Here is a 121,455-nt window from a genome sequence, read left to right on the forward strand (position 1 = left end):
GAGGCTCGGACGCCCTGCACGAATCCTACAGATCGGCCATTGCTGATGTCTCCCGGCCCACTGTGCTACAAAAGCAGCGCAGCAGGATGGGAGAAGTGCCCCCTTTGTGTTTTATGTGCGCACTTCCAAATTGTACTATATTGCGTGTATTGTTTTTTTGTCAAGTTTCCTGGTAAGAATTCTGGGAAACTTGCATTGGTGAGTTTTGTTGATTCGGCTAATTGTCAGTTTGTCAACAATAGGTAATTCATGGACTAGTCAACTGCTTCCAACTGTTAAAATTAGGTGTGTGAGTTCTGTTTATAATGTGGGGAATGGGTGATAGGAAGACAGAGGGAATGAAGGAGGTGAAGGAATGAGTGGTGTATATATAGGGTGATGTGGGAATAACAAAAGAACAAAGAATAGTACAGCACGGGAGCAGGCCCTTCGGCCCTCCAAGACTGCACCAATCATGATTCCTGCCTAAACTAAAACCATATGCACTTATGGAGTCCGCATCCTTTCATTCCCATTCTATTCGTGTATTTGTCTATTTGCCCCTTAAATGCCGCTATCATACCTGCTCCCACCACCTCCCTGGGCAGCACTTCCACACATTCACCACTCTCTGTGTAAAAAAACTTGCCTCGCACATCTCCTCTAAACTTTTCCCCACGCACCTTGAATATATGTCACCTAGTACTTGACTTTTCTACCCTGACTATCCACTTTGTCCATGCCACTCAACATCGTAAACCTCTACCAGGTTGTCTGCCAACCTCCATCATTCTAGTGAGAACAAACCAAGTTTATCCAACCTCTCTTCATATCTGATACTCCCCAAACCAGGCAACATCCGGGTAAACCTCTTCTGTACTCTCTTCCAAACAAACACTATGCTGTTTTGCTTGTTCGCTTTTTGCAAATTGGTCAGATACTTGGAGTGATCCAAAAACTGGTTGCAAGAATTTTATTAAAGGTACACACAAAATTGAAAAACATGAACAGAGTAAAAGTCACAAAAAAGCGGAGAAAATTCTTTTTCCTTATCAAATTTCGTTTGTTCAACAACAGAGCTGTCTTGGTTGCCTTGGTAACAGTGAGAAGGAAAGACATAGAGAAAAATAAGATGATTCTAACCCGTATTATAGATGCGGTTATTTGGGAAAACAGGGACTGGCATTCGTGGTCATCGTGAGTATCAAGGTTTAGGTTCCCCAAGTACAAATGAAGGCAACTTTTTGGAACTTATTAAGGTTTTGCCAAAAATGATACATTACTGGAACAACATTTATTACTGAGTGATCGAAATGCAACATATCTCAGTCCTGACATACAAAATGATCTGATACAGTCCTTATCAGTCCTGATTCTATTAAAGATAATAGCTGAAATCAAGGTGGCCAAGTACTTCGCAATAATTGTTGACTCTACTATTGATATCAGCAGAACTGATCAACTTTCTTTATCCTTGCGATATGGAACAGTAAACGGCGATGCAGTGGAACGATTTATACAATTCAGCAAATTACCTGGAGCAAGGACTGAAGATTCAACATTCTTTTTCCAGCAATCAAAAACTTAAGGCTGTCAATGATTATGCATTACGGTCAGTCTTACGATGGAGCAAGCACCATGTCAGGTGAAATATCTGGTCTCCAAACAAAGATGAGGGAAGGTGCTCCAAATGCACTCTTTACGCACTGCTGTGCACATAATTTAAATTTGGTTCTAATTGATGAAGTAAGCTCCAATATTCAATCCAAGTTGTTTTTTGGCAGTCTACAAAGTGCCTATACCTTTTTTTCTGGCAGTTTACCTCGTCTTTCAGTACCAAAAGAAGAACGACACAATCATATCAAATCTTTCGCACTGACTCTAAAGAAACTTTGTGATACTAGATGGGTGTCCAGAAAGATAGCAGTAGAAGCAATCTTGTAGAATTTACCAGCACTAGTAGTTGCTCTGCAAAGAATTCTGAATGGCGAGATAAAAAATCTGTACTCCGAAACAGCTCGCTGAGGCAAACGGTATACTGGAAAGCTCAGTACTTAGAAATTCTTAGTTTCTCTTATATTTTGGAGTAAAGTGCTAGACAAGGCTTTCAATTTATCCACAATATTTACAGAAAAGTAATCTAGATCTGGTAACAGCTTCTCATTTGATTCAGATTTTTGAAAAATATATGAAAAACATGCAAATTGAATATGAATTTCAATTCAAACAGATTGAGAATGAAGCAACTGAGTTGGCTCGAAAACGTGATGTTAACACAGAATACAAGCTGCACAGAGAACGTAAAAGAAAAAGATTCCATGAAGAAATTGCAGAGGATGAAGGAATATTTGATGCCCAAAAGAACTTCATAGTTGAATCCTACTTAGTGTCCATAGATTCTGTTATAAATAGCAAAAGTAAAAGCTTTGAGCATTTTAAAATGTGGCTTCCAAATTTAGTGGTTTAGATCCAAAGCATTTTGACAGCGCAGATAACGTGAACAAATTAGAATTTTTAGCAGACACGTGCTCAGGCGTCATCAACAGTCAAACTGAAATCGTACAAGAGTTTCTTTCATTCAAAGACATGCCAAAGAGATAATGAGCCCTAGCAGTAAGGCAAATTCAAGTGTTGAGAAACTGACCATCAACAATGTAGTAAAATTCATGATCTCCAATGACGTGTGTTCCATTTATCCTAACCTGTCCACACTGCAGCAGATTTTTCTGACCTTACCAATAAGTAGTGCAGTTGCGGAACGATCCTTTAGCCAGCTCAAACACATCAAGTCCTCCCTTCGTTCTACAATAGGTGAGGATAGATTGTCTGGGTTAGCTTTGATCTCCATTGAAAGACAGTTGGATACTGAGGTAGATTATAATAAAGTAATAGATAACTTTGCTAGAATGAAGCCTAGACGAAAGAGGCTGTTGTAGTTGCTTCATACCTTTTCCATCTTGCTTCATTTTGTTGTCATTTTACATTTAAAATGTAAAATAATTAAATAAAACACGTGTTTTTATTATGTTTTGATTTTCAATACAAAATAAAAATGTATAATGAATTCAAAATTATTTGGTATGCGTCGCGGCGGCAGCGCCTTTTTTATGTGCTCGCTCCCCCTAACTTTAGAACTTGGCTACACCTCTAAGAAAACCCCCCTTTCCCTCTCCAATCACCACCTCATGCATAGTTCCCCCGTCTCCTCTCCCGAACCATGACCCCTGCAGAGTACCCTCTTCCCTGATCCGCACCCATACCAGCAGCCCTGGAGTAATCCGCTTTTCTCTCCACTTCTTGCAGCAAAGCAGCCTCTAGTGATTCTTGGCAGAATGGAGCCTCTGGACATGTGATGCTCCCAAACTGCCGGCAGCTGAACTCTTACAAGAGAGAGCTTCATATAAGGTCTAATGATGGACACACAGGCAGTCACTCCAGAAAGATGTTATCCTCAATGGAAACCCATCTCGTGATAGTCATAAGGATGATTCTCCATCATCCATTTGAACTGCAAGCCATCCCTAGAACCCACTATACCAGAGATCCAGATGGATGTACCTATGTCTATGCTTCAAGGATTCCATATGTTCTCTGTGTCCCCCAAGGTGAGGGTGCAGTGACAGTTGCCAACCAGCCAAGGTGGAGCATGGCACCAGGAATGGTGTTGGGTTGCTACTGTGACTCACGGTACAGGGAATGCTGGGAGGGCATGAAGGGCTTGGGATGGATAACCTCACGGATTGTCTCTTTCTTGCAGGTGGTTTGATTAGTAAATTTGTAGACGATACAAAAATTGAGAGAGTAGTGGATAGTGAGGAGGATTGTCAGAGCATAGAGCAGGATAAGAATCAGCGGGAGACCTGAGCTGAAAGATGGCAGATTGAAATTAACCTGGACAAATATGAGGTGATGCAATTTGAAAGGTCTACTGCAGAAGGGAAGTATACATGAAATTGCAGATCCCTTAGAAATATTAGCATATAGAGGGATTTAGGCATGCAGATCCACACTTCCCTGAAGATGGCAACTCAGATGGACAAGGTGGTCAAGAAGGCACATGGCATGCTGGCCTTCGTCAGTTTGGGCTGAGTATAGGCATTGGAAAATCATGTTGCGGCTGTATTAGACTTCTGTTAGGCCACATTTGGATTACTGTGTACTTACTGCTGGAAGGACGTTGATGCATTGGAAAGAGTGAAGAGATTTACCAGGGTGTTGCCTGGTTTGGAGGATATGCACCATGAAGAAAGGTTGAACAAACTTGGATTGTTTGCATTGGAGCGTCGGAGAATGAGGTGGGAACCTGAAAGAAGTTTACAAAATTATGACAGGCTTTGATAGAGTGGATAGTCAGTTTTTTTTCCCAGGGTCGAAGGGTCAATTCCTCAGGGTCACAGGTTGAAAGTGAGAGAGGGAACGTTTAGAAGAGATGTAAGGGGAAAGTTTGTCACACAGAGGGCAGCGAGTGTCAGGAATGTGCTGGCGGAGGAGGTGATGGAAGCAGATTCTATAACAATGTTCAAGAGGCATCTGGATAGATCCATGAATAGGTAGGGAATAGAAGGGTAGAGACCATGTGGAGGGAAGAAAATATTAGAGAGGCACCTGAGTCCGCACAGGCTTGGTGGACTGGAGATAGCCAAAGGGAGCAGGTCTCTGGAGGTGAGCCTGTTGTGAAGGCTCAGCTGGATAGGGGAAGTAAAAGATTGGGCCTGGTGATTGGGGACTCCATAGTTAGGGGGACAGATAGGAGAGTCAGCAGTAATGGTAGGGACTCAGGGCTGGTGTGTTGCCTCCCAGGGGCTGGGGTCCGGGATGTTTCAGAGAGGGTGTTCAGGACTCTTAGGGGAGAGGGGAGTCAGCCCCAAGTCATAGTTCACGTGGGGACGCATGACATAGGGAGGATAAGGGAAGGGGATATTAAGCAGAAATTTATGGAGTTGGGGTGGAAACTTAAGGCCAAGTCAGACAGAGTAGTTATCTCGGGACTCTTGCCTGTGCCACAGGATTGTTTAGAGCGGAACAGAGAGAGGGAAAGTTTGAACTCGTGGCTGAGGGGATGGTGCAGGAGGGAGGGGTTCAGGTTCTTGAACAATTGGGGCTCATTCTGGGGAAGGTGGGACCTCTACAAGAGTGATGGTCTACACCTGAATCAGAGGGGAACCAATATCGTGGGGGGAAAATTTGCAAAGGCTATGCAGGGGGGTTTAAACTGATTCGGAGGGGGGGGTGGGATCCTGAGTAGCAGGGATGAAAGTGAGGGGGGCATAGATGGGGACTGCAATGCACGGCATCGTGGGGGTGGAGCAGAGCATGGTTTGAAATGCGTATACTTTAATGCGAGGAGTATTCGCAATAAGGTGGATGAACTTGCAGCGTGGATCAGTACCTGGAACTTTGATGTTGTGGCCATTTCAGAGACATGGATAGAGCAGGGGCAGGAATGGTTGTTGCAGGTTCTGGGGTTCAAATGCTTCAGTCGGAGTAGAACAGGAGGTAGAGGGGGGGAGGGGTAGCATTATTAGTCAAGGATTGTATCACAGTGTCAGAGAAGTTTGATGAGGACTTGTCTGTTGAGGTGGTATGGGCTGAGATTAGAAATAGGAGAGGAGAGGTCACCCTGTTGGGAGTCTTTTATAGACCTCCTAAAAGTTCTAGAGAGGTTGAGGAAAGGATTGCGGAGACAATCCTGGATAAGAGTGAGAGTAATAGGGTAATTGTTATGGGGGACTTTAACTTTACTAATATTGATTGGAATAGCTATAGCTCTAGCTCATTAGAGGGGTCAGTTTTTGCACAAAGCGTGCAGGAAGGTTTTTTGACTCAGTATGTAGATAGACCAACTAGAGGTGAGGCTATATTGGATTTGGTGCTGGGAAATGAGCCAGACCAGGTGTTAGACTTGGAAGTTGATGTGCATTTTGGTGATAGTGACCACAATTCGGTTACGTTCACCTTAGTGATGGAAAGGGATAGGCATGAACCTCGGGACAGTAGTTTTAGCTGGGGGAAGGGTAATTATGAGGCTATTAGGAGAGAATTAGGAAGCATAGGTTGGACTAGGAGACTACAGGGGCTGGGAATGTCTGAAATGTGGAGTTTTTTCAAGGAGCAGCTACTGCGAGTCCTTGACATGTATGTCCCTGTCAGGCAAGGAGGAACTGGTCAAGCAAGGGAACCGTGGTGCACTAAAAAAGTTGTTTCGCTGGTTAAAAGGAAAAAGGAGGCTTATGTCAGGATGAGACTTGCGGGCTCAGGTAGTGCACTGGAAAGCTTTAGATTGGCTAGGAGGGAGTTAAAGAGTGAGTTAAGAAGAGCTAAAAGAGGACACGAGAAGACTTTGGCTGACAGGATTAAGGAGAATCCTAAGGCGTTCTATAGATATGTTAAGAACAGAAGATTGGTTAGGGCAAGATTAGGGCCAGTTAGAGACAGCAGTGGGAAGTTATGTGTGGAACCGGAAGAGATTGGAGAGGCATTGAACCAATATTTCTCTTCGGTATTCACACAGGGAGACATAAATGTAGCTGTGGAGAACACTGGGTTACAGGGTTGTAAACTGGATAGTATTGCAGTTGATAAGGAGGATGTGCTAGATATTCTTGAGGGTTTGAAAATAGATAAGTCCCCTGGGCCGGACGGGATTTACCCTAGGATTCTCTGGGAGGCAAGAGAGGCGATTGCAGAGCCTCTGGCTCTGATCTTCAGGTCGTCGTTGGTCACAGGTATAGTGCCAGAGGATTGGAGGATAGCGAATGTTGTCCCATTGTTTAAGAAGGGGAACAGAGACTTCCCCGGGAATTATAGACCGGTGAGTCTTACTTCTGTTGTGGGCAAAGTTTTAGAAAAAATTATTAGGGATAGGATTTATAGTTATTTCGAAAGTAATGAATTGATTGGAGATAGTCAGCACGGTTTTGTGAAGGGTAGGTCGTGCCTTACTAACCTTATTGAGTTTTTTGAGAAAGTGACCAAAGAGGTGGATGGGGGTAAGGCAGTTGACATGGTATATATGGACTTTAGTAAGGCGTTTGATAAGGTTCACCATGGAAGGCTTCTGCAGAAAATGCAGATGTATGGGATTGGGGGTGATTTAGTTAATTGGATTAGGAATTGGCTAGCAGATAGGAGACAGAGGGAGGTGGTTGATGGAAAGTATTCGTCATGGAGTTCGGTTACAAGTGGTGTGCCTCAGGGATCTGTTTTGGGGCCACTGCTGTTTGTAATTTTTATAAATGATCTGGATGAGGGTATAGTTGTTTGGATCAGTAAATTTGCTGATGACACCAAGGTCGGAGGAGCGGTAGATAGTGAAGAGGGGTGTCATAGTTTACAGAGAGACTTGGACAAGTTGCAGAGCTGGGCCGAGAGGTGGCAGATGGAGTTGAATGCGGAAAAATGTGAGGTAATTCACTTTGGCGGGAATAACAGATGTGTAGAGTATAGGGCTAACGGTAGGACTCTGAATAGTGTTGATGAACAGAGGGATCTAGGTGTATGTGTACATAGATCCCTGAAAGTTGGGAATCAAGTAGATAAGGTAGTTAGGAAGGCATACGGTGTCTTGGCGTTTATTGGTAGGGGGACTGAATTTAGGAGCCGCAACGTCATGTTGCAACTGTACAAAACTCTGGTGCGTCTGCACTTGGAGTATTGTGTGCAGTTCTGGTCCCCACATTATAGGAAGGATGTGGAGGCATTGGAGAGGGTGCAGAGGAGGTTTACAAGGATGTTGCCTGGTATGGAGGGAAGGTCCTATGAGGAGAGGCTGAGGGATTTGGGGTTGTTTTCGTTAGAAAGAAGGCGGCTAAGAGGGGACCTTATTGAAACGTATAAGATGATTAGAGGTTTCGATAGGGTGGACAGTCATAGCCTTTTTCCTTGGATGGAGAAAGCTAGCACGAGGGGGCATAGCTTTAAATTAAGGGGTGATAGATATAGGACGGGATGTCAGGGGTAGGTTCTTTACCCAGAGGGTGGTGAGGGATTAGAATGCCCTGCCTGCTGCAGTTGTAGATGCACCTAGTTTGGGGGCGTTTAAGAGATCAGTGGATAGGTTTATGGATGGAAAGGGATTGGTTTAGCTTAGAGGGTCATTGCTTTTTTAATTGGTCGGCGCAACATTGTGGGCCGAAGGGCCTGTTCTGCGCTGTAATGTTCTATGTTCTATGGTGGGCTGACGGGCCTGTTCCTATGCTGTACTGTCCTCTGTTCTAGGGAAGGAAATCTGCCATCCTTACCTGGTCTGGCCTATATGTGATTCCAGAGCCACAGCAAAGTGGTTTACTGTCAACTGCCCTCAGGCAACTAGGGATAGGCAATAAATGCTGGCCAGCCAGCAATGCTCATGTCCCACGAGCGAATAAAAAAATTGATGTGAATTTGATGGAAAAGAAGAGGCAATATTTATTGGCATAGTTCTAAAGAGTGTGTAGGGACAGAGGGACCTACAAGTTCACGTGCTGAGATCTCAAAACATGGCAGGAAAGCATTTGGGACATTAAGCTCACAAATAGAGACCTGAGTCCAAAAGCAGGGAGGTTATGCTGAATCTTTTTAAAGCTCTGCTTAGGTGACAAATTATAATATTGAACCCCATTCCAATCACTATTCTTTGGGGAGGATGAGAAAGTCCTTGGGATGGTGCGTAGATTTATCAGAATGCTTTTAGGAATGAAGGAATTTAGCAATAAGGTTAAGTTAGAGAAATAGCCACCTTTTGGGCTCCCAAGCACTGTGAGATGACCTGTGCCATGTAGGAACCAGACTCTTCCATATGCCCTGTCAATTACTGAAAGCTATCTAGCAAGCTTGTAAATGTACCAAGCATCTTAGTGTGCATCATTGGTATTCTTCTGTATGCTACTCATCAAAATCTTCATCTGAATCCCTTATATAAGTATATGTACATGACTTTGCCCTCTGGTGAGCTGTCATGAGGTGTCATTTCCCCACACATATTCAGTAATTCGCTATAGCAGATCCCACCATGACAATCATTCTCTCAGGTGCACATCATATCATTCATTACCTGTGTGATTGTCTGACAGTGTCTGGTTACGTGATGAACACTTTTCATCAGTGTTTGATGTTGCTCCCTCTCTCTTCCTCCTGAGGTTGCTGTAGCTGGTCAGGTGGCAGTTTCTGGATATTCTAAAATCAGAAGGGAAGGATCGTGTGAGAGAGCCATACAGCGCAGCAAAGGTCCTTCGACCCATCAAGTCTGCATCAAAAATAACTACCACTAACGTTGTGCTAATCCTGTTTTCCTGCAATTGTCCATTTGAAGTGGTATGTTAAACAAGAGATCATGGCTATCTTAACCTCCACTATTCCAAAGGCATCTAGCTTTTCCAATCTCCCCTCATAACAGGAGTTCCTCATTCCTGATAATGTGCTGGTGAACCATCTCTTCACCCATCTGAAAAAATGTACATCTTCTTGAATTGTGATGCCCAGAATTGTGTAGAATACTCCACCTGAGGACTGACCAGTGATTTATAAAACTCCAGAATAATCAACTTGCTTTTGTATTCCATATCTCTACTTAGGAAGCCTATAAACTCATTCTTTTTAACCATGTTATTGACTCACGCAACCATTTTTAAAAAGTTCATGTACAGAGACCAATGTCTTTTTATTCATCTAAACTTGTTAAAACTCTGCCACTTATAGTATATTGCCCTTTCCTATTACATCTCCAAAACTGCATCATGTCACACTTCTCCACATTGAACTCACAAACCAGCCTTCCATCCACTGACTCTGTCTATACTTCCCGCTGCCTCGGCAAAGCAGCCGCCATAATTAAGGACACCGACTTCCATCGGGAAAAAGATACAAAAGTCTGAGGTCATTTACCAACCGACTCAAGAACAGCTTCTTTCCTGCTGACATCAGACTTTTGAATTAATACTTTGAATTAAGTTGATCTTTCTTTACACCTTAGCTATGACTGTAACATTACATTCTGCACTCTCTTACTTCCTTCTCTATAAACAGTACGCTTTGTCTGTATAGTGCGCAAGAAATAATATTCATAGTATGCTAATACAGTGACAATAATAAATCAAATAACATCATTTCACCATCCTTCCATTCTGAAGCTATATAACTATCCACATCACTATGGACTGCCTTTCAGTGGGTTTCCTCTGGGTACTACGGTTTCTTCCCAGTCTGAAAGACATACTGGTTAGATGCAATGACCCAAACAGGGGAATTTCACAGTAACTTCATTGCAGTGTTAATGCAAGCTTTACTTGTGACTAATGAATAAACTTTATATCACCTGCAAACTTAATATGTTTACACATTATGAAAAGGGCAATGATCCCGGAACTGACCCTTGGGAAACACTACTGCAAACCATCTCTTGCTCTGTAAAATTTTCACTCACAACCACCTTCTGCTTCCTGCCACTGAGCTAGTTATGTATTCATAACACTGCTCGCCCCTTAATTCCATAGTCTTCATCTTCTCAACATGGCTCCAGTGTGGCACTTTTTCAATTGCCTTCTGGAAGTCATTAGTGCATTATGGTTCCTTCTGCACTGTAGGGATTCTATGTTGATCAAATTTCCCCATTACCTGGTCAAATAACATAATCGCGTTAGTGAGACACAATTTGCATTTAACAAATACACACACTGGTTCGCCATCATTTTGTCCTAATAGTTTCCAATAATCCTCCCCACCACTGATGGTGAATTGACTACCCTGTAGTTTTCTGGTTTATCATTCTTTTGTGAACAGTGGTATGAGACTGGCAGCTTTCCGTGCAGTTATGGGGATAGGGCCTGGGTGGGATTGTGGTCGGTGCAGACTCTATGGGCCAAATGGCCTCCTTCTGTACTATAGGGATTCTATGATCTGAAGTGGGAAATGCTCTTGAGTATCAATCACAAGTTCTTGCTGCCCATCTAACATGGCTAGCACTGCTGCCTCAAAGCACCAGAGACCCACATTCAACTCCCAGCTTGGGTCAGTGTCTATGACAAATTTACGTTTTTTCCTGTGTCAATGTGGGTTACCTCTGGGTGCTCTGGTTTCCTCCCACATTCCACATATACTTACATGTATTGAGAATTGAAAAGATTGTGATTACTACTCCTGCTGTTTCTACCTTTGCTTCCTCAGCAGCTTGCAATATGTTCCGTCAAACCAATGCCTTACCAATTTTTAGCAATATTTTTTAACATTTCTTCTTTATTACTATCTTGGTAAGTAACTTCCCTTTCTTCCAATCGAGGCTTCTTCTTGAATCACTGAAAGCAGCTCTTTCCCAGTTGAGCATTGTGATTTTTCTGGTGATAGCAAGTCAGCCAGAGGTAGTAACAACTAGCTGTCAGTAATGAAAATGGCAGAGAGCAGGGACCAATAACAGTAGGCACGAGTAGACAGAGTATTAAGCAGTAGCAGCAAGAGATGATACTCTACTTTCTCAGAAGACTAAGGAAATTTGGATGTCAGCTACCTCTCACCAACTTTTACAGATGCACCATAGAAAGCATTCTTTCTGGTTGTATCACAGCTTGGTATGGCTCTGCACGGTGAAGCCTTTCATTGTTTGCTGGAGCAGACGAGTGAAGGAGCAGAGAGACAGATAAGAAATTACCTGTTAAAAACCTGCTTAAATAAGTTTAAAGCACTTTCGTAGTGAGAACTTACCTTGTAGAACTGTTTAAATCATTTAAAAGCATTTTTGTGGGCTTTTTGTATTTACCGCTTTAAGAATTCTAAGGGAGTGGATTAGCAGGGAGTTGTGGGGGAGCAGGCTTTAAAACAGCGCCAGGTTTAAAAGGAGGCCTGGTGTAGACAGCGGGCAGCGTCGGAGCAGGCAGTGGAGTGAGAGGGAAGCAGAGTGAGCTACTAGGGCTTAAGATCAAAAGGGCTGGGGAGAAAAAGGGCCAGGTAAGCTCGTGTGGAAATTTTCAATATTACTACAGTGAATAATGGAGGGGCATGTGATGTGTTGTTTCTGTATGATGTGGGAACTGGTGGACCCCAGGGTCCTTCCCAGTGACCATGTCTGCAGTAAGTGCAAGTTGCTGGAGGAGCTCCAGCTCAAGGTAGATGAGCTGGCCTCTGAGCTACAGACACCGAGGCTCATCAGGGGGAGAGAGGGTGCCAGTCAATGGGGTGTAAGTGACATCCACCCCCCCTGGACTGGCTAACTCTAAGGGTCAGGAACAAGAGGGGGCTGCTGAAAGGAGGAAGGGGGGTGGGGAGAGGAGGAAGGGGGGTGGGGAGCGGAGGCCTCAGCCTCTCAATCTGCATAACAGGTTTGAGGTTCTTGCTTCCAGTGTGGATGAGGAAGAGGGAGGTGAGGTCGGTGAGCAAACTGCACACAGTACAGTGATGCAGCAGGGCATACGCAAGGAGAAGGTGAAAAGGAACGTAGTAGTAATTGGGGATAGTGGGGTGAAGGGTATTGACACTGTCCTTTGTCACAATGACAAAGTGCACAGAAGGGTGTGTTGTCTGCCTGGTGCTCGGGTCCGGGATGTCGCATCTGGGCTGCAGAGGAACCTGGAGTGGGAGGGTGAGAATCCGGTCGTTGTTGTACATGTGGGTGCCAACGACGTAGGCAAAATGCGAACTGAGGATCTGGGGAGGGAGTATGATAACCTGGGAATGGAATTAAAAAGTAGAACCGACAAGGTGGTTATCTCTGGGCTACTGCCTGAACCGAGTGCAGACGGGCGTAGGGTTGATAGGATTAAGGAAGTGAATGGGTGGCTCAGGGATTGGTGTGGGAGGAATGGGTTTGAATTTATGGGGCATTGGCATCAGTATTGGGGTAGGTGGGACCTGTTCGGGCGGGATGGGGTTGGTCTGAACCGTGCTGGGACCAGAGTCCTGGCAAATCGTGTAAAGAGGACTGTAGACAGGGCTTTAAACTAATTGGGGGGGGGGGGAGGGTGCGAGGGTAGGTGACATTACGAGGCCTAAAGTTAAGGAGATGGTACAGGTAAGGGAAGAGGCTGAGGATGTCCCAATAATAAAGGGAGTAGGGGGCGTGAGTATGGTTGGTGGCGTTCCGGCAAATAGGGTCCAGATGAAGGCTGGGATGAAGGCACTTTATCTGAATGCACGAAGCATTCGGAATAAAGTGGATGAGCTGGTGGCGCAGATCAGCACGAATGGATATGATCTGGTGGCCACTACAAAGACGTGGCTGCAAGGTGACAGGGACTGGGAGCTGAATGTCCAGGGGTATCAAGTGAAGGATAGGATAGGCGGGAGGAAAAAGGTGGGGGCGTAGCTCTGCTGATTAAGGAAAGCATTAGGGTGGTAGCAAGGGATGATATTGGAGACAAAGAGCAGAAAGTGGAATCGTTGTGGGTGGAGATTAGGAACAGCAAAGGGAGGAAGACGCTGGTGGGTGTTATCTATAGGCCCCCAAATAACGATCTGGAGGTGGGGCGGGCTGTTAACGCGCAAATAAGTGCAGCGTGCAGGAATGGGACGGCCGTAATTATGGGGGATTTCAATCTGCATATTGATTGGTCGACCCATGCTGGACGCGGTGGGCTTGAGGAGGAGTTCTTGGAATGCTGCCGGGATAGTTTCCTTGAACAGTGTGTGTTGGAGCCGACGAGGGACCGAGCTATCTTGGATCTGGTGTTATGTAATGAGGCGGGTAGAATTAGGGACCTTGCGGTAAAGGATCCTCTTGGGGAGAGTGATCATTGTATGGTGGAGTTTTTGGTGCAGATGGAGGAGGAGAAAGTGGGTTCCCGGACACGCGTCTTTTGTTTGAACAGAGGGGAGTACGGTAGGATGAGAGAAGAATTGGTGAATGTGGACTGGGGGAGCGCGTTGGAAGGTAGGTCTGCTGAGGAGCAGTGGAGAATCTTTAAGATCTTTCTTGGTGCTCAGCAGAAATTTATTCCGATGGTCAAAAAGGACCGTAGGAGGAGATGTAATAAGCTGTGGATAACGAAGGAGGTGAAGGAAAGTGTTAAAGTAAAAGCGGAGGCATTTAGAGTAGCTAAGAGTAGTGGGCGAGAAGAGGATTGGGAGAGGTTTAAATGTCAACAAAGATTGACAAAGAAGTTGATAAAGAAGGATAGGAGAAACTATGAAGCTGGGCTAGTGCTTAATATAAAAAAGGATAGCAAGAGTTTTTATAAATATATAAAAAGGAAGAGGCTGGCTAGGGTGAACGTTGGACCCTTACAGGATGAGAGGGGGGACTTAGTGGTAGGGGATGGGGAAATGGCTGAGGTCTTGAATAACTTTTTTGTTTCGGTCTTCACGGAGGAGGATGTGAATAATTTGCCGGGTGTTAGAGATGGAAAGGTGGTAGGACTGGAGGGTCTCAATGACATTATTGTTACTAGAGAGGTTGTGCTCGACAGACTGGAGGGACTGATTGTGGGCAAGTCCCCAGGACCGGATGGAATGCATCCGAGGGTTCTGAAAGAAATGGTGGAGGTGATAGTGGATGCCTTGGTGGTTATTTTCCAAACGTCGCTGGATTCCGGGGAAGTGCCGGAAGATTGGAAAGCGGCTAATGTTACGCCGTTGTTTAAGAAGGGTGCCAGGCAAAAGGCAGGGAATTATAGGCCAGTTAGTTTAACGTCTGTTGTAGGTAAAATGTTAGAATCCGTCATCAAGGAGGAAATAGCGAGGCATCTTGAGGGGAATTGCTTGATAGAGCAGACGCAGCACGGTTTCGTTAAGGGGAAGTCGTGTCTAACAAATTTACTGGAGTTCTATGAGGATGTGTCTAGGGCGGTGGATATGGTCTTTCTTGATTTTCAGAAGGCGTTTGACAAGGTACCTCACAAGAGGTTATTGCAGAAGGTAAGGGGACAAGGAGTTGGGGGTAGGGTGTTAGCGTGGATAGAGGATTGGTTGTCAAATAGGAGGCAGAGAGTGGGGGTCAATGGGTGCTATTCGGATTGGCGGTTGGTGACTAGTCGAGTGCCCCAGGGGTCGGTGCTGGGGCCTCAGCTATTTACCATTTATATAGATGATCTGGAGGAGGGAACCGAGTGTATGGTGTCGAAATTTGCTGATGACACCAAGATTGGTGGAACGGCAAATTGCGCGGAGAGTGTGGACAGTCTACAGAAGGATTTAGATAGGCTGGGCGAATGGGCCAGGAACTGGCAAATGGAATTTAATGTTGGCAAGTGCGAGGTGGTCCACTTTGGTAGGAATAATGGTAGGAAGGACTATTACTTACGGGGTGAAAAACTGCAGCAGGCGACGGTGCAGAGGGACCTCGGGGTCCTTGTGCATGAGTCACAAAAACACAGCCTGCAGGTGCAGCAGGTGGTCAGGAAGGCTAATGGGATGCTGGCCTTCATAGCGAGCGGGATTGAATATAAAAGTAGGGAGGTCTTGCTGCGGCTGTATAGGGCATTGGTGAGACCGCAGCTGGAGTACTGTGTGCAGTTTTGGGCGCCGTACTTACGCAAGGATATTTTGGCCTTGGAGGGAGTGCAGAGGTTTACTAGGCTGATGCCAGAGTTGAAGGGGTTGAGCTATGAGGAGAGGCTGAATAAACTAGGCTTGTACTCGTTGGAGTTTAGAAGAATGAGGGGAGATCTCATTGAGACATATAAGATGATGAATGGGATGGATAGGATAGAGGTGGAGAGACTCTTCCTGCTCAGAAAGGACAGTAGGACTAGGGGGCACAGCCTCAAGATAAAGGGGGGGCGGCTTAGAACGGAGTTGAGGAAGAACTTCTTCACTCAAAGGGCGGTGAATCTCTGGAATTCTCTGCCCGTTGAAGTGGTGGAGGCTACCTCGCTAAATATTTTTAAGACGCGGGTTGATGGGTTTTTGATAAGAGAGGGGATTAAGGGTTATGGGGAGAGGGCGGGAATGTGGAACTGAGCCACGACAGATCAGCCATGATCTTATTGAACGGCGGGGCAGGCTCGAAGGGCTAGATGGCCTACTCCTGCTCCTATTTCTTATGTTCTTATGCTCTGCCCAAGACCACAAGGAACTACAAAAGATTGTGAATATAGCCCAGTCCATCATGCAAACCAGCCTCCCATCCATTGATTGTCTACACTTCCCGCTGTCTGAGCAGAGCAGACAGCAGAATCAAGTACCCTACACACCCCAAACATATTCTCTTCCACTTTCCTCCATCGGGAAAAAGATACAAAGGTCTGAGGTCACGTACCAACTCAAGAACAGCTTCTCCCCTGTTGCCGTCAGACTTTTGAATGGGCATACCCTGCATTAAGTTGATCTTTCTCTATGCCCTAACTATGATTATAACACTAAATTCTGCACTCTCTCTTTCCTTCTCTATGAACAGTATGTTTTGTCTGTGTAGCACACAAAAAACATTTTTCACTCTATGTTAATACATGTGACAATAATAAATCAAATCAAGCTAAATTCTGCACTCTCTCCTTTCCTTCTCTAAGAACGGTATGTTTTGTCTGTGTAGCACACAAAAAACATTTTTCACTCTATGTTAATACATGTGACAATAATAAATCAAATCAAGCTGGCAAGTGGCAGTGGTGTATTATCACTGGACTAGCAATCCAGGCACTCAGGGTAATGCTCTGGGGACTTTGGTTTGAATCCCACCTCGGCGGATTCTGATATTAGAATTCAATAAAAAGTATCTGGTATTAAATCTAATGATGATCATGAAGCTATTGTCAGTTGTCTTAAAAACCTATCTAGTTCACTAATATTCTTGAGGAAAGGAAATGTGCCTTCCTTACCTGGACTGGCCTACATGTGATTCCAGATCCACTTCAATGTGGTTGATTCTCAAATCTTCTTTGAAATGGAGGATAGTTAGGGATGCTAGCCCAGCCAGTCTTACCCATATCCCATAAAAATTAAAACATCTAGGCCAGGTTGATTGCCCCTCAGTGTCAGGGGGATTAGCAGAGTTAATACGTGGGGTTATGGGGATAGGGCCTGGGTGGGATTGTGATCAGTGCAGATTCTATGGGCCAAATGGCCTCCTTCTGCACTGTCGGGATTCTATGAAGTGGGAAATGCTCCTGAGGTATCAAATGCAAGTTCCTGGTGCCTATCTAACAAGGACAGCACAGTGTCTGGCACCGCTACTTCACATTGCCAGGGACCTGGATTCCATTCCTGGCATAGGCTAGTGTCTATGACCAGTCTGCACATTCTCCCCGTGTCTGTCTAGGTTTCCTCCTACAGTCCAAAGATGTGCGGGTTAGGTTGATTGGCTCTAAGTGTCAGGTGGATGAGCAGGGTAAATAGAGGAAGTTACAGGGATAGGGCGTAGATGGAATTGTCGTTGATGTAGGCTCAATGGGTCAAATGGTCACTGTAGAGATTCTACAATTTCATTCCACATTATTGACCAGTGGTCACCAGTCCAGTGATGTTGCTGTCATGGTTCCAGCAGGAATAAATCATGTTTGCCAATTTCTAAGAATAATTTTTAAATGCTGTCCATCAGCCTTCTCCGGTTCAATGTTCAAACCATTAAGGGACATTGATTTATTATTTATATTTAATTATTATACAAAGCACACTGTTCACAGAGAAGGAAACAAGAGTGTAGAATGTAGTGTTACAGTCATAGCTAGGGTGAAGAGAAAGATCAACTTATGCAAGGTAGGTCCATTCAAAAGTCTGACAGCAGCAGGGAAGAAGCTGTTCTTGAGTCTGTTGTTACATGACTTCAGACCTTTGTCTCTTTTACCCAACAGAAGGTGGAGAGAGAGTGTCTGAGTTGCATGGGGTTCTTAATTATGGTGACTGCTTTGCCAAGGCTGCTGGAAGTGTAGAAGAGTCAATGGATGGAAGGCTAGTTTGCGTGATGGATTGGGCTACATTCACGAACTTTTATAGTTTCTTGCAGTCTTGGCAGAGCAGAAGCCCACACCGAGTTGTGATACAACCAGAAAAGAACGCTTGGTTAAAACTTCTTCACTTACGAAATGCAAATGTTCTCAATTGTATGCAGCCAGCTCAAGGAGAGGCTTGAGGTGGAGACCCTGGTATAAACATACCCAGTGAATGTTCTGGATCATCCGTCACAAAGTGGAAGTGATGGTTTCTCCGGGACAATTAGGGATGGGCAATAAATGTTGGTCCAGCCCATTAATGAATAAACACAATGAGTGTTAGTGTGTGCTGGGCCCGCGGTCTCCTCACACCAGCCGGTTACTGACTGTCAGCAGCAGCCACTCCTGGAGCCGGGGAGAGAGGCGGCTCCTCACCCGGAGCTCCAAAAAACACCGACCTCCCCGAGGAGCGGCCATTCCCAGCGCTCAATGCCGGGGCTCTCAGATACACACAGCCCGCGGCTTCAATCCGGCTGCGGTAACTCATCCCTCACAGCCTCCTCTTCCAGGCGGGCTGGCCACCTGCAAGTTTCTCCAAGTCTCTCCGCCGCCAAGGCGCCAACAGCCGCACCGGGAGTGCCAGAACTTTCCAGAAGCTCCCTTCCCCCTGCCCCTACCGGGACAGCCAATCCTCCAATCACAGCCTCTCCTTTTCCCGCGCTCTGATCTCTCGCGCTCTGACCGTTGGGTTGACTGAGGCCCCGCCCCGGCGCGCGCTCAGGATCCTCCAATCACAGCCTCTCCTATTGGCTTCAGGGGCTCAGCTCCGGCAGCCCCGCCACCTGCTCAGGGAGGGGGAGGGAGAGACGGAGGGGGGACTGGAACGAGGGAGGGAAGGAGGGGGAGAAGGTAGGAATGGAGGGAGAGAAGGTAGGGATGCGGAGGGATGGAGGGGAGTATGGGAGGGATGGAGGGAGGACGGTAGGGATAGAGGGGGCAAGTGGGGATGGAAGGGAAGAAGGTAGGGTGGAGGTGGGCAAGTAGGATGGAGGGGGAGAGGGTAGGGACGGAGAGGGCAGGGAGGGATGCAGGGAAGATGGTAGGGATGGAAGGGGTAGGGATGGAGGGAGGATGATAGTGATGGAGGTGGGCAAGTACAGATGGAGGGGGTAGGGATGGAGGGAAGATAGTAGGGATGGAAGGAGTAGGTAGGGATGGAGGGAGGATGATAGGGATGGAGGTGGGCGAGTACAGATGGAGGGGGAGAAGGTAGGGATGGAGGGAGGGTGGTAGGGATGGAGGGGCAGATAGGGATGAACAGGGGATGGAGGGGAGGAAGGTATGGATAGAGTGGGACAGGTAGGAATGGCGGGGGCAGGAAGGGATGGAGGGACAAAATTAGGGATGGTGGGAAGAAGATAGGGATGCATAAGAAAAGAACATAAGAAATAAGAGCAGGAGTAGGCCATCTAGCCCTTCGAGCCTGCCCCACCATTCAATAAGATCATGCCTGATCTGAAGTGGATCAGTTCCACTTTTCCGCTTTCTACCCATAACCCTTAATTCCCTTGTCTGTCAAAAACCTATCTACCCGTGACTTAAATATATTTAGCGAGGCAGCCTCCACCAGTCCAACGGGCAGAGAATTCCAGAGAGTCACCACCCTTTGAGTGAAGAAGTTCCTCCTCAACTCCGTTCTAAACTGCCCCCCCACTTATCTTGAGGCTGTGCCCTCTAGTCGTGCTGTCCTTTCTGAGCGAGAAGAATCTCTCTACCTCTACCCTATCCATCCCTTTCATTATCTTATACGTCTCTATAAGATCCCCCCTCATCCTTCTAAACTCCAACGAGTGCAGACCCACTGTATTTAGTCTCTCTTCATAGTCTAACCCCCTCATCTCTGGTATCAGCCCAGTGAGCCTCCTCTGCACTCCCTCCAAGGCCAAAATATCCTTGCGCAAGTGCGGCAACCGAAACTCCAGTGGTGGCCTCACCAGTACCCTGTACAGTTGCAGCAAGACCTCCCTGCTTTTATATTCTATCCCCCTCGCTATTAAGGCCAGCATCCCATTCGCCTTGATCACCTGCAGACTGGGTTTTTGCGACACATGCACAAGGATCCCCAGGTCCCTCTGCACCGTAGCATGCTGCAGCTTTTCGCCCTTTAAATAGTAATCCCTCCTGCTATTATTTCTGCCAAAGTGGATAACCTGACACTTGCTAACATTGTACTCCATCTGCCAGGCCCTCGCCCACTCACTCAGCCTATCCAGATCTATCTGCAGACTTTCCACACCCTCCGCACAATTTGCTTTTCCACTCATCTTTGTGTCATCAGCAAACTCCGTTACCTTACACTCAGCCCCCTCCTCCAGATCATCTATATAAATGGTAAATAGCTGAGGCCCCAGCACCGGTCCCTGTGGCACTCCACTAGTCACCAACTGCCAATCAGAGTAGCACCCATTGATACCAACTCTCTGCCTCCTATTAGACAACCAATCCTCTATCCATGGATGGAGGGAGGGTAGTAGGGATGGGGGTAGGTAGGGATGGAGGGAGGGTAGTAGGGATGGGGGTAGGTAGGGATGGAGGGAGGGTAGTATGGATGGGGGCAAGTAGGGATGAACAGGGCATGGAGGGGGGGAAGGTATGGATAGAGTGGGGCAGGTAGGAATGGCGGGGACAGGAAGGGATGGGGGGCTGTTTGGGATGGAGGGGGTGGTAGGGATGGAGGGAAGAAGTTAGGGATGGAGGGAAGAAGATAGGGATGGAGGGAGGGTAGTAGGGATGGAGGGAAGAAGATAGGGATGGAGGGAGAGTAGTAGGGATGGAGGGAAGAAGATAGGGATGGAGGGAGAGTAGTAGGGATGGGGGTAGGTAGGGATGGAGGGAGGGTAGTAGGGATGGGGTAGGTAGGGATGGAGGGAGGGCAGGTGGGGATGGAGGTGGGCAAGTAGGTATGGAGGGGGAGAAGCTAGGGATGGAGGGGGCAGGTAGGGATGGAAGGGGGCAGGTAGGGATGGAAGGAGGGTGGGGATGGAGGGGAGAAGGTAGGGATGGAGGTGGGCAAGTACGGATAGAGGGGGAGAAGGTAGGGATGGAGGGAAGATGGTAGGGATGGAAGAGGGATGGAGGGAAGGTGGTATAGATGGAGAGGGAGATGGTAGGGATGGAAGGGGGCAGGTAGGGATGGAGGGAAGGTGGTATAGATGGAGAGAGAGATGGTAGGAATGGAGGGAGGGTAGTAGGGATGGAGAGGGGCAGGAAAGGATGGAGGGGGGATGGTATTGAGGGAAGATAGGGATGGAGGGAGGATGGTAGGAATGGAGGGAAGATTGTAGGGATGGGGGCCGGTGGGGATGGAGGGGGAGGACAGGTAGGGATGGAGAGGGAGGACAGGTAGGGATGGAGAGGGAGGACAGGTAGGGATGGAGGGGGCAGTTATGGAAGGATGGGGGAAGATCCGGATGGAAGGGAAAGGCTGGGATGGACGGTGGAACAACAAAGAACAGTGTAGCACAGGAACAGCCACTCCGGCCCACCAAGCCTGCACTGATCTCGTGTTCCTAACTAGACCATTTGTATCCCTCTATTCCCAAGGTAGGGATGAGGGGGCAGATATGGATGGAGGGGGAGGGTAGGGATGGATGGGGGAAGGTAGGGCTGGGGAGAGAAAGCAGGTGTGGATGGAGGAGAGGAAGTAGGGATAGAGGGGGTAGGCCATGGGATGAGGCAGACAGGGATGTAGGGGGGAGATAAGGAGGGGGAGCAGGGACGGAGGGGATTGTAGGGATGAAGGGGGAATGGTGGAGGTGGAGAGAGGATAGTGGGGTGGATGTAGGCATGGAGGGCTGGGTGGTAGAGTTGGAACGCGGGGTGGTAGGGATGGAGGGGGAGGCAGGGGTGGTTGCTCTGGGCAGTTCAGTGCTCACACACCCCTCAAATTCAAAATGAAAAGAGCACGGGTACAGCAAGGGAAATGGAAAAGCACAGAGCATGGTGAGGGGATGTATTATTGCCCAGACTTATTCATTCATCGATTGTCACAGATGAGATGGCTGAAGTTTGGAGATTGACAAATGTTGTGCCTTTGTTTAAAAAGGGCTACAGGAAAAAGCCTGGGAACTACAGGCCAGTGAGCCTCACATTTGTGGTGGTTAAATTATTGGAAGGTATTTTGAGAGACATTTAGCAATACAAGGACTATTAGGGACAGTTAGCGTGGCTTTGTGAGTGGAAATTTAATTGAGCTTTTTGAAAGGATAACCAAGAAGGTAGATGAGGGCAGTGCAGTTGATGTACTTTAGCAAGGCCTTTGACCGCATGGTAGGTTGTTGCATAAAGTTAAATCTCACGGGATCCAGGGTGAGATATCTAAATGGATACAAAATTGGCTTTTTGACAGAAGTCAGAGGATGGTTGTAGAAAGTTGTTTTTCAAACTGGAGGCCTGTGAACAGCGGTGTGCCTCAGGGATCAGTGCTGGGCCCACTGTTATTTGTCATTTGTATTAGTGATTTGGATGAGAATGTAGGGGGCATGGTTGGTAAATTTGCAGATGACACCCAGATTCGTGGCATAGTGGACAGTGAAGGAAATTATCTCCAATTGCAACAGGATTTTGATCAACAGGGCCTATGGGCTGATGAATGGCAGATGGAGTTTAATTTAGGCAAATACGAAGTCTTGCATTTTGGTAGATTGAACTAGGGCAGGACTTACTCGGTTAATGGGAGGGAATTGGGAAGAGTTACAGAACAAAGAGATCTAGGGGTACATGTTCATAGCTTCTTGAAACTGGAGTCACAGGATTTAGAGTGGTGAAGAAGGCATTCAGCATGCTTGGTTTCATTAACACAGGAGTTGGGACGTCTTGTTGAAGTTGGAGCGATGAAAGACTTGAATAAGCCAGTCACTGAGTGTTAAAAGGGGTGGCGCGGCCTTGTAGGGCCTAAGGGCCTGTTTCCTGTGCTGTGCTGTGCTTTGTTCTTATACAAGATATTGGCCACATTTGGAATACTGTGTGCAATTCTGGTCACCCTGTTATAGAAAGGATATTATTAAACCAGAAAGAGTGCAGCAGAGATTTACTAGGATGCTATTGGGACTGATGGATTGAGTTGTAAGGAGAGGGTAAATAGACTGGGACTTTTTTCTCTGCAGTGTAGGTGGCTGAGGGGTGACCTTATAGAGGTCTATAAAATAATGAGGGGCTTAGACAAGGTAGAGAGATACAAAAGCGTCCAGAGGGGCAATTTTTTCACACAGAGGATGGTGAGTGTCTGGAACAAGCTACCAGAGGTAGTGGTAGAGGCGGGTACAATCTTATCTTTTAAAAAGCATTTAGATAGTTAGATGTGTACGATGAGTATAGAGGGATATGGGCCAAATGCAGGCAATTGGGATTACCTAGAAACATAGAACATTACAGCACAGTACAGGCCCTTTGGCCCTCAATGTTATGCCGAGCTACATCCAATCCCAAGATCAAGCTGTCCCCTCCCTATAATTCTGGAGTGCTCCATGTGCCTATCCAATAACGGCTTAAAAGTTCCTAAAGTGTCCAACTCACTATCACAGCAGGCAGTCTATTCCACACCCCAGCCACTCTGAGTGAAGAATCTACCTCAGACATCCCTCCTATATCTCCTACCATGATCCTTATAGTTATGCCCCCTAGTAACAGCTACATCCACCCGAGGAAATAATCTGTGCACGTCTGCTCTATCAATCCTTCTCATCATCTTATAAACCTCTATTAAGTCGCCTCTCATCCTCCTCTGCTCCAAAAAGAAAAGCACCAGCTCCCTCAACCTTTCCTCATAAGACCTACCTGCCAAACCAGGCAGCATCTTGGTAAATCTCCTCTGCACTCTCTCCAATGCTTCCACATCCTTCTTATAATGAGGTGACCAGAACTGAACACAGTGTTACCAATGTCCGGTATAGTTGTAGCATAACCCCAGGGCTCTTAAACTCAAACCCCTGTTAATAAATGCTAACATACTATAAGCCTTCTTCACGGCTCTATCCATTTGAGTGGCAACCTTCAGATATCTGTAGATATGAAACCCCAAGATCTCTCTGTTCCTCCACATTCCTTAGAACCCTGCCATTGACCTTGTAATCTGCATTCAAGTTTGTCCTACCAAAATGAACACTTATCAGGGTTAAACTCCATCTGCCACTTCTTGGCCCAGCTCTGCATTCTGTTATTGTCTCTGTAGCCTGAAAGAGCCCTCCTCCTGATGCACTACTCCACCAATCTTGGTGTCGTCAGCAAATTTACTAACCCACCCTTCAGCCCCTTCTTCCAAGTCATTGATTAAAAATCACAAAAAGCAGAGGACCCAGCACTGACCCCTGTGGTACACCACTTGTAACTGGCCTCCAGTCTGAAAATTTTCCCTCCGCCACCACCCTCTGTCTTTTATGATACAGCCAGTTACTTATCCAATTGGCCAAATTTCCTTCTATCCCACACCTCCTTCTTCATGAGCCTACCATGGGGAACCTTATCAAACGCCTTACTAAAATCCATGTATACAACATCAACTGCTCTACCTTCATCCACACGCTTAGTTACCTCCTCAAAGAATTCAATCAAATTTGAGGCAGGACTTACCCCTCATGAAACCGTGCTGACTATCTCGGATTAAACTGAATCTTTCCAAATGGTCATAAATCCTATCTCTCAGGATCCTTTCCATTAACTTACCAACCACCGAAGTAAGACTAACTGGCTTATAATTACCAGGGTCATTCCTATTTCCTTTCTTGAAGTGAGGAACAACATTTCCCACTCTCCAGTCCTCTGGCACTATCCCTATAGACAGTGAGGACCCAAAGATCAAAGCTAAAGGCTCCGCAATCTCATCCCTTGCCTCCCAAAGTATCCTAGGATGTATCCCATCTGGCTCAGGGGATTTATCCACCCTCAGGCTTTTCAAAATTGCTAATACATCATCCCTCAGAACATCCACCTCCTCCATGCTATCAGCATGTATCATGCACTCCTCCTCAAAAACGTGGCCCCTCTCCTTAGTGAACACTGAAGACAAAGAAAAGGATTAGCTTAGGTATTTTTAAAAAAGCAGCATGGACAAGTTGGGCCGAAAGGCCTGTTCCAATGCTGTTCATCTCTATGACTCTAATTGCAATGATCAAATTGAATGGTGGAGCAGACAGACTATAATGTCTGATTCTGCTCTGACTTGTGTGCTGATGTCTTCTCATTCTATATCATTACTGAACATGCTGCGAAAACACTGACGTTCTCTTATCTGTTCCTCAGCTTTGTTAATGACACCAAGATTGGCGTCCATTGAGGCACAGGATTTCTGGGCTTCTAGCCAGTTTCTCTTATTCGATGAAAAGTAATAACAGTTTTGCTGGAACTGCATCCACTGGTCAGGACGCTGGAAATTAAGTCGTTCTATGAAGAATTTTAAATAAATGCCAGAACCAGTAAGTACATTCCAGTATAAATCTCCACTTGGGTATATTCTGTTCAATTGGTTCAGTCCTTCTTCCCAGTCCTGTCCAACATGGAAGAATGCTATTTCATTACTTGAAGGATAAATGATAAGTGTAAGAATGGGAGATGTTCTTGCCCTATATATATAAATAACGAGATCCCTAATTAAGTCCTGTGGGCAGCATGGTAGCACAGCAGTTACCTCTGCTTCCTCACAGTGCCAGGGACCTAGGTTCGATTCCTGGCTTGGGTCACTGTGTGGAGTTTGCACGTTTCCCTGTGTCTGTGTGGGTTTCCTCTGGGTGCTCCGGTTTCCTCCCACATTCTGAAAGAAGTGCTGGTTAGGTGCATTGGCCTGAACAGATGCTGGAATGTGGCAACTTGGGGAATTTCATGGTAACTTTATTGCAGGGTTAATGTAAGCGATGCTTGTGACTAACAAATAAACTTTAAACGTAAAGTGAGCGGGACACATTGTGTGAAGGTAATCAGGAATTTGGACCCTACATATTGCTGAAGACGACATTGCATGCTTGATTTGGCTGAGGTCTTTTCCTGATCCCAGAGTTTCATATAGTATTTTGTCCTTTCTAAAGTGTAATTTTATAACAGAATGTCTTGCTAATCTGCACCAGAGAAAACTGAAGATGATTGAAGCCAGTCTGGGTACAGGGTAGCAGATTCCTGTCGCCTCAAGGACATTGATGAACTAGTCTTGTTTTTCTTTGGTGCCAGTCTGTTCATAATTTAACCTTTTAAACTTAGTCAACCATCTCCATTGGACCTGACATTAAATAAAGAGTGGGGAGTGCAGTGTGAAGTCCAGACATCTTAATTTAAATTATCTAGTGTGGTATTTCATCTAAAATCAATTAACAATTCTGATCACCATATTACAATGGATATAGCTGGAAGAGAATGTGCGGGGAAGATTCATAGAGATGATATCAGAACTGAGAGCTTATTCCTATTAGGAAACCCAATCAGAAGAGATAGTCTGTGGCTTAGTGGCCAGTCCTTGATGCATGGCTGAGCATTGCCATGTCTCTTATGGGTGGTCCCTTCCACACCAAAAACATGCCTCAGATGTGTTGCAGCCTTGGAAAAATTGTTCAGGACCGGTGTCTGAGGCGTGTTTTTGGTGTGGAGGGGACCCATCCACAAGAGACATGGCGGTGCAAGAATTTGATCTGCTTTAGATGCAAAAGGAGGGCCACCTGCAAGCTCGCTGTAGAGCAAAGCAGGCTGCACAGAATGCTCCAGAGAAAACAATGATGAAAACAATCCCTGTGAATAAGTGCTGGGAGTACCAAAGGAGGGCTCCAAGGCTTACACAATCAATTTGGTCTGACTTGGCAAGATATCTCGCACTGAGATTGTTTTAGTGAATAATGGCCACCCTCTGAAAGTGGAAGTTGACACTGGTACTGCAGTCTCTGTCAAAGTTTAAAAAAAAAGGGGCCAATTTTCAGACTGGAGGCCAGTTACCAGCAGTGTACCACAGGGGTCAGTGCTGGGTCCTCTGCTTTTTGTGATTTTTAATCAATGACTTGGAAGCTGTTCAGGTCTTAGCCATTCTGAGGCGACTTTGGAGACATACACTACAGAGACACTGAAATAGAGGGTACAACCCCCATGCCTGTGTCCTACATGAAGCAGTCAGCTCAGCTACCCATCATGGTGAATGAAGGGTAGAGGCACAGTCTCATGGGACTGGGCTGGTTAAAACAAATAAAACTGAACTTCTAAAAATAGTTGAAGTTCAAATTGGGGGATTCCAAGAGTTCCTATATAAATATTTAATTTGATTTGATTTATTATTGTCAGATGTATTTAACATACAGTGAAAAGTATAGTTTCTTGCGTGCTATACAGACAAAGCATCCTATTCATAGAGAAGGAAACGAGAGAGTGCAGAATGCAGTGTTACAGTCATAGCTAGCGTGTAGAGAAAGATCAATTTAATGTGAGGTAAGTCCATTCAAAAGTGTGACAGCAGCAGGGAAGACGCTGTTCTTGAGTCGGTTGGTTCGTGACTTCAGACTTTTGTAGTTTTTTCCCGAAGGGAGAAGGTGGAAGAGAGAATGTCCGAAGTGTGTGAGATCTTTAATTATGCTGGCTGCTTTGCCGACGCAGCCAGTGTAGACAGAGTCAATGGATGGGAGGCTGGCTTGCGTGATGGATTGGGCTACATTCACGACCTTTTGTAGTTCCTTGCAGTCTTGGGCAGAGCAGGAGCCATACCAATCTTTGAAACAACAAGAAAGTATGCTTTTTATGATACAACTGTAAAAGTTGGTGAGAGTCGTAGCTGACATGCCAGATTTCCCTGGTCATGTGAGAAAGTAGAGGCGTTGGCGGGTTTCTTAACTATACGTAGGCGGGAGGGGACCAAGACAGGTTGTTGGTGATCTGGACACCTAAAAATGTGAAGCTTTCGACCCTTTCTACTTCATCCCCATTGATGGAGACAGGGGCATGTTCTCCTTTACATTTCCTGAAGTCAATGACAATTTCCTTCATTTTGTAGACGTTGAGGGAGAGCTTATTGTTGCTGCACCAGTTCACCAGATTCTCTATCTCATTCCTGTACCCTGTCTAAATATTGTTTGAGGTCCAATACACTACAGTGGTGTCGTCAGCAAATTTGAAAATCGAATTGGAAGGGAATTTGGCTGCACAGTCATAGGTGTATAAGGACCCCAGGGGTCGGTGCTGGGGCCTCAGCTATTCACCATTTATATAGATGATCTGGAGGAGGGAACCGAGTGTATGGTGTCGAAATTTGCTGATGACACCAAGATTGGTGGAACGGCAAATTGTGCGGAGGGTGTGGAGAATCTGCAGAAGGATCTAGATAGGCTGGGCGAATGGGCCAGGAACTGGCAAATGGAATTTAATGTTGGCAAATGTGAGGTTGTCCACTTTGGTAGGAATAATGGTAGGAAGGACTATTACTTACGTGGCGAAAAACTGCAGCATGCGACGGTGCAGAGGGACGTTGGGGTCCTTGTGCATGAGTTGCAAAAACCCAGCCTGCAGGTGCAGCAGGTGGTCAGGAAGGCGAATGGGATGCTGGCCTTCATAGCAAGGGGGATTGAATATAAAAATAGGGAGGTCTTGCTACAGCTGTATAGGGCACTGGTGAGACCACAGCTGGAGTACTGTGTGCAGTTTTGGTTGCCGCACTTACGCAAGGATATTTTGGCCTTGGAGGGAGTGCAGAGGAGGTTTACTAGGCTGATTCCGGAGTTGAGGGGGTTGAATTACGAGGAGAGGCTGAATAAACTCGGCTTGTACTTGTTAGAGTTTAGAAGAATGAGGGGAGATCTCATTGAGACGTATAAGATGTTGAATGGGATGGATAGGATAGAGGTGGAGAGGCTCTTCCCGCTCAGAAAGGACAGTAGGACTAGAGGGCATAGCCTCAGGATAAAGGGGGGGCGGTTTAGAACGGAGTTGAGGAGGAACTTCTTCACTCAAAGGGTGGTGAATCTCTGGAATTCTCTGCCCGTTGAAGTGGTGGAGGCTGCCTCGGTCAATATTTTTAAGACGCGGGTTGGTAGGTTTTTGATAGGCAAGGGGATTAAGGGTTATGGGGAGAGGGCGGGAATGTGGAACTGAGCCACAACAGATCAGCCATGATCTTATTGAATGGCGGGGCAGGCTCGAAGGGCTAGATGGCCTACTCCTGCTCCTATTTCTTATGTTCTTATGAGTATAGCAGGGAGCTGAGAACACAGCCTTGTGGGGCACTGGTGTTAGGATGATCATGGAGGAGGTGTTCTTGCCTATCCTTACTGATTGTGGTCTGTAAGTTATGAAGTCCAGGATCCAGTCGCAGAAGGAGGTGCTGAGGCCCAGGGCATGGAGTTTGAAGATGATGGGAACGATAGTGGTGAAGGCTGAGCTGTAGTCAATAAATAGGAGTCTGACATAGGTGTCCTTGTTATCTAGGTGTTCCAGGGTTGAGTGGAGGGCCAGGGAAATGGCATCTGTTGTGGACCTGTTGTGGTGGTAGGCAAACTATAGTGGACCCAGATAGTCTGGGAGGCTGGAATTGATTTGCTTCACGACTAACCTTTCGAAGCACTTCATAATGATGGATGTCAGAGCCACTGGCTGATAGTCATCAAGACACGCAGCTTGGTTTTTCTTGGGTACCAGGATGATGGTCATCTTCTTGAAGTAGATATGGATCTCAGATTGTTGTAAAGAGAGTTTGAAGATGTCTCTGAATACCTCTGCTAGTTGATCCACGTGGGATCTGAGTGCACATCTGGGCCAGTTGCTTTCTGCAGGTTGACCTTCAAGAAAGCTGCTCTGAAATCTGCAATGGTGACCCCAGATACAGGTTCTTCCAGAGTGGAGGGCATGCTATTGCTGACCTCTTGCACAAAATGGGCATAGAATGCATTGAGTTTATCAGGGAAGGGCGTGTTGGAGCCGGCGATTTTATGTGCCTTCGTTTGGTAGTCTGTTATGTCTTGCAAACCTTGCCATCGTCAGCGGGGGTCGATGTGGCTAGCCCGGGACTCTAGCTTGGCCTGGTATTGTCTTTTGGCATCTTTGATGGATCTCCTTAGATCGTATCTGGCTTTCTTGTATAGGTCAGTGTCACCTGAGTTGAACGCTTCAGACCTGGACTTCAGCAAGTAGTGGATATCCCTGTTTATCCATGGTTTCTGGTTGAGGAACACACAGATTTGCTTCTTTGGCGCTCAGTCTTCTATACACTTACTAATGAGGTCAGTAAATGTAGCGGCTTACTTGTTCAGGCTGGTCGCAGAGTTTTTAAATACTGACCAGTCCAATCAGACCTGCAGGAGATCATCCGATCCTCAGACCAATCTCCCATTTCAGTTTTTGCTTGTAAGCTGGGAGCAGGAGCGCAGCCTTGTGGTCCGATTTGCCAAAGATTGGGCAGGCAATAGAGTGGTAGGCATGTGTGATATTTGTGTAGCAGTGATCTAGGATAGCAGCGCTCCGAAAGCTCGTGCTACCAAATAAACTTGTTGGACTTTAACCTGATGTTGTGATTCTTTTTACTGTGTCTACCCTGGTTAACACCGGCATCTCCACATCACGTTACAGTCATAGCTAGGGTATAGAGAAAGATCAATTTAACTCAAAGTAGATCCATTCAAAAGTCTGATGGCAGCAGGGAAGAAGCTGTTCTTGAGTTCTTGTTATGTGACCTCAGACTTCTGTATCTTTTTCATGATGGAAAAAATGGAAGAGAATATGTCCAGGGTGCATGGGGTCCTTAATTATGCTGGCTACTTTTCTGAGGCAGCAGGAAGTGTAGAAAGAGTCAATGGGTGGGAGGCTGATTTGCATGATGGATTGGGCTACATTCATGACCTTTTGTAGTTCCTTGCGGTCTTGGGCAGAGCAGGAGCCATACCAATCTGTGATACAACCGGAAAGAATGCTTTCTTTGGTACATCTGTAAATGTTGGTGAGAGTCATAGCTGATCTGTAAATGTCCTTAGTCTGAGAAAGTAGAGGTGTTGGGGGGCTTTATTAACTATAATGTCAGCATGGGAGGATCAGGACAGGTTGTTGGTGATCTGGACACTTAAAACTTGAAGCTCTCAATCGTTTCCACTTTGTCCCCACTGATATAGACAGGGGCATGTTCTCCACTTCTCCGCTACGCTTCCTGAAGTCAATGACAATCTCGTTCATTTTGTTGACATTGAGGGAGAGATTATTGTCAGTTCAGCAGATTCTCTATTATCTCTTTCCTGTATTCGGTCTTGCCATTGTTTGAGATCTGACCCATTGCAATGGTGTCGTCAGCAGACTTGAAAATCAAGTTGATGGGGAATTTGGCTTCACAGTTATAGGTGTATTAGGAGTATATTAAGGTGCTGAGGACACTGTCTTGTGGGGCACAGGTGTTGAGGATGTTCATGGAGGAGGCATTGTTGCCTATCCTTACTGATTGTGGTCTGTGGGTTAGGAAGTTCAGGATCCTGTCGCAGAGGGAGGAGCTGAAGCCTAGGCCGTGGAGATGAGCCTTGTAGCTGGTACCATTTTTCAGCGCACTATGGAGAGCCTGTTACACAGAATCCCCAAAGTGGTGTCTTGATTACAGGTGCTTCTCTTGAAGAACATGGTGAAAACCGAAAAGACATCCTACAGAGGTTGAAGAAAGTAGGCATATGTTTGAAAAATGGGGAATGTACCTTTTAAGCTGACGAGGTCACGTATGTCAGGTTCAATGTGGACGCAAAAGAGTTGCTTCCCTTTGAAGATAAGGTGAAAGCTATCACAGGAGTGTCTGCACTTAGGAATGTAACAGAACTGAAGTCAATCCTAGGAATGGTCAATTACTATGGAAGGCTCCTGTTGAATATATCGACAGCTCTGGACTCATTGCATGAGTTTTTGAAAAAACATCAGTGATGGAAGTGGAGTGATGTACAGAAAGAGGTTTTTGCCCCAGTCAAACAGGTTTTACAGTCATTAACACTGCTTGTCCACTTCAAGCTAACCAAGCAGCAGTGATCACTGGTGAGTTTAATGGACTGACTGTTCGGCCAGTGGAGCAATCACACTGCCAAAATTTGGTATGAATTTCCTGGAAAAAACCCCTCACACCCAGGAATTTTAATACTTCCATTCTCGTCAAAGGTATTGGGAACCCTCCAATATCCTTTTGTTCTCACATTTCGTAGGGCCACCTGCCTGTGTCCAATTGCATGGCCCTAGGAACATTTGAAGATTAATTCTTAGACAAGCTTACCACCAGGCCCACCTTCTGAAATTGATCAAACAATTCCTTTAGATATTCCAAATGTTCTTTCCACATCTTACTCTAAACCGCCAAATTGTCTATGTACGCTACACAATTAGTTAGTCCAAGAATGACCTTGTTGATTCATCTTTGGAATGCTGCTGGTGTATTTTTCATGTCAACTGGCATGACTTTAAACTAGAACAGACCATTTGGTGTCATGAAAGCTGAAATCTCTTCTGCTCTTTCAGATAAAGGTACTTGCTAACATTTTTCAAGTAAGACAAGTTTAGAAGTGAAATTCGCTTGTCCCATCTTCTCAATGCATCTGCTAATTGAGGAATAGGATGTGAATCTGAGTTTACAACTGCATTGATTTTTCCACACGATTATTGGGTACCATATGGTTTTGGTACCAAAATTGTGGGTGAGCTCCATTCTCTGCAACTCACTTCAATTATGTCATTTTTAAGCAAACCTTCAATCTCTTTGAACCTGTGCCAACTTCAGAGGGTTAAGCCTGTGTGTTGCTTAATTGGAACAGCACCCCCAACATTTACATCATGCATAGCCAGTTTAGTACTTCCCAGTTTATTCCCACACATAGCTTCACGTGATTGTAATAACTCTGTTAGGTCTTTTGATTTTCTTCTGGAAGTTAACTCAATAATTTATCCCAATTCCTGATTTGTTTCTTATTATCCAATCATCTGGATTTGTTTCATCACTCTGAGTTGCAACAAATCACATATCCTCCTTTTGCTTTCCTTCCAGTAAAATTACGGCCATAAAGTTCCTTATGTGTGTTAATAAGAACATAAGAACTAGGAGCAGAAATAGGCCGTCTGGCCCCTTGAGCATGCTCCGCCATACATTAAGATCATGGCTGATCTTTTTGTGGACTCAACTCCACTTACCCGTCTGCTCACCATAACTCTTAATTCCCTTACTGTTCAAAAATTTATCTATCCCTTGCCTTAAAAACATTCATTGAGGTGGCTTCAACTGCTTCACTGGGCAGGGAGTTCCACAGATTCACAACCCTTTGTGTGAAGAAGTTCCTCCTCAACTCAGTCCTAAATCTGCTTCCCCTTACTTTGAGTTCTACTTTCAGCTGCCAGTGCAAACAACTTCCCTGCTACTATCTTATCTATTCCCTTCATAACCTTATATGTTTTTATAAGATCTTCTCTCATTCTTCTAAATTCCAATGAGAATAGCCCCAGCCTACTCAGTCTGTCCTTATAAGCCAACCCTCTCAACTCCAGAATCAACCTAGTGAATCTCCTCTGCACCCCTCCAGCCAGTCTACCCTTTCTCGAGTAAGGAGACCAAAATTGTACTCAGTGCTGCAGGTGTGGCCTCACCAGCACCTTATCCAGCTGCAACATAACCTCCCTGTTTTTAAACTCCATCCCTCTGGCAGTGAAGGACAAAATTCCATTCTGCTTCTCAATTACCTGCTGCACCTGCAAACCAACTCCTTGAGATTCCTGCACAAGGACAGCCAGGACCCTCTGCACAGCAGCATGTTGCAATTTCTTACCATTTAAATGGTAGACCATTTTGCTGTTACTCCTACCAAAATGGATGACCTAACATTCACCAACATTGTACTCCATCTGCCAAATCCTCGCCCACTCACTTAGACTTTCAGCGTTCTTTGCACACTTTGCTCTGCCACCCATCTTAGTATCATCTGTGAATTTTGACACGTTACACTTGGTCCCAACTCCAAATTATCTATGTAAATCGTAAACAACTGTGGTCCCAAAACTGATCCCTGAGGCACACTACTAGTCACTGATTGCCAACCAGAAAAACACTCATTCAACCCTACTCTCTGCTTTCTGTTAGTTAACCAATCCTCTATACATGCTAATACGTTACCCGTAACCTTTATCTTATGTAGCAGTCTTTGGCATGGCACCTTGTCAAATGTCTTCTGGAAATCCAGAGGTTCCCTATTGTTGACTGCACATGTAACGTTCTCAAAGAATTCTACCAAATTAGCAAAACATGACCCCTTCATGAACCCATGCTGCGTCTTACGAATGGGACAATTTATATCCAGATGCCTCGCTATTTCTTCCTTGATGATAGATTCAAGCATTTTCCCTACTAGAAGCTAAGCTAACCAGCCTATAGTTACCTCCTTTTTTAAACAGTGGCATCACATTTGCTGTTTTCCAATCTGCAGGGTCCACCCCAGAGTCCAGCAAATTGTGGTAAATTACATCTCCTCAGTTCTCCATTGTTTTAAGTTTTTTCCTGATTTTTGCTGTAGTTGGAACCTTCTCCCCATATTTTGTTCTTGCTCCCTCTTTCTTGGACTCCTTATGTAGGTTCCCACCCCCATGGTGTATTAATTTAAACCGCCCCCAACTGCTCTAACACTCCCCCTAGGACATCAGTTCCAGTCCTGCCAGGCATAACCTGTCCGATTTGTATAGGTCCCACCTCCCCCAGAACCGGTCCCAATGCCCCAGGAATCTGAAACTCTATTGCTGACACCATCTCTTCAGTCACTTATTTATCCGATATATCCTCTCACTTCTATTCTGACTAGCACGTGGCATCAGTAGTAATCCTGAGATCACAAGGGTTTCCTCCCACAGTCAAAAAATGTGCATGTTAGGTTGATTGGTCATGCTAAAATTGCCCCTTAGTATCCTGAGATGCCTAGGTTAGAGGGATTAGTGGGTAAATGTGTAGGGATATGGGGGTAGATCCTGGGTGGGATTGTGGTCAGTGCAAAAAGAGACTCGATGGGCCAGGTGGCCTCTTTCTGCATTGTAGGGATTCTATGATCACTACCTTTGCGGTCCAATTTCTTAACTTTCTTCCTAGCCCCCTGTATTCTGCTTTTAGGACCTCATCCCTTTCTTTACCTATGTTGTTTGTACCAATGTGTACTACGACCACTGGCTGCTTGCTCTCTCCTGTCAGAATGTCCAGCCACTCTGACACATCATTGACCCTAGCACCAGGGAGGCAACATACCATCCTGGAGTCTTGTTTGCGGCCACAGAAACGCCTATCTATTCCCCTTACAACTGAATCCCCTACAACTATTGCACTGGCATACTTTTACCCCTCCCCTCTGCAGCAGAACCACCCGATTGGTGCAACAAGTTTGGCTGCTGCTGCTTTTCTTAGAGAGGTCGTTCCCCTCAGCAGTATCCAAAGTGGTATATCTGTTCTGCAGGGAAATGTTTACAGGAGATTTCTGCACTACCTACCTATCTCTCTTGCTCTGTCTGGTGGTCACCTATTCCCTTCCTGCCTGTCTGCCTCCTAACCAATTTAGTCTCTCATACAACAGACCTGCCACCCCAGGAATCAGCCTGGTAAACATTCAAAGAACAAAGAACAACACAGCACAGGAAACAGGCCCTTCGGCCCAACGAGCCCGCGAGGCCATCTTAACAATGTGTTTTTCCTCCTCCACCCTTGACCCATGTCTATGCTTATGGTACTCCCATTGGAAACCAGATTAAGGGGAGAATAATTTAGGGACAATTTGTTACGCCAATCAGCACATCTTTGGGGTGTGGGAGGAAACCGGAGCACCCGGAGGAAACCCACGCTGTACTCCCTCTACAGTCCTCTTGTTCTGGTGGATTGTTTAGTTCATTATCCATAACGGTTTGTACATTCCAGGTTTTGAGATTGTGTTTAGCTTCGATTTTCTGACTGCAGGTAGATGAGCCCACTGGATGCAGTTTTCCAGCCAGATGGAACAGACTACCTTTTGGTCACCTTTTGTGACAATAATAAATCAAATCAAATCAAATTTGGGGTGAACAGAGAGTGAATCCTTAAGAGGGCTGCTCAGTCATGAAGGAAGCTGCCAAAATGCTTTCCTGTCCCTATTTCGAGAGCACGATGACCGAATTGAACTCCATTTCCTACGTACTGATCCAAAGTTAGGGATTTCTAGATCTCACAGTCATGTCCCTATCACCTTTCGCAGGTTTTGCCTGTATGGGTGTTGTGTTGGTTTCTTCTAGGTAATGGCCAGTGTGGGAGACGTTTTGACATGGAGAGACCATTGCACATCAGCAGACACATGGCCTTTGACAGAGGGTAGGTCCAGTTCCAGTGACAAGGGAACCGATGTAACTGTGGCTCTCCCTACTGCTACAGCATTCATCCGCTATCACAACCATTGATACCAAATGAGTACCGTTGCTGATATGGCCAGGATCGTGCATGCACAGACACACGCCCAAAGACACCCTCACTAAGTAGCCATCCATACAAAAGAAATGTTTATGAATGCACTCTGTATGAATTTCCAAAAGGTTTTCAGTGAAGATCTGCGAAAGAAATTGGCAACTAAATTTAATAAGTGGGTGGCATGGTAGCACAGTGGTTAGCACTGCTGTTTCACAGCTCCAGGGTCCTGGGTTCGATTCCTGGCTCGGGTCACTATCTGTGTGGAGTTTGCACGTTCTCCTCGTGTCTGCATGGGTTCCCTTTGGGTACTCCGGTTGCCTCCCACAGTCCAAAGATGTGCATGTTAGGTTGATTGGCCATGCTAAGAAATTGCCCCTTAGTGTCCAGGGATGCGTAGGTTAGAGTGATTCGTGGCATAATATGTAGGGATATGGGAGTAGGGCCTGGGTGGGATTGTGTTCGGTGCAGACTCGATAGACCAAAAGGCCTCTTTCTGCACTTTGGAGTTCTATGATTCAAGCAACTGAAAGCACATTTTTGACCAGGTTAGAACATAAGAAATAGCAGCAGGATTAGGCTACTTGGCCTCTTAAGTTTGAACCACTACTTAATGAGGTCATGGCAGATTTGCTTGAGGTCTTAATTCCACTTTCTTGCCTGAATTCCATAACCTTCAACTCCTCAGTCAGACAAAATTCTGTTTAACTCAACCTTAAAAATATTCAATGAACCAGTCTTCATTGCTCTCTAGCAAAGAAAATTCCAACACTAATGACTCTTTCAAAAAACAAATACCCTTCATCTCTGTCTTACATGGGAGACCCTTTATTTTGAAACTGCCTTTTAATTCCAGATTCCTCAATGAGGGTAAATGACTTTTCAGCACCCATTCTGTCAAGGACTCCCGTTCTCCCATGCCAACTCAGTATCATATATTTCAACAATATCCCCTCTCATTTTTCCAAACTTCAATTAATTTATACACATGAACAGGAAATGCTGGAAAACCTGAGCGTGTTTGACAGCATCTGTGGAGAGAGAATAGAGCTAACCTTTGGAGTCTGGAAGCCCCTTCGTCAGAATTGAATCTGTATCTGCCTGCTGCAGGCTTTGATGTTCAGACTTCTAATTTGAACCACTCAAGTAACCAGACCACGAAGTTCTCTTAAACAGCTGTTTTTAATTCAGCACAGAAAGGATGTTGGAAAGTCACAGGTCAGAGCCAATAACTAGCCAGAGTCCAGAATTCAGGAATACACAAGCAGTTATAGTTTCAAGTTTCATTACATTTAATTAATATATACCAATCTCCATATACCAACTCATCTCCAAACTTCGTGACCTGGCTGTTTGCGACTAGATCCTAGACCTGCTAACCTACACATTGCAATCATTAAGGATAGGGAACAACACTTGCTCCACAATCATCCTGAACAACAGTGTCCCATAAGGCTGTGTCCTCAGCCCCTTAATATACTCCTTATACGCCTATGACTGTGTAGCCACATTCCCCTGCAACTCAATTTTCAAGTTTGCTGATGACACGACTAGTGGGATGGATCTCAAACAATGATGAGATGGAGTACAGGAAAGAGATAGAGAATCCGGTGAACTGGTGTGATGGCAATAACCCTCCCTCAATGTCAACAAAATGAAGGAGATAGTCATCAACTTCAGGAAGCATAGTGGAGGACATGCCCCTATCAAAATCTATGTGCATGAAGTAGAAATGGTTGACAGCTTCAAGTTTTTAGGTGTCCAGATCACCAACAACCTGTCCTGGTCCCTCCAAACTGATGCTATAGTTAAGGAAGCCCACCAATGCCTCTACTTTCTCAGGAGACGAAGGAAATTTAGCATGTCCATTACAATGGTCATCAATTTTTACAAATGCACCATAGAAAGCACTCTTTCTGGTTGTATCACAGCTTGCTATGGCTCCTATCTGTCCAAGATTGTAATAAACTACAAAGGATTGTAAACAAAGCCCAGTCCATCACTCAAACCAGCTTCCCATCCATTGACACTGTATACGTTTCCCACTGCCTCCGAAAAGCAGTTAGCATAATCAAAGACTCCACGCAACCTGGGTGTTCTCTCTTCCACCTTCTTTCGTCAGGGGGAAAAAGATACAAAAGCCTGAGAACATGTACCAACCGACTGAAGAACACCTTCTTCCATTGTACCATCAAAGTTTTGAATGGACCTCGCATTAACAAACGGTGACAAAAACGATTGACGAGGGAAGTGCCGTGGATGTCATCTATATGGATTTTAGTAAAGCCTTTGACAAGGTTCCTCATGGCAGGCTAGTGCAAGAGGTTAAATCTCAGGATAAAAGGTGAGCTAGCTAGATGGGTGGGGAACTGGTTTGGCCATAGAAGACAGAGAGTAGCAGAGGAGGGGTCTTTTTCTGGTTGGAGGTCTGTGACTAGTGGTGTTCTGCAGGGCTCTGTACTGGGACCTCTGCTGTTTGTGATACATATAAATGATTTGGAAGAAGATGTAGCTGGTGTGATCAGTAAGTTTGCGAACGATGCAAAGATTGCTGGATTTGCGGATAGTGATGAACATTGTCAGAGAATACAGCAGGATATAGATAGGCTGGAAAATTGGGAGGAGAAATGGCAAATGGAATTTAATCCAGATAAATGTGAAGTGATGCATTTTCAGTCGATCTAATGTAGGGGGCAGTATGCAGTAAATGGCAGAACCATCAGGAGTATAGACACACAGAGGGACCTGGGGGTGCAAGTCCACAGATCCTTAAAGGTGGCAGCACAGGTGGAGAGGGTGATGAAGAAGGCATATGGCATGCTTGCCTTTATTGGACGGGGCATAGAATATTAAAGTTCGCATTTGATGTTGCAGCTATATAGAATGCTGGTTAAGCCACATTTGGAATATTACGTCCAGTTCTGGTCTCCACACTACCAGAAGGACGTGGAGACTTTGGAGAGAGTACAGAAAAGGTTTACCAGGATGTTGCCTGATATGGAGGGTCTTAGCTATGAGGAGACAGGGTAAACTGGGGTTGTTCTCCCTGGAAAGATGGAGGATGAGGGGCGACCTAATAGAGATGTATAAAATTATGAAGGGCATAGATAGGGTGAACAGTGGGAAGCTTTTTCCCAGGTCAGAGATGACGAACACAAGGGGTCACAAGTTCAACACAGATGTCAGGGGGACATATTTTACACAGAGAGTGGTGGGGGTCTGGAATGCATTGCCAAGCAAGGTGGTTGAGGTGGACACGCTGGGATTGTTTAAGACTTATCTAGATAGCCATGTGAACAGACTGGGAATAGAGGGATACAAACGAATGGTCTAGTTGGGCTCATGAGCGGCGCAGGCTTGGGGGGCTGAAGGCCTGTTCCTATGCTGTATTGTCCTTTGTTCTAAATTTGATCTTTCTCTACACCCTAGGTATGACTGCATTCTGCACTCTGTCTTTTCCTACTCCATGTAGTGTATGCTTTGTGTGTACAGCATACAAGGAGCAATACTTTTCACTGTTTACCAATATATGTGACAATAATAAATCAAATCAAATCCGGGTATTGGAGTTATCTCTATCCATGCACAACTGTTGTCTAAGATTACGTCATTCATAAGGTACAGATATTAAAGCCAGTCACAAAGATTATCACCTTAATTAGAACATCCACCCAGAATGAAGACATAATCATGTTAACTGGCCTAATTCATCATTATTAGAAGTCATCATTGATATCCCCATTTGTGTCAGTGTATATCGCCTCTCCTCCCAGCTACAGATGTCTGATTTAATGAATTTTCTCACTCAAGACCTTGGTGCTTACCTGTGAAGACTTTTATAAAGACCTCTTTCTTTCTCTTGTAGCAGCTTATGTAATTTTTTAAACTGTGATTATGAACCCCTTCACTGCCTAACCTAGCCTTTCCTTTTAAGAGAAACCCCTCATATCCCAGAAATCAGCCAAATCAGTGAACCTTCTCTGAGTTGCTTTCAATGTAAGTCTGCCTTCCTGAAGTAAGTTAACCAGAATTATATGCAGTTATCCTGGGTGATGACTCACTAACGTCCAGTAGATTGCAAGATTTCCTGATTTTTATACTTTATACTTCAATAAAGGCCGACATTCCATTTGCTTTCCTATTTACATGCTATAGCTGAATGCAAACACTTTGTGTTTCACAGAAGGCAATGGAAAGAGACAAACATAGCAATCAGTGCTGGGAGTACAGGCCCGATGACCTTGATCCAGTGCCACAAGCAGTTTAATGTGGTCAAGTGCACTTTCAAATCCAACAGGTGCTAGCTCATAATCTAGTCCTGCATGCTGTTCAGGAACTCAGGTGAGAAATTCAATGTGCCAAGCTAGAGACAAAGGCAAATGGATGAACACATCAAGGTGCTTGGAGCATTAGGATCCTGACACAAGGTCTGCATTCAGTATTGTGGTGAACAGGGCTTTGCACAGAAATTACAGCCCATCCTACTTTGCAAAGATTTAGTGTTCACCAGCATTAACAAACCTTTAGAGTTAAGCATGATGCAATTCATCACAAGTACTAACCACCCAATTTTTTAATGCTGCAGAAGGTCACAATGCTGTCATCATGGCTCTGAACACTCGTGCAATGGGGGCTTCCAAACCGGTCCTCAGAAGCAGCTGATCCAGATGGTCCCTCTGTCATTATATTCTCCTGCTGAGAATCTTTATATATCTCCACCTTCCTCTTCTCACAGCTTCTCTTCCTTCCTTCTTCTCACAGCTTATCATACTCTATGTAACCTCTGCTCATTCTGCAGTCAGGCTCAATGCCAAGAGAAGCCCCCTTGGTTGTACCTATTTGATTTTAACTGGTTTGTGAATAAGCCTTAAAGACACAGAAAAAAACACATTAGCACCAGCCAGGTCACTTCCTTCAAAATGTTCAAAGGTGTAACAAATATGGAAAAACACCCAAAACTCAAGAGAATATCATCCAAGGTAAACATTCCAGCAATTAATTGATTCTCTGTTTTGGAACTTCAAGGCATTTCATAATACAAAATAAAATCTTGTGACTGATCCCAATTTTATCCACATTGTCTTTGAATTGTTTCCCCTGCTTGGCTGAATATTTGAAGTTGAAGTTTTAAAATGCAACTTTTTGTTCAATGCACAACGTCTCAGCTATTGTCCAAAATGTGAAACTAAAAAGGGAACTTACTTTACAGAGGAAGTATCACACTCTGCCCGTCACGTTTCACATGTCGAAACTTACGATAGCCATTTTGAAGCAATTTTCTCTGAATGTGGTATAAATAAAAGTGTTGTAATGGTACGTGGAACCAAATCGTTTTCAACAATTTTAGTGACAAACTCCCTACATTGGTCTTCTTCTATCTAAGGGCTTAACCCATTGATTTTGAACTAGCTTTCCTCCCTACCGAAATAGGGGGCAGAGAAATATGAGGTGAATGCACTTTTATCATAGCTCAGTTTGTAACCATTACAGTTGATTCCCAAAGTTCCAGAGTTCAAGGCCAATGCCAAGGCTGGTGTGTAAAATCAAATGTGATAGGTCAATTCAACGCTGAAAATGCTCTGCCTTTTGAATGAAATGTTATTGTAGTGATTATGTTACCGGACTTCTAATCTAGAATCCTAAACAGAAAGTCTCTATTGTCCAGCTGCCACCCTCTAGTCTGACATGAGCCACAATTTTACTGTCTAGGCCAGGTGTGTGCCCAATCCAGAAGTGTGTAAAATCCTATGAGAAGACAGATGTGCAAGACATTGGGAAGGCCACATTTGGAATACTGTGTACAGTTCTGGTCACCCTATTATAGAAAGGTTATTAAACGAGAATTAGTGCAGAGAAAATTTACTAGGATGCTACCGGGACTTGATGGTTTGACTTATAAGAAGAGGCTGGATACAGTAGGACATTTTTTCTCTGGCGTGCAGAAGGCTGAGGGTGATCTTGTAGAGGTCTATAAAATAATGAGGGGCACAGATCAACTAGACAGTCAATATCTTTTCCCAAAGGCATAGGGGAGTCTAAAACTAGAGGGCATAGGTGTGAAGTCAGAGGGAAGAAAAACAAAAGGATCCAGAGGGCCAATTTTTTCACACACCGGGTGGTGATGCTTGGAGAAAGCTGCGAGAGGTGGTAGTAGAGGCGGATACAATGTTGTAAAAAGCGTTTAGACAGTTACATGGTAAGATGGGTATAAAGGGATATGGGCCAAATGCAGGCAATTGGGACTAGCTTAGAGGCTTTTTAAAAAAAAGTGCGGCATGGACAAGTTGGGCCGAAGGGCATGTTTCCATGCTGTAAATCTCTATGACTTTAAGACATCAGCAGTGTTGCCTGATGTAATCACGCATGTGCACCACATTGAGGTGAGTGAGCGCAGGCATTAGTTAGACGCGAGCCCGCCAACATTGAAAGGGGCAATTAAGACCATTAAAAACCCAATCAACAATGATACTGCGGTGCCCATGTGATTTTTTACCTCATCGCGCAGGGAAAACAGATAGGCACCGATTATGTGTTTTGCTTTTCCTCATCTAATGTTAGCACATTGCAGTAGAGCTCGTAGCTGAGTGAGTAAAGAGGTTAGTTGAGTTTCCTGGTTATTGCTGAGCATTAAGGTGAATTTTCACAGTAGTTCTCAACTTCTATACCTCTGATTCATTTCAGGGCTCAGGTGGGCTGCATCTTTCAACAAGCCCCACACACATCAGTCAAGCCGGTGACTAATGCCTTCTTCAGAGACACAACATTTGCCATCCTCCAATCTTTAGACACCTCGCCTGTGGCTGTTGATGATTCAGACATCTCTGCTCAGGGATCAAAATTTCCTCCCTAGCCTCCCACAATGTCTTGCAATACATTTCATCAGATCCCAGGGATTTATTTACCTTGGTGCACTTTAAGACTTCCAGCACCTCCTCTGCCATATGTACACTCCCAAGGCATCACTTTATTTCCCCACGTTCCCTAACATTCATGCTTTTCTCAACAATAAATACTGATGAGAAATATTCATTTAGGATCTCACCCACCTGTTGTGGATCCGCACATAGATGACCTTGTTGATCCTTAAGAGGCCCTACTCTCTCCCTAGTTAGCCTCAGTTTAGAACAATAAGAAGTTAACTGTTTCCTGATTTATAATTGGTCCCACACACTTCCCAGTATTTCCTGATATTGTAACATGCACTCAACCCTGGAACATCTAGATAATCAAGACTCCGATGTCAGACTCCTATCTATCAACTACAGTTCAACACCATTATTCCTTTGAAACTCATCTCCAACTCTGTGGTCTGGACCTCAGCTTCTCCCTCTATGACTGGATCCTGAACTTCCTAACCCACAGAACTCAAACAGTAAGGATAGGTTACAATACCTCCTCCATAATCATCCTCAACACCGGTGCCCCACAAGGTTGTGTTCTCAGTCCCCTACTATACTTATACACCAGTGACTGTGGGGCCAAATTCCCCTCCAACTCAATTTTCAAGTTTGCTGACAACGCCACCATAGTGGGGTAGGATCTCAAATCATGATGAGATAGAGTTCAGGAATGAGATAAAGAATCTGGTAAGCTGGTGTGGCCACAATCTGTCCCTCAATGTCAACAAAATGAGGAAAAGTGTCATTGACTTCAGGAAGCATAGTGGAGAACATGACCCTGTACGCATCAAAGGGGATGAAGTAGAAATGGTTAAGATCTTCAAGTTTTTAGGTGTCCAGATCACCAACAATCTGTCCTGGATCCATCATGCCAACACTATAGTTAAGAAAGTCCACCAACTTTCTCAGCCAACTAAGGAAATTTGGCATGCCAGCTACGACTCACCAATTTTTCCGGATGCACCATAGAAAGCATTCTTTTAGGTTGTATCATAGCTTGATATGGCTCCTGCTCTGCCCAAGACCGCAAGGAACTACAAAACGTAACTCAATCCATCATGCAAACCAGCCTCCCATCCATTGACTCTGTCTATACTTCCTACTGCATCGGCAAAACAGCCAGCATAATTAAGGACCCCACACACCTTGGACATTCTCTCTTCCACCTTCTGCCATCGAGAAAAAGATATATAAGTGTGAGGTCACATACCAACCAATTCAAGAAGAGCTTCTCTGCAGCTATCAGGCTTTTGAATGGACCTATCTTGCATTAAGTTCATATTTCTCTACACCCTAGCTATGATTGTAACACTACATTCTGCACCCTGTCCTTCTCTATGAATGGTATGCTTTGTCTATATAGCTCACAAGAAACAATACTTCTCACTGTATACTAATACATGTGAAAATGATAAATCAAACAGTAAGGTTTATTTTTTTGAAGTTTATTTATTAGTGTCACAAGTGGGCTTACCTAAACACTGAAATTAAGTTACTGTAAAAATCCCCAGTCCCCACACAGGTGTTTGAATACACTGAGGGAGAATTTAGAATGGCCAATGCACCTAACCAGCACCACTTTTGGACTGTGGGAGAAAACCAGAGCACCCGGAGGAAACCCACACAAACACAGGGAAAAGGCGTAGACTCCTAACAGACAGTGACCCAAGCTGGGAATGGAACCTGTGTATCTGGCGTTGTGAGGCAGAGTGCTAACCACTGTGCTCCTGCACTTTAACTTTTAAAACTTTAATCTTACATGTAAAACAGAATAGTACAAACCTTGTGTTACAGATTATCTTACCAGCCTTACTGATACATTGGTTGAATGTTTTCTCTTTGATTGTCTCACAGTTAAAACTGGCTGGTTTTCAACACTGCAGTAAGCAGTTTAGCTTTCAAAAATATATTCTAAGTTAGCACAACATGGCTTCTGATCACGTTAGGTTTACTATGCTAAACAACGTTGATTTGGGCTACAAAATGATTGTCACACTAAAACTATTGATTTTGAAGCTACCAACAATTCCAAAATATTTAGTATTACTGGAAGTTGCTAAGTCACCTGATTTGAATGGAATGCAATCTTTCAATTGTCACCTGATAAGGAGCTGTGCCAGAGAACTGGAGATTTGTTCATAAATCTGAAAAAAGGAGGAAAGGAGTAAAACAAGGTGTTTGGCTGATCAGCCTTAAATTGGCAATGGAAAATTTATTGTAATTCATTACTGGCACCAATAACCTTTCTTTTAGAAAGGCATGTGGTAAGTAAGGAGAACTAGCATGAATTTATTACAGTGAAATTTTGCCTACATTGAATACATTGATGTAACTGAGAAAGCTAATGAGTGTAGTGCAGTAAATATTGTATATATACCATTGATAAAGAGACTGGAGGTTTGTTGAGAACACAGATGCCTAAGGAACATGATGGTGTGAACACAGAATTAGTTATGTGACTGGAAGCAGAGGGTAATGGTGGATGGATGTTTTTCATGCTTGCCGTTGGTGTTTTTCAAAGATCAGTTACTTGAATTTCTGTAGGTAGCCTAGACTTGAGTATAGGGACAGCATTGTAAAGTTTGCAAACATATAAAACTTGGCAATATGGTTGATAGCAATGAAGATAGTTATAGGCTTCAGGATAACAGGATTGTGAATGAACGGAAGCATGGGAAATCAAGATTAGTGCATGAAATAACTCCTCAGAGGTCAGTGTCATTCACCACATTCCCTCTATTTACAAACTATATTCCACTCACAGAGTGCTTTTAGTTTAGTCAGAATCTGGAGTGCCAGAAAACCTAGAGTCATAGATGTTTACAGCATGGAAACAGGCCCTTCGGCCCAACTTGTCCATGCTGCCCACTTTTTATCGTTAAACTAGTCCCAATTGCCTGTGTTTGGCTCATCTCCCTCTTTACCCACCTTACCTATGTGACTGTCTAAATGCTTTTTCAAAGACAAAATTGTACCTGCCTCTGCTGCTACCTCTGGCAGCTTGTTCCAGACACTTACCACCCTCTGAAAATATTGTCCCTCTAGACCCTTTTGTTTTTCTCCCCTCTCACCTTAAACCTATGCCTTCAAGTTTTAGACACCCATGCCTTTGGGAAAAGATATTGACTATCTACGCCCCTTATTTTTTATAGAACTCAATCAGATCACCCCTAAGCCTCCTATGCTCCAGAGGAAAAAAAGTCCTAGTCTATCCAGCCTCTCCTTATAACTCAAACTATCAAATCCTGGTAGCATTCTAGTAAACTTTTTTCTGCACTCTGTCTAGTTTAATAATATCCTTTCTGTAAAACGGTGACCAGAACTGTACACAGTATTCCAAATGTGGCTGTACCAATGTCTTGTACAACTTCAACAAGACTTCCCAACTCCTGTATTCAGTGTCCTGACCAATGAAACCAAGCATGCCGAATGCCTTCTTCACTACTCTGTCCACCTGTGACTCTACTTTCAAGGAGCTATGAACCTGTACCCTGGGTGCAAAGAAGAACTAGGGAAATCAAAAGCCAGTGATGGGCTGAGAAAGCTAAGGAGATGCAACTCTTTGCTGAAGAGCACAATGCCCAGGATTCTTCAATACCACCAAGGCAATGTATTGACCCCACACTCTGGACTTGAAACTGGTGCAGGGTAAGGCCAGAACCCTTTTGAGAGGCAGAGAAAAAAATCAACCTTCAATGGAGAGAGCACATGAACTCCTTATCCATGATGCAATCATTGAGGAGGACGTATTAGAGGAAACCACCCCCCCCAACTCCCCATCAAAGATGACCTAGGACTCCCACAAGGCATGGAAGAAGTCCAAGCCACAATTAAATACGTGAAGAATGGAAAAGGCAGAGGAGTGGATTAGATTTTTGCAGAAATTTTCAAACTTGGAGGGTAGTATGGTGGTACAGTAGTTAGCACTGCTGCTTCACAGCATCAAGGACCAGGGTTCAGTTTGCAGTGCAGTTTGCACATTCTCCCCATGTCTGTGTGGTTTCCTCTGGGTACTCTAGTTTCCTCCCACAGTTCAAAAATGTGTGGGTTACGTTGATTGGCCATGCTAAATTGCCCCTTGGTGTCAGGGGGACTAGCAGAGTAAATATGTGGGGTTATGGGGATAGAGCCTGGGTGAGATTGTGTTCTGAGCAGGCTTGATAGGCTGAATGGCCTCTTTCTGCACTGTAGAGATTCTATGAGAAGAGATCAGTCATGATGTCCATCAGCTGTTCCTGAAAGTTTGGGACAGAGAAGAAATTCCTGCTGACCTCAGGGATGTCATCATCACCACTGCCTTGAAGAAAAGAAGCAAAGCGGATTGTGGGAACTGTCGAGGAATCTGCCTATTCTCCATCACCGGGAAGATCATTGCCTGAATCCTTGCGAGCTGCCTTCTCCAGTCGTATAAAAAAATCTTCTGGAAAGTCAGTGTCTCTTCTGATCTAACTGTGGAACAGCAGACGTGATTTTCACTATTTGGCAACCTAGAGAAATGAGAGAAGCAACATCAGCCACTCTACACTGCCTTCATCGAACTGACCAAGGTTTTTGACTCACTCAATCAGGAAATGCTTTGGAAAGCCCTGTCAAAGGCCAGCTGGCCAGAGCCAAGAAATTGTTGAGAATCCTCACCAAAACAAGACCAAATCTTTGGAGGTCAAGACTGGAGTCAAGCAGGGTAATATCATTGACCACCCCCCCCCCCCCCCCCCCACCCTTTTTCCTATCTTAATCACTACCTTCCTTCACCTTGTCAAGAACCAGTCTCCCAGTGGAGCGGACATCGTCTACAGAATGGATGGAAAGCTTTTCAACCTCAACCGGTTGAAATCCAAGATGAAAACAACATAGATATCACTCATGGAGCTTGGGTCTGCAGATGGTATTGTCATCCGCCATACTTAACATCTTCGCCAAAATCGGTCTCAGCCTCAACTTCAAGAAGACTCAAGTCCTTTACCAACCTATCCCAGGACGCTCCATCACCGGGACAATCATTAGCCAATCCCAGGAAAGATCATATCTCTCCCTCTGTCAAAATCAGTGGAAAAGATGGAACATTGCCCTGCCTGGGAAGCCAACCCTCATCAAAGGCTGACATCGAAGCGGAGATGTAACATTGTATCCAATCTGTGAGTGCCATCTTTGGATGCCTAAGGACAAGAGTCTTCAATGGCCGCGACATTCATGGTGACAATAAAATCCTTGTGGAAAATGCAGTCGTCCTCCCAACTCTTCTACACGGGTCAGAAACTTAGACTACATACAGATACTACCTCAAGGCCCTGGAAAGATATTATCAATGCTGTCTGAGACACTGAGATGGATTCTCTGTACCAGCTGGGAGGGTAGGCGTACTAACAGAAGGATCCTTGCAGGAGCCAAGAACACCAGCATTGAGGGCACAAGCATCCAAAACCAATTCTGCTGTGCCGGCCATGTGCTTAGGATGTCAGATCCCTGACTGCCAAAGCAAATTATTTTTTCCCAGCTCAAGGAAGGCTCCCAAACAAGAGGAGGACAAAGGAATTGCTTCAGAAGTCATCCTGAAGCCTTAGCGCAAGAACGGCAACAGACATGTCAACGCCTAGAAGACCCTTGCTGAGCAGAGACCTACTCGAAGAACCTCCTGATTGAAGGGACACAGTTCTTTAAGGACACCTGATAACAAAAGGAAGTCCGGAAAATAAAGTCCAAGGACTTTATTTTCTCCCATCTCCTATCTCCCAGACACACCTGCCAAGTGCGCGGTCAAAGATGCGGCTGTAGGTTTGGGCTCATGAGCCACGCAAGGCTCCACAGAATCCACGATCAGTAACATGGAGTTTCTTAGGTGGACAACAATACTCGTTCGCAAGTGATTGCCAAAGATTCAATTCCACTGAATTTCATTCTCTCCTGCTGGAGAAAAGTAAATTAATTCTTACTGAATATTGAGCAAAAGTGACCTTCGTGCTTCAAAATGTCACAATGTTGCTAATATCTCCAGCACCTCAAGCTGAAAAGAGCCAGAAACATTAAGTTTAACATTGCCGTCACCTTCACAGCCGCTGGAAATGTGGACTTTATGCTGTTCTTATGTTCTTATGTTCTGAGATTGGCCCACCTCCTTGATGGAGCTGCTAGTCATCCAGGGCCTCAGATGCCCCCATTGGCTCAGCCATTTGTGTAACCTCCATGCCCTATCTTTAGTTGAATGTATCGCCAAGAAGATCTCAGATGCAGGTAGATGTCAGAAATGCTGGGTCAGGACAGGGAATTGGTCCAGACGGTCATGTAAAGATTCTGCCCTGAAAGATCTGTCCGATTCTTCCCACTGTCTCCACTCTTTCCCCAGTGGTTGAAAGTTGTTCCGTTTTAGATCTATCCAGTTTCTTATTGCTGCCACCACTCCTTTCACACATTGTATACTGTAACAACTTGCTGAGCAAAAGAAGTTTTCCACATCTTGCCATTGCCTTTTTGCCAATGATTTTCAATCAGTGACCTCTGGCTATCAGCCATCTTATCAGTGAAACAGTTTAACATTAGAGGAACATAAGAAATTAGAGAAGGAACAGGTCATTAAGTCCTTAGGCCTCTTCTACCATACAATGAACTATGGCTGAACTTCTATATCAACCCCACTTTCCACCCAGTGCACAAATTCTGTGGAATTCTTGTGGAATGGGATTATGCATTCAATGGAATGGGAGCAAACACTCAAAAGTAAAATGTTGAAAGAGGTGACCAGAAAGACCTGGAGATTCAAGTGCAGAATTCTGTGAAGATGTAAGTACAGGTACACTACATCAAAGGTCAATAACATTTTCAGCAACTGATTATAGAAGGAGCATTAAAGTCATGTTCTGCAGAAATGAATTCTGTATGGAGTAGGATACTAGTCCATGCTGTCAACAAAAACGGAAATGCTAAATTCTCTTAATGTTCATCTGCTATCTTCGGCAGCACATGTACTAAAATTGGAACGACTCAGAGAAGATTAGCATGGCCCTTGTGCAAGGATGACGCGCAAATTCGTGAGGCATTTCATCTGCTGTGGTTTTTCAGAAATAAAATTAGACAAGCAGGAAGTGTACCTTTGAAAAAGCAGTTACTTTTCTCTAGTTGCTTGAAGACAAGAAGTTCATTCAGCTGAGAATGGAGCTGGAAAATGAATATGAAAATTTTGGTCAGTTTCATCTTGATCAATCAAGAGGGTACAGAAAAAAACAGGAAAACGTGAAATCAGGTACACATCAGTGATCTAATATTACTTTACAGGTTGTTCAGTCCTTGTTAATTTACTAAAATTCATGAACGTTCAGCTGAATTATTTTCTCGTTGGTTGCAAAAAGATTTTGTTAATACAAGGTACCGCATAGTAGGTTATTGCATAAGGTTAAATCTCACGGGATCCCAGGTGAAGTAGCCAAATGGATACAAAATTGGCTTGATGACAGAAGACAGAGGATGGTTGTTGAGGGTTGTTTTTCAAACTGGAGGCCTGTGACCAGCATGTGCCTCAAGGATTGGTGCTGGTTCACTGTTACTCATTATTTATATCAATGATTTGGGTGAGAATTCAGAAGGTATGGTTAGTAAATTTGCAGATGGCACCAAGGTTGGTGTATAGCGGACAACGAAGGAGGTTATTTAGGGATCTTCATCATTTGGGCTAGTAGGCTGACAAATGGCAGATGAAGTATAATCTTGATAAATGCGAGGTGATGCATTTTAGTAGATTGAACCAGAGCAGGACTTGCTCAGTTAATGATAGGGTGTTGGGAAGTATTATAGAACAAAGAGATCTAGGGGTACATGTTCATAGCTCCTCAAAAGTGGAGTCACAGGTCGACAGAGTGGTGAAGACAGCACTTGGCTTGCTCGTTTCATTGGTCAGAACATTGAATACAAGAGTTAGAACGTTCTTGTTGCAGTTGTACAAAATATTGATAAGGCCACACTTGGAATACTGTACATGGTTCTGGTGACCCTATATAGAAAGGATATTATTAAACGAGAAAAAGTGCAGAAGAGATTTACTAGGATGCTACCAGGATTTGATAGTTTGAGTTATAAGGAGAGGCTGGATAGATTGGAACTTTTTTCCTTGGAGCGTAAGAGGCTTGGGATGATCTTACAGAGATCAATGAAATAATAAGGGGCATAGATCAACTAGATAGTCAACATCTTTTCCCAAAGGTAGGGGAATCTCAAACTAGAGGACATAGATTTATGGTGAAAGGGGAGAGATACAAAAGGGTCCAGAGGGGCAATTTTTTCACACAGAGGGTGGTGAGTGTCTGACACAAGCTATCAGCAGTAGTAGTAGAGGCGGGTACAATTTTGTCTTTTAAAAAGTATTTAGACAGTTACATGAGTAAAATAGGTATAGAGGGATATGGGCCAAACAAGAGCAATTGGGACGAGCTTACTGATCAAAAAATGGGGTGGCATGGACACGTTGAGCCAAAGGCCTGTTTCCATGCTTAAACGTCTGACTCTATGGGTCCATTTTTCAAGCACGGAAAGTTGGAAAAGTCGCGAGTGAAGTGAGTAGCATGATCCGTGCCCACTTCCACAGGTTGTGCAGCCTATTAAGACAATTTAAATGCTTGCAAATGTGGACAGGCCCCATCCAGCTGCCCCTGAGATGCCCCAGTGTCAGGAAGGCAGGAGTCAGTAGGTGTAGCCACAGCCACCGTCTGAAAGGCACCCTAATGGGCTCGAGCCCTTCCTCCACCCTGGGAGTCCAGTGGGCCCCAGCTTACTCCATGGGATGGTGGTGCTTCTGCAGTGAGCTCCTGAGGCTCCAGCATCCCTTGGCTCTGCCAATCCTGGAGGACCACTTGCATCCTACCCTTGGTGGTCGACCCCTCTGCGATGGCCACTTGAGTCGGGGGTCACCTGTTACTGGCCACAGCAACAGCCCTATGAGCCTGGGCCATGCTCTGCAGCCCCTCAGCCATAACACTCTGCAACTGGGCCACACTCTCAAGGGCTGCAGCCATAGCCCGCTGTGTATCAGCGCTGTCCCGCTGGGTCTCCTGCAAGCTCTCGAGCCTCTCAGCCATGGCCGCAGAATCTCAAAAAGCCTGTTCAGTCTCTCAGCTTTGGCCTGCTGTGACTCGGCCATCACGTGGAACCTGCCACACATAGTGAGAATTGTCTGCCCCAGGCTTTCTACTGCAGATGCCACCCTTGCAGAGTTGGCCTGGGAACCACGCAAGACAGGCAATACCTGGTCCATCTGAAAGCTTTGGGACTCCTCCCAACAGCCTTATATTGAGTTCAGTGTGGCTGTCAGTCCTTCCTGCATTCCCTGGCTCTGTTGCTGCATCTCTAGCAGCTGAGGGAGAAGTGATCTCAGAGGCCCCATGTTCCAGAGGCATCGGACATTCCTTCCTCCACCCGGTGTGCATCACCACATGTCATGCTCACTAGAGAGTGACCCAGAAGCCTCACCACTGACTGGACTCACTGACGTGTCAGTATCTGGGATGGTGAACTGCAAGGTGGAAGCTGACACCAAAATGGTGCCATAATTCGAAGTCCCTTCACCCATACCCTCTGAAGACTCCTCCGAACTGTCTGAAAGAGGATGAGGAGTAGCCGCAGTAGGGGCCACACTGCCAGAAGGCCCTGGGCTGTCCTGATCTGCCCCTTTAACACAGGGCACCAGATTAAATGCAAGGGACGGAGAGAAATCGGTGATGCAAAAAACGTGATTCACATTCCTCCATTGAACATAGAACAAAGCACAAACAAGATTACATCACAGGAACAGGCCCTTCAGCCCTTGAAGCCCGTAATGACCAGGCTGTCCATCTGAATTGTAACGCCCTACCTTTCTGGGGACCATATGCCTCTATTCCCATCCCATTTATGTAGCTGTAAAGACACCCCTTAAAGGTCACTGTTGTATCTGCTTCTGTGACCTCCCATAGCAGCAGGCTGCAGGCATCCACCCCTCTCTCTGTGCAAATAAACATGCCTCATACATCTCCTTTAAATCTTGTCACTCACATCCAAAACCCATGCCCCCTAGAGGTTGCCTCAAAGTGAGTGGAGGAGTTACAGTTGCTGACATCTTGACAGCAGCTCGACCATGCTGTCGCTGACAGCGCACATCTCCCCTCCCCTTCAGAGCTCCAGCACCCGCTCCTCAAAGGGGGTGAGGACCCGGAGGTCTGGCTTACCACTCTCTGTCTTTTCCCTCTCATGGGTGTTATGGTCAGTGTTCTCCTGTGGAGACAAAAGGAGCTATGAAAGAAATCAAGTATCAAGTGTTGGCCCTTAGAGGGCAAACACAATGTGGCTCTTGACGGGGGATAGGATGAAGGTGCTTGGGGGTCAGGGGCTGGAAGCATGCAGGGTGTTGGGGATGGGAGGATCTGGAGGTGATTTGGGGGAAGATGCTAGATGGGGTTAAGCACTCACCCTTGTTGCCCAGATGAGGTCATTGACCTTCTTACGGCATTGCTTTCCTGTTCTGGTGACCAGTGCCCTGGCACTAACTGAGGTGGCAACTGCCTCCCTGGCTGCCGTGCTATCAGAACCCCTGGGTCTGCGTTCTCTTGGGAGTAAGAAAATGCCCTGCCTCGCCTCTGGTGCATCCAGCAGCCTCCCCAGGTCGCCCCCTGTAAATCGAGGGATGGCTGTGTGTCCATTTTGTTCCTGCGCTGCCTGCCTGTCCATCCTTGGAGTTTTTATGGAGCTGCTCCTCATTTGGGTCGATCAGCTACAGGCAGGTTGGCAGAGCATTCCAACAAGTTACATGTAGTTTGCTTGTTAGCATTGAGAAGAAGGCAAGTGAGCACTTGTAGGTGTGCTGATGGGGAGGTGGGGTGGTAGATCAGAGCCTCAATGATTGGGGACAAAGGAGACAGAGGGATGTGTCATGCAGCCATCAGAGTCCGGAGGAGATTGGGGGCTTTATGCAAGAGGGTCCAGGTTGTGGGGGTGGGGTGGGTGGGGAGGGGGGGAATCATTCTGCCTAAGATCAGTGGGGGAGAGGGGATATCTCTGTCTTAGATCAGTGGGAAGGGAGGGGAGGATCTGCTGTCACTCTGCCTGAGATCAGTAGGGGGAACTGGGGTATGTTGCCACTCTGCCTGAGATCAGTGGGTGGGCGTGGTAGCCATGATCAGTCTGGGTGGCAGAGGGGGTGGGAGGATAAGGGGTTCAGTAATGTTATGAGGATGGGGCAATGTCTGTGGGGGCCGGGGGAGGCATTATTTGGCCAGGGGGAGGTATTATCTGGCCAGGGAGGGACGTGGCAGGGGAGCAGCTTTTTCTCTGCGTATGCGCAGTTGGGGGCACCGATCAGAGCTGCAGGATTTCGGGTGCATTAAGCCCTGCCCACAGGCTTCTGCAGTGCGATTCGGAATCGCTGGTACTTTTTCAGGCAGAATGTGTAAGGGGGCGCCTGAAAACAGGTTTCCAAGTCGGATCTAGATCACTCCCACTTTCAAGTCCGCCTAGCACTTCGAATGAAAATGGTAAAAGAGGACCCTCTGACTCTAATGGATTTTGGAGCTGAAATTTTGAATTAATGTAATAGGGATGTAAACCCCCACTGTGACCATCCCTTTAACTGGAATAAAACAGTGGGGTCAGAAAACAAACTGACCATTGATTTGGTAGTGTTATTGACTCAGAGTGATATCTGTGAGGAAGCTTTCAAAATAAAATGAGGGATGATGAAATGTTGAAGAATTGATAGGACTGAGTTGTGCAATAGACAATAGTGACTATTCCTTGTATGATGCAGATTACATGAGTAAATTATATTTTGGATGTCCTTTTAGTAACTGTCCATAACTTTCCACATTTTGCTTTCCTGTCCAGTTTGGATCTTGAAGCTGCTGCTAATGAATGTTCTTTTAACCAAGAAATATGTTCAACTGTGCAGTTTAAAAAGTCCACTGTTGGTAACAACATTCGGCTTCTCTTCTCCAGATACAAATGTGGGATGATTTGGAGTCTTTTAAAGAAGACTGGTCCCTCTAATCTATTCAATGATAACCCTCTTACTCTTTATAGAACACACTGTCCGAGCGGCAGATCCTGTCTGGGGAAAATGTTCACCTCTGGTCATCTACATTCTCCTGGGTCTCTCCATCCTGCTGTCTGTGGTGATTCTAGGAACTGCACTTATACTGTGTAAGTTTGTGATTTTTTTTAAACTATCGAAAGTATTTCTCCAGGGTTGCTGGCTGCAGGTGGGTTTCCTGATGGCCCATTGATTTGGGCAGTCAGGCCAAAGCAAGCTTCTTGTCGAGCATCACATCCGCTGTGAGTCTCCCGGCCCGCTGTGCTGGCTTCAATCAGGTTCTTGCCCAGAGCAGGCAGGAACCTGATGAATATTTATTGTAATTCATTTGAATGTCATTAATAGGTTTGAGTACAGTTGCTCCATCCTCCCGTCACACTTCAGTTGATCAAAGAACCAATCCAAGTAATTGATACAACATTACTGATCTATCAACCAAAGTCATGGATAGTACAGAATCAACTGAAGTGCCTGCCCAATTGGAAATTCAGAATTGTCCACTATAAAAGGACTGAAATTGAAAAATAACCCTTCGAAGGCTATAGCCAAACAGACTGATTTATGGGTGGTTCCAGCGCTAAAACACAAGATCTAGCAGTTGACAGTTTGTAACAGCATATTCAAAACCTGGAAGCAAAAAAGTCGTTTTGACTTTGCTAAATTGAAATCAGAATGTTCCACATTTGAGTTCAGTGAATGAGTTTGATAATGGAATTATGCCAACAGTTAAAGAAAAAGATAGTTGGGCCGTGGAGTTAAAGAAAACATTTTTTGTTGACTTGAATAAGAAGAAAAGAAAACGCCAGGATTGAGTTATGGTAACATTATGATGCACTTACTTGTCTTGCTATGTTTTGCTTAAATCTTATTCATGATACAATATTGTCATACTGTTGTGAAATGGAAAGTTTATTTGTCTGATATGGAACAAGTTATTTTGTTAGATATTTATGGTAAGTTTGCATGTGGTATATATAAGGCCATTGTTAAGAAACCTTCACTGTTGTGAAGCTTTCTTTCCTTTGAAGGGACGGGAGGGTAGAGTTTCGAGTTTAGGTTTAATTTGCATTTCTTTTCTCTCTGCCCCCCCTCTCTCTCTCTCTGCCCCCCCTCTCTCTCTCTCTCTCTCTCTGCGCCCCCCCCCCCCGTCTCTCTCTCTCTCTCTGTGCACCCCCCCCCCTCTCTCTCTCTCTGCCCCCCCCCCCTCTCTCTCTTCTGCCCTCCTTTCTCTCTGCCCCCCTCTCTCTTGGGCAAAACCTAAATTTTGGTTTCACTTTAAAGAGCTGTCATTAAGTCTGTCGGAAACCTGCATGTAAATGAAGTTTTATTATCCCCGAAGTGGAAAGTTGTGGTTCAGAGAAAAAAAGAGCTTTTGCCTTGCAACAGGGAACCACTGGGACAGGGAAACAGAAAACAGTGGAAGCAGGTGCCAGGAGAATTGGACACAGGAGTGACCTCTGTGTGGGTCCTTGTGGCTCGGTAAGTTAATGAAAAGGGTCCTGAGAGATAGGATTTATGACCATTTGGAAAGATGCAGTTTAATCCGGGCTAGTCAGCACGGTTTCGTGAGAGGTAAGTCTTGCCTCACAAATTTGATTGAATTCTTTGAGGAGGTAACTAAGTGTGTAGATGAAGGTAGAGCAGTTGATGTCGTATACATGGATTTTAATAAGGCTTTTGATAAAGTTCCCCATGTTAGGCTCATGAAGAAGATAAGGAGGTGTGGGATAGAAAGAAATTTGGCCGAATGGATAAGCAACTGGCAGTCTCATAGAAGACAGAGGGTGGTGGTGGAAGAAAAATTTTCAGATGGGAGGCCAGTTACCGGCGGTGTACCACAGGGATCAGTGCTGGCTTCTCTGCTATTTGTGATTTTTATCAATGATTTGGAAGAGGAGGCTGAAGGGTGGGTTAGTAAATTTGCTGATGACACCAAGATTGGTGGAATAGTGGATGAGGTGGAGGGCTCTTGCAGGCTGCAAAGAGACATTGATAAGATGCAGAGCCGGGCCAAAAAGTGGCAGATGGAGTTTAACCCTGATAAGTGTGAGGTGATTTATTTTGGTAGGACAAACTTGAATGCGGATTACAGGGTCAATGACAGGGTTCTGAGGAATGTGGAGGAACAGAGAGATCTTGGGGTTCATATCCACAGATCTCTGAAGATTGCCACTCAAGTGGATAGAGCCGTGAAGAAGGCTTAGTGTTAGCGTTTATTAACAGGGGGTTTGAGTTTAAGAGCTGTGGGGTTATGCTGCAACTATACCAGACCTTGGTAAGACCACATTTGGAATATTGTGTTCAGTTCTGGTCACGTCAATATAAGAAGGATGTGGAAGCATTGGAGAGAGTGCAGAGGAGATTTACCAGGATGCTGTCTGGTTTGGAAGGTAGGTCTTCTGAGGAAAGGTTGTCTAATGGGAGGCAGGTTGTCTAATAGGAGGCAGAGAGTTGGCATCAATGGGTGCTATTCTGATTGGCGGTTGGTAACTAGTGGAGTGCCGCAGGGATCGGTGCTGGGGCCTCAGCTATTTACCATTTATATAAATGATCTGGAGGAGGGGGCTGAGTGTAGGGTGTCGAAATTTACTGATGACACAAAGATGAGTGGAAAAGCAAATTGTGCGGAGGGTGTGGAAAGTCTGCAGAGGGATCTAGATAAGCTGAGCGAGTGGGCGAGGACCTGGCAGATGGAGTACAGTGCTAGCAAGTGTGAGGTTATCCATTTTGGCAGGAATAATAGTAGGAGGGATTACTATTTAAAGGGCGAAAAGCTGCAGCATGCTACGGTGCAGAGGGACCTGGGGATCCTTGTGCATGAGTCGCAAAAACCCAGTCTGCAGGTGCAGCAGGTGATCAAGAAGGCGAATGGGATGCTGGCCTTTATAGCGAGGGGAATAGAATATAAAAGCAGGGAGGTCTTGCTGCAACTGTACAGGGCACTGGTGAGGCCACAGCTGGAGTACTGTGTGCAGTTTTGGTTGCTGCACTTGCGCAAGGATATTTTGGCCTTGGAGGGAGTGCAGAGGAGGTTCACTAGGCTGATATCGGAGATGAGGGGGTTGGACTATGAAGAGAGACTGAATAGACTGGGTCTGTACTCGTTGGAGTTTAGAAGGATGAAGGGGGATCTTATAGAGATGTACAAGATAATGAAGGGGATGGATAGGGTAGAGGGAGAGAGATTCTTCCCGCTCAGAAAGGACAGCAGGACTAGAGGGCACAGCCTCAAGATAAAGGGGGGGAGCAGTTTAGAACGGAGTTGAGGAGGAACTTCTTCACTCAAAGGGTGGTGAATCTCTGGAATTCTCTGCCCATTGAAGTGGTGGAGGCTACCTCGCTAAATATATTTAAGACACGGGTAGATAGGTTTTTGATAGATAGGGGAATTAAGGGTTATGGGGAGAAAGTGGGAAAGTGGAACTGAGCCACTTCAGATCAGCCATGATCTTATTGAATGGCGGGGCAGGCTCGAAGGGCTAGATGGCCTACTCCTGCTCCAACTTCTTATGTTCTTATGTTCTTAGGTTGAGGGAGCTGAGGCTTTTCTCTTTAGAGTGGAGGAGGATGAGAGGTGACTTAATAGAGGTTTATAAGATAATGAGGGGGATAGATAGCGTGGACATGCAGAGACTATTTCTTCAGGTGGATGTAGCTGTTACTAGGGGACATAACTATAAGGTTCATGGTGGGAGATATAGGAGGGATGTCTGAGGTAGATTCTTCACTTAGAGAGTGGTTGGGGTGTGGAATGCACTGCCTGCTGTGATAGTGGAGTGGGACACTTTAGGGACTTTCAAGCGGTTATTAGATAGGCACATGGAGCGCACCAGAATGATAAGGAGTGGAATAGCTTGATCTTGGGATTGGACATAGCTCGGCTCAACATTGAGGGCCGAAGAGCCTGTACTGTGTTGCACTGTTCTATGTTTCTATGTTTTTTTCTATGTTTAAATGGGTTGAGTGGGAACAGTGACTATTCTTGCAGCACCACCATTGCGATCTGTTTTCGGTTAGAGTATTGCCAAGATGCCTGCCAAGGTATCACGCTTACCAGGAGTCAAAATCTTCTTTGGTCATGAATGTTCATTACATAGCATGAAAAATGACTAAATTGGTTCCACCACCAGGAGTGAGAACGGTAGAAAACAGGCTTTCCAAAAGCACAGGAGTTCTGCTCAACAAAAGGTACATGTAAAGAGTTAAGCTAACACCGTTAGCACACATCCCATCCTTTGTCACTTTCCCAAGAAAGTTTGGAATTGTTCCTACTTAGCTGGGAATTTGAAGTTTTTTAACACAAACATTTTCCTCATTTACAATATCTGATGCTGAACGAATGCATTTGAGGCATTTTTCGAGCAGTGTTTCAAATTAAGTCAGTTCCCAGAGTCTGCCTCATGGCCAATGCACACCAGTAGAAAACCACTGGCCCTGACCACCTGGCCCATGACTGCTTGATCTCAGCGTCTGGTAGATGTTTGTTACATATTATCCATTCTGTTAACGCTTTATGCAGTGATATCTTTGATCTTGTTCTACCATCCAGTGAGGTTATGGAAGATACGAATTCTAATCCAGACACCTCAGCACCCCTGGATAGCAAAACTCTATTAATCTCAAACATAAAATTATTATTAAGAAGATTGAGCTCATAGCAAGTACTTCTTTTTACCCAAAATGGATAACTCATACTTAAGCTCATTTAACATGATTTGCCCATCCATTTAATGTTCCAAAAATACATTATTAAATTATGCTCCCACCTACTTACTGTGCCAACAATGTGTGTATGATCAGAAAATTTGAACATATAGCCATCCATTTAATTCATGAATAAATATATTGAATAATTGAGGTACCAGCATAGTTCTTTCTGTAAAACCCTTACGCATTTGCCTGGGTTTTGCAGACACAAATAGTGACTGTGCATGGGTGGAGGACATTCTTTGATTTTATTCTTAGTACTGGGGATTGGAGATGTCCCAATCTTGGGAAAGTCCACATTGTTGATGGAGTAGGTTCTGAGACATTTATCCAGCAGTTTTTTTCCTAAGTTTTGAGAAGTATGGTGAGAAAAGCTTGCTGTGAAGCCAGTGTACTGCACAATGCTTTTCTCACCAGAATCAGCACTTTGAAAAAAGACGGATAATTCCACCCTTTATCCTAACTTTCTACTCAACCAACTCTTAAAAGGCCAATATTTCCTGATCTTTAATTTTAGCTACAAGCCTTTTATGTGGAACCCTATTGAATGCATTCTGTAATTCCACAGAAATCATCTCCATTGATATTCCCATTTCTTGTTCAAACAATTCAATGCTGGCAGTCTATTATCAATTCACATTTTTGTAATTATTCAGTCACTCTGCTCTCAATTATGTTCCAATAACCAAGAAATTCAATGGGAATTCCAGAAGCAACATCTGTAATCAGTCTGGTTATAATGTGGAACTTGATGCGACAGGGACTAGCTGATGCAATTAGTATAGGTGCCTTTGAGGAAAGGTGGGTCAAACAAATGAGGGAAAGGGTATGAAAGGTTACGATGGGTATGAAAGGGGAGCAATGGGAGGAGGTTCGAGTGGAGCACAGATGCCAAATTGACCGTTTGGGCTGAATGGCCAGGTTCTGTTCTGGGTACTGATCAATAACAGATGTTAGATTGTCAGCTTTATAATTTCCTGATTTCCCTTCTTACCTCTCATCTCACACTTCTTTGTATTACATTGCCTCTGCTATCTTCCTATGGATTTCACCAATCTGCCTATGTTGATATGATATGTTATGCCTCAGTTGCAAAACACTAATTTTTAGTCTTTGGTCATTGTGGGATTGGGCCCTGCTGAATTCCAACTCTGAGAACCCAGGAACAAAAATGGACCATCAGCCAGCTCTGGTTCCTTGGATAAAATGTCTAAACTTTCTCTAATATTTATGCAATGTCTGTGGAAGATATGGTTCACAACAATCTTGGCAAGGGTGGGATGAGATGGGGAAATTGAGTACAAGGTGGGCATGTCAAGGTTAGCTTCACAAAGAGGTTTCTCTCCAAGAGGAACAATTGAAGCAAATCCAGCCTGCTAAGACGTGAGGGTAAAATTCTTATTTCCATTATAGATTCTAAGCTGTTCAGTGAAATGAAGACATCAGGTGCGGATTTCAAAATGGAACTTTCCCAGGTGAAGAAAAATGGTGAGTGTGAAATATCAATCTGACCAGTCTTTGGCCTTGATGGAGTCATGGAGATTCAGTGAAGGGATAAAAATGGCAGATTCGACTGGAACCTGAAAGTCCCCCTTTCAGCACGATGTTCCTAATATTGACAGTTGTGGGAAAGGAGGCAGGATGTAAATTGCATTCACGGCAACTACGAATCAGCCAGGTCATTTAAAAAGACAGTGCGGTGCAGAAAGTTGGATTCTTATCCTCAAAGCTTCTAGAACTCAGAGTGTGTGTCATGTGACTTGGTGCTGATTTGACTTGATTATTGTCACATGTAGTAACATACATTGAAAAGTATTGTTTCTTACACGTTAGCTGGAGATGTGAATAGATCTGAAGAACAGCACTAAATGATTTAAAGTTTTATATAGAGCTGTGTGAAACAGCAGCAACAAAACTGAACTTCCTTCTGCGAGAGGTTGGTCTTTGCCCTCAGGAAAGAGGGGTGGGCTGACTGTAGAAGGCAAAGATTCTGGATGCTGCTTATCATTTCTTGCTGTGAGAACAATGCTGACTGCTAGTCTCACTGCGTTTGGAATATTTCAGTCAGGAAGGAAGGAAGTCGTGGAAATGGGCCCAGAACCTTCACAACAAGCCAGCGTCAGCTACATATAGCTAGAGTTAATGCACCCAGACATGAGATGGCAGAGCCTCTGAGATTGACCAACAAGAAATAGAAGGGTGAGATAGAGGGCATAGGGAAATAGTGGTATTGTCACTGAGCTAATAATCCACAGACCCAGGGTAATGCTCTGGGGATCTGGGTTCAAAACCCACCATATCAGATGGTGAAATTTGAATCCAGTAAAAATCTGGGACTGAAGTCTCCTGATGACCATGAAACCATTGTAAATTGTCATAAAACCCATCTGTTTCAGGTGGGTTTTATGCCTTCCTTACTCCAAGTTTGGTCCACAATGGGGTCCATGTCAGTGGCTGGCTTTCCCTGGGAGCATCAGAGGAAGTGCACAGATGTAAAAAGTTTAAAGTTTATTTATTAGAAAAGTAGGCCTACATTAACACTGCAATGAAGTTATTGTGAAAATCCCCCAGTTGCCATACTCTGGCGCTTATTGAATACACTGTGGGAGAATTTAACATGGCCAATGCACCTAACCAACACTTTCAGACTGTGGGAGAAAATCGGAACATACAGAGGAAACCCATGCAGACACAGGAAGATCGTGCAAACTCCACACACACAGTGACCCAAGCCAGGAATCAAACCCAGATCCCTGGTGCTGTAAGGCAGCAGCGCTAACCACTGTGCCACTCACCATGTAATTTCATGCAAAGTGTGAAATATCCTCTCCAACCCAGATGTTCAGAGATTGGAGGCACTTCAATTTCCGTGGTCATAGAAAGGCCCCTTACCCCCACAATAGAATGATGTTTGCAAAGCTCCCCTCGTCACCTTCCTCTGACCAGGCTCATAAAATAATGAGGGACATAGATAAGGTAGATAATCAATATTTTTTCCCAATGATAGGGGAGTCTAAAACTTGAGGACATAGGTTTATGGTGAGAGGGGAAAGATACAAAAGCGCCCAGAGGGGCAATTTTATCACACAGAGGATGGTAATTGTCTGGAATGAACTACCAGAGGTAGTAGTAGAGGCGGGTACAATTTTGTCTTTTAAAAAGCATTTACATAGTTACATGGGTAAGATGGTATAGAGGGATATGGGCCAAATGCGGGCAATTGGGATTAGCTTAGGGGTTTAAAAAAAAATGGCGGCATGAACAAGTTGGGCTGAAGGGCCTTTTCTATGCTGTAAACCTCTATGACTTTATAACCATCTCTAATCCCTCAGCAAAGAGGGGCAGCTTCCCCCAACCACTATAGGAATGGTCACCCCATCAACACCATACAAATATGAGGATGACCCACCACCCCCTCCCCTCAGGTTTCCCCTTTTTGAAATGCCAATGTTTTGCTGCCTCTGGTACTGACACCCTGGCCTGGTGTGGTGAACCCAAGGGGGGTCCAGGAGGTAGATCCAGTGCTCATGCACCCCTCTACTGCTGCCAGCCTGCAGAGGGAGGGTCTCCCAGGGGTCTTGGGTTTTTAATGGATTCAGACAGGGGGCAAAAGTTTGATACCTGCACTCTCCCTCAGAATGGGGTGTCCTGGCTGGACTGCCGCTTCTAGCCCTAGAAAACCTAAAGGTCACTGTTGGAATGGTGATTTCATGTATTTTTCTGATCAAAGTTTTCTTTCTGGTCTGTGGGCTGTGAAAACTTTGAACTGGGCTGGTCAGCTTAATCTCCATAGCCCCTGGACACTTAGCAGACTTCCAAATCGCAACAGGATTCCATACAGCATAAGAGATTGACCTTTCTCTCTCTAAGAAGCTGCAGGTGTGGGAAGACCCATTTCAAGTCCTGACTGACAGAAGTCAATCACTTCCACTGGTGTGGGTGGGGTGTGGGGGATTCCCTTCTCCACAGCTGCTCATTCAGCCCCATTCTTTTAACACAGTATTTGTTTCAAGTTTCGGAGCCTTCACAGAAAACTCACAGCCTTTGAAATCCCTTCGAACCCAAAGCCTTCTTTCCATTCGATGTCAGTGCAGTCCTTTTAACCCACATTTGACTGGCAACTTAATTACACTAAGTGTCTGTGGGAGTTTGCGCATTCTCCCCGTGCTTGCGTGGGTTTTCTCCGGGTGCTCCGGTTTCCTCCCACACCCCAAAGATGTGCTTTTCGGCTGATTGGTGTAACAAGTTGTCCCTAAATTAGTCTCCCCTCAACGTGGTTTCCAATATGGAATGCCATAAGCATAGACAAGGGTCATGGGTGGAGAGGGGACTCACAATGTTGAAATGGTGGCGTGGGCTCGTTGGGCCGAAGGGCCTGTTTCCCGTGCTGTGTTGTTCTTTGGTCTTTGTACTACCCAGGACCCTGTTTTGACAAAGGCTAACCCTTCCCCTCCTTCCCCATTACAATACAGCCACCCCATGGTTGGTTATCTTCTGATGATGTTTGTTGGTCCGTCAGTAGAGTTGACCCAGCTCTACCAGGTTCCTTGATGGTCTGCAGGAGCAGTAACGTACCTCAATCTCCATTGACCATTTTCTTGCTGCTGGCTTGGTCATCTCATCTCCAACTTTGGCAACATTTCAAACTTGTCGTTCTGATTTGCAGCTTAAGTGCTCATTTTTGTGAAAGACACAAAATCGTCTTTTCCCTGCTGATGACCTGTTTCAGAAAGGCCAAATTTTCACAGCTGTTGCCATGGATTTACACATTAATTGAGCCCATTTCCCCCTAATGCCTGGTTTTCTAAGGTCATCGGGTGCTAATCCATTCTTGTATTGTGTTGCACGACATACATATTTAATGCACCTTCAGTTCTCCACTGGTAACGTGAGAATCTTTAGAAATTGTGCAAAGTCTCACTAAAGGAGTCAACTGATTGTTGCTGTTCTGTTTGGGCCGAATAGGGAAGGAAAGCTGCTATCTTTATTTGGTTCAGCCTGTGTGTGACTCCAGATCCACAGCAGTGTGGCTGACTCTAAAATAGCCTGACAAACCACTCAGTTCAAAGGCAAATGTGGATAGGCAATATATCCTGGCTCAGACAGTGATGCCCATGCCCCGTGAATGAATAGGAAAAAAAGTAATGTTTGTCTTGAAATTCCTCCCACTTTTCCTCATCTAAATCAATCATGACCCTCTATTCGGAAGGACAGGAAACTAAGAAAAGGTGGTTGGGAGTTTGGTTAATTAAGCATGGGGCAATAATAAAGTTGTGATTGATGACCTTAGTTAGGCAGATCAAGATGTATAATCAATTTTGGTAGAGGTATGAAATAGCAATGGTAAGTAGTCATTTGTGGGAGTAATTTTTAGGCACTCTCACTGTAGCTACACTGTATCAGAGTGTACAGGAAGAAATAATGGGGCTTGTAAGAAAGTTATAGCAATAATCATGAATGATTTTAATCTGCATATAAATAGGAATAGTGAGATTAGAATGTGTAGCCTAGAAGATAAGTTCTCCTTAAGTATTTGTGACAATTTAAGTACATTATAGAGCCAGGGAGCAGGCAATTCTAGACCTGCAAATTTGCAATGAGACAGGTTTAATTACTAACCTTATGGTAAAGGGGCCTCTCACAAACAGTAACCATAATACAGTAGAAATTCACATTCAGTATGAGTGGGAAATGCATGTCTAAAACTGATGCCGAAAGACAATAACCGGTTGATTTGAAACAAATTCATCTTTGCTAATATTTGGGAGTTAATTCTTTACTTCTATTTCAGTTTCAGAGCTGTTTAGTGAAATGAAGACAGCAGATGATGATTTCAAAATGGAATTTATCGAGTTGAAGCGTAAATGTATGAACTCCATATTTCTAATTCAGAGATATCTTTAAATTTTCAGAGGGTCTGATCATTCTCTCGCCACTTCCCTGAGATGTTGCAATCTTTTTGAGTTGGGAAAGTTTGAACTCTTTAGCAGACGATTCAACAAAGGAGGATAATGCTGTTTGGGTGAAAGATGCTGGAATATCAATTATGTATATCAATTTGTAGCTGGAGTTAAAATCTAGGGCCAATCTTATGACCTCATCCCATCTGTTGATCGGCACAGCAAGACGGTTCGATTGCGTAGAAAACTAGAAATTTGGTCAGTGCACCGTTTTGCGACACATACAATGTAACTGGCATTGTTCGGCTGGCAGAATTGCCTCAAGTCCAAAGAAAGGGCGCAAAGCAGATTTGCATATCAATGTCATGATTAGCATGACATTAGCACATTCAGCACAGCCGTTTAAGGCCTCACCCACACCTGCCACCATGCTGGCAAGAACCACTCATAGTCCCCACCATAGAGGACCAGACGTGATGACCACCCTGGAGGGACCGGAGGCCATTGAAGCATACCTCCTCCCCTCTCCCTACTGGCGAAATTCACATCTGGGCTCTTTATTGTCTCCAAGAATCAGACAGAATTTATCGCAATTCCCTCCCATTTTCACGTTCATTTGATACTTGGTAAGATTGCTTACCCCCTTAGCTTTTTTTGGTAAGATTGTACCCTTAGTATCCAAAAAGCACTGGTGTTTTAAGATTTGTTTTTCTAGTCCATCCCTGGAGGGATAATTATACCTCAGGTAGATCAGGTTCATCCGGGACACATTAAATTGTGTTTTGAGTTTCCTGAATTCCCTAGAATAGATCATTAATCTCCCAGGCCCTGTTTCTTAACTTTTGAAACACTGCTGCAGGGTGGCAAGTGGGGATCGGGGATGGGGTGTTGAGGGTTGTGGAGGAAGATGTGCAGGATTGGGTGGTGTTCGGGTAGAAGGGGGTTCAAGGATGCCCTGATCTTTTAAAGCTTAATTTGATGGTGAGATAGATAGGCGGGGTGAGGTGAGACCCATAAATGGCCACTAATTGGTCGCTGAATAGGACCAAGATGGTTGAGTGGTCCGAGGCCTCCCCTGACCCTATTGGTGCTGCCAGACAGATGATGGGAAGGCTTTTCAAACCCATTAACTTGGTAGTGTACTGTTCTGCGTCGGTAGTTGCAATGTGTTCCAATACATGTATTGTGATGTTGAGAATACAACACTGGCTGTGGGATCTTTAACTTATCTTTCTAATCACTTATTCTATTTTTAGTCACTGAGTTGTCAACAAAACTGGCAGCAATTGAGAATAAGTTCCAACAACAAATATCTAACCTCCGACAAAATGGTGAGTCTGAGATTTATCACAATTAAAATGTTACCATATTCTTTGAATTGACTTTTCTGTTCTCCCTTTATTTTCCTTCACTCAGAAATGTGCACAGAACATCTCCATCACCCAAACATCATTCCCAAACACCCCTTCAACATCATACAAACGCCCCCTCAGTCCACGCACCCGTTCAAATGTACCTATCACTACTCAAACACCACGACACATCACCACCCAAACATCCACCCCCGAACACTTTGCAAACACCCACCCCAACCAAAACATGCCTCCACTCAAACAATATCACAGGGTAAATGTCAGATGATGCTTCAACTCCTGGGAAGGTATAGGACCAAAAGGCATAGTCACAGAATAAGCGGGCATTCACTTAAGATGGATTTGAGGAAGTGTGGTGAATTTTTGGAATTCTTTGCCCCAGGAAATTATGATGGCTGAGTCCTTGAATATTTTTAAGACTTAGATCGATGGATATTATAAGTAGGATAATTAAGGGTTATGGAGTTATGGCAGGAAAATGGACTTAGTGGCCCTGAGTTTACCGATGCAGAACTAGGCTCACAGAACGCATTCTTCATCGGCCTCAGGTGCGACGTTACAAGCGTCGGGAGGGCATGTCAGTAAAACTCCAGCCAGGAGTGTTACATCAGCCATGAACTCACTAAGAGCAGACATGAAGTTCTGTTCCTGTTCCTTATGGTCGTAACCCAGTAACCCGAACGCAGACATTTGTCTGTCCAAACACTCCCCAACCTCAGCTATGTGAGCAACTCCATGTGGCTCAGTCACATCAGGCTCATCTTCCAAAGATACAGAAAGCACAGTTTCAGTGAGTAGATTGGATCATTGAATATATAAATCTGAGATAGATAGACATTTGATAACAAGGGAGGCAAACGTATGGAGTTCAGGCAGGACAGTAGAGTGCGGAAAATAATCTGATCAATTATGATCTTAACGAATCCAGAATCAAAGAACTGAACAGCACACTCTTGTTCCTATTTCTTGTGTTTTTATTTACGGGTTACCTTCTAAAGTCATACTTGATCATGCAGGTAAGGGATACAAGCTTAGAAACTGAAGGCACATGATCCTCCGCAATAGATTTAATTAGCTACATGACAAATCAAGCTGAAAATATGATTCAGATGCCTGGACAGATCTGGCGGTATAAAGCAAGAGGTTTTAGGATAGTTATTGTTTGCAGTCAGTCATGGTTTCCAGCACCTTGCACAACATTGTGCAGAAATGAGGACTGGAGCTTCAGGATGAGGAAGCTAATAGATATATCCAAAGATCAATGACCATTTGACAGAAGAAATTCCTCCTCATCTGTTTTTATTGGGAGACCCCTTACTCAGAAAATGTGTCCAAGGGGCCTTTTCTAGACACTGCTTTGAAGTTTAAATATCTGTGAGACTTGACTGACACAGGATGAAAGCATCAGAGGAAATCCCTGAGAATCTTGCACAGATGCATGATGATGTTTCTGTGATTGTGGGCTAGCTCAACATGCATGTCATGAAATCTCTTTCAATTTATGTATGTAATTTGAGGGAGCCTTAATTGCCACATGTGTCCAGTCTCCCGGACTCTTGAGATTCCAGCCAAAGCAGCAAATCAAATGACCTTATAGTTCTGACTGACCTCATCAGGAATGAAAAGCACATAAATGGCACTGACAGGGTAGTAATGGCATAGTGCCACCAGTCAATATAAGTTCTCCCTTTGGATCATCAGCTGCTGTAATCTAACCTATTGGCCCATTTTGATGCTAAGAAAGACCTTCAGTTGACTGGTGAGCTTCCCCATATGAGTTCGGGTGGTGCTGTCACACTTCTGGAAAGCCAAATGGAAAAGTCAATTGTGCATGCATCCAGGACCCTTTCAAGCTGAAGGTATTCTCAGTTTGAGAAAGAAGGGTTGGCAGTAGTATTTGGTGTGAAAACTTCCATCAAACTTTCTTTTAATAGTTAGCGTCCATAAACCCTTCCTTGGCCTTTCCAAAGAGGGCAAGGCAATTCCCCAGTATCACCTCTGCTCTGATACAGTGCTGGGCCTTCTTATTGGCTGCTTACAAATATCTTCTAGATTACCCAGCAACCCTGCGATGATTCCTGTGAAAATTAAGGTTCCTTTTCAGTTAATGCCACCTGACCCCGCCCCACCTTCAACCTCAGAACAACTGGCAAATGGTAGGAGGACCTTCTCACAGTGGGCCTGCTGAGGGAGAAACGGATCTAAGTGGCGGAGAGGGGGGAATGGGATATTATGATGGCCACAAACGACATGGGGGATCATTTATAGATCTTCCTGTTGGCTTTGTGGAATATGAGCTTCCTTATTGAGCGAGCAGAGTTTCGCACAATGGGAAGTGAACAATGGGGAATTATAAACATGCTGCTCAACCTGAATCGGTAGGTCCCAAGGTGCCGAATATGTAGCTGTAAGGAGCGAGTATGGTCGCTTTCTGTTTGGCACACAATAAAGGGTCCCTGTTGATGCAAAACTGGTGTTTGCCTCAATTACTACAACCCTATTCTGAGAGTGTTGACACTGTCACTGGAAAGAGTGATATCTTCACCATCCTCAATGTAATTTGCAGGAACACAAGATTGAAGGTAAGTATTGATACCGGAACAAATTATAACTTTTTGTCTAGCTGACTAACTAGACCTATATGCAGCACCAGACCCCAGCATTCAGGTGAACCGCAGGCTTATGGGCTTATTACTTTTCATCATACTACAAGAATTTGTGCGTTTTGGCAACATAAACAGAAAAGTCTCCTTCGCCAATGTTCTCCTGCAAGTATTCCAGATCCCATTTAAGTGCCAAGTATACCAGGTTAGTATCTGTCAACAAGACTGGCTCCTCATTGTCTATCAGAGCCTCGGCCCGGGGATCGCTGTGGGACAGCCTGGGGATGTCCTTAGTGGCGAAGCTGTAGTTCGTCAGCTGGACCAGGCTCCACTGCCGGCTCTCCTCCTCGCCACTCGGCTCTGCAATGGCCTCCCCCCACCCCGTGCTCTGTGAAGATGGACAGATTCCCCCTCCCCTGTGTCATTTCATCCTGTGTCAGTCAAATCTCACTGAGATATTCAAACTTCAAAGCAGTATCTACAAAAGGCGCTTGGACACATTTTGAGTAAGGGATCTCCCAATAAAGACAGAAGAGGAGGAATTTCTTCTGTCAGAGGGTCATTAATTGGTATGAAAGGCATTGTTATCTTCCACTGCACACAGACAATTTCAAGTTTCATGTAGTTGACCTAGAATGTAAGGCCATCATTAGGTCTTTGGCACAGCATTACATTGGGAATTTTAAAAATTCATTTGTGGGACATGGGCGCCACTGGCTGGCCAGAATTTATTGCCCATCCCTAGTTGCCCTTGAGAAGGTGTTGGTGACTTGCCTTCTTGAATAGCTGCAGTCCATGTGCTGTGGATTGACCCACAATGCCATTAGAGAGGGAATTCCAGGACTTTGACCCAGCAACTGTGACGGAACGGCAATGTATTTCCAAGTCAGAATAATGAGTGACTCGGAGTGGAACCTCCAGGTGGTGGTGTTCCCATGTGTCTGCTGCTCTTGTCCTTTGAGATGGAAGTGGCTGTGGATTTGGAAGGTGCTGTCTAAGGATCTTTGGTGAATTGCTGCAGTGCATCTTGTAGATGGTCCACACGGCTGCTACTGAGCACCGGTGGTGGAGAGAGTGAATGTTTGTAGATGTGCTGCCAATCAAGTGGGCTGCTTTGTCCTGGATGGTGTCAAGCTTCTTGAGTGTTGTTGAAGCTGCACCCATCCAGACAATTGGCGAGTATTCCATCAAACTCCTGACTTGTGCCTGATGTTATTTGGGAACAGGGAGGCTTACAGACTTCAGTTATCGTAGGTATAATTTGGAACAAGGGGTAATTTCTAGATAAAACTGTGAGAGTGCTTGTCACCTCCGCTGTTTACTTGTCTTATATATACCGTTATAGTCTTGTTTGTGTGTATTTGTCTTTACTTTAATTTAGTAAATAGTCTATAGTAATTGTTACACTATGACTGAGCTGCTTATTCTCGCAGGTGGTTTCACATGGCTCTTTAGCCATTCCAAAACAAAACTATACACCACCTTGAGCCAGTGTCTCACGTTGAGACACCTTCACAGAAACATCATCATAATTCATCACAAGATGCCTCCCAGCAAGGACTTGCCACAGTCTGCATGAATGAGACTGGCAGACCTTTGCTTCAATGGCCCTCACTGACGCTGAGATGCACTAGGCAAAAATCAGAAAACAACTTCTTGCTTTAGTCTTCACCTGTCAGACATGCCATGTTTTTTGTGTGGTCTTCACAGGATTAAGGCCGGGGCGGGGGGGGGGGGGGGGGGGGGGGGGGGGGGGAGCGGGGGGGGGGGGGGGTCAGGATATTTAACAAACTAAAGTGCTTTATGAAGTAGGTGTGTACACTTCAGGCTGCGATCTTTCTCAACAGTTACCCACATAACAGTTACCCACATTAACATTACAACAAAGAAAAATACAGCACAGGAAAAGGCCACTCAGCCCTCCAAGCCCATGCCAATCACGATGTCCTATTTAAGCTGAAAGATATCTTCTGCCTTTACTTGGTCCATAGCCCCTTATTCCCTCCCTATTCATGTAGCCCATCCAGATGCCTCTTCACTGTTGCTAATGTGCCTGCTTCCATCGCAGAGTTTCAGTTTCAGAGCTGTTCAGTGAAATGATGACAGCAGATGATGATTTCAAAATGGAATTTATCCAGTTGAAGCGTAAATGTACGATCTCCATTTCTCTAATTCAGAGGCATCTTTAATTTTTCAGAGGGACTGATCATTCTCTCACCACTTACCCTGAGACTGTTGAAATCCTTTTGAGTTGAGAAGGTTTGAACTCTTTAGCAGTTGATACAACAAAGGAGGATAATGTTGTTTGGGTGAAAGAGGCTGGAATGCCAATTCTGTATTTCAGTTTGTAGCTAGTGTTGAAATCTAGGGCTGATCTTATGACTTCATCCCACCTGTTGATCGGCATACGAGGATGGTTTGATTGCGAAGAAAGCTAGAAATCAGGTTTGCGCCCCTCCCTGTTTTGCGATACACACAATGTAACTGGCACTGTTTGGCTGGCGGAATTGGCCTCAAGCCCAAAAAAAGGGCACGAAGCAGATTTGCATATCAATGTCATGATTAGCATGATATTAGCACATTCGGCACAGCCATTTTGGGCCTCACCAACACCTGCCAGCACACCGGCAAGACTCACTCATAGTCACCCCCAAAGGGGACCAAGACGTGATGACCACCCTGGAGGGATCGGAGGCCATTCAAGCATAGTCTCCTCCCCTCCCCATATCTGGGCTCTTTATTTTTTCCACAAATCGGATAAAAATTATCATAATTCTCTCCCGTCTTCACGATCGTTCGGCACTTGGTAAGATTGCTTACCCCTTAGAGTTTTTTTTGGTAAGATTGTACCCTTAGTATCCAAAACGCAGTGATGTTTTGTGATTTGTTTTTCTAGTCCATCCCTGGAGAGATAATTGTACCACAGGTAGACCAGATTCATTCAGGACATATTAAATTGTGTTTTGAATTTCCTGAATTCCCTCGAATAGATCATCAATCTCCCAGGCCCTGTCTCTTAAATTTTGAAACACTGCTGCAGGGTGGCATGGAGGGGTGAGGTGAAAGGGGGTGTGTGGAGGAAGATGTGCAGGATTGGGTAGTGTTCGGACAGGAGGAAGTTCAAGGGTGCCCTGAGTTTTTAAAACTTAAGTTGATGGTGGGATAAATAGGCGGGGTGAAATGAGACCCATAAATGGCCACTAATTGGTTGCTGAATAAGAGCAAGATGGTCGAGCGGTCCAATGCCTCCCCGACCCACTTGGTGCTGCCAGACAGATGATGGGAAGGCTTTCAAACCCACTAAACTGGTAGTGTACTATCCAGCTCCAGTGTGTTCCAATACATGTAATGTGCTGTTGAAAATATAAACTGGTTGTTGGATCTTTAACTTTTCTTTCTAATCGCTTATTCTATTTTTAGTCACTGAGTTGTCAACAAAACTGGCAGCAAATGAGAATAAGTTCCAACAACAAATATCAGACCTCCAACAAAATGGTGAGCCTGAGATTTATCACAATTAAAATGTTACCATATTCTTTGAATTGACTTTTCTGTTCTCTCTTTATTTTCCTTCACCCAGAAATGTGCACAGAACATCTCCATTACCCAGACATCATTCCCAAACACCCCTTCAACATCATACAAACGCCCCCTCAGTCCACGCACCCATTCAGTTGTACCTACCACTACCCAAACAAATGCCATGACACATCACCACCCAAACATCCAACCCCAAACACTTTTCAAACATCCACCCCAATCAAAACACGCCTCCATTCAAACAATATCGCAGGGTGAATGTCAGATGATGCTTCAACTCCTGGGAAGGTATAGGACCAAAAGGCATAGTCACAGAATAAGCGGGCACTCATCTAAGACAGATTTGAAGAAATGTGGTGAATTTTTGGAACTCATTGCCCCAGAAAGTTATGATTGCCAAGTCCTTGAATATTTTTAAGACTGAGATCGATGGATATTTTTAGTAGGAGAATTAAGGGTTGTAGAGCTATGACAGGAAAGTGGACTTGGTGGCCCTGATTGTACCGATGCAGAATTAGGCTTGCCGAGCGGCATTCTCCATTGGTCTTGGGTGCAATCTTAGAAGCCTCGGGTGGGCATGTTGGTAAAACTCTGACCAGTGAGTGTTAGATCAGCCATGAATTTATTAAGAGCAGGCTTGAAGTTCTGTTCCTGTTCGTTATGGTCATAACCCAGTAACTCGAAAACAGACATTTCCCTGTCCAAACACTCCCCAACCCCAGGTATGTGAGCAAATCCATGTGGCTCAGTCACATCAGGCTCATCTTCCAAAGATACAGAAAGCACAGTTTCAGCAAGTAGATTGGATCATTGAATACATAAGGCTGAAATAGATAGACATTTGATAACAAGGGAGGCAAGCGTATGGAGTTCAAGCAGGACAGTAGAGTGCAGAAAATAATCTGATCAGTTATGATCTTAATGAATCCAGAATCACAGAAGTGAATAGCACGCTCTTGTTCCTATTTCTTACATTTTTATTTACGGGTAACCTTCTAAAGTCATACTTGATCATGCACATAAATGACACAAGCTTAAAACCCAGGGAAAGATTTAATTAGCTACATGACAAATCAAGCTGAAGATGTGGTTCAGGTGCCTGGACAGATCTGGCAGTATAAAGCAAGAGGTTTTAGAATAGTTATCGTTTGCAGTCAGTCATGGTTTCCAGCACCCTGCACAACATTGCGCAGAAATGAGGACTGGAGCTCCAGAACGAGGAAGCTAATAGATATATCCAAAGATTAATGACCCTCTGACAGAAGAAATTCCTCCTCATCTGTCTTTACTGGGAGACTCCTTACTCAGAAAATGTGTCCATGGGGGCCTTTTCTTGACATTGCTTTGAAGTTTGAATATCTCAGTGAGACTTGACTGACACAGGATGAAAGCATCAGAGGAAATCCCTGAGAATCTTGCACAGATGCATGATGATGTTTCTGTGATTGTGGGTCAGCTGAACATGCATGTGATGAAATCTCTTTCAATTTATGTATATAATTTGAGGGGGCCTTAATTGCCGCATGTGTCCAGGCTCCCGGACTCTTGCGATTCCAGCCAAAGCAGCAATCAGACGACCTTATAGTTCTGACTGACCTCATCAGGAATGAAAAGCACATAAATGGCACTGACAGGGTAGTAATGGCATAGTGCCACCAGTCAATATAAGTTCTCCCTTTGGATCATCAGTTACTGTAATCTAACCTATTGGCCCATTTTGATGCTAAGAAAGATCTTCAGTTGACTGGTGACGCTTCCCCATATGGGTTTGTGTGGTGCTGTCACACTTCTGGAAAGCCAGATGGAAAAGTCCATTGCGTATGCATCCAGGACCCTTTCACACACAGGCCGAAGGGATTCTCAGTTTGAGAAAGAAGGGTTGAGAAAGAAAGTATTTGGTGTGAAAACTTCCATCAGACTTTTTTTTAATAGTTACAGTCTATAAACCCTTATTTGGCCTTTTCAAAGAGAGGAAGACAATCCCCCCATCACCTCTGCTGTGATACACTGCTAGGCCTTGTTACTGGCAGCTTACAAATATCTTCTAGAACATTACCCTGCAACCCAGATAGCCAATGTTGATGCACTAAGTCACCAACTATTACCTACAAACGTGGCTTAATTACCAGAATTAGAGAGGTTGTGGAGGATCATGTGTCAACTGAAGGCACATGATCTTCCATGGTAGATTTCAAGGATGAATGACCCTCTGAAGAAATGAAACCCTATCTTATCAAACAGAATCGTTTTTTAGGGGTTCTGAGTCATTATTCTGCCCCCAGGACAATGTCCAATATTAACACATAATGGACACCCTGAAGTCACAAAAGTGAAAATGCTGGCTAGTCATTACGTCTGGTCACCCGGTCTTGACTCTGACATCATGGACTTGCTAAAGCATTGTGGCCTGTGCCAAAAAAACTTCAAAAATTCTCTCCCTCAGCCTCCCTACACTCATGGGAGTGGCCTAGCGGGCCATGGGTGTGTGAACATGTGGGCTTTATGGGGCTCTTTATGGGTTCTATGTTTTTAATCATGGTAGATGCACAGACCAAATGGCTGAAGGGGCATCTCATGAGGTCTACAACTACTCAGACAACGATTGAGAAATTACAACAAAGCTTCAGTACAGAGATTCCTGGTTTCTGAAAACAGCATGGCCTTTACTACTGGAGATTTCCAGAACTTTGTGCTCTCACATGGTGTCAGGCATATCTGAACTGCACCTTATCACCTGTCGCAAAATGGACTAGCGAATGCATGGTTCGAATGTTCAAAAATGGCATGAAGAGACAACTGGCAGCCTCCATCGAGCAGGCCCCACTTCCAGCAATGAAGATGAATGCTTACAGTGTCAGCCCTCAGCCCAAAACTGACTCCACATTTGTCCTTCCGGATGGTGATGGAAGCTGAAGAAGTCGGCCTCCTGACTGATGCAGAACTTGAGGAGGAATCTGCGTTGCTATCCTTGTGATGATTCCTCTGAAAATGAAGATTCCTCTTCTGTTAATGCCACCTGACCCTGCCCTGCCTTCAACCTCAGAACAACCGGCAAGCGGCAGGAGGACCCTCTCACAGTGGGCATGCTGGGGGAGACACGGATCTAAGCGGTGGGGTGGGATATGATGGCCACAAACGACTCGGGGGATCATTGATAGATCCCCCTGTTGACTTTGTGGAATATGAGCTTCCTTATTGAGCGAGCAGAGTTTCGCACAATGGAAAGTGAACAGTGGGGAATTATAAACATGCTGCTCAATCTGAATTGGTCGGTCCCAAGGTGCAGAATACATAGCTATAAGGGGCGAATGTGGCCCCTTTCTGTTTGGCACACAATAAAGGGTCCCTGTTGATGCAAAACAGGTGTTTGCCTCAGTTACTACAGCTCTATTTTCAGAGTGTTAAATCATCACAGGAAAGAGTGATATCTTCACCATCCTCAATGTAATTTGCAGGAACACAAGATTGAAGGTAAATATTGATACCAGAACAAATTATAACCTTTTGTCTAACTGACTAACTAGCACCAGACCCCAGCGCTCAGGCGGACCACGGGCATTCGGTGGACAGGCCATTGGTATGAAAGGCATTGCTATCTTCCACTGCACACAAGCAGTTTCACATAGTTGACCAGAATGTAAGGTCTTCATTAGATCTTTGACAGAGCATTACATTGGAACTTTTTACAAATTCATTTGTGGGACATGGGCGTCACTGGCTGGCCAGCATTTATTGTCCATCCCTAGTTGCCCTTGAGAAGGTGTTGGTGAGTTGCCTTCTTGAATAGCTGCAGTCCATGTGTTGACCCACAATGCCATTAAAGAGGGAATTCCAGGACTTTGACCCAGCGACTGTGACAGAACGGGTATGTATTTCCAAATCAGGATGGTGAGTGACTCGGAAGGGAGCCTCCAGGTGGTGGTGTTCCCATGTATCTGCTGCTTTTGTCCTTTGAGATAGAAGTGGCCGTGGGTTTGGAAGGTGCTGTCTAAGAATCTTTGGTGAATTGCTGTCGTGCATCTTGTAGGTGGTACACACAGCTGCTACTGAGCGTCGGTGGTGGTGGGAGTGAATGTTTGTAGATGTGCTGCCAATCAAGTGGGCTGGATGGTGTCAAGCTTCTTGAGTGTTGTTGGAGCTGCACCCATCCAGGCATCTGGGGAGTATTCCATCACACTCCTGACTTGTGCCTGATGTTATTTGGGAATAGGGAGAGTTCAGGTATCATAGATATAATTTGGAACAAGGTGTAATTTCTAGATAAAACTGTGTGAGTGCTTGTCACCTCCATTGTAGTCTTGTTTGTGTGTATTTGTCTTTAATTTACTAGTCTATAGTAATTGTTACACTATGATTGAGCTGCTTATTCTCACAGGTAGTTCCACATGGCTCTTTATGCCATTCCAAAACAAAACTATACACCACCTTGAGCCAGTGTCTCACGTTGAGATACCTTTGCAGAAACATCATCATAGTTCATCACAAGATGCCTCGCAGCAAGGACTTGCCATAGTCTGCCTGAATAAGACTGGCAGACCTTTGCTTCAATGGCCCTCACTTGACACTGAGACGCACGAGGCAAAAATCAGAAAACAACTTCTTGCTTTAGTCTTCACCTGTCAGACATGCCATGTTTTTTGTGTGGTCTTCACAGGATTAAGGCCGGGGGTGGGGGGGGGGGGGGGGGGGGGGGGAGGGGCCGGGATATTTAACAAACTAAAGAGCTTTATGAAGTAGGTGTGTACACTTCAGGCTGTGATCTTTCTCAACAGTTACCTACATAACAGTTACCCACATAAACATTATAACAAAGAAAAATACAGCACAGGAAAAGGCCATTCAGACCTCCAAGCCCATGCCAATCATGATGTCCTATTTAAGCTGAAAGATATCTTCTGCCTTTACTTGGTCCATAGCCCCTTATTCCCTCCCTATTCATGTACCCCATCCAGATGCCTCTTCAGTGTTACTAATGTGCCTGCTTCCATCACAGAGTTTCAGTTTCAGAGTTTCAGTTTCAGAGCTGTTTAGTGAAATGAAGACAACAAATGATGATTTCAAAATGGAATTTACCCAGTTGAAGCGTAAATGTATGATTTCCATGTCTCTAATTCAGACATTAATTTTTTAGAGGGTCTGATCATTCTGTCGCCACTTGAGACTGTTGAAATCCTTTTGAGTTGGGAAAGTTTGAACTCTTTAGCAGATGATTCAACAAAGGAGGATAATGCTGTTTGGGTGAAAGAGGCTGGAATGCCAATTCTGTATTTCAATTTGTAGCTGGAGTTAAAATCTAGGGCCGGTCTTGTGACCACATTCCACTATTGATCGGCACAGCAAGACGGTTCGATTGCGTAGAAAACTAGAAATCAGGTTTGCACCCTTGTTTTGCGACACACATAATGTAACTGGAACTGTTTGGCTGGCGGAATTGGCCTCAAGCCCAAAAAAAGGGTGCAAAGCACGTTTGCATATCAATGTCATGATTAGAATGACATTAGCACATTAGGCACAGCTGTTTAGGGCCTCACCCACACCTGCCACCATACTGGCAAGAACCACTCATAGTCACCACCAAAGGGGACCAGACGTGATGACCATCCTGGAGGGATTGGAGGCCATTGAAGCATAGGGTCCTCCCCTCTTCATGACACGAAGATGAGTGGAAAAGCGAATTGCGTGGAGGACGTGGAAAGTCTGCAGAGAGATTTAGATAAGCTGAGTGAGTGGGCGAGGTCCTGGCAGGTGGAGGATAACGTTAGCAAATGTGAGGTTATCCATTTTGGAAGAAATAATAGTACGATGGAATATTATTTAAATGGTGAAAAGTTGCAGCAAGCTACTGTGCAAAGGGACCTGGGGGTCCTTGTGCACGAATCGCAAAAACTCAGTCTGCTGGTGCAGCAGGTGATCAAGAAGGCGAATGGAATGTTGGCCTTTATCATGAGGGGGATAGAATATAAAAGCAGGGAGGTCTTGCTGCAACTGTACAAGGCACTGCTGAGGCCGCAACTGGAGAACTGTGTGCAGTTTTGGTCCCCTTATTTGCGAAAGGATATATTGGCCTTGGAGGGAGTACAGAGAAGGTTCACCAGGCTGATACTGGAGATGAGGGGGTTAGCTTATGAAGAGAGATTGAATAGACTGGGCCTGTACTCGTTGGAGTTTAGAAGGCTGAGGGGGCATCTTATAGAGACTTACAAGATAATGAAGGGGCTAGATAGGGTAGAGGTAGAGAGATTCTTTCCACTTAGAAAGGAAACCAGAACTAGAGGGAACAGCCTCAAAATAAGGGGGGGTGCAGTTTAGAACAGAGTTGAGGAGGAACTTCTTCACTCAGAGGGTGGTGAACCTCTGGAATTCTCTGCCTGTTGAAGTGGTGGAGGCTACCTCATTGAATATGTTTAAGTCACGGGTAGATAGATTTCTCATCGATAAGGGAATTAAGGGTTATGGGGACCAGGCAGGTAAGTGGAACTGATCCACTTCAGATCAGCCATGATCTTATTGAATGGCGGAGCAGACTCGAAGGGCTGGAGTGCCTACTCCTGCTCCTGTTCTTAATGTTCTTATGTTCTCTCCCTACTGGCGAAAGTCACATCTGAGCTCTTTATTTTCTCTAAGAATCGGACAAAAATTATCGCAATTCCCTCCCATTTTCATGTTTGTTTGGCACATGGTAAGATTGCTTACCCCCTTTAGAATTATTTTTGGTAAGATTGTACCCCTAGTATCAAACCACACTGATGTTTTGTGATTTGTTCTCCTAGTCCATCTCTGGAGAGATAATTCTATCACAGATAGATCAGGTTCATCCAGGATACATTAAATTGTGTTTTGAATTTCCTGAATTCGCGAGAATAGATCATCAATCTCCCAGACCCTGTTTCTTAAATTTTGAAACACTGCCGCAGGGTGGCCAGTGGGGATCGGAGGTGGGGTGATGGTGGGAGTGGCGGGGCACTGTGGAGGAAGATGTGTAGGTTTGGTGGGTGTTTGGGCAGAAGGGGGTTCAATGGTGCCCTGATCTTTTAAAGCCTAAGTTGATGGTGAGATAGATAGGCGGGGTGAGATGAGACCCATAAATGGCCACTAATTGGTCGCTGAATACGACCAAGATGGTCTAACGGTCCAGTGCCTCCCCTGACCCTATTGGTGCTGCCAGACAGATGATGGGAAGGCTTTCAAATCCACTAACTTGGTAGTGAACTGTCCGGCTCCAGTGTGTTCCAAGACATGTAATGTGCTGTTGAAAATATAACACTAACTGTTGTTCCCATAATTTATCTCTCTGATCACTTATTCTGTTTTTAGTCACTGCGTGGTCGACAAAACTGGCAGCAATTGAGAATAAGTTCCAACAACAAATATCTGACCTCCAACAGAGTGGTGAGTCTGAGATTTATCACAATTAAAATGTTACTATATTCTTTGAATTGTCTTTTCTGATCTCCCTTTATTTTCCTTCACTCAGAAATGTCAACAGAACATCTCCATCACTCAGACATCATTACCAAACACCTCGTCAACATCCTCACAAAGACCCCCTCAGTCCATGCCCTCGTTCAAATGTACCCAGCACTACCCAAACAGACGCTATGACACACCATCACCCAAATACCCACCCCCAAACACTTCTCAAACATCCATCCCAACCAAAACACACCTCCATTCAAACAATATCACAGGGTAAATATCAGATGATACTACCACTCATGGGAGAGTATAGTACCAAAAGGCATAGTCACAGAATAAGCAGGCACTCATTTGAGATGGATTTGAAGAAGTCTGGCGAATTTTTGGAATTCTTTACCCCAGAAAGTTACAATGTCAGAGTCCTTGAATATTTTTAAGGCTGAGATCGATGGATATTTTTAGTAGGAGAATTAAGGGTTATGGAGTTATGACAAGAAAGTGGACTCGGTGGCCCTGATTTTCTCGACGCAGAATTAGGCTTGCAGAATGGCATTCTTCGTTGGCCTCGGGTGCGATGTTACAAGCCTCAGGAGGGCATGTTGGTAAAACTCCAGCCAGGAGTGTTAGATCAGCCAGGAATTTACTAACAGCAGGCTTGAGGTTCTGTTCCTATTCCTTATGGTCATAACCCAGTGGCCCGAACACAAACATTTCCCTGTCCAAACACTTCCCAACCCCAGCTATGTGAGCAAGTCCGCATGGCTCATTCACATCAGGCTCATCTTCCAAAGATACAGAAAGCACAGTTCCAGCAAGTAGATTCGATCATTGAATATATAAGGCTGAGATAGATAGACATTTGATAACAAGGGAGGCAAGCGTATGGAGTTCAAGCAGGACAGTGGAGTACAGAAAATAATCTGATCAGTTATGATCTTAATGAATCCAAGATCAAAGAACAGAATAGCACACTCTTGTTCCTATTTCTTACATTTTTATTTACGGGTTACCTTCTAAAGTCATACTTGATCATTCAGGTAAGGGACACAGGCTTCGAAACAAGGGAAAGATTTAATTAGCTACATGACAAATCAAGCTGAAGATATGATTCAGGTGCCTGGACAGATCTGGTGGTATAAAGCAAGAGGTTTTGGAATAGTTATTGTTTGCAGTCAGTCATGGTTTCCTGCACCTTGCACAACATTGTACAGAAATGAGGACTGGAGCTCCAGGATGAGGAAGCTAATAGATATATCCAAAGATTAATGACCCTCTGACAGAAGAAATTCCTCCTCATCTGTCTTTATTGGGAGACCTCTTACTCAGAAAATGTGTCCAAGGGGCTTTTGTAGACACTGCTTCGAAGTTTGAATATCTCAATGATACTTGACTGACACAGGATGAAAGCATCAGAGGAAATCCCTGAGAATCTTGCTCAGATGTTTGATGATGTTCCTGTGGTTGTGAGCCAGCTGAACATGCATGTGATGAAATCTCTTTCAATTTATGTATATGATTTGAGGGGGCCTTAATTGCCACATGTGTCCAGTCTCCTGGACTCTTGAGATTCCAGCCAAAGCAGCAAATCAAGCAACCTTATAGTTCCGACTGACCTCATCAGGAGTGAAAAGCACATAAATGGCACTGACAGGGTAGTAATGGCATAGTGCCACCAGTCAATATAAGTTCTCCCTTTGGATCATCAGTTACTGTAATCTAACCTATTGGCCCATTTTGATGCTAAGAAAGATCTTCAGTTGACTGGTGACGCTTCCCCATATGGGTTTGTGTGGTGCTGTCACACTTCTGGAAAGCCAGATGGAAAAGTCCATTGTGTATGCATCCAGGACCCTTTCAGACACAGGCCGAAGGTATTCTCAGTTTGAAAAAGAAGGTTGGCAGTCGTGTTAGGTGTGAAAACTTCCATCAGACTTTCTTTTAATAGTTACCATCTATAAACCTTTATTTGGTCTTTTCAAGAGTGCAAGGCAATCCCCCTTATCGCCTCCACTCACATACAGCGCTGGGCCTCGTTATCGGCAGTTTACAACTATCTTCTAGAATATTACCCTGCAACCCAGATAGCCAATGATGATGCACTGAATCACCAACTATTGTCCACCAATGTGGCTTCATTACCGGAATTAGAGAGGTTGTGGTGGTCCTAACTTCTGTGCCAGTGTCCGCAAAGCAGATTAAGGCCTGGACCAAAAAGATCCCACCTTATCTTAAATAAGACGCATGATCCTCCACGGTAGATTTCAAGGACAACCCTCTGAAGAAATGAAACCCTATCTTACTAAACAAGAATAGTGTTGAGAACAGAATCATTCTTTGGGGGTCCTGAGTAGATGTTCTGCCCCCAGAACGATGTCCAATATTAACAGATAATGGACACACTGGAGTTACTGAAATGAAAATGCTGGCTAGTCATTACGTCTGGTCACCCGGTCTTGCCTCTGACATCATGGACTTGCTAAAGCGATGCGGCTTGTGCCGAAAAAACTTCAAAAATTCCCTCCCTCAGCCTCCCTACACTCATGGGAGTGGCCTAGCGCCCATGGGTGTGTGAACATGTGGGCTTTATGGGGCCCTTTATGGGTTCTATGTTTTTAATCATGGTAGATGCACAGACCAAATGGCTGAAGGGGCATCTCATGAGGTCTACAACTACTCAGACAACGATTGAGAAATTACAACAAAGCTTCAGTACAGAGATTCCTGGTTTCTGAAAACAGCATAGCCTTTACTACTGGAGATTTCCAGAACTTTGTGCTCTCACATGGTGTCAGGCACATCTGAACAGCACCTTATCACCTGTCGCAAAATGGACTGGCAATTGGGTGGTTCAAAACTTCAAAAATGACATGAAGAGACAACTGGCAGCATCCACCGAGCAGGCCTCACTTCCGGCAATGAAGATGAATACTTACAGTGTCAGCCCTCAGCCCAAAACTGACTTCAACTTTGACCCTCCAGATGGGGATGGTAGCTGAAGAAGCGGGTCTCCTGGCTGATGCAGAACTTGAGGAGGAATCTGCATTGCTATCCCTGCAATGATTCCTCTGAAAATGAAGATTCCTCTTCTGTTAATGCCACCTGACCCTGCCCTGCCTTCAACCTCAGAACAACTGGCAAGCGGTAGGAGGACCTTCTCACAGTGGGTGTGCTGGGGGAGACACGGATCTCAGAGTGGGGGGAATGGGATATTATGATGGCCACAAACGATACGAGGGATCATTGATAGATCTCACTGTTGGCTTTGTGGAATATGAGCTTCGTTATTGAGCGAGCAGAGTTTCGCACAATGGGAAGCCAACAGTGGGGAATTATAAACATGCTGCTCTCTCTGAATCGCGAGTTCCCAAGGTGCTGAATATGTAGCTGTAAGGGGCGAGTGTGGCACCTTTCTGTTTGGCACACAATAAAGGGTTTCTGTTGACAGAAAACTGGTGTTTGCCTCAATTTCTACTCTCTCTATTGCGAGAGTGTATTCACTGTCACAGGAAAGAGTGATATCTTCACCACCCTCAATGTAATTTGTAGGAACACAAGATTGAAGGTAAATATTGGTACCCGAATGATTTATAACCTTTTATCTCGCTGACTAACTAGACCTGTATGCAGCACCAGATCCCAGCATTCAGGCGGACAGCGGGCATATGGTGGACAGGCTATTGGTGTGAAAGGCATTGCTATCTTCCACTGCACACAGGCACTTTCAAGTTTCACGTAATTGACCAGAATGTAAGGCCATCATTAGGTCTTTGGCACAGCATTACACTGGAACTTTTTACAAATTCATTTGTGGGACATGGACACCACTGGCTGGCCAGCATTTATTGTCCATCCCTAGTTGCCCTTGAAAAGGTGTTGGTGAGTTGCCTTCTTGAATTGCTGCAGTCCATGTGCTGTGGGTTGACCCACAATGCCATTAAAGAGGAAATTCCAGGACTTTGACCCAGCGACTGTGACGGGTATGTATTTCCAAATCAGGATGGTGAGTGACTCGGAGGGGAGCCTCCAGGTGGTGGTGTTCCCATGTATCTGCTGCTTTTGTCCTTCAAGATGGAAGTGGCCTTGGGTTTGGAAGGTGCTGTCTAAGGATCTTTGGTGAATTGCTGCAGTGCATCTTGTAGATGGTACACATGGCTGCTACTGAATGTCGGTGGAGTGAATGTTTATAGATGTGCTACCAATCAAGAGGGCTGCTTTGTCCTGGATGGTGTCAAGCTTCTTGAGTGTTTTTGAAGCTGCACCCATCCAGGCAACTGGGGAATATTCCATCACACTCCTGACTTGTGCCTGATGTTATTTGGGAACAGGGAGTCTTACAGAGTTCAGGTATCATAGATATAATTTGGAACAAGGTGTAATTTCAAGATAAAACGGTGTGAGTGCTTGTCACCTCCATTATAGTCTTGTTTGTGCGTATTTGTCTTTCCTTTAATTTAATAAATAGTCTATAGTAATTGTTACACTATGACTGAGCTGCTTATTCTCACAGGTGGTTTCACATGACTCTTCATGCCATTCCAGAACAAAACCGTACACCGCCACGAGCCAGTGTCTCATGTTGAGACACCCTCACAGAAACATCATCATAGTTCATCACAAGATGCCTCGCAGCAAGGACTTGCCACAGCCTGCATGAATGAGATTGGCAAACCTTTGCTTCAATGGCCCTCACTGACACTGAGGCTCACGAGGCAAAAATCAGAAAAGAATTTCTTCAGCACAGGAAAAGGCCCTTCGGCCCTCCAAGCCCATGCCAATTATGATGTCCTTGTTAAACTAAAAGAAATCTTAAGAACATAAGAAATAGGAGCAGGAGTAGGCCATCTGGCCCTTCGAGCCTGCCCCGCCATTCAATAAGATCATGGCTGATCTGTCGTGGCTCAGTTCCACTTTCCCGCCCTCTCCCCATAACCCTTAATCCCCTCTCTTATCAAAAACCCATCAACCCGCTTCTTAAAAATATTTAGCGAGGCAGCCTCCACCACTTCAACGGGCAGAGAATTCCAGAGATTCACCACCCTTTGAGTGAAGAAGTTCCTCCTCAACTCCGTTCTGAACCGCCCCCCCTTTATCTTGAGGCTGTGCCCCCTAGTCCTACTGTCTTTTTTGAGCGGGAAGAGTCTTTCCACCTCTATCCTATCCATCCCATTCATCATCTTATACGTCTCAATGAGATCTCCCCTCATTCTTCTAAACTCTAACGAGTACAAGCCTAGTTTATTCAGCCTCTCCTCATAGCTCAACCCCCTCAACTCCGGTATCAGCCTAGTAAACCTCCTCTGCACTCCCTCCAGGGCCAAAATATCCTTGCACAGGTGCGGCGCCCAAAACTGCACACAGTACTCCAGCTGCGGCCTCACCAATGCCCTATACAGCTGCAGCAAGACCTCCCTACTTTTATATTCAATCCCCCTCGCTATGAAGGCCAGCATCCCATTCGCCTTCCTGACCACCTGCTGCACTTGCAGGCTGGGTTTTTGCGACTCATGCACAAGGACCCCGAGGTCCCTCTGCACCGTCGCCTGCTGCAGTTTTTCGCCACGTAAGTAATAGTCCTTCCTACCATTCTTCCTACCAAAGTGGACCACCTCACACTTGCCAACATTAAATTCCATTTGCCATTTCCTGGCCCATTCGCCCAGCCTATCTAGATCCTTCTGCAGACTCTCCACACCCTCCGCACAATTTGCCTTTCCCCCAATCTTGGTGTCATCAGCAAATTTCGACACCCTACACTCGGTTCCCTCCTCCAGATCTTCTGCCCTTACTTGGTCCATCGCCCCCTAATCCCTCCCTATTCATGTTCCCATCCAGATGCCTCTTCAGTGTTGCTAATGTGATGCTTCCATCACATCCTCTGGCAGCATGTTGCAGGCACCCACCATTCTGCATGAAAATCTTCCCCCGCACATTTCCCTTAAACCTTCCTCCTCTCACCTGGAACCTGTGCCCCCTTGTAAATGACACTAAAACCCAGGAAAAGTTTGTGACTAACTATCAGGTCTCCCCTCAGCCTCTGTGTTTCCAGTGAAAACAATCCTAGTTTATTCAACCTCTCCTCATAGTCAACACCCTCGAGACCAGGCAACATCCTGGTGCACCTTCTTTGCACTCTCTCCAAAGCTTCCACATCCTTCTGGTAGTGTGGTGACCAGAACTACATGCAATACTCCAAATGTGATCTAACCAAGGTTTTATAGAGCTGGAACGTGATTTGCCTTCTCTTGCAAGCAATGCCCCAGCCAGTGAAGACAAGCATATCATATGTCTTCTTAATCACCATGGCCACCTATGCTGCCACTTATAGGGAACTGTGGACCTGCACATCCAGATCCCTCTGCATGTTAATGTTCCTAAAGGTTCTGCCATTTATGGGCTCACACTGTAGCACAGTGGTTAGCACTGTTGTTTCACAGCGCCAGGGACCCGGGTTCGATTCCTGGCTTGGGTCACTGCCTGTGTGGAATTTGGATGTTCTTTTGGGTGGGGGTTTCCTCCCACATCCTGAAAGACATGCTGGTTAGGTGCTGGACTGTGTTACTAGCAGAATTTCACGGTAGCTTCATTGCAGTGTTAATGTAAGCCTTATTTGTGACTAATAAACAAACTTCATGTTTTACAGTATAATTCAGACCTAAATTTGATCTTTCAAAATGCATCAACTCGCGTTTGTCTGATTAAACTCATCTGCCATTTCTATGCCCTAACCTCCAATCTATCTATATCCTGTTGGATCCTCTGACAATCCCAGCACCATCAGCAACTCCATTAAGCTTAGTGTCACCTGCAAACTTACTAATCAGACCACCCACATTTTCCTCCAGATCATTTATATACACCAGAAAAAACAGTGGTTCCAGCACTGACCCCTGCGGAACACCACTAGCCACAGATCTTCATTCTGAAAACACCCTTCCACCTGTCTGTCTTCTATGACCAAGCCAGTTTGTATCCATCTAGCTAGCCCACCCCAAGTCCCATGTGATTTTAGTTTTTGTAAAAGTTTGCCATATGGGACCTTGACAGCTGCCTCACAATGTCAAGGAGCCAGGTTCGATTCCCAGCTTGCACCACTGTCTATGCGGAGTCTGCACGTTCTCCCTGTGTTCCGCATGGGTTTCTCCGGGTGCTGCGGTTTCCTCCCTTAGTCCGAAAGACATGCTGGTAAGGTGCACTGGCCATGCTAAATTCTCCTTCAGTGTACCCAAACAGGCACTGGAGTGTGAAGATTAGGGGACTTTCACAGTAGTTTCATTGCAGTGTTAATGTGAGCCTACTTGTGACACTAATAAATAAACTTAAAGTCTATACAAACTACATCCACAGCTTTTCCCTCATGAATTATCTTTGTCACCTTCTCAAAAAACCTAATTAAGTTGGTGAGACATGACCTTCACCATACAAACCACGCTGTCTCTAGTCCATTATCTTCCAAATGTGCATTTGTCCTGTCCCTCAGTATCTTCCCCAAAAGCTTCCCTACTGCAGATATCAGACTCACCGGCCTATAATTTCCTAGATAATCCCTGCTTCCTTTCTTAAACAAGGGAACAACATTGGCTATTCTCCAGTCCTCTGGATAATTGCCTGTGCTCAAAGAAGATGTGAAGATATATTAAGGCCCCAGCTATTTCTCCCCAAGCCTCCCACAGTAACCCAGGATAGATTGAGCCCTGGACACCTGTCTACCACAATTTAGGATACCCAACACTCCCTCCTCTGATATATTGACATTCTGTAGAGCATTCACACACTCATCCCTGACCTCAACATCCATCATGCCCTCCTTGGTGAATACCGGTACAAAGTACTCTATATGGATCTTACCCACTTCTTGTGACTTCACACATAATTTCTCTCCATTGCCCTTGAGTGGGCCTATTCTTTCTCTTGCTACCCTCTTGCTCCTACTATATCAAAATAGCCTTGGGATTCTCCTTGAATCTGTTTGCTAAAGATATTTCATGTCCCTTTTTAGTCCTCCTAATTCTGCATTCAAGTTTCTTTCTACTTTCTACTTTTCAAGGGCTTTGTCAGTTTTTAGTTGCCTAGACCTATTGTATGCTTCCTTTTCCCTTTTGAGTAAGTTTACAATTTTCCTTGTCATCCATGATTCATGAATCCTGCCATTTCTATCCTTCATTTTTGCGGGGACATGGGATGTGGCTTTACCCTCAAATAGCGGCTCCCAATCCACATTACCCAGTTCCTGTTGAATTTGGATGTATTTGACCTCCACCCAATTAAGAAGGCCACTCTTCCATAACTATCCAAAATCCTATGGAATTATGGTTGCTAAGCCCAAATTTGTCCCCACTGAAACATCAATCACATGGCCTGGCTCATTCCCCAATACGAAGTCCAGTATGGCCTCTTTCCTGGTTGGATTGTCAACATACTGTGTCAAAAAGCCCTCCTGGACACATTTAACAAATTGCTGTCTATCCGAGCTTCTGGCTTTAAGGGAGTCCCAATCAATATGGGAGAATTTAAAGTCACCCAACAAAACTACCTTTTTTTCACACCTTTCCAGTATCTGAGTACACATCTGCTCCTCTTTCTCCTGCAGGCTGTTGGGTGGTCGATTGCACACATCAAGCATTGTGATTTCACCCTTCCTATTCCTGAGCTCCACCCATAATGCCTCATTGCAAGATTCCCCAGTGTGTCTTCCCTCAACACAGCAATGCAACTCTGCCATCCCTTTTGTTTCCCCTTCCATCCCCTCTAAAACAACAATATGCCAGAAAGTTAAGCTGCCAATCCTGCCCCTCCTTCAACCATCTCTGTGTCATGGCAACATCATGTTTCCATGCAGTAATCCAGGCTCTCAGTGCATCTGTTTTACCTGTTATACTTATTGCATTGAAGCAAATGCACTCCAGACCTCCAGTCCCAGAAAGCCCCACGACTTCCTTCTGCCTGCGTTTACTCTGCAATATGTTTATCTCAGTCTCACTTTCTTCCCCAGTCCCTAAATTTATGGCCTGCTCCAGTTCCCACCCCTATGTCACATTGGCTTAAACCTTCCTGAACAGCACTAGAAAACCTCCCAGATTTTGGTGGCCCTCCAGTTCAGGTGCAACCCATTCTTCTTGTACAGTTCACTTTCCCCAGAATTTATCCCAGTTATTTATGTATCTAAAGCCCTCCATCCCGCAACAGCTCTTAGCCATGTGTTCAAGTGTACGATCCCCCTATTCCAGTTATCTTGAAGTGCCCTGTTCAGTTTCAATACTGCTGGTAAGGGATCACTATAAATACACATTTCCTTCCCCTTTAAATCAAATGTCCCCAACACATTAAACAAATACAACATCAATGAACAACAACAGTCAATGAGTCAGACAATTTGGAGTTTGTCATTGTTTGAATTGTGTTACTTTCCTGCCTTGTGACCTGATCTTACTATTTTTTCCTTGATCATGGAATCATATCATAGTATCTTACGGTGCAGAAGGAGGCCATTCAGCCCATCAAGTCTGCACTGACCACAATCCCACCCCAGCCCTATCTCTGTGACCCCATGCATTTACCCTAGCTATTCCTCCTGACACTCAGGGGAAATTTAGCATCTAATCCAATCCATCTACTCCACAAATCTTTGGACTGTGGGAGGAAACCAGAGCACCCGGAGGAAACCCATGCAGACACGGAGAGAACGTGCAGACTCCACACAGACAGTGACCCAAGCTGGGAATTGAACTCAGGCCCCTGGCGCTATGAGGCAGCAGTGCTAACCACTGTGCCACCATGCTGCCCATGATGATTTCTTTTGTATTTAAGTTGAATGTTGTTTATAATTGCCGTTTAGTCATCAATAATGCCAGGGAGTCTTTTATTGCCGAGTGAGCATTATTCCTGTAAATGGGCAGTAATTGATTCAAATATTTGGTCAACAAACCTTGTTCCCTAGTTGCTTTTAACTAACTCTCAGGGATTATAAGGGTATCAGCATTGAAAAGGTCAGCATCGAAAAGGTCAGCATCGAATGGTGCATGTGGTACCTATGCGATGTGAAAAGCAGGACACCAACTGCATATCGTGCAGTTTTGCCACCAGCACGTAACGTTTGCAGCAACGCTTTAAAGTTTGATTTGGTTGCAGCAAACATAATACAACCAGGAAGTGTGTTTTCACGCTCATAAGGATGATGGCTCAGTGCTGATGCCACCACATTAGATTGTTACACTCTAAGACATAGGAGGACACATTTTTCAATTGTGAGGTGCAAGACTTTAAAGAGTATTTCTGCATGCATTTTATTGTGTTTGCAAAATTATAAAAAAAAACTTTTAAAATGCTAAGAGTTGTAAAATTGCAAAGTCCAGGATGGGTGTGAAAATCGGAATTTCCCACCCATTTTTGGAGCAAGTTCAAAACTATTTTCTGCACTCAGTGCATGAAAAGTCTGCAGGAACCATTTCTCACCTTTTGGGAGGGGCGGGGCTTAAATCGCCAGCAAACCTGCTGTGACAACAGGGGGGGAGGGGGGGGGCATCATTGAGCATGTGCAGACCCCTGTGGCTACACATGCTCAATGGCAATCAGCAGAAAACTGTCAGATCTGAGACAAAGACCTGTCAGGCGTCTGCTGCTGCAGCCAGTCTTGACCGAGCCCTCCTTGCCCAGCTATTGTGGGGGCCCACAGCCAATCGTGAGCCCCACTGCAGCCGGAAATGTCACTTCCACCCCTCTTCCCCCACTGCCCAGACCAGTTGCCACCCCCCACCCCATGGATTACCTACATAGTGGCAGTGGGACATCACCTCTCTATCCCACCAAACTCCTGCAAAGTGGCAGCAAGGCCTCTCCCTCCTTAATCAATCACCCCTCTCCCAGTTTGGCCCCACCCTTGTAGACCCAGCCCCCATAGTTGGGCAGTGCCAGGGTGCCCAGTGGGCAGTGCCAGGCTTGCCCTCCCAGAGGCCCTCAATGGACTCTTGTTCTACCAGAGAGGCCATCATGACTGGTCCCTGTTTGTGGGGACCAGCTGTGATCCTGGCCGGGGAGAACCTCTCCCAGCAAGGCCACACAGGCAAGTGAGCCTAGATGATTGCATGTCGGATTTGCTAATTCTGTTCAAATGTAGATTTGAATAATATATTCAGCCTCTCACCCGAGATGAGTGGGAGGCTGAATACACTGAATATCTAGTGCCAGTAAGATTGTGAGAGGCAAAAAATCAGGCGCAAACCTAATGTCTCGGTTTTCACACGATCTTGACAGTTTGCCTAGCCTATTTGGACGCGATGGTAAAAATCACCCCTAGCATTTCGAACAGACGCCATATAGAATCAGTTGCAAGCGACTTTCACACCTTCAGGTGTTGCGTCATAAAATCAAATTATATTTATAAAGGTGAATGAGCAGCCGTGCCTCCAGTATCCAATATAATTTCTTAACTTAATGCAATCGACTGCTATGCCTGGCCCCAGCTCTGATATCAACCGCAGACATGAAGGCACCCTGCTGACTTCTCCGCCCTGTTGTCTGAGATTACTTCAGTGGGTGTCCTGCTGGCCCCAGACCTGCTTTGGATCCTCTGCTGTGGGGCAGGTATACCCTCCTTGGCCTGAGCAGCTGGAGCAGGGTCACAGGAAAGAGGGAATTCTGACTGGACACGCTGGTAACCTCTTGGCTAAATGGCACTGTGGCATCTGGTAGATGCTTCTTGATCACTTGCATCCCTGAGGGCTCTGCCTGAAGAAGCAGTATATATGTTAAAAACATTAGAATTGTTGAGGAAGTGAATGGAGCTTAACTGGCACTGCAGTTTATAGAGGAAAGTAAAATTTGGGAAAGACAGTATAAATCTCAAATCCATAGAGTAGTGAGATTGTCAGTTCTAATCTATTCATTACTTTTTCATCACCTGGAATTAATTCTAATTTAAATTTGTTTCCATCAATGATTCAAAATAACATGGCTAATAGCCTACCCACCTGTATGGGAAAATAATCAATGAGTCAACGTAAAGATTCACTGTACATTTTCAGAGTATTACAACTGAAGCAATAAATGACTCCAAACAGAACACAGACAATGCAACCATTACAGGTAACTGCAGCCAGAAACCAAAGATGGCGACAGAGAGCATTAAGTGCCTGGTTAAAGAGGATAGTTTTACATTGAGGAATTCGAGTGAGTTTAGAATATCGCCAAAAACTCAGCAATTTTTGATGGGGAGGTGGCGGGGCTTTTTAACTTGTTACTAAGGAGGCTTAGTCACAGTTTCCTTTGTCTCACCTCCCTAAGTACTGGCGAATAAAAGATAGGATATCGCCATCAACACCTGCACTGCTACTCCCAGCATAATGATAGACATTGCAATGACACACCAAGGAAATCCTGATTCACAGACTATCAATGTGCAATGTTTTTCCAGATACCTGGTGTAGACCTTGTGCCACTGGCTGGAAATACTTTGAGGGAAAATGTTACGAATTTTCTCAATCTTCGAAGAACTGGTCTGAAGCTAAGTTGGATTGCTCCTCCAAACAGTCCAACCTCACAGTCATTCACACCAATCAACAGCAGGTAAGGATCAATGTTTATACATGGGGGCACGATCAGCACCGATCTTTTTTCATCTAATTTCTGCCCCCAATCCTATTGATTAGGGCAGCACAGTGGTTATAGCACTGCTGCCTCATAGCACCAGGGACCAAGGTTCAGTTCCCGGCTTGGGTCACTGTCTGTGGAGTTTACACATTCTCCTCGTGTCTGCGTGGGTTTCCTCCAGGTGCTCCCATTTCCTCCCACAGTCCAAAGATGTGTAGGTTAGGTTGATTGACCGTGCTAAATTGCCCCTTAGTGTCCCGGGATGTGTAGGTTAGAGGGATCAGTGGGGTAGATATGTGGGGTTGTGGGGTAAGGCTGGGGTGGGATTGTTGTTGCCGCAGACTTGATGGGCCAAATGTCCTCCTCCTGCACTGTAGGGTTTCAATGATTTCTATGATCATCAGTGACTCACCCCTTTCGCAGACCAATTCAGATGGCTTTGCTGTATCCCTCACCATCCTAAACCTAATTCCCCTTCCAACCACTCTTCAATCTGTGTTTGTCCTGAGAAAAGAAACTCTCCCCCAAGTCAGTTAAAATATTAGAATCAACCTTTAAGGAGATTATATCTGGGCACTTTGAAAATGCAAGATAATCAGTGATTTTGTGAAAGGGAAATCATGTTTAACGATTTATTGAATGGGGAATGTTTAACGGGTTCTTTGAAGGAGTAATATTTGCTGCGAATAAAAGAGAGCCTGTGGACATGCAGTAGTAGTCCAGAAGACATTTGATAAGGTGCCACATGAAAGGCTGTTGCAGAAAATAAAAGCACCTGTTGGAGGGGGTAACATATTAGCATGGATAGAAGACTGAATGGCTGGCAGGAAAACAATATGCATAAATGAGTATTTTTTCTGTTTGGCAGGATATACAATGTGGAGACCTACAGGTGTCTGTGCTGGGGCCTCAGCCGTTTACAATTTATATCAATGACCTAGATGGGGAAAGTGAAGGATGGTAATTACATTTGCAGATAACACAAAGATAGGTAGGAAGGTATGTTGTGAAGAGGGCATGAGGAGATTGTAGACGGATAGAGATCAGTTGTGCAAAAAGCTGGCACATGGATTATAATGTAGGAAAATGTGAAGTAGTTCACTTTGGTGGGAAGAGTGAAAAAGCAGAGTAACATAAATGATGAACAGCTCCAGAGTTTTGAGGTGCAGAGGGAACTAGGTGTTCTAGCGCATGAGTCATAGATATTTTGTATGCAGGTACAGAAAGTAATTAAGAAGGGATATTATCCCTTATTATGAAAGGAATTGAATATAAAATAAAGGATGTTATGCAAGACATTGTTGAGACTACATCTTAAATATTGCGTGCAATTTTGGTCTCCTTATTTAAGGGTGGATGTAAAGGCGTTAGAGATGATTCAGGGTTTACTAGATTGATATTTGGTATGAGTGACTTCTCTTATGAGGAATGGATGGACAGACCTGGCTTATTTCTGGACCTCTGGAGTTTAGAAGGGTGAGGGGTAACTTGTTTGAAGCATATGAGATCCTGAATGGTCTTGAAAAGGTGGGCGTGGTAAGGATGGTGCCTCTTGTTGGTGAGTCTAGAACTCGGGGGCACTGTTAAAATTAGGGATCACTCTTTTAGAACAGAGATGAAACATGTTTTCTGTCAGAAGATTGTGTGACTTTGGAACTCTGCCTCAAAAGGCAGTGGAGAGGTCACTGAATATTTAAAAGGCACAGATAGATAGATTCTTGTTAGGCAAAGGAAACTGTCCCTGAAGAGCCAGCTCTGTAGTTGCTGTAGCCACTCAAAACCGGTGGGGATTTGAGAGTTTTGACTATCTAACTGTATTCTGAGCTCTCAACTAGGATAGAACATAGAACAGTACAGCACAGTGCAGGTCCTTCAGCCCTCAGTGTTGTGCCGAGCTATGTCCGAACCCAAGATCAAGCTATTCCACTCTCTATCATTGTGGTGTGCTCCATGCGCCTATCCAAGAATCGCTTGAAAATTCCTAAAGTGCCTGACCCCACCATCGTAGCAGGCAGTGCATTCCACACCCCAACCACTCTCTGAGTAAAAAGTCTACCTCAGACAACCCTCCTATATCACCCCCCCATGAACCTTAAAGTTATGCCCCCTAGTAACAGCTACATCCACCTGAGGAAATAGTCTCTGCATGTCCACTCTACCTATCCCCCTCATCATCTTATAAACCTCTATTAAGTCACCTCTCATCCTCCTCCGCTCTAAAGAGAAAACCCCAGCCCCCTCAACCTTTCCTCATAAGACCTACCCTCCAAATCAGGCAGCTCCTGGTAAGTCTCCTCTGCACTCTCTCCAATGCTTCCACATCCTTCTTATAGTGAGGTGACCAGAACGGAACACAATGTTCCAAATGTTGTCTCACCAAGGTCCAGTATAGTTGCAGCATAGCCCCACAGCCCTTAAACTCAAACCCCTGTTAATAAATGCTAACACACTATAAGCTTATCCACTTGAACAAGCTCCACTTTTCGTTTGTGCCCATACCTGACAGTTTCTGTTCCCATCTCATGGTCCCTAATTCTCATCCAATCGCATCATAATTACCCCTGCCCCAATTATAAACCTTAACCTGCCATGTGATCGTATCCCTCTCCATTGCAATAATGAGTAATTTAATTTATATAATAATAATTTAGAACTGAATAGGCATTGGATAAGGTGCCGCACAAGAGACTGATCCAGAAGGTTAGATTCCAAGGGTTGGATGTAGAGTAGTGGCTTGGATTGAGGATTGGCTGATGGTTCGAAAGCAGAGAGTTGGGATAAATGGGTCCTTCTCTAGTTGGTGATCTGCAACTAATGGGGTCCCGTAGGGCTCAGTTCTCAGACCACATCTAATTACAATCTATATAAGTGACCTACAAGCAGGGACAGAGTGTAACATAGCAAAATTCGCTGACAACACAAAAATAGATGGGAAAGCACGCTGTGGCAAGGAGATCAAAAATTTACAAATGGATTTTGACAGGCCCGGAGATTGGACCAGTATCTGGCAGATGGAGTTGAATATGCATAAATGCGAGGTTATCCATTGCAAATGGAAAAATAAAAGAGTAAATTACTATTTAAATGGAAAACAGATTGAAAAGGCATCTGTGCAGAGGGATCTGGGTGTCCTTGTACATGAGTCTCAGAAAGTGGGTATGCCGGTGCATCTTCCAAGCTTCTGATCTCTGCCACCTATAAAGACAAGAGTAGCAGATGGATGGGAACTCCAAATTGAACATCATTCTAACATGGAGATATATTGCTGTTCCTTAACAACCATTGGGTCAAATTCGCTTCCTAACAGCATTGTGGGTGTACCTTCATCAGATAGACTGCCGTACTGCAAGGTGGTGGTTTATCACTACATTCTCAAAAGCAATTGGGAATTAAATTCTGGCCCTGCACAGTGGTTGTGCACCTGACCACCTGGAGGCAGATTTAAGTACTGTGCAATATGTTTTACAACTATGTTGTATAATAAATGTGGATAGAATGGGAATTAAATTCTGATTCTATATCCCTGAAATTGTACTTCACCAGAAGTCTGTGTGCACACAAAGTTAATTTTAAAATATTAAGATGGTGATAGATTGCTACTTTAATTTTTATTCTTGTTGATGCAGAATTTTATGAGTGAAATTACAGTGAATCAGCGATACTGGATAGGACTCAGTGATCTCGCTGTGCAAGGGCAATGGAATTGGGTCGATGGGACTACAGCCACAAAAACGTAAGTATTAAAACTGCAATACTTCCTCCAAACTCTTTGGCTTTGTCAGATCAGAGAAAAGGTTTACGCATAAGCAGAGCAACTGCCTCCCTTTGCAAGGACAAAGAACAAAAACAGCCTGGGAAACAGACCCTTCGGCCCAACAAGCCCACGCCACCACTTTAACATTACCAGTCCCCCCCTCCACCCATGACCCTTATCTATTGTTTTATGGCATTCCACATTGAGGGAAACTAATTAAGAGACAATTTATTACCTCCAACCAGCCTAATAGCACATCTTTGAGGTGTGGGAAGAAACCGGAGCACCCGGAGAAAACCCAAGGCTGGTGTGTCTCTGAACCAGGAAAGTACTTGTTCCTATTCAGATTTGCGATTCTCATTCAAGGTGCGATGTCTATGTGATTTACTGTTATGGCCCTGAATCTGGCAGGAAGAAAGAAAAGCTGCCCATATGACTGCTCCTAATCACTGACCAGTGATCCCTACTGGAGTGTGTGTGTGTGTGTGTGTGTGTGTGTGTGTGTGTGTGCGTGCGTGTGTGTGTGTGTGCCTGGCTTAGCTCTACAGCCTGCCAGCACTTCTTCTTAGGTTTGCACTTGGTCACCAGAAGTAGGCCTTGGTGCAGTGCCTCCCGCCATGGATGTGATGAGCCAGCTAGAAGTCTATTCACTTTGGTAGATCAGAAGATCCCACCAGCAAACACAGCCAGAAAATTCAATTCTGGATTTGAAAAGAAGGAGCGTAAGTGCCCACACAACTTTACTTGAGCATGAGTCAGTTCCTGCAGCAAAAGATCTGAGTCAGAAGTGATTGTTAAAGAACTAGAACCACTGCTCACTGAGAGGAGAGATGGCCTTCTATGCCTGTGTTGGCTCCTTGAATGGTTATTAAGTTAGTCTCCTGCAAACTCTCTTTCTTCGTGTATTTAATCCTGGGGTTCTGTGACTGTTTCATTTATTTCACACAAAATAGAGATGTAGGAATTTGTCAGGTTAATTCCTTCGGGTAAAAAGAATGTGGAGTTGAAAAGTGTGGGTTCTGTGAAAAACAGCAAGCAGGTTTATTAAGAGCTGTTCACTGTACAAGGGCTGGACCTAGACTGAGGCAAAGCCCGCAAGGACATAGAACGTAGAACATTACAGCGCAGTACAGCCCCTTTGGCCCTCGATGTTGCGCCGACCAGTGGAACCAATCTAATAACCCTCTAACCTAAACTATTCCAGCATTATCCATATGCATATCTACTGACTATTTGAACACCCTTAAAGTTGGCAAGTCCACAACTGCTGCAGGCAGGGCATTCCACACCCTTACTACCATATTGGTCTTGGAGGGAATACAATGTAGGTTTACAAGAATGACGCCTGGACTTCAGCAGTTCAGTTATTAGGACAGATTATTCAAATTAGATTGTTACACGATATAACAGTAAAGTTTATTTATTAGTCACAGGTAAGGCTTACAGTAACACTGCAATGATGTTACTGTGAAATTTCCCTCTCACCACAGTCCAGCCTGTTTGGGTCAATGCACCTAACCAGCACATCTTTCAGAATGTGGGATCAGAGCACCCTGAGAAAGCCCATGCAGACACAGGGAGAATGTGCAAACTCCACCCAGACAGTGATCAAAGCTGGAATCGAACCCAGGTCCCTGGTGCTGTGAAGCAGCAGTGCTAACCATGTGCTACCGTGTCACCTGTAGTAGTGACTTTTAAGGGATGTCTGGACAAATACATGAATAGAATGGAATAGAGGGATATGGTCCCTGAAAGGGTAGGGGGTTTCAGTTCATATAGGCAGCATGGTCGGTGCAGGCTTGGAGGGCTGAAGGGCCTGCTCCTGTACTGTAATTTCCTTTGTTGTTCTTTGTTAAGGGGTGATCTGGTTGAAATCTTCAAGATACCAGCAGGAAGTGACAGGGTAGATAAAGATAAACTATTTCCACTGATTAGAGATTCTAGAACTCGGGGGAGGGGCATAGTATGAAAATGAGGGCCAGAGCATTCAGGGGAGATGTTAGGATGGACTTCTACACACAAAGGGTGATAGAAGTTTGGAACTTTCTTCCACAAACTGCTAGGCCAGTTGCTTAATTTTAAATCTGAGATAGATACAGTTTTGTTAAGCAAAGATATGAAGAGATAAGGGCCAATGGCAGATATATGGAGTTAGCCCATAGATCAGCCATGATCTTATTGAATAGTAGAACAGGCACAAGGGGCTTGATGGCCTACTCCTGTTCCTATGTTCCTGCAAAATACCCAATGATGTCACACAGTGACCATGTGATTGTTCTTCTAAAGAGACCATGCAACAACACAACTACTCAAATATATATAGAACATAGAACACTACAGCACAAACAGGCCCTTCGGCCCACGAGTTGCGCCGATCACATCAACACCTACCAACCTACAGACCTATCTATAACCCTCAATCTCATTAAACCCCATATACTCATCCAGAAGTCTTTTAAAAGACCCCAGCGAGTTCGCCTCCACCACCACTGACGGCAGCCGATTCCATTCACTCACCACTCTCTGAGTGAAAAACTTACCCCTAACATCACTTCTGAACTTCCCTCCTTGCACCTTAAATCTGTGTCCTCTCGTAGCAACCATTTCAACCCGGGGAAATAGCCTCTGAGAGTCCACCCTATCTATTCCTCTCAACATTTTGTAAACTTCTATCAGGTCGCCTCTCAACCTTCGTCTCTCCAGGGAAAAGAGTCCCAGCTCCCTCAACCTAACTTCATAAGGCATGCCTCCCAGTCCAGGCAACATCCTTGTAAATCTCCTCTGTACCCTCTCAATAGCTTCTACATCTTTCCTATAGTGAGGCGACCAGAACTGCGCACAATACTCTAAATGAGGCCTGACAAGGGTCTTATAAAGTTGCAGCATTACCTCCCGACTCCTAAACTCAATCCCTCGATTAATGAAGGCCAGTACACCATACGCCTTCTTGACCACCTCCTCCACCTGCGAGGCCGATTTAAGAGTCCTGTGGACCCGGACCCCTAGATCCTTCTGCTCTTCAACACTACTCAGACTTCTGCCCTTAATAGTGTACTCGTTCATCCCGTTGGTTCTGCCAAAATGGACGACTACACATTTATCCGCGTTGAAGTCCATCTGCCACTTCTCCGCCCAGTCCTGCATCCTATCTATGTCCTGCTGCAACTTTTGCCATCCTTCCAGACCATCCACAACACCACCGACCTTAGTGTCATCAGCGAACTTACTTACCCATCCCTCCACTTCCTCATCCAGGTCATTTATGAAAATGACAAACAACAAGGGTCCCAGAACAGATCCTTGAGGCACTCCGCTGGTGACTGACCTCCATTCAGAAAAAGCCCCATCCACAACCACTCTCTGCCTTCTGCAGGCAAGCCAATTCTGGATCCACAAGGCCAAAGGCCCTTGGATCCCATGCCCTCTCACCTTCTCAAGAAGTCTTGCATGGGGGACCTTATCAAACGCCTTGCTGAAGTCCATGTACACTACGTCCATGGCACTTCCTTCGTCAATGTGTTCAGTCACATTATCGAAGAACTCAACTAGGCTTGTAAGGCACGACCTACCCTTGACAAATCCATGCTGACTATTCCTGATCATGTCAAACCTCTCCAAATGTTCGTAAATCTTGTCCCTCAGAAGCCTCTCCATCAGCTTGCCAACTACTGAGGTCAGACTCACCGGTTGGTAATTTCCCGGGCTACCTCTGTTCCCTTTCTTGAAAATAGGAACTACATCCGCAATCCTCCAATCCTCTGGAACCTCTCCCGTCTCCATTGACGACGCAAAGATCATCGCCAGGGGCTCTGCAATCTCTTCCCTCGCCTCCCACAGTATCCTGGGATACATCCCATCTGGTCCAGGCGACTTATCTACCTTGATAGAATTCAAAAGTTCCAACACATCCTCCTCCTTAATATTCACGTACTCAATCTTTTCCATCTGCTGCAAATCCATAACAAAATCTCCCAGATCAGCTTCCACTGTGAATACTGAGGCGAAGTACTCGTTAAGCACCTCTGCCATTTCTTCTGGTTCCACACAAACCTTTCCCCCCTCACCTTTTATAGGTCCTATCCCTTCTCTTCTTATCCTTTTACCTTTCACATATTTATAGAAGGCCTTGGGATTCTCCTTAATCTTACCCACCAAGGTCTTCTCATGACCCCTTCTGGCTCTCCTAATTTCCCTTTTAAGTTCCTTCCTACAGTCCTTATACTCCTCAAGATCTTTAACCTCTCCTAATTCCCTGAACCTCTTATACACCTTCCCTTTCCTCCTGACTAGGTTCAACACAGCCTTTGTGCACCACGGTTCCCGCGACCTACCAAAACCCCCTTGTCTCATCGGAACGTTGTCATTCAGAGCTCCAGACACACATTCCTTGAATATCTGCCACCTTCCTTCGGTACTTTTCCCTAAGAACGCCTCCTTCCAGTTTATTTGTCCAAGTATCTTCCTGACTTCTTCGTATCTCCCCTTACCCCAGACAAACACCTTCCTAGCCTGCCTGATCCTATCTCGTTCCAATGCAATTGTGAAGGAGATAGAATTATGGTCACCATTTCCAAGATGCTCTCCTACCGAAAGATCCATCACCTGCCCTGGTTCATTCGCCAGTACCAGGTCAAGTACAGCCTCTCCCCTCGTAGGCTTATCCACATACTGTGTCAGGAAACCTTCCTGAACACACCTAACAAACTCCTCCCCATCCAAACCCCTTACCCTAGGGATATTCCAGTCGATGTTTGGGAAATTGAAGTCTCCCATCACGACAACTCTGTTATTAAAACATCTCTCCAGAATCTGTTTCCCTATTTGCACTTCAACTTCCCTGTCACTATTGGGCGGCCTATAGAATACACCCAGCAAAGTTTATGTAAGTTTATATAATCCCTCTCCCTTTGCTTCTAAGGTCACAATGACAAATAACTATGGTACTTGTACATAGTCATCAAAATCTTCAGAACAAATTATTACTACATTGTGGCAAAATAATCAAGAAGAAATGCGATCTGATGGGTATCGACTTTGATGTCACTGGCTCCTTCCAGACCCACAGTGGGGATGAGTGTGGCATTTCCCAGTCAACTATCCCCGCCTGTGTGAAGGATGTCACTGTGCCCTGTATGCCTGGACTGGCTGGTATATTAAATTTCACCCAGGCCAGGCCCAGCAGGGAGCTGCAGGATTCGCGGCCATTGCGGGGATGTCTAATGTACAGGAGGCTATGGACTGTACTCAGGTCACCCTCAACGTCCCATTTCAGAATCCACGATGATTCATCAGCAGAAAGGGGTTCCATTCCCTAAATGGGAAATTGGTTTGTGACCACAAGATGTTCATGCACATCTGCATCAGACACCCCGGCAGCGTGCGTAACAGTTTCACACTGAGGACTCAGACATGCCAGAGGCCTTTGGGGAGGAGTCCAGGGTGCAGGGATGGTTCTTGGGTGACATAAGGTACCTGCTTCAGTCTTGGCTGATGACGCCTATGCAAAGGATTGAGACTGATGTGGAGACCCAGTATAATGAGGTCCACGTAGCCACCTGCTCTACAGCGTGGAGATGCATAGGGCTCCTGAAAATGAGGTTCAGGTGTTGGGGCCCTGCAAGTTGAAGTTCCCTGCCATGATGAACAAGTCCTCGTGATGTTTTGTCGCAAGACTATTCATAGTGGTGTATATTTCATCCAGCGCGATCTTCGGTCTACATGGGATGGGATGCAACTGAGGTTCAGGGAGGTGAACTCCCACGGAAGGTCGTAGGGGCAGCATTTTAGTGTCAGATAGTCTAGGTCTGGGGCACAGAAAGTTGCCAGTGTTGCTACATCTAGGCACCACAACGTGATAAGAAGCAGGCCCCGCCTTACCCAAGGCCACTGTATGGTCCATTCAATGGATTGAGAAGCCCTCTGGTTATAGGGCACAGTCCGGTGAAGCAGGAGTGAGCCACATCTCCGTGAAACAGAGCACACAGCAGTCCCTCCGTTCTCTTTGGAAAGCGAGTCTGGCTCTAATTTCGTCTGGCTTGTTTTCCAGAGACTGGACATTTGTGAGGAGTAAGCTGGGGAGGGGGCCTTGGAACCCCTTCTTCAGGACCCAGTGCTCAGGTCATTGAGTACAGGCCTGGTGGATAGATGGGGCTTGGTGCAAATTGAGAAATTGCAGTTTTGGATGACAAAATTTACGGAGGGCAGAATGTGAGAAGCCAGCCAGGTGTGATATGGAACAGTTATGCTTGGAGGTAACAAAGGCTTTATTGAAGGTATTGAAGCTGATGAGCTGAGGTAGGAGTGAAATTGGGTATTGTTACAGAGGTGGAAGGACAGTCTTAACAATGGCACCAATATTATGCATACAAGGGAGAACTCCAACCCAAATTGCCATGGGAACTTTTACATCCATCTGAGAGGGTTGATGGCATCTTGATTTCATTCAAAAGATAGCACCCCTTCCTTCTAACACTGCAAGGGGGTGTCAGCCTTGATTATGTACTCAAGTCTCTGGAGTGCAATTTGAGCCACCTGTCTCTTTGGCAAGAGTGTTAACAAAACAAAACCAACATGTGTGTTCAGATCCTTGTGACCTTACATTGAGATTCCTTGTCCATCAGTTTCAGCTAAACATGTCTGAGAAACTTCATCCTATCTCAGCTCACTATCATACTGTCATTCTAACAATATATCCCTCAATGCTGCTGAAGTGATAAAGAAATTAAATTTCTCTGATTCCTTGTTGATTTTCTTACCATTCTCAATATTGCAGGTTTTGGGCATCTGGAGAGCCAAATAATCAAAATAACAATGAGCATTGTGTTGAAGTAAGACCAGGTGGAAAATGGAATGATGCACCTTGTACATCCCAGTTTCGATGGATATGTGAACGACCTTCCTGTGTTACTAATTAACCAGAAGTTACTTTGTTGAAGAAAATGGGAACATCAAAGTGGGAAAAGATGAAAGAAAAGAGGAAAAGGAAGGGAAGGGGAAAAGGGTCTGTGAAATGGGGAGGGAACGGGTCATACAAGTGTTAAGGAAAAGGAGGGAAGGGAGGGTGGGAATTTGATATAGGAAGATCAATAGTGTGGGTGAAAGAGGGGAGAGGATAAAGGAAGGGGTGGGTGTGAAGAGGGAGTGTGATGGGAAGGAGAGAGGTTAGGGAAAGGGTTGAGCAGGGAAGAGGGAACCAGTTGAGATGGGGAGGAGAAAAGAGTGGGGTGAAATATGACTTGAAGAGACAAAGTAGAGGTGAATGAAATAGTGTGAGCAGGCGGGTGAACATATGGGGATGGGTGTGGGAGGAAGAAAGGAAAGGGATGGGAACTGTGTGTTAAAGAAGGTGAGATTTTGAACTAATCTTAGTCAGATTAAACAATGAGTCTTACTCTTCTGGGTTTTGACAGCGTATTAACATTGTAAAGGAATTTCTTTTATATATCTTATGCTAGCTCTGAATTTTTTCTAAAAAAATCTAGCTCTATGCAGCATTCATTTAAAAATATGGATCCATCCTTTTTCAATAATAATTCGGTTACATTAGTTTGCCTATTATAATTTAATGAAGGTGCATTTCTTGATAATCTGTTTTATAACTTTTAAAAATACAAATCAATCTATAATTAGTAAAGAAATCTAATAGAAATAAGATGGTTACAGGAAGCCGAATGTTATCATTAAAAATGGAATCATTGACCTTGTTACAGTGAACACAGAATAAAAGTGATTGATCTTTAATACTAAATTTAACTATTCAGACCTCAGATGCTGAATCTAGAAATCGGGACTTATTTCTGAGCAGTAAATTGAACTGGGCCAATTTATTAAGCAAACTCATATAGTTAAACGTAAGAACTCGGAGCCGATGTCAAGCCCCTCGAGCCTGCTCGACCATTCAGTAAGATCATGGCTGATCTTTCCATAGAATCAGCCCCACTTACCCACCCGCTCACCATAACTCTTAATTCCTTTACTGTTCAAAAGTCTAACATTGCCTCAAAAATGTTCAACGAGGTGGACTCAACTGCTTCACTGGGTAGGGAATTCCACAGATTCACAACCCTTTGGGTGAAGAAGTTCTTCCTCACACCAGTCCTAAACCTGCTGCCCCTTCCCCTCCCCCTTATTTTGAGACTATGCCCTCTAGTTCTAGTTTCATCCACCAGTGGAAACAACTTCCCTGCTTCTGTCTTATCCATTCCCTTCATCATTTTATGTTTCCATAAAATCCCTCCTCATTCTTTGAAATTCCAATGAGTATAGTCCCAGTCTACTCAGTCTCTCCTCAAAAAGCAACCTTCTCAACTCCAGAATCAACCTAGTGAATCTCCTCTGCACCCCTCCAGTGCCAGTATATCCTTTCTCAAGTAAAGAGACCAAAACTTTACAGAGTACATAAGAACATAAGAAATAGGAGCAGGAGTAGGCCATCTAGCCCTTCGAGCCTGCCCCGCCATTTAATAAGATCATGGCTGATCTGAAGTGGATCAGTTCCACTTTCCCGCTTTCTCCCCATAACCCTTAATTCCCCTGTCTATCAGAAACCTATCTACCCGTGACTTAAATATATTTAGCGAGGTAGCCTCCACCACTTCAACGGGCAGAGAATTCCAGAGATTCACCACCCTTTGAGTGAAGAAGTTCCTCCTCAACTCTGATCTAAACTGCCCCCCACCTTATCTTGAGGCTGTGTCCTCTCGTCCTGATATCCTTACTAAGCAGGAAGGATCTCTCTACCTCTACCCTATCCATCCCCTTCATTATCTTATACGCCTCTTTAAGATTCCCCCTCATCCTTCTAAACTCCAATGAGTACAGACCCAGTCTATTTAGTCTCGCTTCATAGTCCAATCCCCTCATCTCCGGTATTAGCCTAGTGAACCTTACTAGGTTCACTAGCTTCACCAGCACCTTTTACGGCTGCAACTGTTTTTAAACTCCATTCCTCTGGCAATGAAGGACAAAATTCCATTTGCTTCTTAATTACCTGCAAACCAATTTTTTGTGATCCAGGCACAAGGATACCCAGGTCCTTCTGCACAGCAGTATGCTGCAATTTGTATTCCATCAGCCAGACCCTTGCCCACTCACTCAAACTATCTATTTCCATTTGCAGACTTTCAGCGTCCTCTACACACTGTTAGTCTATGATATTCCTGAGTGGTCAATAATCAGCTTGCATTCTTGTGAATCTGATATCATTCTGATGAGGAAGTCACAGAACAACGTTACACAGCAAGCTATCACATGGAACCCTCAAGGAATGAGAAAACAAGGCAAACCAAGGAACACTTGGAGGCAGGTTACAGAAAAGCAGAGGAGAGCTGAGGACTATACCTGGCAACGACTGGAGATTTTGGCCCAAAAGACTATCTGATGGAGAGAATTTATCTGTGGCCCACGCTCCATCAAGTAATTGATCAAGATCCTGTTACAATCTGAGATAACCTTTTTCACTGTCCACTAGGCCACCAATCTTCGTGTCACCTGTCAACTTCCTAACCGTATGATCCCTGAAGACTCAGCAGTTGCACGCATCACATTTCAGCGCTGGTTCCAGATCCTCTAAATCAGCTTTTTACATGGGAGGGATGTATCTAACAGGTGCCCATCTCTTACATGAAAGGACCCAATTCTGGTTCACTCCCTTCCTTAGGCAGCAAAAGAGTAGTTGCAGTTTTGATTGCAGTGTCCATGTCAAACGTAATGGTCCTAATTATGTCCTAATTAACCAGTACTCCAATTTCCTTCCACAGTCCGAAAGACATGTTGGCTAAGTGCATTGGCCATGCTAAATTCTCCCTCAGTGTACCCAAACAGGCACCAGAGTGTGGCAACTAGAGGATTTTTACAGTTACTTGATTCCAGTATTAATGTAGGTCTACTTGTGACACTAATAAATAAACTTTACTCCATAAAAAACAACCTCAGCTTCTCCTACCAAACCCCTCATCCCTGCAATCATTGAGAATGCATCTTCGCTCTCCCCAGGATCTTATATCTTTCCAAAGGTTTGGGAACAGCTGTACCTGTTTGACTTTAACCTGTGTACCCAATGGCCATGCCTGTAGGTGCTGGGGACACAAAGAGTTCACACCTTCCCCCCAAACAAGGGGACATGGCGCCCTCATGAGCGATAAACAACCCAGTGTGACCAGAAAGTCTCTTTCATCCTGGAGTATCCTGTTTATTCACTTGTCAAGGTTGCAGCCTATTTGTCTTTGTCTTTAGGCTGCAGCCTGTCAATTTAGTTTTGCCCAACTGTCCCAGAGTGCTTTGCAAATCGCCATTTTAGATGGCCTGTTTGGCTATCACTATCCACAGTCCCCCCTTTGATCCTGAACATGAAGCGTGCTAGATCACAAACTCAGAACCAATATCTGTCAGGAATTCTCCAGTCACTCAACAGTCAGGTAAGGCCCAAGTATTGGCATGCACAGTAATAACACATCCCTACAACATATTGACATTCCAGAAGCTACAGGCAATAACACTCTACAAACACAAACATCCACATATTCTCAACACCATTTTAGGTTCAGAGTTATGCACAGGTCAATAATAAATCATTGATACAGATGCAAAAGGGACATAACATTTAAGTTTGGATTTTGGAGGGTCATGCACCAAAAGTGCTGAAGAGGTAGGTTTAACTCTCCAAAGAATTTGTTATTTAAAAATGATCTAAATTTGCATAATGAACACTTTTTGTCACATTTACCGTTTTAGATTTAAACTTCCAGAGTCACAGCTCAAAATCTATCTCCTCCTAGCATACACATGACCCAATTAACACAATATTACCAAAGTACAACTTTGACGTAATTCAAATGATTTTCTACCAGTTTAACAAATCATAGAGGAAACTTCTCCATCATTCTGTCAACTTTATCAATTTTATTTATAAATAGCATGATTGGCACAAATGGTTTATTTGTTCCTCTTTTAAGCATTTTAACTCCTGTAACCCCAAATAACTAAATACTAGGAAAAATCCTGTCATCTGTTGTAAAGTCATTGACACTCTCCAGAGCCCTCAACTTTTCAGAAAAATTAACTCCCAACTTATTGTCATTTACATACATTGAACTGAACAAACTTTACATGTGAACATGAAGATTACCACAGATAACATGTACTCAGTATAGGAAAGTCACAAAACAAACAGATATTACTTTGTAAAATTGTCTCACATTCAAATAGTTACATCATAAACTGAGAATAAGTTTCAATGCATCCCTCTTTGAATCACAAAACCCACACAGACTCTTTCCATTAATCTTTATTTGTCAAAATTAAACTTATTTACCTCTTTAGAATTTAGAGAACTTTCCATTTATAAGTTGGTTATTTTGTATGCTCAATTTATTCTATCAATTAAATGTTGGGAACTGTAACACTTAAGTGTAACCAATCGCTTTAATTTGAAAGTTAACAGTGAAAATATCTGAATGAGCCAAACTCTTCAAGTCTCAATTATCACACCGTCGTGATAAACAATCCTGGAGTCTTGAAACTGCTAGACTTCTTATTCACGGGCTATCTATTTAAAACAAAACACAAAAAATACATTCGGCTTGGAGCCAAATGAATTAATTTGGTCTCAAAGTCTGTCAAATTAAAAACAAAAATAAAATTTACCACCTCCAATGTATATAATTTTTTAATTGCCAAATTAGGGACAGAAGATGGTGAATTTTCTGCCAGTTAAAAAGAACACAAGAAATAAAACTCATTCCAATTTGATGATGTCACGGTTTCTTCAAGACAAAGGAAAGAGCACATGGTTCCCTCCAAGGTTTAAATCCTTTCTTAACAAAATTTGAACCCAGGATTATTTAAAATTCAAATTATTCAAAATTCAGGTGCTGCCACACCGATCTCTGGGAGTGTCCTCAACAGCCATGTCTGTAAGTGCTGGGGGCACGTAGAATACACATCTCCCTCTCAAATAAGGGGTTATGGCACCCTTATGTCTGGTAATCAACCCAGTTTGACCAGAAAGTCTCTTTTGTCCTGGAGATGACCCATATCCTGTCAATTCATTTGTCTGGGTTGCAGCCTATTTATCTTTGTTTTTTAGGGTGCCGCCTGTCATTTTAGTTCTTGCCCAATTGTCCCAGAGTGCTTTACAAATCGCCATTTTAGATGGCCCATTTGGCCACAGTCCCCGCCTTTGATCCTGAACACGAAGCGTGATGGATCACAAACTCAGGACCAGTATTTGTCAGGAATTCCCCAGTCACTCAACAGTCAGGTAAGGCCCAGGCATTGGCGTGCACAGTAATAATACATTCCTACAACATATGCCAGAAGCTACAGACAGCAACACTCTACAAATACAAACAACCACACAATCTAAACCCCCATTATTACAATAAGCTAGTTACCCACAAATACAGATAATCAGTTATTCCAAACACCATTATTACAATAAACTAATTATAAACGAACAACTAAACAAAGCATTAGAATAAAGTGTTTGCGGATCTGAGGCACATTCCAGTAGTAGGATTTCCATGGCTCATTAGTACAAATCTCAAAATGGCAGGCTTCCTGTAAACATTGCTCTACTGAATTAGAGGGGACCATCGTTCAAGGGCGGACCCTACGTTCTGCCTCTGGGTGATCATCCTTTTCCATTGGCTGAATTGGACTGTGAGGATGATTAGGTATACCAGGGTGAACAAAATCAGTACTGTTGCCAGGTGGGACATGATGCAAACAAATGGATGGATTTGGATGTTTGAGCCCCAGTTCCAAAGCTCATCCCACCAAGAGGTGACTTTAATTTCTTTAATTCTCCTTTTCACCTCTTGGGTCTGCTGTGCTACTTTGGTGAAGGTTCTGTGGGCTGTAGCCAATTTTGCCTGAATCAGGTTCAATTTCTCTGGCAGGAGTTTGAGGATTGTGTCATATTTCTCATGTTACTCCCCTAAAGTCCATCAGAGCCTGTCAGGGGTGTTCAAATCTACCCTCTCCCTCTTAAGGATGTCTATTAGTTGAATGAGGCCCATCCTGGATGGTGTGTCTGGTCTGATGCAGAATGTAGTGTTAGTAATGTTACAATGTGTTGCACCATGATATTGTTTCAGGGAGGTGGTGAGACAGTATCTCCCTGCTCCCTTGTAAGCTATTCGAGTTATGTCTGTGTTCAGGCTACAAGCTTCTACTGAACAATTTAGGCTAGTGTTTGTTCTGAAGCCACACAGTGCATGCTTATTTAAGTAAACTGGGTATGGGCATGCAATTATTTTGTCAGTTTGCTGACATTTGTCCAGAGTAGTGCCTATGAGCCTCCCTTCTCTCTCCACTGTGTATGATCAAGTGCTGTCATGCCCTGTCCAGATGTCCTCATGGATAGTCCCTATATTCTCCACTTCAAAGACCCTCAGTCTGACCCGGTGGTGAGTGATTATGGGCAGCCCTAAAATCATTCTCAGGGCTTTCCCTGGAGTCCCTTTGCAGTCGTCATTGAACCAGACTTTGGTCAACTGTCGCATCTGGCAGCCAGATAATCTGGGGTGTTTCTTACCTGTAAATAGGTGTTCCATCTGTTCATCACTAATCCAAGACAGAACCTGTCCACCGCCTACCTGCTCTAGGTTTTCCCTTAGCTGCTCTGTCATGCATTGTCCATATTCACTACATAAAGTCCAGTCGGTCATCAGCCTCCAATTTTTCCCTGATAATTTGATTGCCTTGGCGTGTCTTTTTAATACAGCTACCACGTGGCTGCTGGCTACATTCCCTTCAGCTGATTGTCCTCATTGATAGAACTTTGTGCCTGTTTGACCTGTTGGGTCAGAACCCTAAGTTTATTGTCCAGGTCAGCTAAATCAAGGGCGTTGATGGTTGCTACCCCTGCCCTGTAGTGATGGCCATGACATTGACTAACTCTCTCCTGGATCTTTACTGTCTTTCATCCATTCCTACCTTCCGTTCTAACAGTCTGTGTGTTAAATGGAGGTATAATCTCTTAAGCTGGGGAGGGCTCCACTCTGGCAGTTGGGTCCCAGCTATACAGAACATAGAACATTACAGCACAGTACACACCCTTCGGCCCTCAATGTTGTGCTGAGCTATGTCCAATTCCAAGATCAAGCTATCCCTTCCCTATATCCACCACCACAGGTACCAATTTGGGGTGGATGTTGTCATACAAAGTTTTCCCTGTGTGTTTTAGAATCAATCCATTCCGTGGTCTGGGGAGTGGCTTCAGGACAAATTGAGTGGGATGGGTCTGAGGTTGAGTTCGTCCTAGTTCTTATTTCCTACAGTGTAAAGTTTCCTTCTATGAGTGTCTCGGGGCACCGCTGCCTGAGCTCTAATCCTTTTTCTGGGCTGTTGACCAGACATCCAATTTCAGGGCACCCATTATTTGAAAATCCTCACCAATCCCCTTCTATGGTGACACTCAGGAAACATTTAGTTGAACTGCCATGTGGTTTTTTTATATATCAGCCGCTGGTTATTGCACCCAAATATTATACTCTCCTCAGGGTGCACCCATAACACACCCTCCTCGCATTCCCCAGCATCAGGTGGGGCAATCCATAAATAACCAGGATACCACAAGTTCATCTTGCTTGGAATATCCTGTGTCCTTATCCCGATGATGAGTCCGATGAGGTAGATTGTAGGTTGCATCTCTGTCATCGTCCATCGCTGTCCTGAGGGGATCAGTGTAATTTCTGCTGTTATTGTATCTAATATTTGATGTATAAATATATATTTAAAGTATCCATGCCACCCCCCTTTTTTGTTTGAAAATCCTTTTGACTGGTGTGGTCGGGAGGATGTGGGTATATCATGTCGTAGTATTTTTCTACCTTATTAATAGTCTTCCTGTAATTAGGTGACCAAAACTGCACACAATACTCTAAATTCGGCCTCACCAATGTCTTATACAACCTCACCATAACATTCCAACTCTTATACTCAATGCTTTGATTTATAAAGGCCAATGCACTAAACGCAGTCTTTATGACCCTATCTCCCTGTGACGCTACTTTTAGGGAATTATGTATCTGTATTCCCAGACCCCTCTGTTCTACTGCACTCTTCAGTGTCCTACCATTTACCTTGTGTATTCTACCTTAGTTTGTCCTTCCAAAGTGCAATACCTCACACCTGTCTGTATTAAACTTATGTTTATGGGAGAATCCATAATGCTGCGAGGATCGCTATCTGGCGAATTACGCCAGTCCTCTAGGGTGCGCAAGTCTCCTGTTATGCCTGGATCGATCAGTATCTTTAGGGGAACTTCGGGTGTGGACGAGGCTCTGGGCTGTAGTGTGGTAGGGGTAAAGGTCTGGTCTGAACATGAAAGTGGATGAGAAGGTGTCCAGGGACATACATTTTCTGGGTGAGGCCATTCCAGTTGCTGAGAGTCATCCTCGCCTATCTCTAATGAGAGATGGTGGAAGTGATTACTCTGAGTACCGTAAGTTTTCAGTTGATTGATGTGGAACCAACCAGTTTTCCCCTTGGTGATTCGGACTTCACACACCGAGGGCTTATTTTGTCAGTGATGGTGTGCGGAGCTGAACATCTCGGGGACAAGAAAGAACTGGACTTGTAAATCATCACCTGCTGGCCAACCCGTATATTCTACCAGGTGAACCATTTCATGCCTTGCTCTGTTTCTTTTCAACTCCTAATCAGACAGCCGCTGCTAACAGGGCTGCTTTAATGTTTTTGGTTATCTGCTGGACGGCATTCTCGAGGGTGAGCGCTGTGATACGAGGCTCAGTTAAGATAAACCCCAATAAATATTCAGCTCCCCTCAATATGTTGGCCAGTCATGAATGTATGGGGGGGGTGTTGAATCCAGTCGAACTGGAAATGGTGTTACGTACCATCATGAGGGCAAAGGGAAGTACTGTATCCCATGTTGTGTTGTTTTGCTGCAGTGTCTTTCTAATGATCCCTTTTAACATTCAGTTCACTTGCTGGATTGTGGATGGTAGGCGATGTGGAATTTCTGCTTGATGCCAAACATGGCCGTAAGGTTCTGCATCACCCACCCAGTGAAATGTGTCCCTTGATCGGACTCTATGCTGCGGGGAAGACCCCATTGTGTAAACGCTTGCTGGGCTAATATCATTGCGGTGGCCTTAGCTGTGTTGGATTTAGTGAACATAAGAACATAATAAATAGGAGCAGGAGTAGGCCATCTAGCCCTTCGAGCCTGCCCTGCCATTCAATAAGATCATGGCTGATCTGTCGTGGCTCAGTTCCACATTCCCGCCCTCTCCCCATAACCCTTAATCCCCTCTCCTATCAAAAACCCATCAACTCGCGTCTTAAAAATATTTAGCGAGGCAGCTTCCACATCTTCAATGGGCAGAGAATTCCAGAGATTCACCACCCTTTGAGTGAAGAAGTTCCTCCTCAACTCCGTTCTAAACCGCCCCCCCTTTATCTTGAGGCTGTGCCCCCTAGTCCTACTGTCCTTTCTGAGCTCGAGCCATTTGGTGAAAGTGTCTATTATTACCAGGATGTATTTAAGTCCATTCCTACCTGGCGGCAGTGGGCCGGTATAATTAATGTGGAGATCTGTCCAGGGCCCTTCTACTGGGTGTGGGTGCCTTAGCTCCACTTTTCTGGAATACCCATCAGGGTTGTTCTGAGCACAAATTAAACAATTGTTGATATAATGGGCAATGTCATCGTGCAGATCAGGCCACCAACATAATTCTTTTAATCACTCGATTGTTGTCTCTATGCCCTGATGGCGATGTCTGTCATGGTTCTGGTAGATGAGCTGATTTCTGTCCTGGGTAGGGATTACGTACATACCTGCCTTTAATATCAAACCATCCTGAATCTGTATTTTGTCCTTCCATTTCTCATATGGGGCTGGGTAATCTCCTTCTAAAATTTGTTTTAGTGCTGCGCCTGGACCAGGTCAGCTATATTAGTTTGGCAAATGGTCACAGCGTTCACTCACTCTCCTACAGGCAGCTGCCAAAACTGTCCTGTGCGAGCACTGCCCTTGGCTAGTGCATGAACCTTCCAGTTACCAGGTGGGGAGGTCCTATGGTGGCTTCTAACCTTAATGATTCCAAATGTGCGCCCTTTGGTGGCCTGCAGAATGTATTTTAATAAAAGGGCTGATAGTTGGGGCTTTCCATCCGCTGATATGAAGCCTCTGGCTTCCCATAATGGTAGGAACTGAGTCAAGCTTGTTGCATACGTACATACTATCAGAGTTTATGTTGGCAGAGGTTGGAGATAAGTCTTGGTGGCTCACTATATCTGCAACTGCTGCTCGTTCAGCAGCTTGACCACTCAAATGGCTGGTGGGTTTTGAGGGTGAGTTCTATTAGTAGGTGTCCCTGTTGATTTTCTACATAAATGCCACATCCTGTGATTCTGCTCCCATCTTCTATGGTGGATGAACCCTCTACATACATTCTCATGGCTGTGTCTGTCCGTTGGATGGCTGTCTGGTTTGTTCCTGGTTGTCTCTCCTGTTCTTTCAGGATAAACGGACCTGTTTGTGGCTATAACCTGACATTCATGCGGATCACCTACATAATTTAAATTATCTGGGCACCTTGGTTCACTTTACAGTGATGTCCGTACCCTGCAGTAGTAGCCAGCGCGGACCTGGCTTACTGAGCTGTGTTTAATGAGGCCATCCAGCAGAAGCTGGGTTGGGGTGTGTCCGGTGAGGACGGTTATTGGGTTCAATTTGGTGAAATGGGCAAAATGCTGCACGGGCCAAAATACCGCGAGCAGGTGTCATTCACACCCGGAGAAGCCCCGTTCGGCTGTGTCCAATACTCACTAGGCAGAGGCTACTGGGCCTGGTTTACCATGTCTTTCTTATACTGCTGAGAGTGTGCGGCTGCAACTTCTAAGGCGTATGGTAGATCTGGGTCAGGGACTAATAAGGCTGGTGCTGTGGTGAGGACATGCTTTAAATGACTTACTGCAGCTGTGTGCTGCACAGTCCACTTCCAGGTTGTGTTTTCCTTTAGCAATTCAGAAAGTGGGGCTGCCTTAGTGGTGAAGCCATCATTACAGCACAGTACACACCCTTCAGCCTTCAATGTTGTGCCGAGCTATGTCCAATCCCAAGATCAAGCTATCCCACTCCCTATATCCGCCACCACAGGTACCAATTCGGGGTGGATGTTGTCATACAAAGTTTTCCCTGTGTGTTTTAGAATCAATCCATTCTGTGGTCCGGGGAGTGGCTTCAGGACAAATCGAGTGGGATGGGTCTGAGGTTGACTTCGTCCCCGTTCTTATTTCCTACAGTGTATAGTTTCCTTCTATGAGTGTCTCGGGGCACCGCTGCCTGAGCTCTAATCCTTTTTCTGGGCTGTTGACCAGACATCCAATTTCAGGGCGCCCATTATTTGAAAATCCTCACCAATCCCCTTCTACGGTGACACTCAGGAAACATTTAGTTGAACTGCCATTTGGTTTTTTTATATACCAGCCGCTGGTTATTGCACCCAAATATTATACTCTCCTCAGGGTGCACCCATAACACACCCTCCTCACATTCCCCAGCGTCAGGTGGGGCAATCCATAAATAACCAGGATACCACAAATTCATCTTGCTTGGAATATCCTGTGTGCTTATCCCGATGATGAGTCCGATGAGGTAGATTGTAGGTTGCATCTCTGTCATCGCCCATCGCCATCCTGGGGAGATCAGTGTAATTTCTGCTGTTATTGTATCTAATATTTGATGTATAAACATATATTTAAAGTGTCCATGCCACCCCCCTTTTTTGTTTGAAAATCCTTTTGACAGTGGTGTGGTCAGGAGGACGTGGGTATATCATGTCGTAGTATTTTTCTACCTTATTAATAGTCTTCCTGTAATTAGGTGACCAAAACTGCACACAATACTCTAAATTCAGCCTCACCAATGTCTTATACAACCTCACCATAACATTCCAACTCTGATACTCAATACTTTGATTCATAAAGGCCAATGCACTAAAAGCAGTCTTTACGACCCTATCTACCTGTGATGCTACTTTTAGGGAATTATAAGAACATAAGAAATAGGAGCAGGAGTAGGTCAACTAGCCCTTCGAGCCTGCCCCGCCATTCAATAAGATCATGGCTGATCTGTCGTGGCTCAGTTCCACATTCCCGCCCTCTCCCCATAACCCTTAATCCCCTCTCTCATCAAAAACCCATCAACCCGCGTCTTAAAAATATTTAGCGAGGCAGCCTCCACCACTTCAACGGGCAGAGAATTCCAAAGATTCACCACCCTTTGAGTGAAGAAGTTCCTCCTCAACTCTGTTCTAAACCGCCCCCGCTTTATCTTGAGGCTATGCCCCCTAGTCCTACTATCCTTTCTGAGCGGGAAGAGTCTCTCCACCTCTATCCTATCCATCCCATTCATCATCTTATACGTCTCAATGAGATCTCCCCTCATTCTTCTAAACTCTAACGAGTACAAGCCTAATCTATTCAGCCTCTCCTCATAGCTCAACCCCCTCAACTCCGGCATCAGCCTAGTAAACCTCCTCTGCACTCCCTCCAAGGCTAAAATATCCTTGCGTAAGTGCGGCACCCAAAACTGCACACAGTACTCCAGCTGCGGCCTCACCAATGCCCTATACAGCCGCAGCAAGACCTCCCTACTTTTATGTTCAATCCCCCTCGCGATGAAGGCCAGCATCCCATTTGCCTTCCTGACCACCTGCTGTACCTGCAAGCTGGGTTTTTGTGACTCATGCACAAGGACCCCGAGGTCCCTCTGCACCGTCGCCTGCTGCAGTTTTTCTCCACGTAAGTAATAATCCTTCCTACCATTATTCCTACCAAAGTGGACCACCTCGCACTTGCCAACATTAAATTCCATTTGCCATTTCCTGGCCCATTTGCCCAGCCTATCTAGATCCTTCTGTAGACTCTCCCCACCCTCCGCACAATTTGCCTTTCCACCAATTTTGGTGTCATCAGCAAATTTCGACACCCTACACTCGGTTCCCTCCTCCAGATCATCTATATAAATGGTAAATAGCTGAGGCCCCAGCACCGACCCCTGGGGCACTCCACTAGTCACCATCCGCCATTCTGAATAGCACCCATTGACCCCCACTCTCTGCCTCCTATTTGACAACCAGTCCTCTATCCACGCTAACACCCTACCCCCAACTCCATGCCCCCTGACCTTCTGCAATAACCTCTTGTGAGGTACCTTGTCAAACGCCTTCTGAAATTATGTATCTGAATTATGTATCTGTATTCTCAGACCCCTCTGTTCTACTGCACTCTTCAGTGTCCTACCATTTACCTTGTATATTCTACCTTAGTTTGTCCTTCCAAAGTGCAATACCTCACACCTGTCTGTATTAAACTTATGTTTATGGGAGAATGCTGCGAGGATCGATATCTGGCGAATGACGCCAGTCCTCTAGGGTGCACAAGTCTCCTGTTATGCCTGGGTCGATCGGTATCTTTAGGGGAACTTCGGGTGTGGACGAGGCTCTGGGCTGTAGTGTGGTAGGGGTAAAGGTCTGGTCTGAACATGAAAGTGGATGAGAAGGTGTCCAGGGACATACATTTTCTGGGTGAGGCCATTCCGGTTGCTGAGAGTCATCCTCGCCTATCTCTAATGAGAGATGGTGGAAGTGATTACTCTGAGTACCGTAAGTTTTCAGTTGATTGATGTGGAACCAACCAGTTTTCCCCTTGGTGATTACGACTTTATACACCGAGGGGCTTATTTTGTCAGTGATGGTGTGCGGAGCTGAACATCTCGGGGACAAGAAAGAACTGGACTTGTAAATCATCACCTGCTGGCCAACCCGTATATTCTACCAGGTGAACCATTTCATGCCTTGCTCTGTTTCTTTTCAACTCCTAATCGGACAGCCGCGGCTAACAGGGCTGCTTTAATGTTTTTGGTTATCTGCTGGACGGCTTTCTCGAGGGTGAGCGCTGTGATAGCAGGCTCAGTTAAGATAAACCCCAATAAATATTCAGCTCCCCTCAACATGTTGGCCAGTCATTAATGTATGGGGTGGGGGTGAATCCAGTCGAACTGGAACTGGTGTTACGTACCATCATGAGGACAAAAGGAAGTACTGTATCCCATGTTGTGTTGTTTTGCTGCACTGTCTTTCTAATGATCCCTTTTAACGTTCAGTTCACTTGCTGGATTGTGGATGGTAGGCGATGTGGAATTTCTGCTTGATGTCAAACACGGCCATAAGGCTCTGCATCACCCACCCCGTGAAATGTGTCCCTTGATCGGACTCTCTGCTGTGGGAAAGACCCCATTGTGTAAACGCTTGCTTGGCTAATATCATTGTGGTGGCCTTAGGTGTGTTGGATTTAGTAGGGGAAATGCCTCAGCCATTTGGTGAAAGTGTCTATTATTACCAGGATGTATTTAAATCCATTCCTACCTGGCGGCAGTGGGCCGGTATAATTAATGTGGAGATCTGTCCAGGGCCCTTCTACTGGGTGTGGGTGCCTTAGCTCCACTTTTCTGGAATACCCATCAGGGTTGTTCTGGGCACAAATTAAACAATTGTCGATATAATGGGCAATGTCATCGTGCAGATCAGGCCACCAACATAATTCTTTTAATCACTCGATTGTTGTCTCTATGCCCTGATGGCGATGTCTGTCACGGTTCTGGTAGATGAGCTGATTTCTGTCCTGGGTAGGGATTACGTACATACCTGCCTTTAATATCAAACCATCCTGAATCTGTATTTTGTCCTTCCATTTCTCATATGGGGCTGGGTAATCTCCTTCTAAAATTTGTTTTAGGGAACGGTCAGTGTGCTGCGCCTGGACCAGGTCAGCTATATTAGTTTGGTAAATGGTCACAGCGTTCACTCGCTCTCCTACAGGCGGCTGCCAAAACTGTCCTGAGCGACCACTGCCTTTGGCTAGTGCATGAACCTTCCAGTTACCAGGTGGGGAGGTCCTATGGTGGCTTCTAACCTTAATGATTCCAAATGTGCGCCCTTTGGTGGCCTGCAGAATGTATTTTAATAAAAGGGCTGACATTTGGGGCTGTCCATCCGCTGATATGAAGCCCCTGGCTTCCCATAATTGTAGGAACTGAGTCAGGCTTGTTGCATACGTACATACTATCAGAGTGTATGTTGGCAGAGGTTGGAGATAAGTCTTGGTGGCTTACTATATCTGCAACTGCTGCTCGTTCAGCAGCTTGAGCACTCAAATGGCTGGTGGGTTTTGAGGGTGAGTTCTATTAGTAGCTGTCCCTGTAGATTTTCTACATAAATGCCACATCCTGTGATTCTGCTCCCATCTTCTATGGTGGATGAACCCTCTACATACATTCTCATGGCTGTGTCTGTCCATTGGATGGCTGTCTGGTTTGTTCCTGATTGTCTCTCCTGTTGTTTCGGGATAAACTGACCTGTTTGTGGCTATAACCTGACACTCATGCGGATCACCCACATAATTTAAATTATCTGGGCACCTTGGTTCACTTTACAGTGATGTCCGTACCCTGCAGTAGTAGCCAGTGCGGACCTGGCTTACTGAGCTGTGTTTAATGAGGCCATCCAGCAGGAGCTGGGTTGGGGTGTTTCCGGTGAGGACGGTTATTGGGTTCAATTTGGTGAAATGGGCAAAATGCTGCACAGGCCAAAATACGTCATTCACACCCAGAGAAGCCCCGTTCGGCTGTGTCCAATACTCACGAGGCAGAGGCTACTGGGCCTGGTTTACCATGTCTTTCTTATAATAATACTGCTGAGAATGTGTGGCTGCAACTTCTAAGGCGTATGGTAGATCTGGGTCAGGAACTAATAAGGCTGGTGCTGTGGTGAGGACATGCTTAAATCACTTACTGCAGCTGTGTGCTGCACAGTCCACTTCCAGGTTGTGTTTTCCTTTTGCAATTCAGAAAGTGGGGCTGCCTTAGTGATGAAGCCATCATTACAGCACAGTACACACCCTTTGGCCCTCAATGTTGTGCCGAGCTATGTCCAATTCCAAGATCAAGCAATCCCACTCCCTATATCCACCACCACAGGTACCAATTCGGGGTGGATGTTGTCATACAAAGTTTTCCCTGTGTGTTTTAGAATCAATCCATTCTGTGGTCCGGGGAGTGGCTTCAGGACAAATTGAGTGGGATGGGTCTGAGGTTGACTTTGTCCCAGCTGTTATTTCCTACAGTGTAAAGTTTCCTTCTATGAGTGTCTCGGGCACCGCTGCCTGAGCGCTAATCCTTTTTCTGGGCTGTTGACCAGACATCCAATTTCAGGGCACCCATTATTTGAATATCCTCACCAATCCCCTTCTACGGTGACACTCAGTAACATTTAGTTGAACTGCCATTTGGTTTTTTTATATACCAGCCGCTGGTTATTGCACCCAAATATTATACTCTCCTCAGGGTGCACCCATAACACACCCTCCTCACATTCCCCAGCGTCAGGTGGGGCAATCCATAAATAACCAGGATACCACAAATTCATCTTGCTTGGAATATCTTGTGTGCTTATCCCGATGATGAGTCCGATGAGGTAGATTGTAGGTTGCATCTCTGTCATCGTCCATTGCCATCCTGAGGAGATCAGTGTAATTTCTGCTGTTATTGTATCTAATATTTGATGTATAAACATATATTTAAAGTGTCCATGCCACCCCCCTTTTTTGTTTGAAAATCCTTTTGACAGTGGTGTGGTCAGGAGGACGTGGGTATATCATGTCGTAGTGTTTTTCTACCTTATTAATAGTCTTCCTGTAATTAGGTGACCAAAACTGCACACAATACTCTAAATTCGGCCTCACCAATGTCCTATACAACCTCACCGTAACATTCCAACTCTTATACTCAATACTTTCATTTATAAAGGCCAATGCACTAAAAGCAGTCTTTACGACCCTATCTCCCTGTGATGCTACTTTTAGGGAATTATGTATCAGTATTCCCAGACCCCTCTGTTCTACTGCACTCTTCAGTGTCCTACCATTTACCTTGTATATTCTACCTTAGTTTGTCCTTCCAAAGTGCAATACCTCACACCTGTCTGTATTAAACTTACGTTTATGGGAGAATCCATAATGCTGCGAGGATCGCTATCTGGCGAATGACGCCAGTCCTCTAGGGTGCACAAGTCTCCTGTTATGCCTGGATCGATCAGTATCTTTAGGGGAACTTCGGGTGTGGACGAGGCTCTGGGCTGTAGTGTGGTAGGGGTAAAGGTCTGGTCTGAACATGAAAGTGGATGAGAAGGTGTCCAGGGACATACATTTTCTGGGTGAGGCCATTCCGGTTGCTGAGAGTCATCCTCGCCTATCTCTAATGAGAGATGGTGGAAGTGATTACTCTGAGTACCGTAAGTTTTCAGTTGATTGATGTGGAACCAACCAGTTTTCCCCTTGGTGATTAGGACTTCACACACCGAGGGGCTTATTTTGTCAGTGATGGTGTGCGGAGCTGAACATCTCGGGGACAAGAAAGAACTGGACTTGTAAATCATCACCTGCTGGCCAACCCGTATATTCTA

The 121,455-nt window shown here is 44.9% G+C and overlaps 1 protein-coding gene and 1 non-coding gene across 2 annotated transcripts; both read left to right on the top strand.

Moving 5' to 3' along the window:
- The first annotated feature begins 49,981 nt into the window (after positions 1-49,981).
- On the top strand, positions 49,982-50,088 carry LOC145361142 (U6 spliceosomal RNA). Its single transcript, XR_013889805.1, has one exon. It is a non-coding gene; the product is annotated as a U6 spliceosomal RNA (small nuclear RNA).
- A 101-nt stretch (positions 50,089-50,189) lies between these two features.
- LOC145360907 (hepatic lectin-like) lies at positions 50,190-106,340 on the top strand. The gene is made up of 7 exons (XM_080216410.1): positions 50,190-50,280; positions 55,077-55,196; positions 80,524-80,598; positions 93,032-93,183; positions 96,834-96,940; positions 103,734-103,863; positions 106,080-106,340. Exons 1-7 carry the CDS (start codon positions 50,190-50,192, stop codon positions 106,338-106,340), a joined length of 936 nt encoding a protein of 311 aa, XP_080072536.1.
- Positions 106,341-121,455: the final 15,115 nt, after the last annotated feature.

This window comes from Carcharhinus amblyrhynchos, chromosome 33, assembly GCF_965287045.1.
Source record: "Carcharhinus amblyrhynchos chromosome 33, sCarAmb.v2.hapA, whole genome shotgun sequence".
Lineage (NCBI taxonomy): Eukaryota > Metazoa > Chordata > Chondrichthyes > Carcharhiniformes > Carcharhinidae > Carcharhinus > Carcharhinus amblyrhynchos.

Bases quoted from the DNA above. Each gene is read 5' to 3' on its own strand.
- LOC145360907 (XM_080216410.1), top strand. From the start codon at position 50,190: ATGGAGCTGGAAAATGAATATGAAAATTTTGGTCAGTTTCATCTTGAT. The intron at 80,599-93,031 runs GTGAGTCTGAGA...ATGTTTTTCCAG, and splicing joins ATCTGACCTCCAACAGAGTG to ATACCTGGTGTAGACCTTGT. The intron at 96,941-103,733 runs GTAAGTATTAAA...TCAATATTGCAG, and splicing joins GGGACTACAGCCACAAAAAC to GTTTTGGGCATCTGGAGAGC.